The sequence below is a fragment of the Sphaeramia orbicularis genome, chromosome 18 (assembly GCF_902148855.1).
Source record: "Sphaeramia orbicularis chromosome 18, fSphaOr1.1, whole genome shotgun sequence".
NCBI classification, from domain to species: Eukaryota; Metazoa; Chordata; class Actinopteri; order Kurtiformes; family Apogonidae; genus Sphaeramia; species Sphaeramia orbicularis.
Window position 1 is genome coordinate 33,136,705 of NC_043974.1, and position 122,824 is coordinate 33,259,528.

The 122,824-nt window shown below is 36.7% G+C and overlaps 6 protein-coding genes across 7 annotated transcripts; 3 read left to right on the plus strand and 3 right to left on the minus strand.

The window, feature by feature from the left end:
• Nucleotides 1–8,347: 8,347 nt before the first annotated feature.
• Nucleotides 8,348–16,425, plus strand: tp53 (tumor protein p53). Its single transcript, XM_030162620.1, has 11 exons — nt 8,348–8,495; nt 9,693–9,758; nt 9,845–9,929; nt 10,187–10,375; nt 11,515–11,689; nt 11,790–11,902; nt 12,169–12,278; nt 13,029–13,153; nt 13,239–13,330; nt 13,411–13,481; nt 15,569–16,425. Exons 2-11 carry the CDS (start codon nt 9,706–9,708, stop codon nt 15,657–15,659), a joined length of 1,104 nt encoding a protein of 367 aa, XP_030018480.1. The 5' UTR covers nt 8,348–8,495; nt 9,693–9,705; the 3' UTR covers nt 15,660–16,425.
• A 1,237-nt stretch (nt 16,426–17,662) lies between these two features.
• LOC115438206 (mucin-2) lies at nt 17,663–38,961 on the plus strand. Of its 2 annotated transcripts, XM_030161646.1 has the most exons (12): nt 17,663–17,692; nt 17,761–17,867; nt 22,165–22,253; nt 23,862–26,715; nt 28,413–28,688; nt 29,822–30,076; nt 31,596–31,716; nt 32,073–32,218; nt 34,141–34,392; nt 34,465–34,731; nt 38,041–38,138; nt 38,265–38,961. In XM_030161646.1, the coding sequence occupies exons 2-12, from the start codon at nt 17,819–17,821 to the stop codon at nt 38,340–38,342; spliced, it is 4,485 nt and encodes a 1,494-aa protein (XP_030017506.1). In that variant the 5' UTR covers nt 17,663–17,692; nt 17,761–17,818; the 3' UTR covers nt 38,343–38,961. The 2 variants fall into 2 exon arrangements, with proteins under 2 accessions (XP_030017506.1, XP_030017507.1); XM_030161647.1 differs by lacking the exon at nt 17,663–17,692 and having other exon boundaries at nt 17,730–17,867.
• Nucleotides 38,962–41,049: 2,088 nt separating this feature from the next.
• On the plus strand, nt 41,050–49,767 carry LOC115438719 (CD209 antigen-like protein C). Its single transcript, XM_030162503.1, has 6 exons — nt 41,050–42,748; nt 44,209–44,301; nt 45,066–45,194; nt 47,400–47,560; nt 47,657–47,781; nt 48,894–49,767. The coding sequence occupies exons 1-6, from the start codon at nt 42,694–42,696 to the stop codon at nt 49,009–49,011; spliced, it is 681 nt and encodes a 226-aa protein (XP_030018363.1). The 5' UTR covers nt 41,050–42,693; the 3' UTR covers nt 49,012–49,767.
• A 493-nt stretch (nt 49,768–50,260) lies between these two features.
• Nucleotides 50,261–60,218, minus strand: LOC115438341 (zinc-binding protein A33). Its single transcript, XM_030161916.1, has 9 exons — nt 60,164–60,218; nt 56,732–56,844; nt 56,112–56,210; nt 53,758–53,892; nt 53,491–53,607; nt 52,366–52,494; nt 51,765–51,843; nt 51,288–51,314; nt 50,261–51,139 (listed from the first exon to the last, which is right to left on the minus strand). Exons 1-9 carry the CDS (start codon nt 60,216–60,218, stop codon nt 50,589–50,591), a joined length of 1,305 nt encoding a protein of 434 aa, XP_030017776.1. The 3' UTR covers nt 50,261–50,588.
• A 5,353-nt stretch (nt 60,219–65,571) lies between these two features.
• capgb (capping protein (actin filament), gelsolin-like b) lies at nt 65,572–93,433 on the minus strand. Its single transcript, XM_030162787.1, has 9 exons — nt 93,280–93,433; nt 75,959–76,152; nt 70,784–70,938; nt 69,349–69,507; nt 67,906–68,055; nt 67,741–67,827; nt 67,531–67,663; nt 66,312–66,403; nt 65,572–65,916 (listed from the first exon to the last, which is right to left on the minus strand). The coding sequence occupies exons 2-9, from the start codon at nt 76,149–76,151 to the stop codon at nt 65,851–65,853; spliced, it is 1,035 nt and encodes a 344-aa protein (XP_030018647.1). The 5' UTR covers nt 76,152; nt 93,280–93,433; the 3' UTR covers nt 65,572–65,850.
• A 5,642-nt stretch (nt 93,434–99,075) lies between these two features.
• polr2a (RNA polymerase II subunit A) lies at nt 99,076–114,710 on the minus strand. Its single transcript, XM_030162786.1, is given in 30 exon segments — nt 99,076–102,246; nt 102,249–102,356; nt 103,342–103,491; nt 103,583–103,696; nt 103,812–103,998; nt 104,095–104,298; nt 104,385–104,567; nt 104,659–104,763; nt 104,852–104,952; nt 105,337–105,544; nt 105,679–105,942; nt 106,034–106,239; nt 106,573–106,678; nt 107,304–107,475; nt 107,574–107,757; nt 109,291–109,513; nt 109,609–109,812; nt 109,919–110,013; nt 110,114–110,282; nt 111,072–111,281; nt 111,359–111,569; nt 111,887–112,011; nt 112,099–112,231; nt 112,317–112,537; nt 112,650–112,811; nt 112,902–113,183; nt 113,277–113,450; nt 113,567–113,703; nt 113,791–113,923; nt 114,624–114,710. Coding segments are annotated over 30 exon segments (5,898 nt in total). The 3' UTR covers nt 99,076–101,206.
• Between the last annotated feature and the right edge of the window lie 8,114 nt (nt 114,711–122,824).

Below are 122,824 nucleotides of genomic sequence, written 5' to 3' on the forward strand. Positions count from 1 at the left end.
AGTAGTAGTACTTCTGATGCATCAGCCATAAACAGGTCATACAATGGATGTTATTTACAGATGCAGGGTCGCAGTAGCCAATGACACCCCCCCCCCCCCCCAAAAAAAAAAGAAAGAAAGAAAGAAAATATACAGTTGCGGAAAAGATTATTAGACCACCCTTGTTTTCTTCAGTTTCTTGTTCATTTTAATGCCGGGTATAACTAAAGGTGCATTTGTTTGGACAAATATAATGATAACAACAAAAACAGCTCATTAGAGTTTAATTTCAGAGCTGATGTCTAGCCATTTTCCATGGTTTTCTTGATAATAACCAAAATCACTTAAGTTCTTACATCAATATCGATGGCATTGTACTGACAAAAAAAAGTGCTTTTAGGCATTCCATGTTTTCTTTTCTGTTTTAGTCACATGATACACACAGAAGTTAGCACTTGATTTCTGCGACTGTATAAACACAGTTGTAGCTAACAAGCTAATGGGAACTAATGGTGACTAGCAAGCTAACAGCAGTTCAGTCATACTGAGGTGAAGGAACACAATTATTTCAAACCTTAACAAATTCAGGGATTTTGGGAATTAATTTCTGCAGCCCCAGTTTATTTAAATATTTAATCAGTATTACTATTATTATTATTATTATTATTATTATTATTATTATTATTATTATTATTATTATCTCTGAGTGCCTTCAGTGGTAGCTCACTGCTAATAATGTATGCTATGAGCTAATGCTAAATGTTAGTTACTGTGTGTATTAGCAGGGGTGCTGCTACCAATTGTGGGCTCCATGAAAGGTAAACATTGTGGACCCTTTCATAAAAATCAGTATCTTGTCAATCTGTCGGAGTGTGTGTATGGAGGTGTGTGTGTGGGGTGTCCATACATAACATCACTTACGCTAGCGTGAAAACAAAAGTGACTACTAAACAACGTCCGACTCTGGACTTTTATTCCTCTATTATACAATGAATCTTACACAAAATGTTCACACCTTATAGCCTGTATCCACTGGACCCCCTCCACTGCTCTATGGGCCCCCCACAGATGCTGGGCCCCATGAGTTTTTCATGCCCCCCCCAGGGTATTAGCATAGGTAAAATGCAGAGACTGAATTGAGTGACTGAAGTGAGTTATCCTTAACTTTACCCTTTACCTTATTATGACTGTGTTTCACTCATTATTTCTGCATTAGTTGAAGAAGCCACATTGTACATTCAACGTATTGTGTCGAAGAGGGCCAATTACCAATACAGTGAACCTCCCATTAAATTAGCATCATATATTAGACACTTGTGACAAAAACTGTGTATTATTCAGAGATCATTTTGATAAACTTCACCACTAGTAATAAGGAATATAAAACTGATTTTACTTTTAAATACAAGTTACAGGAGCGAGTAAAGAACTTGTGTTACTGGTACAGATTAAGTAGGATAAGACAATATATATATATAGTATATGCAAAGGTCATTGGTGTAACTAGATACAAAATTATCAGTGTCTTAATTACATGTACATCAAGGTTGTCATGATAATACTGAAAAATCCAGTCAAATCCTCAAAATAAACTAAATGTAAATAAAATCCTGATATCCCAGGTGCTGGACCTCAGATGAACCTGCTATGACTCAACATTTCACAGTAAAGAGGGGCTTGTTTCACCTCCAGCCTGCCATTGTCTGTCTCCTGACGAGCCATAAAACCCCATTCTATTTCAGATCACATGCCAAAAGGGTTGCACACTACAGCTCATCCTGTCCCTGTCAATGCACCCTCCCTTATTGCTTCACACAACAAAGCCACAAGGCAACAGGTGGGCTCTAAATTTGGTCTGTGCCACCTGAGTGTGCAGCATGGGGGTGTGGTCAAGCTGAGGTTGAAGGTGGAGTTTAGGGGGTGTGTGATGGGCGGGAAAGGTACAGATTTGCCAAGGAGGTCAGTGGAAAAATATGTACTCTCAATATCTAAATAAAATAATGAAAGCCCGCCCTGTGCAGACACACCCACACCTCACACCACTTTCTCCCTGCCTCCTTTTGCCTTATCCATTTCCTGGGCTCATTGGCATCTTCAGAAAGATGGGGAGGGGGGAACCTGACACCCCCCGTCCAAACCCAGGGCCCCCAGCACAGTCATGTCCGTGTGTGTCACTCTGACTAAATGTAGAGAAACTTTACACCATCAGAACAGTCGCGTAGAGACGACATAGTTTACAGGTTCATGTACGGAAAGAGACAACCAAGATACTGTTACATTTCTAGAGTATCACATACATTTATACTGACACAACCAAGAACAATGACAGAATTAGGAGCAAATATACAAGTATTTGGACTTCAATAGAGTTTTTAATGTCTGTACTTGACTTGAGTATGCATTTTACTGACATCGTTTTACTTTAATCCCTACATTTGGACACAAATATCTGTTTTAAAATGTTTGAGATAAAATATGCCACAAGATGAAAAATTTTAAAAGACAAGTCAACGGGACAAAAATGTAAAGGAAAATGAAAATGGCATGAAAGATAATTACGCAAAAAGTTATGGACGGATTTTGATGAAATTTTCAGGAAATGTTGATACTGGCACATGGAACAAATGATTAAGTTTTGGTGGTGATGGGGGGGGGGGGGTTGATCTGCCTTAGTGGCGGTCTGCACTCTACGAGTGCTTTTCTAGTTTAATTTGAACCAGAATAACAACTGGATATATAAGAAAATACATGAGAATACAGTGTAAATTAAGAACAGTAACGGTTGTAAATTAGCGTATACAGCAGAAATTCACAATGTAAATAGCAATCTGTCAATAAATATGTTCAAAATATATGCCTGTGTCTAATCTTATATTCATAACAATCAAAAAATATAATGATCTTGAATGTCATTTATTAAAAAAAAAAATTAAAACAGCAGAAAGATGTGTATTAAATATAGTAATGATACAGATATCACCAAAGACTGATAATTTTATCAGTATCTTAATAAAATCTTTATTATTATTATTATTGTTATTATTATTATTATTATTATTATTATTATTATTATTATTATTATTATTATTATGCATCACATTGAACGAACACCTCACTCTGTTACTTTTTTTAATTGTCACTCTGTTACCGTGAATTAATGTCTTTTAAAACTAAAATAAAAAATGACATCAGTTTCATTTTTGGATATAATGTACTCTCATATATTAAGAAAAGTGTGGTATGCTAAATATTTTCACTTTCCTTGAGGAACAGCACTTTTTGGTATTTTTTTCCAAACCTTGAATTACTGCTGTGTATTTTTCCTCTCTCTGTTACTTTGTCAATGATGATAAATTCATGTTTTTATTAAATATTTGGTCATTATTCCTTTATGGCATGTTAAAGTACTTGCTTAGACCTACAGTTTGAGCTATTATGGTTGTTATTATTGCTGCACAGTGCTTTCTCACTCCGTTACTTGCTTGGCCAGGCCCAATGACAACTCACTCCATGCAAAATATTTGTAACTAATAGCACCTGTTCTACATTTATTTCCAAATGTCACCTGTGTTCTCACTAAACTGGAGATGCTGAGCCTTGTGTGTGTTTTACTGTTATCTGAAACAAACAGTCACACACCGTGTGACGCCATCCTCTGGCCTTTACTTTTCTCTACAATGCGGTACAGAAACAGAACGTGTAAATACAGTCCCTCCTTGTCGTGTCCGGTGTCGATGTAGGGTCAGCCGGTTCAGAATCACGCCACAGTAAATCCAGTTATATGATGCAGGCAGGTGTTTGGTCAGTCTGGAGGAGGCGTTGACATTTAGACCCAATGTGACTCCAGGAGATTCAGTGCAAATGAATGAAATGTTGTGTATTTAACCCATAAAGAAACATCCAAAAACATCTACTGATATAACTGTTGATCCACTAATCCTATCAATACATGTCGATAATTGGTATAAAATGCAGTTTGTCATTTTTTCATGGTCATCCCATTTGGATGTTCAGAGGTGGTGAATGTGGAAACACCGTCATCTTCTACAACATTGATTCACCAGTAAAACCCATGGAGTTGGATCAATGACAGTGGATGGACACACTTATAGTGTCATAGTTTATCAATTCTTGAAAACTAGTGCAGGGACATAAGTCAGGTGTCTCCACTGAAGTCCAAATTAAGGTTCCAGTTGCAGCATAACATCATATGTAGACATATAAATACAATTAGAAGATAAAAAAGGACCAGTGGCCCTGTGTCTCACTGGCATGTTCTATCAAGAATCAATAACAACTTGAATTTGCGAGGTCGTCAAGTTCCTACCTCCTATCAGTGCTCATCTGTAACTATACTGATATCAGTAACCATTTCCATGTTATAAGTCATCAAAATATGGATTATTATAAGTAAAAGCAAATTTTTAATATTTAAAAAATTATTTCAGCAAAAATTCAAAAATCTAAATTGCAAAAAATTGTGAACAAACTTTATAGTCACTGTCCTAAGGAAACTACATGTAAAATTTGAAATGATTCTGACCAGTAGTTTCAGCTGAGAAGAAATTGCTAACAAAGATGACGACGAACATGACAACGAAGACAACAATGAAGACAACAACGAAGACAACAACGAGGACGATAACGAAGACGACAACACAGGTGACGATGAGGACATAGGACCTTCACAGTGACCTATAGTCTAACGGTCGCTGAGCTAAAAAGGAAATGAAAATAATAACAACATTAACCATAAATACATGCATAAAAAAAGACAATTGCACATTAGAAATACATATAGTAATCAATAAAAAAATAGAAATAATAAATAATATAATAATAATAATAGATAATTATAACATAAATATTAATAAAAGTAATACAAATAATGATAGTAATAGTAGTTGTAACAATGGTATTAATGTTGTGTTTGTTTTACTTTTATCGTCTCTGATCACCCATGTTCTGACGGTAATAACTTCCTAATTTTATTTGTTAGGTTTTCTGATGTTCCCAGTATCATCACTGTTTTTCATACTCTCTCAGTTATATTGCAAATTAAGCCGTCACCTCAATATATTAGAGATTAAATGGCAGTTATGTGTATAATAGAAACATCTTCACAACATCTGATTTCAGCCCAAAAAGATGGAACAGTAGCACATAGAAAAGATGATCTCACAGTAAAGTCACATCACGAATGAAAAATGTAACACAGCAAAAGTTTATTAAGACAATTACATGAAACACAGTGATGATGTAAACATTAAAACAAGACAGAAAAAAAACAACTAGAAGACAAGGATGATGTAAAAGATATCACAAAATGAAAAAATGCATAAACATGAAAATGACAGAAAACATAAAATAATGATGTAAAAGATCTAACATAATTAAAAAAGTTTCATAGAAGTAACAAAATGTCAGTGTAAAAGATGCAAAAAGAGTTAAAACTATGCAAAAATACAAGATGAAAACTATGTAAGTAATGAAACAAGACAAAAAATTAAAAGATGCAATAAGGTGAAAATGACAGAAAACCGGACTGACAATGATGTAGAAGATGGAACAATGTAAAAACCATTAAAGACGAAACTATGCAAAATAAGAAATAAGATTAAAACAATGTAAAGGATGGAACTAAATAAAAGAAAATGTTGAAAAATTACATAGAAAATGTAAAATATCAATGATGTAACAGATGTAACATGATGAAAAAACCTTAAAAGGAGTAACGAAATGACAGTGTAAAAGATGCAAAAATAGTTAAAACAATGCAAAAGTACAAGATAAAAACAATGTAAAATAAGAAACAAGATTAAAACAATGTAAATAATGAAACAAAATGCAAAAAATAAAGATGCAACAAGACAAGAATGATGCAAAAGATGTCACAAGATTAAAAAAGAGTAAAATGTGCAACAATTTGAAAATGTAAGTCAAACAATGATGTAAAAGATGTAACATAATGAAAACACTTAAAAGAAGTAATGAAACAAGAATATAAAAGATTTAACAAGATTTTAAAAATGTAAAGATAACAAGATAAAAATTTCATGACAATATGTTACAACACAGCAAAACGCATGTAAAGTCTTTATTTTTTAAATTTATTGCTTACTTCATTAATTTTGCCCCCCACCCCCCCACACACCTTTTTTTTTTTTGTTTGTTTGTTTTTTTTTTACTTTTTTGTAGATGTTTCCGAGCCTGTACTCTTATTTCTACTGCAGTGAGAACCCTGTCCTTTAACACCTACCAGAGCCTTTTTACTGGGTATCTGTATTTGTACTGGACTTAACTGTCCAATCTCTGTACACTGTCGTTTCTCTCTCCAGCTCAACTATTGTATCTCTGTCCAGGATCCCTTGGATCAAGTTCCTGAGCTGGCACTGTGATCATATTCATTCAAAGGTCAAACATTCCCGTGTCCCCAAAGTGGCACCACTACCCGCTATGCCCCCTGGAACATGGACCAGAACCCACATTCAGAACATACCCCTGTGTCTCCAGCCCGTTCAGGAGTGGGTGAGGTCCTGATCTGAGTCCGCCTGATCCACCGCTGCAGACATTTATCTAATCAGCAAAAGGTTTGGTTCAAGGTGACGTCATGTGACCTGCTACAGCGACGTTATATCACAGCATTTAAAGGGTAAAATCCACTCGGTGTGACTTCTACGTCCATTTGAAACCAGATTATGCAAAGAAAATGATGTGTTTGAGTCCTAAAGAAAAAACAGAGAAAAGGAGAAAACACGTCTTTAAAAAAATTTGGAAATTAGTGGCTTAAAAATGACCAGAAAATGAAGCCCAACACAATTGAGTTGAGTTAACTTAAACCAGTTTCATTAATGTAGCCTCAATATTTAACCTCAAAGACCTAAACAACCACCTCCAGACAGAATGATCTACTGATGTAAAATGTGTAATACCTGATGATCCACTAATCCTATCAATGCATGTAAATAATTGGTGTAAAACGCAGTTTGTTATCTTTTTATGGTCATCAGATATGACCCATTTGGGTGTTCAGAGGCTCTGTAGTTACCATGGAAACACAGTCATCTTCTACAACATGCATTCACCAGTAAAACCCATGGAGTTTGATAAATGACAGTGTTGTCAGGTACTTTTTAATGTTCAGCTAAAGATATATTTTGCTAAAAAATCTATTTTTCTTCATTTTACTCTCTTTTGATATAACAAACTTTGAATTTACCCTGAGCTTCAGTGAAAATCTACATTGTCGATGAATTAAATGTATGAACAATCAGATTATTACTGAAAAAATGCCAAAAGAAGAGGATAATATTATAATAACTGGCGATAAATCACTTAGGGAAGATTCAATGTAGAGAAATACTAATTTGGAAGTTGCCACAAAAGGTTCTAGGTTTTTAAGGGTAAATAAAATTAAAATAACTAGAATGTTGCCAAAACAGATCAGAATATTTAACAAAGATTAATCTAACTTAGTACGTGGACATTTTGATTTGGGACAGTTAATCAGTTTAGGTCATTTTACTTTTCTTTCATCAATACTATAATTTTGTTGCCATTTATTTATTTTATTACTCAATAACACATGTCCTGTTGTTCCCAAGGTTTACATAAATGGTGTAAATGGCTCATAATAGATGAACACAGTGAACAAAAACCACGTTGTAAATGTTTTCTTGTACAGAGACAGCTTTATAATCATCAAAGTGTCATTAAAATGCAAGTTCTTGGGACAACAAAAGTAAAAGAGAATAGAAAATGCTGGAGAATGTCGATCAATCAGTTTCCTATGATATTATTAATCTGTTATGGATGTGTTATTCTACAGCCAATGTGTTATGTAATAGAAACAGATTTCAGATGATCTCAAAAGTGAACATTTCTGTAGAATGACACAGAAATATTATTGCAATCCGTCGTAAAATCGGGGACAAGGTCACCTAAGGAAACAGAGCGTTTGTAATAGTAATATCTGATTATTAGAAACTATAGTTATGGTTAAATACAGTGGCAGTGAAAGGGTTTCATCAGTCCTCATTTCCAGTTATCGCTGTCATGAGACTACCAGGATGCCTTCATGACCTGTCGATTTGTTTTGTTCACCAAGCTGCTCATGGTTTTTTCAAGACGATTTTATTCGTAACGTGAATATTTTATCAACCCACATCAGTGTCATATAAAATTCAAAGAATACATGATATAAAATGTCAAAGGCGCACTGTAAATTTCTCAAAGGTCGTCGTATAGATTACTGCGGTGGCTGTTGATGGAATTATTTCCTCTTGTACCTGAACGCAGCAGATTTCGCGGTATTACGTTTACTTACGCCGGGAGAGCGAAGTGCTCTGTGATTGGACGCCGAATTCTGTTAAAAAGCTGCCCCTCCCCCGGTTTTACTTCGGGAATCCCCAATAACAACGTGGTGGGAAAAATATTTTGGCTTTTCTGCTGTTTCTCCCGGCCTGTGTCATCTCAGTGATTAATTCGTTTCGAACCACTCCAGCAGGACATTCCAGGTAGCTGCACGGCCACGCATGAGTCATTCATTAACGTTATTTCACTCAGAAACTAATTTGTCCGACAGAGAAAGTTTTGCGGTAGTTTACGCAGGATTGAAAAACGTCGAGTGGACGTAATTAGCTTGTTAAGCTAACTTTGTTTTTTTCTGCTGAAACCGCGATACGCTACTTCAGCGAATAAATAATATCCACTCAAATATATTTTGGTTGTTAGCACGGTTTTATCGTGTGTTGTTGTTTTAAAAGTATCGTGTTTAGCGGGTGAATGAAGCTACCCTTGCATTCATTCAGTTTATTTGGGCCTAAATCGACGTTAGCTAACTAACATTAGCACAGCGCTCATGGCCTAAATTCTTGTTGCCCTACTTGCTAATTGTTAAGGTACTTAAGGAGTGGTTTTGTAGATTGTGTTCTTTTCTCAACAGTACTTATGTTTTCTCAATCGCTAGTTTCACAAGACAGCGTTAATCAGCAGATTTAACGGCAGTCGGCCTGTTGTTTTCAAGTCGAGCTCGTATTTCCGGTCTGCCAACAAGCAGTTTAGCGTTTTAATTTCGATCGTAAGTCTCTAAAATACCACATGTTATACTATTCATTATGTTTAGATCATTGTAACTGTTTTAAAAGAAGCAGTTCACGAGTCCTTGTGTAATTATTCTCTCAATCTGATAGAATAATTTTCTTAAGATGTGCAATGTGAGGTGATTTTTATTTTTGTTTTCTTGTCACAGGATTAATTGATTTAACCACGTAGGTTTTTGAAATCAACTTGAGCATTTGAAACTGAACATTTTATCAGCTAAATAGATTTAATGAGTTTAATTTTTATCTCCAGTTTTCAGTTTACACATGTTTAGGCTACAAAAATGGAATATAATATGCATAATGATAGGTTTGCTAGTACATAATGACTAAAAAATAAATGTTTTCATCAACCCAGAGTGAGCAGGATGTTTATTACCAGAGAACTGGTTGTAGTTAAAGCCATTTTGGATTATATATTTAAAAAAAAAAAAAAAAAAAAGATTGGACAAAAAACAAGTGTTCTTTACAGCCATTATTGTGGAGGGTGCAGTATTGGCTGCAAACTGATCTCTAATCTAAACATCATACATTGAACTTTTAAGGTCGATAAAGATAAGGGTATACCTTAAGATTCGCATGCCTTCAGGTTAACTGTATTGTCTTCTTTAGCCCCACAGCTGTGATGGACGACCTGCAATTGAGCCAAGACTCATTCCGTGAGCTCTGGGAGAGTGTGTAAGTTCAGGTTTTCTAATAGACAACATTTACAAATGGCAAGTAAATGATATTGATGAGTAACTGGTTTGTATTTGTTCTTGCAGCGTGACCCCATCCATTTCTACCATTCCAACCGTGAATGATGTTGCTCCTGATTCTTGGAGGGGAGATGGAAACATGGGCATGCTGGTAACTGTGGACTTTAATTTAACTCTGTGCCATAGGTTAGCTAAATTGTAGTGAGATAATTTCAAACAACATTGCAATTTGAGAAATGTATGTTATTTTCTGCTCACACAAACTTGAATTAGTCTTAAAAAGGGCAGACTTTTCAAAATGATTATTTTTTCTCTGCTCTATCTGTCACTGAATATGAAATGTAACCAGATGCGTACTGGGCACGGACCTTTGTACAAATTCTGACCTTCATGCATCTCCTTTTACAGCTAATTCCTGATCATGAACTTGCAGAGGGGTTTGATGAGAAGCTGTTTGAGCTGACCCCTGAACTAACCTCCAATGAGTATGTAACCCCCCCTGCCTGTACTGTCCCGGTGACCACTGACCATGCGGGGGACTACGGCTTCAAGCTCCGCTTTCATAAATCTGGAACGGCCAAATCTGTCACCTCCACGGTAAGAAACCTCAGCCAACCCAGAAACTTATTAACCTGATGAGAATGAGCTTGAAAATTTGTTGTATTTCTGATATTTTCAGAGGTAAAAATGTTAGGATCGTCACAGTCTGGAAAAATACAAACTTTCATTCATGATATTATACAGTATATTTTGTCCATATAGTGAGTACATTATACTGATTAACAGTTTATATTTTAATGCAAGGAAAAAGTAAAATGGTTGAATTGGAGTTTTAACAAAGATGTCTACTTGGAGTCCCTCGGCAGACTAAAGGAATTTCAGCTCGATGTTCAAGCGCCGTTTGCTTTTCAGCTCAGCTCAATCTATTTATCCTGTCATTTTGATGTAAAGAAATAAACATATAGTCCTACATACATATACAGTTTAAGTCCTCAAAATTAAACTTAACTAAACTGTTATGTAGCTTCTTTTTTTCACCTAGATTATTTTTGGTTATATGTGAAGTTCTAATATGTTTTATGGGCTATAAACCTATTAGAGGTTGGTAATTTATTTATTTTTACATACTGACAATACGGTAAAATATCTCACCTTTAGTGTGGTGTTAAAATCCATTCTTTCGTATCTCTTCTGGCTCCATTCAAGTGGAATCATTCATTGTGACTTCGCTAAATTCTAGAGTCAGTAGTCAGTCATTGCATTTGTTCAGCCAATGGTGATAGGGTTTCCACGGTGACTCAGCCAGCAGCCTGCCATCGTTGGTCAGTTCATCTGAGGTTAGGGAGGTCTGTAGTCGAAGTCCCGCCCTCCGTGACTGTGTTCTGAGGTGGAAAAAGTGCACTCTGGGTGTAAAGCTCTGCTCTAACATGACAGGACATGTTCCTACACTGACTTCCCCCAGCACCCAAATGGTTAAAACTGAGTGAGGGCAAGGTAAAACTTGTCTCTTTATTTCACAGATCTAACCTGGCAAATAATTTCTAACTCTAGTCAGGACAACTTCACTTGTATTTAGTGAAAACGGAGTAGTTAATTTAAGTTTACTCCTTTTAAAGTAGTGGATTTTTCTACTCTGAGGCAGATTTCATATCAGAATTTTGCTTCTAAAACCTCTCCTTTTCCCAGCAGACAGTTGATATCAACTCATGGATTTTTTTCCGTGTGCTTACCTTCAGTACTCGGAGACCCTCAACAAGCTGTACTGCCAGTTGGCAAAAACCAGCCCCATCGAGGTGTTGGTGTGTGCGCAGCCTCCTCAGGGAGCTGTCCTCAGGGCCATGGCTGTTTATAAGAAGAGTGAGCATGTGGCGGAAGTCGTCCGCAGATGCCCCCACCACCAAAATGAGGACGGTAAGGAAGGAAAAGGTGCACCCAAATTTATATGTGGACAGAAAAATGTCATGTAATAGTGAGTTGATTGTTTTTTTGTCCCTAATGTGTTTGTTTCCAGCTGCTGAGCATCGCAGCCATCTGGTCAGAGTTGAGGGCAGCCAGAGAGCTCAGTACTTTGAGGATAGTAATACAAAAAGGCAGAGTGTTACTGTCCCATATGAGCCTCCGCAGGTAAGAGCTATCACATACATTCCTCAGGATGTGGGAGCTTTTTCTATTTTGCAAATGGACAGTGTTTTTTTAAAATGTGAATGTGCACTATTCAGCGGTAAAAGTATGGCTATTATTAAAGCCAGTGTAGCAGATAATATTTCATGTCACCAGTATCTGTTGAAAGATAAATTTGGAAATGTTTTTTCCTTTAGCCACTAATGGATTCATATTTTAACACTGTTCATTTTTTTTTTTTTTTTTTTTTTTTGTAAATTTATTATCAGCTCGGGTCAGAGATCACCACTATACTGCTGAGCTTCATGTGCAATAGTTCATGCATGGGTGGCATGAACCGCCGGCCCATCCTCACCATCCTGACCCTGGAGACGACAGAGTAAGTCTAAAAGAGTTTTTATTTGGGTTGATAGTGAGCCCGTTTACATGCACACTAAAACTCTGATCACTACTGGATTTCTGGAGTTGTCAGATTATTCAAGTGATCATTTAAATAGTACAATCTGATATATTTGATCAAATAACAGCAGCAATCTGATCATGAGAAATCAGATTAACACACCTGGATTTCTCCCCAATACTCATTGTCTTCATGCACATATGTTAATCTGATTTATTTAGGTCTTTTACATCTGGGCATGTGTTTGAAAAAAAAAAAAAAAAGCAGAAGTGGAAGTTAGTCAGATATGAGCGGACAACCATAATAGGAAGTTTGATTCTACTATCACTGCATACATACTCCAAAAGAAATCCCACAATGGACTGAAACATCCAAACCAGGGTTTTTCGATTATTGTATTTTTGAAGTACATGTAAGCGCATCAGATCGAATTATTACAGTTATCTGTTATTTTTATGGTCATGTTAACAGGCAGTGTTTCAAGGATGGTACCATGAATTCTTCAGCTACTTAATGACTGTGCTATTGTGTAGACAAAAGATATGTTGACTCAGAATTGTCAGTATTTGAAGGGCACTGACCTCCAAAACAAATCTCAGATACTGCAGATGAAGCTGTAAGCATTTGGAATTTAGTCAGAGATACTTTTTAATATCACACAGCAAAAAAAAAGTTTTTTGTTTTTCCCATTTAATATAAAACCCTTACTACTGCTGTCGTGTCGTCCAGGGGTGTGGTTCTGGGCCGGCGGTGCTTCGAAGTCCGAGTGTGCGCCTGCCCAGGCAGAGACCGAAAAACAGAGGAGGAAAATCATTCCAAACAAGAAACCGGCGCTAAACGCACCAAAAAACGCAGTGAGTCTTCATCGTTGGTCATCACATGTCTAGTCTCCTCTGACGTCTGGTCATTTTTTTACACGACTTTGTTTTGTTTCTCCAGAGACTGAACCTGCTCCGGACTCGACTTCTCTGAGGAAAATTCGATCAGCTTCCAGCGCCGAGGAAGATGATAAGGAGATGTTTGTTCTCCAAGTGAGTAAATGCAGTATTTACGCTTTGATGAAGCTGGATGTGTTCAAACAGGACCCTAAGGGTCTTGTTCTGTTTTACAGGTTCGTGGGCGCGAACGTTATGAGATGCTGAAGAAGATAAATGATGGTCTGGAGCTGCTGGACAAAGAAAGGTGAAACTATGCATCATAAATGAGCTTAATTAACATATAATTTACTTTATCTGTCTTTTGATTGTTTTTGTCAATATGGGTCAATATCCTCAACATACAAGTCCACATTTCTGATGTTACAAATTCTTGAACTTTTACCTGAAACATACATACGTCATCTATAGTTTTACTTTTACACAAAACCTGCCACTCCACCAGTCAATTTATATTTACCTGAAATATTTTAGTAAGAATTTTCCAAAGCTGAATTTAGTTGAAAATAATCTTGGGAAAGTCCTAAAAGGATTAAATGTAAGTGTCTCATGCCTGTAAAAACCCTGCTTAACATAGACTATCATTCAGTTTTCAGATGCATTTAGTTTTTCTGAAGTTTTCTGGTTTAATTTGTGGGAATATCGTGCTCAAAGAATCATGTACTTCAGGTGAAATTCCTCTGTCTTGTAAACCTCTTTTGCCACTAGAGGCCAGTGTAAATGATGCTAAAACAAACTACATAACTGCAAAAAACTTGGCTGGTTTAAACAATCTAGTTATAAATTGCGGGTATTTTGCATGTTTTTATGTAATTCGCAACAGACTCAACACAGACATTCTGTTGAAACAGGAAATAGGCTAATGCAACACAAAATACATGATGGTGACAAAGCGATGTATTAAATTCAAAGATCATACGGGTGCTTGAAATCCTTGAAAATGCTCGAATTTCAAGGTCTGAAAAGTGCTTGAATTTCAGTTTAAATACTTGAAAGTGCTTGGAATTACAACTCTATTATATGATTTATGTGTTTATTTTTAATATTAACTCTGCCAGGTTAGATTTCAAGCCAAAGCTACTCGCAGAAGTGATACATTTAAAAAAATAAATCTTTGTCAAAAAAGAAAATTGTCAGGTGTTCTGAGGTCGACTCCAGGTATATTTTTATCTTAATCTTTGTTGCGGTGCGAGTGTGTCTGAAGAACGCCAAATGGCTTCCTTTTTTAGATAAAAGTTTGTGTTCTCAACGTTTGGCTATTGAAACATTAGTCATTATCTACAAAACAGGATGATTAAAACTAACAGAAGAAATGGTTTTGATAACTGAAATAAACACAAATACAGAATATGATGGAAGCATGATTTCAGATAATTTAAATTAACTCAAACATGCTGCAGCTTCTGCCATTAGTCAGTATTTAGTTTATGAAGCAAAACATAAGAAACGGTAGAAAACCATGAAAAACAAATTAACTTGCTCTTAAGGAAATGTAAGATGTTCATTAAAGGTGGGTGATTCACCTACAGAACCCCACAATTATTGTAAATATGAGCTGCAACTATTAATCAAATAGATGTCAATAAGTAGTGCCATTTAGTGTTCACATTTTTATCATGTCCTAATGTTTATTTTATTTATATTTTTTACATGCATAGGTCTATAAATTTATTCGTATTTATTTATTTTTTATATATTTGTCTGTATTGTTAATTGTTCTTTTGTGGGCTTTGGTTTCATGTTTCTTCGACGTTCCTCCTGGCCATAGGAATTTTTCAGTCATTTTTCAAATTGGTCCAGGGTCAAGTTAAACTATTATTTTTGTCATGTTTTAAGCCTGTAAATAACAATAAATAATAAAAAAAAAAAAAGAAAAAAAGTAAGCTGCTGTTATTTCTTCAGATTCTTAAATTGAGAAGTTGTTCAAGTGGTTTCAACCTTAAAGTAATGAAAACAATCTGGATCCTTTGTTGAGATAATTTGCACAATATTGCTGTACCTTGTTACCAGTCAAATCTGGCTTGATATTAGCTGGAAAATCTTAAGAAAAAGAAAATTTTTGTTTTGTAAAAATTTCTTAGAAAGCATTTTTTTTTTTTCTATTTAAATGAAAATTAAGACAAATCTTTTAGAAATAAACTTTTTTTCATTTTTTAGAAATCATTTTTTGCACTGTAGAAAACAAAAACTTTATGCACTGAAAACAAAAACCAAAAGGGAAAGTCTAAATGAAAATGGAAAATCTACAAGTTAAATGGTGTATACCTGAAATTATGTGTTTTTATTTGAGTTAAACCTCATTTGTGTCCTCTTTTTTTTTTTTTCTTTCCACAGCAAAACAAAGGTTAAGCCTAAATCGGAGTTGCCAACCCCCTGCTCTGGAAAGAGACTTCTTCAAAGAGGAGAAAGGAGCGACAGCGAATGAGACACCTGACAGTTTTTATAGTTTTTTTTTTTTTTTTGGTTTTTTTTTTTTTTCCCGTTTTAGCAGTAATAGTTTAGCAAATGTTATGATCTAATGACGACACCACTGCCGTTCGAAACTGTAAATTAAGCTTGAATTTCCATCACTGTTGTAAGTTTCACAATCACGGGTCCATGTTTGGAGGAACTCGATCAGTGTTAATGTGCTGACACTTGAAACAAAGAGAAAAAATTAGGGAACAGACATGAACAGATTAAAATGCAATCGTGCCTCATCATGTCTTTTTTTTTTTTTTTTTTTTTTTCCAAATTGAAGTTTGCGTCACAAACGTCTGTAAGTTGCGATTCCCTTTTTTGTTTGTCTGTGGCATCACCTCTTAAAGTATTCTTGCTGATCCAGGGAACGCTTATTAATCATGATGTGTTAAAATAAATCTTACTAGACTTGATCGATGAGGGGTCGGCTGGTTCACCCTGAGATGATGCATCTGACTTTAGGAGCAAATTTTACATAGAAACGACAGGAATGAGCAGCACAGTTTTACCACAGTAGGGCCGCAACTAATGACTATCCCTGTAGTTGACTACTATAAGGAGTAGTCAGATTACAAACTGCAAAAAAAAAAAATCAAAACAGTGTCTCTTATTTATATTCTTTGCTGCACTAAACTACTTTAGTGTCTGTGACTGGATGTTTGAAGGACAGACTGGGGTTTTTATTCCACATTGTCACTTAATTGGAAGAACCGTATCGATTGCTGTCGGCCGAAATGACAGAAAGGAAAGAAAGAATAGGGAACCTTACCGGCTCTGTCTCACTTTTACACTCTTGCGCTTCTCTCACACACTGGCTCTGCCCCCATACATTCCTTATCCACTCGCCAATCCATCATAACCCCATATACGCTTTATTCATTACACATGACAGTTACTGCTGAACTTTCAAACATTACTGCAGGGTCACTACAGTACATTTCATATTTAGAATCGTCTTTGTAAGAGCAGTTATGTATTGCGCTATACACGTCTGCTTTTTTCTGTAAAAAGCCGTCCATGGCTCTAAATACTACTAATTTTCCTGTCAAGTAGTTGAGTAGTCGCTGCAGTCCTATACCACAGACAGCCAGATGGTGGGAAAATGGGATCTTTGAGATGATACTGATACAGGGGTTGGACAAAATAATGGAAACACCTTCACCTCAAGATGATAATGCCCCAATCCATACAGCTAGAATTGTTAAAGAGTGGCATGAGGAACATTCTAATGAAGTTGAGCATCTCGTATGGCCGGCACAGTCCCCAGACCTCAACATTATTGAGCATTTATGGTCAGTTTTAGAGATTCAAGTAAGACGTCGATTTCCACCGCCATCGTCTCTAAAAGAGTTGGATGGTATTCTAACTGAAGAATGGCTTAAAATTCCTTTGGAAACAATTCACAAGTTGTATGAATCAATACCTCGGAGAATTGAGGCTGTAATTGCCGCAAAAGGCGGACCTACACCATATTAAATTATATTTTGTTGATTTTTTTTTTAAGGTGTTTCCATTATTTTGTCCAACCCCTGTATGTCATTGATTAGAAAACCGAGCGATGATCTGATGCTGAATTTCTCGCTTTTCATCCAGTTTCTCAGCACTTGAGTTTAATGTGACCAACACTCGCTGTAACTGCCACGTACAAGGCATTTTTTTTGTCGTTTATTTCTATGTCATTATAGTTTATTTTGGGATGTTAGTTTTGTATAAGAGGTTTATCTGACTATATTTTTCATTTTTCTTATTTTTTCATGTTTCTTTTGTACTAATTTCCATGTTAAGCTTTAAACCTAAATAAATGTGCTTGACAACATTGGTTTGTTTTTTGTACATTTTGTCATCTTGGTTTGTGTTTTGCATGTATGTAAAACACCTGCATTGAAAGGAGCCTTGTTTCCAGTGAAATGTGCTGTATATTATGTATCAACCCTCTGTGTTTGTTTTATGACCTCGCGCTGGCAGGATCATTTTATTTCCTTAAAGAGACGCATCCAGGTGAGTAAAAGCACACATCCAGTTTAAGCTGGAGCTGAATTGTCATAATTTGTACATTCTGTTTGCAGAAGTTCTGTTGTAGTCTTAATGAAACCACCTGGAGTCGAAGGCTCACAGTAAATCGACATGGGGAAGTTCTCAACCCAGGATGAAGTCTGTATTTTGCTTTTTTGTGGTGAGTTTTCATCTTGCTGTTATTTACACTGAGAGGGAGAATTTAGACCAGAGGGATAAACTCATTTTAGGTCCATTTCCACATTCAGCCTAATAAGAATGGGTCAGACCAGTGTAATAATGTAAAATTAATAAAAGTTACATACACACAACACATTTACATACAACTGTGAGTCATATACTGGAAGTGAACTACGTTAATCCACTCTGTATGACAGTTTGTGCATCATTTTTCTCAGATATTCGTTAAATTAAGTTGCACACATAACGGACAAAAAGGAACATTCTAACGGTTTAAGAGATGAATTTGTTAAATGCAAAATTATACTAAAGATATTAATAGTAAAGGATGTTAAAATCATTTTAGTTGAGGTTCTGATACAGACCAATATGATCAGACCAGTGGAAAAAAAAAAAAAACTATAGACAATAACGCAAAATTTTTGCCTTTGTTTTAGTGTAAAAATGTAAAATTACATGAGGAAAATGTTCACCTCTACAAACTATCCTTTCACAGTAAAATGTGAATAACCTGCGTTTGTATTTGTAGATGCACTGTGATCTGTAAGTTGTGTTAATAATAAGATGAGACAAAACTGCACTTATTTTTCTTTCACATTTTCATATTGTCACTTTTTAGTTTGTTCACCCTGAAACAAAGAAAAAAAAAAATTGGATTATTCATAGGTTATTATTCTATTGTACTGGTCTGATCCATTTCTACAAAGTATCCTTTAAAAAATGTGAATAAACTATTATAAATAACCTGGAATTTCTTAAAAATAAGTGCAATTTTAACAATATTCTGCCTCAGTTTATCATTTACACATGAACATTACTACTTAGAGATCATAGTGGATCTACAAATACAAAAACATTTAGTAACTGGTGGAATATCATTAAAATTCCACTTATTTGTGTTAAGAAATTAAATTTTGTTGATATTTGTGCAAGTTATTCACATTTTTTGTGAAAGTGTAGTTCCCAAATGTAAACTTTTTCATGTAACTTTTTTTTTAACACTTAAAGAGAAAAATGTTGAAGTGTCATTATTTATAGGTTATTAGCAGAACACTATATTAACCTCTCTTTCTGTTTTTCATTTCTTTGTTTGAATCAGAATTGTGATGATGCAGGATCAACACTAAAGACACATTGTTTAAAAAAAAAAAAAAAAAAAAAACTGAGATAAAATAAGTTATAAAATACGGGTGAGGTAGTGGAAAATAAATAAATATAAAACGAGAGAATAAATAGGTACTTATTGCACAAATAAGTTAAAAGTTATTGCACAATTTTCAGAGGTAATTGCACATCCCCATTTATTGTTCTTTAAAGATGGATGGCGGTGGGAAAGAAACTGTTCCTGAACCTAACAGTTTTGTATTTCAGGCTTTGGTTCATATTAATCCTGTATTTGATGCATTAAAGGATGAATAAAATATGCACAAGTAAACAAGAATATCTGATCTGGTACAAACAGTCGCTTCACCAAAATATAACAATAAGAACAATACTTTCATATGCATAGATTAATTTGAAAAAAGAAGGAAATGATGATGATAAAAAAAAAAAACAGGGTGTCGACTCTTCATCAGTGTGGAATAATTCATGTGAAAGAGGTGAACAGTGGGCTTTTTTTTTTTTAAATTGAAATGCCATTGATCTATTTTACCACATATGAACAGAGACACCATTTTGATCAGCCAATAACTAGATATTTATTTGGATGTTATATTCAACAGGACTGTAAAAAATGATGTCATGCAGGAGATGGTGGAAACTGATGCAAATTCAGCCCATCCAGAGTCATAAAAACATAACTAATCAGCGTAATGACACCAATGGGATATTTTACAAGGAACCGCGCAGCTGTAAAAGGAAGTGAGAGGTGCTGAACAAAGAAATATGAGATACTGTCAGTTTTTTCTGATATAGATAAGAATATGAATTGTTCCAAAGAGTCGGTCCTTGATATTTCAGCAAATACCACAAATCCTTAGTGTTTTGTGGAATAATTGTGAACGTCTGAACAGAAATAAGTTTGGGAAATTGCTGTCAAAATGGTTTATTGAGCATTTATTTCAATCGTGAAAGAAAAAAGCCAAGAAGAAAAAAACCCATTGAAAACTGATCAAATTTTTTATTATTTTTTAAAAAATTTTCCTAAAAGAACAGATGTGTCACTTTTTGTTGCGTAGCTAATCATTATCAAAAATGTCTTTCGGATCAGGAGAATTGTACTGAGATAATCAGGACAGGTAGAAATAAAGTAGAAGGTTCGTCTATTTCAGCAAAGTAGAAAAAAACTTGAGTACAGACCAACAGCATCTGTAATGTAGAATGTCATTCAATCTGGACCGAAATGTTTCAGCTTAAGACGATCTTCAGAAAATGCACAACCAACTGCATTTATACAATATGAAACAAAAAAAAAAATCAGCTACAAAATGAGACAACCTATACATTCAGTTCAGTTTTATGCATATAAACCAAACATAACAGACAGCATACACACACAGGTGGTCGGGAAGATGAGTAAAAGATGATCATTTGGATTTTATTTTCAAGATCATATTGGTCTAAAAGGAGTTTGACAGCCCTGATGTAATTAGACTTGATGCTAATGAGTCTGTGTTTTTTTTTGGTTTTTTTTGATCAAGGTCTTTTTTATTTTTAATTTTCAAATGCAAAACAAGAAACATACAACTTGGACATGAAACCATTGCATCCAGTTCCTATCCATCTGCCCTCCCACCCATCCCACCCACCCCAAGTACTAGACCTTCATTAAATTTATATACAGCCAGACATAATATACTTGCATGCAAAAATATATAAATCCCCTTCAAAGTGCATTACAGATACATATATACACACATACATATATATTTATATACATGTACACATATACACACTCATATCTGTAAATTCACATATACTTTAATAAGTGGAAAGAATAAAAAATAAATGAATTAAAAATAAATAAAGCAAAAAGGTACACAGATATGTTAGTTGCTACCATACCTTCTACAAAGCTAATGAATAGCTGCCAAATGGCATAGAATTTTCTGATGGAACCCCTAATGGTATATCTATTTTTTTCTAGATGAATACGATGCATAACCTCTCTGATCCACTGTCCATATGTGGGGGTGGGGGGTGCATTCTTCCATTTAAACAACATTAGGCACCTAGCTAACAAACAGCAAAAGGCCATTACATTCATACAATGCCCGATGAAAGGAGCATCCACTGGAGCCACACAAAACGATGAGATCAGCGGAGATGGGTGCACTTTTGTCCCACATATTTCAGAGAAGGCCTCAAAAATGGATTGCCAAAAATTTTGCAGCTCGGGACATGACCACAACATATGCATCAATGTGGCAGGAGCCTGTCTGCGATGATCACATGTAGGGTCAGTGTCCGGTTTAATCTTGGACAGTCTGGCTTTGGACCAATGAAGACGATGCACTACTTTGAACTGAATCACCTAAGGCACAGGTGTTAAACATGCGGCCCGGGGACCAAATTCAGCCCGCCAAAGGGTCCAATCCAGCCCCTAGAATGAATTTGTGAAGTGCAGAAATTACACTGAAGATATTAACAATCAAGGATGTTGAAATCATTTTAGGTCATTTCAGTCTAAGGTGGATCAGAACAGTAAAATACTATCATAATAACTTATACATAATGAAAACTGTTAATTTGTCTCTATGTTTTAGTGTAAAAAAAAAAAAAATTACACAAAAATGTTTACATTTACAGACAAGCCTTTTACAAAAAAATGTGAATATCTGAAATGTCTTAAGAGAAGTATGAGGAATTTTAATAATATTCTCCCTGTTATTTAATGTTTTGTGTATTTGTAGATCCACTGTGATCTGTAAGTTGTGATTCACATGTATAAATGATAAACTGAGGCGTAATATTGTTAACATTGCACTTATTTTACTAAAGAATTTTCAGGTTGTTCATATTTGTTCACGCTATGTTCAAGTACAATTCGTAGATGTAAATATTTTCATTACGGAATTTACTTTTTTCACTCAAAACTTCTTATCCTGTTATTTATATTATTTGACTGGTCCGGCCCACTTCATATCATATTAGGCTGAATGTGGCCCTTGAACTAAAATGAGTTTGACACCCCTGACCTAAGGCATATTGAGGAAGAGTGAATTCTCTGTATGATTTTTTTTTTTTTTTTTTTTTTTTTTTTTTTGCCGTATTGCTTTTGGATTTGTTTCTTATGAAGTCTGTGTTAATGACATGTTCCTCCTCCTTACCTTTAGCTCTGATGTTGACATTCGGCGCTACAGAGCAACTGTTCTTCCATGTGTCGACCAGGGCCACCTGGGTCGAGGCCAGGAGGCACTGCCAGGTAAATTAGACATTTATGTAGAGAACGACCCTGAACTATGAGGCGGGTCAGGTTTTATGAAGGGATGATGTGCAACAGATCAGTGCATCACAGATGTTTTCAGCTCCAGAGTCTTTTACAACCACAATTCCAGAAACCTTAAATGTGTAATCCAGTGTTTTTCAGCCTTGGGGTCAGGACCCCACATGGGGTCACCTGGAATTCAAATGGGGTCACATAATATTTCTAGTAATTAATTAAAAAAAAAAAAACAACTTACTAATAAAACTACTGAGTTGATAGAGACAATCCCAATCCATAAAAGACATGACAAACTGAAGCACTGTGGTACTGTTTATCTGTCAAATGTTCATTATGGTCGGTTTCAGATGCTGCAGCTCTTTCATAATTCATAGTTTGAGTTCTTGTTTGTTCAGTATTAATTGTCAGCCTTGTAAATCCAAGCTGGACTGACTGTACATATTCTGACCAAGGAAAATAAAATTCTCCCTTCGCACAGTAATCTACACCTGGCTTTTCTGCCTACGTCCATAATAATATACATTATATAGACTAAATGTCCTCTGTAATTAACGTTTGTTTGCAACGTAGTATAGCAAACTATTAAATGATCAAAAACAAACGAATTTTAGCAAAAAATTGTCTCCGTTTTGAATGTCTGGGGTCGGCAGAAATGTGTGATGTTAAAATGGGGTCTCGAACCAAAAAAGGTTGGGAACCACTGGTGTAAGCTGTTAATAAAAACAGAACACAAATAACTTGACCCAAGGACATTACATTATGATTTAAGTTTTACTTCATGTCCCATCTTTTCTGCACTTCAGGTTGTATAATATAATTGTTTCTCTTTTGGTATTTTCATCTTGTTGTGCATTTAATATAATTTTTGTCTTTTATGTCCTTGTTTATCTTGTCATTTACATTTCCGTCCGTTTGCATCTCAAGCAACAGTTGCGCTGTAGTTTCAATGCGTCTTTTAAAAGTTTTTACATTTTTAGTACTATTTTCTTTTACATCATTTATGTCTCTTTGCATCTTTTATGTAATTTTTCTTTTGTTTTTGTTATCCATATTTTTTTGTCATGCCATTTTTATTTTGTTGCATCTTTTACTTTAATTTTGTCTACTTGCATCTTGTATATTTTTTTGTATCATTGCATCTTTTATGTAATTTGTCTTTTATGTTATTACATCTTATACTCATTTGTTTTTTATGCTGTTTTTGTCCTGTTCCATATTTTTTCTCTTTATGTGTTCTTGTTTTTTTTTTTCTTGACATTAATTTTTTTTTTTTTATGTCATGTTTGTCTTCCCTCTTTTACATCCCTTTCGAATTTTATGTTTTTATTCCACTGCATCCCTTTTTTTAAACTTAATTTTCATCTCACTTCATCTACATCTGAAGTCTGAAGCTACATTTCTCAAACTTCCAGAGTCTTTTTCTGTATTATTCAGGAAAATAGATTCACATATTATTTACTGTCATGCATTTTAGTCTCGACAGTTAAAAATAAAAACATCTCTGTAGTTTTGTTTACTTTATTCTATGTAAATGTTTTATTCGACCATCAAACGTCAGTGGTTTGACTATAACCTTTCACGTCTCAGGCTTGTTTCAAAGACCTTGTGACTTTGACCCCAGACAACATCCAGATCATCGTCCGGAACCTGTCCTCAGACTACTGGGTCGGACTCCGCAAGAACTTTAACTCGACAGGCAACTCCAGTGTGTTCTGGACCCGCTGGGCCAATGGGGATCCCCTCACCTTCCAGAACTGGCTTCCTGGTCAGCCGGTGTTGAAGTCCCGCCCCCCAAAGACACACTGCTGCAGCTGCTCATGCACCTGCCCGGCGAAACCAACCTTGGCGAGCTTCACCACAAGATACACAAACCCAATGCCGACCTACAGCTATTCGGCAAATCGGACCTCTGCAGACTTCACCACAACATACACAACCCCAATGCCGACTGACAGCCATTTGGGGAATCGGACCTCGGCAAACTTCACCACAACATACACAACCCCAATGCCGTCCAACAGCCATTCTGCGAATCGGACCTCTGCAAACTTCACCACAACATACACAAGCTCAACGCCGACTGACAGCCATTTGGGGAATCGGACCTCTGCAAACTTCACCACAACATACACAACCCCAATGCCAACCAACAGCCAGTCTACAAATCGGACCTCTGCAAACTTCACCACAACATACACAACCCCAATGCCAACCGACAGCCATTCAGCAGATCGGACCTCTGCAAACTTCACCACAACATACACAACCCCAACGCCAACCGACAGCCATTCGGCGAGACAGGCCTTGGCGAACATCACCACAACATACACAACCTCAACGCCGACTGACAGCCATTTGGGGAATCGGACCTCTGCAAACTTCACCACAACATACACAACCCCAATGCCAACCGACAGCCATTTGGGGAATTGGACCTCTGCAAACTTCACCACAACATACACAACCCCAATGCCGACCGACAGCCATTTGGGGAATCGGACCTCTGCAGACTTCACCACAACATACACAACCCCAACGCCGACCGACAGCCATTCTGCGAGACGGGCCTTGGCGAACATCACCACAACATACACAACCCCAATGCCGACTGACAGCCATTTGGGGAATCGGACCTCGGCAAACTTCACCACAACATACACAACCCCAATGCCGTCCAACAGCCATTCTGCGAATCGGACCTTTGCAAACTTCACCACAACATACACAACCTCAACGCCGACTGACAGCCATTGGGGGAATCGGACCTCTGCAAACTTCACCACAACATACACAACCCCAATGCCAACCGACAGCCAGTCTGCAAATCGGACCTCTGCAAACTTCACCACAACATACACAACCCCAATGCCAACCGACAGCCATTCAGCGGATCGGACCTCTGCAAACTTCACCACAACATACACAACCCCAATGCCGACCGACAGCCATTTGGGGAATCGGACCTCTGCAGACTTCACCACAACATACACAACCCCAACGCCGACCGACAGCCATTCTGCGAGACGGGCCTTGGCGAACATCACCACAACATACACAACCCCAATGCCGACTGACAGCCATTTGGGGAATCGGACCTCGGCAAACTTCACCACAACATACACAACCCCAATGCCGTCCAACAGCCATTCTGCGAATCGGACCTTTGCAAACTTCACCACAACATACACAACCTCAACGCCGACTGACAGCCATTGGGGGAATCGGACCTCTGCAAACTTCACCACAACATACACAACCCCAATGCCAACCGACAGCCATTCAGCGGATCGGACCTCTGCAAACTTCACCACAACATACACAACCCCAATGCCAACCGACAGCCAGTCTGCAAATCGGACCTCTGCAAACTTCACCACAACATACACAACCCCAATGCCAACCGACAGCCATTCAGCGGATCGGACCTCTGCAAACTTCACCACAACATACACAACCCCAATGCCAACCGACAGCCAGTCTGCAAATCGGACCTCTGCAGACTTCACCACAACATACACAACCCCAACGCCGACCGACAGCCATTCGGCGAGACAGGCCTTGGCGAACATCACCACAACATACACAACCCCAATGCTGGCTGACAGCCATTTGGGGAATCGGACCTCTGAAAACTTCACCACAACATACACAACCTCAACGCCGACTGACAGCCATTTGGGGAATCGGACCTCTGCAAACTTCACCACAACATACACAACCCCAATGCCAACCGACAGCCATTCAGCAGATCGGACCTCTGCAAACTTCACCACAACATACACAACCCCAATGCCGACTGACAGCCATTCAGCGGATCGGACCTCTGCAAACTTCACCACAACATACACAACCCCAATGCCAACCGACAGCCATTTGGGGAATCGGACCTCTGCAAACTTCACCACAACATACACAACCCCAATGCCAACCGACAGCCATTCAGCGGATCGGACCTCTGCAAACTTCACCACAACATACACAACCCCAATGCCAACTGACAGCCATTCAGCAGACCGGACCTCTGCAAACTTCACCACAACATACACAACCCCAATGCCAACTGACAGCCATTCAGCAGATTGGACCTCTGCAAACTTCACCACAACATACACAACCCCAATGCCAACTGACAGCCATTCAGCAGACCGGACCTCTGCAAACTTCACCACAACATACACAACCCCAATGCCAACTGACAGCCATTCAGCGACAGATTCAAGTGGAGTCCCCAGAGTCACAAGCCAGAGGCCAGCCACTGCACCTGTGACGACCACGGAACCACCAGTAACAGCAGAATGTGTAAAAACACCAATGGAATTTCCAGATGACGACTTTGACCCTGTCGACAACTTCATTGAAGACGCCTGCGTGGTCATGCTCAGCTTTGGGGCCTGGGTGGAGAAGAACTGCTCAGAGCTTCTGCCTTATATCTGTTATGACGGTAGGATTTGCTGAAAACCGCACAGTTTCACAAAAATGCAATTAGTTTTGCACTACATAAGTAGCAGCTTCTTTTATAAAAGGAAGTCACACACTTTTACGTACTTTTCCCACCTTCACTGTTCGTAAAATATCAATAGGAAATAATTAATGAAACATGGCACCAAATGTTTATTGCTAGCCTTAAGCAGTGGTGTCAAACTCATTTTAGTTCAGGTTTCACATTCAGCCCAATATGAACTCAACTGGTAAAACAATAATATAGTAACCCATATATGATGTCATTTTCTCTGTTTTAGAGTGGAAAAAAGTTAAATTACATCATGAAAATGTTTACATCTACAAACTACCCTTTAAAAATGTGAATAACATGAACATCCTGAAATTTCTTAAGAAAAATAAGTGCAATTTTAATGATATTGTGCCTCAGTTTATCATTTACACATGTACATTACATCTTACAGATCACAGTGGATCTACAAATACAAAACATTTAGTAACAGGCAGAATATTAGTAAAATTGCATTTAATTCTCAACACATTTCAGGTTCAGATTTGTTCAGGTTATTTACATTTTTTGTGAAAGGATAGTTTGTAAATGTAAATATTTCCATGCAATTTTAATTTTTTTTTCACACAAACAGAAATTTGGAGTTGTCATTTATAGGTTATTATGATACTATTTTATTGGTCTGGCCCACTTTAGATTATATTGGGCTGACTGTGGAACCTGAACTAAAATGATTTTTACATCCTTGATCGTTAATATCTTCATTGTAATTCCTGCATTTCACAAATTCATCCCATGGGAGGGATCGGACTCTTTGGTGGACTGGTTTTGACCCATGGGTTGTATTTTTGACACCCCTGGATTAAGGTAAAAGTTAATTAAAATTGATCCAAGAAAGGACATCAAGTCAACATCTTGATTTAGTCTGGTCTCTGGAGTCCAGTCCATGGAGGTCCACTGTTAGGCCTTACAGGACTAAATGGATCTGATGCTAATGTGGGGATGGAGCTATGTCAATATCTACATAAAATTAGGCAGGTGGTGATGATCTTCGATGGGGTTGAGATCCAGCTGTCCTTCCTTTGGCCTCTTTTGGTAGGATTCAACCACTGCAGAACAGAAACCCCCAATGAGTTCTACAGTTTTGGAGATGCTCTGACCTAGTCATTTGGCCATTGTACTTCAGCCCTAATATGTTGTACTTGGACTTCCAGAACTGAAATACTGAAGGGAAAAGTACAAGTGAAGTCAAACAAGAAAGCGGAAGCATCTGAAGTGAAATTAAACCCTTAGAAATTACAATAAAACCACATAAATGAATTTAGTGTAAAGTGTTGACCAACAAAAGTTGCACGGATGTATAAGAACTAGTTTATATTGAATATAATAATACAGTAGACATTAAAATAGGGTAATACATAGGAATTATTAAAAGAACTAAAAACCGAACAAAATAAGATAACATGAGTAAAAATCAATAAAATAAGATAAAGTAATAAATAAACCTATAAGAAGTTGTAGGTCACCACCTTAACATGTTTTTTTTTTTTTATTTTGAAGTAAGATGTGATAATAAAAAAAAAAAAAATTTCAACATGTTAATATTTCAGCCGCATTTTACAGTGAACTCTGGTTACAGTTAAGTCATCTACATCTAGTTGAGTATAACCTCATGTTCTCAACCTCAGATCGCTTCGATGGCCAAGTCCAGGTGACCAACATAACATCCACGAGTGCCGACATCACGTGGAAGGAAGGACCTGAAAACATCACCCACTACCGCGTAGAGGTCAGAACGGGCAAACAAAGGCCAAATTTGACCACAGATGCTATAGCGATGCATGTGACAACAAATCTGAGCCACCACCTTCACGACCTGGTGTCAGGTTCCCGCTACTTGGTTCAGGTGTTTGCTGTGAAGTGTGGCAGAGACCTGAACCCACTGAACGCCACCTTCTACACAGGTGAGTTCCCCTGATTAAAGGTGCGAGAATTCACTTTAAGAGCTTTGTCATCTTTATCTATTGAGGCAGAATTTGCACATTGTTGCTAATGGTCAAATCACTGTTGAGTTGCTGTAAACATTAGACCTATGCAGATGATTTTAATGCATAAAAGTCTCCTGAGCTCATTGTTTCCTACATCTGTATTATGGTATCATCAAGTTTTCTTCTTCAAACTAAAATTCATAGACACTTATTTTCGCTCAAAATAACACTAGCTGCTTTTTTATTGACCCCCAAACTGCGCGAATATAACTTGCACATAAAAAATTTACTTAATGGAAAAACGACAATTTTGCCAAAACTCTTGGGTTTCGATTCAAAATTTTTGCGCTGGCAAGAGGTGGTTTTTTGGGTGTAGCGCAATTGATATATCACACAAAACTACTTGCTGGAAAGACCTTGTTCTGCAACTCAAGTCACATGATTTAAAAAAAAAATGGATGTTGACGGATGTTACAACAAGCAAAGAAGAGGAGTTTTAAAAGAAATATGGTGCGGTATGTGTGGACACACCAGGAAAGTGAATCATTTTTTAATTTAGTACATGATAGAGGGGTAATCCTACTATAATGGACGTTCTGTGTCTGACGTGTGTCCCGATGTTGCAACATGGGAGTGCGTATGGGTGCAATGCCATTGTTGAACCACAGGAGGGCACTATCGTACAATGGCACCACGGGTACAATGCCGCTAGTATATAATAATAATGAATGCATCTGTAAATCAACATGATATTTACGTTTGTCGTCATATTTATGGAATGACGTCTTGTGCCATCTCGCGATAATAAACAAATCATCGCATTTGTGATTTAATGGAAAAACCGACATCATGCACTTCTGCTTTTTTTTTTACAAAAAACTAAATATCGGTGAAGTTTTCTACATACGTCCAATGGAAAAGTGACTACTGTCTTATAATCTTCACGTGTTGCGTCAGCTGATAGTTTATATTATAGCTCTGTTAGCTTAGCTGTGTTTTTAGACTGAAAACAGCCACAGTAAAACCACAAATCACGTCTGTTTTCTGTACAGTTTGTGCTGTCAGTAGCAAACACTGCCTTAACTCTGATTGTATCTCCTTTTTTAAAGCACCTCAGAGAGTTAAAAACCTCAACGTTACTCATGTGACGAACACTTCTATCAGCCTCAGTTGGGAGAAACCGGATGGGAACGCTCTCATCTACCGCATTAAGTCTCTGAGTTTGACTAAGTCCATTGAGGTCGAAACTGAAGGAGTGAGCATCTCCAACCTGGACCCTGGAAACCCCTACAACTTCAGCGTCTACTCCGGAGTCAAGGACAAGTCCGAATGGAGCGACGGAGTTAGCATCTCAACATATACCAGTAGGAGCATAACACTAATTATCAGACATTTGGCCCTAGGAGCTGAAATCTAGACAAATACAATACAATATGTGACTGTTATTTAAAAAAGATTATTCTCTTGAAAATAATTGTCATTTAATTCTCCTCATTTCAGACAAATTGCACATACTTTGATTCTAGCAGCAAGTATTTGCATGAAATTATTCTCAGGTTTTTTTGTTTTGTTTTGTTTTGTTTTTTTAAGTTAACTACATGCTTCAACTCAATCCAGTGAAAAATAAGCAAAAGAGAAGCTCAGATGTGTAATAATGATGACATTTAGTCTTGTGGGTAGAATTCAGAATTAACAGAAAAGAACCACAACTATTTTTGTCATTCCAAATGATTTATTTGTTTTGTTTTTTTTTTATATCCAAGGGATTTCTCATCATTTATTATAATATTATCCTCTGAATTTTATGGTTTTTCATTGTAAATCAGGTATTTTCTTACATTTAATTTACTGATCATGTAGATGTTCATTAAAGCTCAGAGTAAAGTCATTATTTACATTTACATTTATGCATTTAGCAAACGCTTTTTCCCCCAAAGCGATTTACAAGGGAAAAACCAAAAATGAAAGAAAAATACAAGAATAGATTAAAAACATAAAACAGCTGTACAGTTAAAACAGTGTCGTACAGAAGAATAAACCGCAAAATAGTAGACTAAAATACAAGAATAGATTAAAAAGACATAAATGCAGCTGTACACTTAAAACAGTGAAATAAAAATACCAAGTAAAAGCAACACAACAGACATGATAATACATTTAATTTTAATTTTTTTAGTCAATATTAGTGTATTTTACCATACATTTGGTATATTTTGCTGATTTTTAATATACTATAGTGTATTTTTTGCACATGTTGGTGTATTTTAGCATATTTTTGTGTATTTCAGTGCATCTTTTATGTACTTTAATGTATTTTTGGCACATGTTGATGTGTAATAACTCCAATAATCATTCATAGGTGGAGGGGTTCTAGTATGAGCTTTTGCAGCTTCTATGTCAGTAGCAGAAATATTAGTCGTGGACAAATGGAAATGAAACGTTAGTGGACTGAAACATGGTTAAGACTGGTTCAACACAATAACTCTGAGGCCTGTTGGACTGTTATTTATATGAATTGAACATCTGAGATTTGACCAAAGAGAAAAAGGACTTAATACAGGGGTTGGACAAAATAATGGAAACACCTAACATTGTGGCATCATAGAAGGTGTTTCCATTATTTTGTCCAACCCCTGTATATCATTAATTGAGCCTCATCAAACCTGCAAATACCCCATTAGTGTATTTAGCATATGTTTTTCTGGGTTTTAGTGCATTTTACTGTATTTTTCTGTGTATTAGTGCATTTTAGTGTATTTTTAGTGTTTTTCAAGCATTTAAAGTGTTAATACCACATACAGTTCCTTTACACAATATTTTTCTGGCACTTTTGACCCAGATTATTTGATACACCATTATTAAAGTGTCATATTTTGTTTGCAGAGCCAACGATAGTGTCCAACCTGAAGGTATCTGGGAATGACAGCTCGTTACTGCTTGAATGGGATCTACTCGCTGGAAACGCCTCAGGGTTCCACATCACGGTTTCTTGGAGTGGCACACAGTAGGTATCTGTAGTTTCTATCATACAGGAAGCAAAACAAACTCATATTCAGATCAGTTTTTTGGACAGGTTGGGGTACTTGTTAATGCTGTTGTTGAACAATGAATAAATATGGCCCGAAACTGACAGAATTGACAGTGAGCAGTTCATTATTTTAACATGTTATTAGGCATAAGTTGCTACTGTTCCATCTTTTTCTTGGATGTTTTGCAGCCTAAATGTAAGGAATGAATGTGTCTTTATGAAATGAAATTAAGTTGACCTGATAAAACATGAACATACTTTCTGTTTATTTGCCATTCCATCCTGCTCCAACTATTTTTCCTCAACAATGTGACTGTTTCTCTTGCCAACAGGAATAGAAATGAAATACTCAACCAAAATGAGCGGCAATTTCAAGTAAATCACCTGCCGAGTGGAACGAAGATAACACTACGTATTAGAGCGCTGGCCGACAGCAATACTCTGCAGGGAGAGGAATCAATTGTGGACAGTTACACTGGTAAGTCTGGGTTGGGTTTGGATGTAAACCAGCAACCAGTTGTCCATATAAATCTGCTCTATGTCTGTTCACGACTGAAATTTATAAAAGCCCTTCATAACGATGGCCAAAAAAAACCCCTCCTATCTGCAAATTTTTAGATTTTGAGTTTTCACATTAAATGGACTGCACTTTGGGAGGCATAAATACCTAGTATGTATTTTTTAACACATAATATAGAAAGAGAGTCTGAGAACAGTAGAATATGCTTAGATATGTTTAACAAAGACCATACTATAATAAAACTAAACGTTTTTTTTTGTTTCCTGAAAAAAGTGATTTTTTTCACATAGAAGGTTTTGTGTTCTGGCCATCGATAACACTGTGATATCTACGTTTTACTGACTCCTCCACTGTCAAAACAGTGTTTTAGTAAATGCACTTTGATGGAAAATTCAAATATAAATAACATCAGCATTTGCTTCTCACACTGATGGGTGAAGTTTATTTAATAGAAATACAGTGTTGGAAAGGTCGGGCCAATAAAATCATAGCATCATAACATATAAATATTGACAACTCCAAATGTTTGTTTTAGTGCAAAATATTTAAAGTATTTTTAACAGTATTATGTTTCAGTTTATCATTTACACATGTACATTTCAATTTACAGATCACAGAAAACATTTAGGAACAGGCAGAATATTAGTAAAATTACACTTATGTCCTCTTTTCTTCTTAAGACATGTCGGTTTGCTCATGGTTTTTTAGGTAATTTCCATTTTTTGTCAAAGGATAGTATGTAAATGTAAATTTTTCATCAAGTAATTGTACTTTCTTCCCACTAAAGTAAAAAAAAAAAAGAGAGAAATATTCAGAGTTGTTATTAGGGTTCATATGAGTACTTGAAATCCTTGAAAATGATTGAATTTCAACGTTGGGTTTTCAAGGTCTGAAAGTGCTTGAATTTTTGTAGAAGTGTTTGAAAGTGCTTGCAATTATAACTCTGACTTATTTATTTATTTTTAATATTAACTTTAATATTAAGCCAAAGATACTTACAGAGGTGATACATTCCGAAAAATAAAACTTCGTCAAATTACAAATTTACCAGGTGTTCTCAGGTCGACTCAGGTACATTTGTATCTTAGTCTTTGTGTGTCTGAAGAATGCCAAGTGGCTTCCCTTCTTTTGGATAAAACTTTGTGTTCCCCTTTAATTTTTTAAAAACTTTTTGCTATTATGAAACATAATTTTAGATGTTTGTAGCGTAATACAATATCCATCATTGTGATAAAAAGTGAAAAAATAATCATGAGTATATGTATTCCTAAAGATATGTTTTTGGTATTTTTTTGAAACTCACATTTTATTGAGGTTTTTCACATTTTAGCAAAGAGATACATATTCATGTTATGTATTCCATTGTAGAGTTGGAGAAATAAAACAGATATGTTAAGTAAAAAAACAAAAACAGAAGAAATAACAGTTGTGGTTACCGATATCTATCATGAAAATAAGGTACATACATTCAAGCTCTGTAGATATGTATTTTACCCCAGCGATAAGGTGCTGTGTTGGAAAAATTTTAAAATGGCCCTTAAAAGTGCTTGAATTTGACCTTGAAAAATGTGTACGAACCCTGTATTATGATTTTACTGGTCTGGTCCACTTGAGATCAAATGTGACCTCTGAACTAAATGATTTGGACACCAGTGATTATATCTTAAGTGTAATTTTTGCTTTTCACAAATTCATCCCACAGGGCAGGCTGAGAGGGTCATTTTGGTCTCGTATTCGTCATAGTATCTGTGTATTTTATTTGACTGTGTTGTCATACATCTTACTTACCCATCCCCACATTAAGTTCTTAAAAGGCAGAGTTAATGAAACAGAAAAACATGTTTTCTTGTGTTCACTGTGATTTTGTTACTTTTGTGCAGCTCCTCGCAGGGTTTCTGGGCTGAATTTGTCCACAACTGCGAACACTCTGACAGCCACATGGGACGCTCCAGACGGAAGTGATTATTCTTTTGAAGTCCAGCTTAGGCTGAATGATGAATTAAAGGCCAATAAAACAAGGAGCACATCACACTGTTTTAAAGATTTGAAGACTGCGGCCAACTACTCAGTGCGTGTATACAGCATCAGTGGAAAACTTAGGAGCGAACCAGAGGAAGAGTGGAAATTTACCTGTAAGTTACTCTCATTTCTGATTCATTAGTCTCACTGTCACTGCTCATATTCTCTCTTTTCACTGTGTTTAGTGCCGGAAAAGCCTGTCGATGTCAAAGTTGCAAATACGACTAAAAACCAAATCACCATCACGTGGAACCCACCTGAAAATGCCGGGTCGTCTGCATATCATGTCAGGGTTATCTCAGACTTCTGGGGCCAGAACAGAAACTATTCTGTAGAGGACAAAACCACCTTCACATTTAAGAACTTGACTTCAGGGACCAGATACAAACTTGAGGTTTGGGCAAAGGCTGGAGGTCTGGACAGTGAAGTTGTGACTTTGTTGCACTGTACAGGTGAGAACAAAATACTCTACTTTCCACTAAGACTGCATTTCCCAGAGTATACCTTCAGTTTTTTAATCTTTAAATGGTTCTATTAAGTATTGATATTCCAGACTCTGACCAGCAGGGGTCAGTCTGACACCAGAACACATTTGGGACCAAAATCCTATGTATCCACAGATTACATCAGTCAGCGAATAAAGTCTAAAGCTCATCGTTTCCACACATCTGTATTATGGTATCATCAAGTTTTCTTCTTCAAGCTAAAAGTCATAGACGCTTATTTTAACAGTCGCTCAGAATAACACTGTCATAGAATATTCACGAGCTGCATCAGCTGATAGTTTACTTTATAGCACTGTTTTCTTTGCTCTGTTTTTAGACAGAAAACAGCCACAGTAAAACCACAAATCACCTCTGTTTTCTGTACAGTTTGTGTTGTCAGTGGCTGAAATAAAGATCTGTTTGGAATGGAACAAACAAGGTCAGAACTGTGACAGTTTAGTCTGAACCGAGGTGCTCTTCAGAGAGCACCTCCTGTTCTAGCTCTTTCAAACCTTCCATTTTCAATGTATTATTATGTTTATTCTATTGTTTTACTTGGTATTTTTATTTCACTGTTTTTAATTGTACAGCTGTTTCATGTCTTTAATCTGTTCTTGTGTTTTATTCTTTTATTTTGGTTTTTATTTATTCTTCTGTACAGCACTTTGGTCCACTGTGATTATTTTAAAGTGCTTTACAAAAGAAGTAGAGAGAGAGCTTAATTGTTAATCTTCCCCTGTAAGTCGCTTTGGAAAAAAGCGTCTGCCAAATGCGTAAATGTAAATGTAACCGTGGATCAACAAACGGCAACTTAGCATAGATAATAACATCCCATAATATCTTTACAACTTCATAAGCTTCAGAAACTCACTCGTGTTGAAGAAATGCTGACACTTCAGCATCAAACTCCAGTCTTTTCATTTACAGCTGTGTCCAGTGGAGGAAACAACAGCTTCTACTTTCATCAGTTCTTTTCTTTGACTTAAAAGTTGTTTCTTAATGGTTTTCATCCCATCTGGTCACTTTCTGATGCTTTGCTCAAAGGCCTTGTGGTGTTAGTTTTCCAGAGTGGCTCACTACTCCCTCTAGTGGTCACATAAATCCTCCGGCTTGTCACTGGAAATGTATTCACTTTGTATCTCTACAATCCAATACATTGGCATCTTTGGCAGAATTTCTCAGCTCTAAACACACTCATGAGATTTATTTAACATCTGAAATAATGCACATAATCTCTTAAGCGGTTGTAGTACAAAAAAAAAAAAAAACTTTGCAGAGATGTAAAACCTTTTTTTCTAATGTTACATTTAAAACATGCATTAGGTATAGAGCTGCAACGGATTAATTGACTCAAAGGGATCCAAAAAAAACCATTCAACCACAATTCTCCTGAATCAAAGCTTTGTTTCCTTCATTTCTCTGCAAGTAAACATTGGTTCCACTGTTGTGTTCCACACGGACGCTTATTGTGATGCACAAAGAAACTTCAATTCAGGAAAACTGCAAGAGAATATTTCCCTTCAATCAATTCGAGTTGATTAATCGAATCGGGACTTTTTGCATTGACTTCAAGCACCTAGCTGATTAATTAGTTCCAGCTCCAGTTAGGTAGCTGAACTTGATGTGTTTTCATAAGACAACAGTTGTTCTTTTCCGACTCCACCTTTTAATACAAATTGTTCCTTAAAAACAAACACGATGACGACCACGTTGACTTAAAGGTGGCTGAACCAGTGGGTAATGGAGAAAACATGTCAAATATAGGCTGGATTTCAGCCAACTTACAAGTTTTCAAGTTCATGTTGTGAATGACATTTTCATGCTTGGCTTAAAACCTGAGTTCTACAATTCTCAGTTTTTCTGTCCATATTAAGTAAGTAAATTTTATTTATAGAGCACTTATCAGTGCAACACAGTGGTGCAGTGGATAGCACTCGTGGGTTCAATTCCAACACCAGTCGACAGGGGGTGGGACCTTTCTGTGTGGAGTTTGCATGGTCTCCCCGTGTCTGTGTGGGTTCTCTCCGGGTACTCCGGCTTCCTCCCACAATCCAAAGACATGCACTGATAGGTTCATGGGTTAATCTAAATTGCTCATAGGTGTGAATGTGAGAGTGATTGTTTGTCTCTATATGTCAGCCCTGCGATGAACTGGCGAAATGTCCAGGGTGTACCCCATCTTCGCCCTTAAGTAGCTGGGATAGGCTCCAAGCGACCCCCGTGACCCTAGTGAGGATAAAGCGGGTTCAGATAATGAATGAATGAATGAGCGAGCACTTTTCACAGACAGAGTCACAAAGTGCTTTACAGTGCAAAGTACAAATAAAAATACAATTAAAATACCATTAAAAACACAATAAAATACAAGTAAAAATACAATTAAAATATAATAAATACATAAAGTGCAATCAGTTAGTAGCAGCCCTGAGTCAGTTGGGAAATTCAAAAGCCTGCTTGAACCGGAGGGTTTTGAGGTGTGTTTTCAAACTCTACAGAGTCCATGGACCATAGATGTAGAGGCAGGTCATTCCAAAGATGCGGTGCTACAGCTTTAAAAGACCTGTCACCCTGTGTGTTAACATAGGTGTGAGGAACCATCAGCAGGTGCTGCTCTGAAGACCTCAGGCTATGAGCCGATTTGTAGGGCTGAATCAGGGCAGTAATGTATGCAGGAGCCTGACCATGTAAAGCCCGGAAAGTTAGAACCAGAATTTTAAAATGAAAACAATATAAAATGGGGAGCCAATGGAGTGATTTAAGAATGTGAGTGATGTGGGCTCTCCTGTTTGTGCAGGTCAGAAGCCTCGCAGCAGAGTTTTGGACAAACTGTAGATGAGCCAGCTCCTTCTTGCTTAGGCAGGTGAACAGGCTGTTACAGTAATCTAAGCGAGAAGACACAATGCACAACTACAACAATTACAACACAATGGCAAAGTTTCTTGAATAAAACAGAGCCAGTGTTCCTCAAAGCTTTTATTTTAGGGTTCCTACAACAAGACACAGTTACACAGTATTAATTAAAACAAATGGTGTCATTGTGGATGTAACAGCGTATCTCGAGTTGAGTTTTCCACAGACTAAATTAAAGTAAACCACTGGTGTGACCCTTGACCGATACACCAGTCCATAAACAAAATGTAAATAACTGTCAAAGCAGGAAATAAGGAAATATCTGCCCTGTTACTGTGTCCTCATGCAAATTTTACTGCATGAATAACCCTGTGTTTCTTTTTTTTTTCCTTCCTCTTGGTGCGTCTAACAATGCCTGTTTGTCAGAAACTGATGAAAGGGAGGTCACTCTGTCCATGATGTGTTCTTCAGAAACGCCTCTATTCTGTGGCGAGAGTACAACCAGGGCCGATGTGTTTAATCAGGTACGTCATCACATCAGGTTTCACCTTCGCAGTGGATCAGAGTTAAACACACAGAAATAAACTGGATGTTAGCGACTAAATGCCTCCGTTCTGACATATTTATTTATTTTGTGTGTTTTGGTGCAGTTGGAGTCACATTTCAGGAACCTGTTGGGGGACAGTGTTGCCTGGAAACTCGAGAAGTTGGAGCGAGCAAACACATAAACCTAAAATACACAACTTTATTTCTTTTTTTGGACTGAATTTGTTATGACTGAATGTATTGCGAATCAAAGGGTTTCTTCTTTCTATAAAATACATATGGAATAGAATTAAAATGATAATTCTATAGATATTATTATTATTATTATGCAAGACTTTTTTATTGTCAATTCACTAGATACGCAGACATACAAATGAGATACTGTTTCTGTCTCACCTTGCTATTTAATACCATGAACTAAAAAAAAGAGTAAAAGTAGAATTAGAATAAAGTGGTACAAAAGGTAAACCATAATAGAATATGATAGATATAAAAGCTGTCATGTTATTAAAGCTATTTATCTAACACTGGTAGTGCATTAGTTAAGGAGATATAGCTGTGTTTTCTTTTGTTCAACTCTGTCTTCAGTCAAATGTACAAAATTATACTAAACTGCACTTAATCAGATTTAACCCTTAAAGACCCAGAACTATGTCTGTGATGAGCCCCAAGTGAATTATTCTCTGCATTTAACCTTTCCTAGGTAATTTATCAACATTTATTATATCATCCTCTGCATTTTTCAGTTAATATCAAGTATTTTCTTGTATTTAATTCACTGATCATGTAGATGTTCATTCAAGCTCAGAGTAAATTTTAAGGTTATTATATAAAAATACAGAAAACTGAAGACAAAGTGACATTTTCAGTAAAATCTGTCAGTACCTGAATATTAAACCAAGTGTCTCCATCTACTGTCATTGATCCAACTCCATGGGTTTTACTGGTGAATCAATGTTGTAGAAGATGACAGCGTTTCCACGGTAACTACAGAGCCTCTGAACGTCCAAATGGGTCATATCTGATGACCATGAAAAGATGACAAACTGCATTTTACAACAGTTATTTTCATGTATCGATAGGATAAATGGATCAGCAGGTATTAAACATTATATTAGATGCTTTTGGTTGACGGTGGATGTTTGGGTCTTTAGGGGTTAATTAAGTTATTAGCTCACCTTTTTAGGTAACATGCTCTAAAAAGCTTTAACAGGAACAGCATTGAAGAATAATTTACTAATAGAAGTCCTATTAATTAAGAGGTATTTATACATTATTAAAGTAACATAAGGTATAGCAGCAATAAACATTTAATAGCTGATTCTCAATATTTAACTGATGCATTTTATCATTTTCTAATAGTGATCGTGTTAAACTAGGTATTTGTACAATGCTTAAATAATTAGCATTTAAGTAATAGGTAACTACTGCATCTTATAATAATGTGCAAATGGTCTTGTCATGTACGAATATTCATCTTTAAACTGTAACATGTTCATTTAAGTCTGGACACATGAAGTAGCCGTTTATTCACTGTTAATTAATGTGTAGTAATAAATAATGCTGACTAATGTAACGTTACTGTTAAGTGTCGTACTTTTGGGTTTAGTGTGAAACTCATATCCATCACTGATCAATTAATGTCAGGGATCAGAATGTTGCATTATCATAACAATAAATGACAAAGCATTTATATTTAAAACATATTCATTTTGGCTTAACTAGATTAAATGTTATTTTCATTTATTGAGCATAGAGCTTATAAAATAAAGGTAAACTATTTATGTTTACAGACTGGACTGGAACGAAATCAATGGATGTTTTTTATCTCGACATCTGATGCATGGAGAAAAAACAAAGAAAACAGACAAAATACCTGAAGTTTAGACATGATAAATATGTTATGTTTAAAATATAAATGTTTTATCTTTTAATGATGTTGATAGTGCAATGTTTTGATTAAACTGTCTTTGTAAAAGCTATTATAGGGCATTTGTAGATGAACAAACTACACCTCATTCTAGATTAACAACAAGTAAAGAAATAAGTAACATCATAATAGTTCACATAGAATATTTGTGGAGGAACAAAATATATTGAATACTAAATTTTTAATTTTACAGTAATTATAGAGGCAGATTGTCCTTGTAAAAGCTCAAACTAAATATTCGTAGATGACCTTTCAATATACTCTAGATCAGGGGTGTCAAACATGTGGCCTGGGGGCCAAAACCAACCCGCCAAAACGTCTAATCTGGCCCGTGGGATGAATTTACAAAGTGCAAAAATTACACTGAAGATATGAACAATCAAGGATATCAAACTCATTTTAGTTCAGGTTCCACAAACAGACTAATATGATCTGAAGTAAGATAATAGCATAATAACCTATAAACAGTGACAACTCCATTTTTCTAGGTTAAATTGGACTAGTTTTGCTCTTTTGAAGCAAAACTAGTCCAGTTGAACCTCGAAGAACTACCAAGAACAATGACCTGGGCAAATGAGAAATTGAATAACAAACTGTCCTTGTTTTAGTTCCAAACTCCAAATTTTTTACCAATATTCTGCCTGTTATTAAATGTTTGTGTAACATTGTTCGTAATGCACATGTATAAATAAGTTGAGTCATAATATTGTTAAAACTGCTCTTATTTTTCTTACAAATTTCAGTTTTTTCAGGTCATTCCCGTTTTTTGTTAAAGGATCATTTTTAATTGAATATATTTTCATATTTTAATGTTTTTTATTGCACTAAAACAAATAGAAAAAGTTGTCATTATTTATACACTACAAACAAAAAGGCAAGGATATTTTTAATTTTTGGGCTATTTTGTTTCAGTTGGGATTCTTGCACAGTGCTTTTTATTTTTTGTGTGTGAATTTAATCGAAACACATTTTTTCAATGACCAGACATAGTTTTATTTACAAATGGCAAAAATGACAAAAAAAGAGAAATATCCTTAACTTTTTGTTTGTAGTGTAGGTTATGATGCTTTTACTTTACTAGTCCTGGAGGAAATGAGTTTGACACCCCTGCTCTAGATCTTATTGACCATGAGTGTCGAGCAGCATCCAACATATCTGGATTCCAAATATATTTATATTTTATATCTGCTGAATTTTATTCCTTTTCTTTTGCAGAGATCCTGTTTCCAATGATCATGCAACCTGTGATTCACTTCATGTCACCTGAGTGGGCGTGGTCAGGAGGGCTCACAGTGTGGTTTAGACAAAGCAGATTAATAATATCTAAAAACAACAAAAATACCCTAAAGTTGTATATTTTTCACTTTGAACTAACTCTAATTATTACGATCATTTATTTTATTTCCCTGTTCCATCCTTTAGGTCAGATCTTGTTCTTAAACATCTTTTCAGTCAGTTACGTCTGTAGATCCTGAGTCACCAAGATGGTTTTCTAATACAAACCTTAACAAAGACCAGCTCTTAATAGCGTCAACACCCACTTTGCAAAATGTTTTGCAGATTTTATCACCAACAGGCCAAGCTGATTATTATCCAAACTGAGAATCGCCTTGACCTGATGGTTGAGTTGGAAAATGTGTAGATAAAGAGCAGATAAGTAGCAGATAAATGAGATCAGGAGGAAGATAAACATGTAGAGAAATGTGTAAAATTCACACAAACACTTACATGACACAGCTGTTGCTTCAGATACAGGATCAGGTGTGAAAAAAAATGTAACTACACTACTACAGAGTCCATATTTTTCCTAAAATGAAAGAAATGTGGGCCAATTTCACTGTTTAGTTGAAAATTATTAGTGTGTAATGTAAGTGTAGTTACACATTTTGTTGTGTAATGCTGAATTTGTTAATTCTTGCAAACTGAAAATTAAAATCAAAAACAGTTGATTACCAAAAAAAAAAAAAAAATTCTAACTTTATGACATTTCCAGATCAGATTTAAATTCATTGGTGAATCTTTAAACTAATTTCCCAACTTCTAATATTATGAACCTATGAATTTTAATATAAACTGCGACATGTTGACAGATTTTCACATCGGTTTCCATCATAGATTTGAAAAAGACCCTGAAAATCTGGAAAAGAAAGACTCAGTTTGCCTCAAATATTTTATATATGTGTTATTAGTAGCCATATATTGAGTAGAATGTGTTAATAAGTCTTTTTTTTTTTTTTACTTAATATTAATGAAGCTAAATTGAAGGGAAATAATGGTATTTTCCTTTTGTAAGTGAAAAATGAAAAAAATTAAGTGCCAAACAATGAACTGACCACATAAGATTTAGATTATTTTGAATTAAAGTAAATGATTTTATGTTTTCATGACCGTGTTCTTAAGTGTTAGGAATGACCTGTGCTTTGTTGGCGTCTTCTGGTGTTAAAACTTTATTTTTGTGCTTCCATATTGAAGAGAACGGGCCTCATATGAGGAAGAGGTGGAGTTGTTATATGAGAAACATCTGAACCTGTGAAAATGATGTGTTAGTGTTGCATTTTCACCAAACTGTTGAACTGAAAAGACCAATAGCCTTAAACGTCAGGATGGATGTGACACAGAGAAACCATGAAGATGAAGAAAACCGAGAAACACCCGCAGGTTAGTTCTAAATCCTCTTGAAGTCTGGGTCATGGTTTTACACTTGACTACAACACTAGAAAACACAGAGTTGGTTCTTAAAATAGATTAATGTGGAAACTAAATGTATTTAATTTATTTTAAAGTCCTTTAATTTTCGGATTTTTTGTACTTATAGAACAGACACTAGTTATTTCATTCTTTAGCTTAGACTGGGGGTGTCAAACATACGGCCTGTGGACCAAAACAGGCCCATTAAAGGGTCTAATCCTTCCCATTGGATTAATGAGTGAAATACAAAAATTACACCGAAGATATTATGAAAGATATAAAAATCATTTTAACTGAGGTTCCACTGGAAAAAATGAAAATCTTACCATGTGTATTTTTCCTCATTTCTTGTCAAAATATCTCATTGCACTTAAAATAAGACATAATCACCTAAAGAGTAACTTTTCAGTGAGATACAAGAACTTATTTTCAGACAATAGATCTTGAAAATCTTATTTCAAGAAATCTTACCAAGATAATTTTCACTTGTTCCACTGGCAGATTTTTTTGCTTAATTCAAGCAAAATGAAATGAGACTTGAAATAATGTCAGTCAAGGTCAGTTGTCTAAAAATAAGTTTTTATATCTCACTGAAAAGTTACTCTTTAGGTGATTAGGTCTTATTTTAAGTGTGATGAGATATTTTGACTAGAAATGAGAAAAATACACTTAGATTTTTTCCAGTGTCCACATGCAGACCAATATGGTCTCAAGTGGGTCAGATCAGTAAAATAACATAATGATCCACTAATGACTCAATAAAAAAAAAAAATTGCATGAAAATGTTGACATTTATAAACAATCCTTCAAAAATGTGCATAATGTGAATAAATATAAACAACCTGAAATGTCTTAAAAGAAGGTAGTGCAATTTTACCAACATTCTGTCTGTTACTAAATGTTTTGTGTATTTTGTAAATCCACTGTGCTCTGTAATTTATAATGCACATGTATAAATAAACTGAGGTGTTGTGTTGTTAAGATTTCACTCATTTTTAAGAAATTTCAGGTTGTTCATGTTCACATTTTTTAACGGATAGTTTGTAGATGTAAACATTTTCATGATGTAAATTTACTTTTTAATTCTAAAACACAGAAAAGTTTGGAGTTGACATTATTTGTAGTTTATTATGTTATCATTTTACTGATCCGATCATCCGACCCACTTGAGATTGTATGGGGCTGTTTCTGGCCCCTGAACTAAAACGTGTTTGAACCCCTGATATTGGTTTGTAGTTTATTTCTACTTGTTACTGATTTACTTGTTTTATTCTTTTATTCCTCTGACCCATTTATGTTGATCTTTGGTCTCAGACCAAAGTAATAACTGTAATAATTAGTGTAATTATGTAAACACTGTAATAAAGTTATTCAATTAATAAAGTTATCTGAACTGTAACAGAGTAAGATATATTTTTATTTTTTTCTAGGTTCTTGTCAAACTTGTCAGGTGATGGCCGGAATTTCTGTTGCTATGGCAACCGTATTCATGATGACAGCACTTCTCTTGTGTCCGTTATGGGGTAGGCCTTAAAGATGTTCTCATATGTTTAGTACCATGTTCTTGTAGCGTATATATTAGCTGTACACTACAGTTCTTTATTGATTGTTATTATTAAGGCACTTGTTCTGTAGGATGTACCGCTCAGTGTGTCATATTTAGTGTGATATCTTGTGATAAACTTTAAGGTTGCAACCAAAAATGTTGAAAAGTCCATCATTAGTGTTAGTTTTGTCCATTGTGAGCTTTTTATTTAAAGGCATATTAGTCTTTGTTGTTGAAAAATACTGAGTGATGGTAATGTACCTTAACACTACATGACCAGACATAAAAAAAAGAAGACAAGAAAATGCATTCTTAAAAGTGGACCTTCAATAAAATGTTCAATGTTAACTCCATTTATTATCCCTGTCAGAATAACTGTGGGGAACTAGCATTAGCAATTAGCAACAGCCAACATGTGTGTGTGTGTGTGTGTGTATATATATATATATATATATATATATATATATATATATATATATATATATATATATATATATATATAAAAATCACAGCAACTAGCATTAGCAGTTAGCATTAGCAATATCGGACATACTTCAGTGTATTGAACTATTAATGCTCAGTTTGTGCCTTTATCTGTTGTTAACAAAACAACATTAGTGTTAATAATGTGCAGATAAACTAAATTAAGTCACATTCTGAAGAAAAGTTGCTTCTCATTGATTCATTATGGATCTGTAGCTGTTCTCTGATTGGTTCATTGGTCATTTGTTCACATTTCAGCCACATGGACGGCAAAACCAGAACTAGATCTGCCCTCTGAATGGTCAGAACATGAGCTGGTGGAGCGGCTGCAGCGCTGTCAAACAGAGAAACATGATCTGAACCACATGCTCCATACTGTCACTGAAGGTGATTTACAGTTTCCTCCACTCTGGTGTGGATGTCCTACAACACACAACATAGTGCAGAGCCTGCAAAAGTACACACAACCTTTACTACAGCCGAAGTACACATACTCTGAATGTGGAATAACTGATTCAACCATTTTACTCAAGAAAAAATGGAAAAGTACAAAAATAACTGTTAATTTCACAATATCCTAGTGATTTTTGGATAATTTTTGTTTTGTTTATTAAATGGCAGCATCAATAAAGTAATCTACATACCTGAGATTGGAAAATGTTAAATTACTGTTATGACAATTATGCTTAATGTCACAAATTTACACCATAGTTATTGTAGGTGTTATATTCAAGTTAATAATCTTCCCATAATGTAGCATCTGCTGGACTGCGACAACACAAACAATTTGTTTTATGTAATTGTAAATTAATTTAGACAGAAAGGAGTTAATTTTTACTTACAGTCAAGCACTTTTGAAAAAAAAAAAGAAAAAAACTTAAAATAAGTTGATTTTTATGGTGAATTTGTGCAGTCAAAGCTAAAGGGTTCAACTAGATAGATGGATGGATGGACTTTATCATAAACTGGGAAATTACAGTGCAGCAGCAGCAGCATGACACACAATAAAAATAGATTACAAGAGCAAACATGATAAGTTTAAGTGTATATAAAGGCTATATACATAATAAATTAGAAGTATAAAAAAAGATCGAGGTAAAAAACCTGGATATTTAACTGTCATGTGCCAAGATAAAACTGTAAGGTGCAAATTAAACTGTAATGTTCAGTATGAGAAGGCGCAGAATTACATTTAAGTGCAAATAGGTTTATAACCAGAGTGTAAACAGCAGACGAAGATCAATTGTTGTCAAGCGAAGTGGAATGTGACTGTTATGTTCCCCCAAAACAAAATCCAACAGAACATGCACCAGGGTGGCAAGTTAAGAAACAAAGAAAGAAAGTGCACAAAAACTAAGAGAATGTTTGCTAAACCTAAATAGGGCCCTTGTAAAGGGGTTCTAAAAGGAGACTTAGAATAATATTCTCCGTCACCCACTAAGCCTATTGTAAGGATAGAGAAAATGAAAAAGTGGGCCTAATGCTGCATTCCAGAGTGCTGGGAAGTTTCTGATGTCCAACTACGTAAAATGCTTTGGAACGCCTGTCAAAGCTGGAGGGCCTAGTTGCAAAGTGGGACCAGACTACAACGTGACGTCAACACAACAATGGTGGTGCAATGGTGGGAGTGCAAGTACGCAATGAAAAAAAGGTCACAATCCATAATTAGCTCAACCGTCATTTCGCCTCATCCATCTCGTTTGTGTATGTAAGAATACTGGACCGTCGACAGTTAAAATGCCTCTTCAGTAAGAAAACAAATAGGAGCTTAAATCTGCGATCTCCATATTTGTTGTTTTTTTACTTCCGCCAAGGAGGTTACGTTTTTGCCAGCGTTGGTTTGTCTGTCTGTTTGTCTGTCTGTCCGTTTGTCTGTCTGTCCGTGTGCAAGATAACTCAAAAAGTTATGGATGGATTTGGATGAAAATTTCAGGAAATGTTGATACTGGCACAAGGAACAAATGATTAAATTTGGTGGTGATCGGGGGTGGGGGGACTGATCTGCATTGGCAGAGGTCTGCGCTCTCCGAGTGCTTTTCTAACGTTCAACATGGATTGCCTGGAATACTTTGAGGTGGGATGTAGTTAACTCCAAGTGAGTCATATTCTACCTCCCAGTCCTCTGGAATGCAGCATATGCACAGCCCCACTACTTCCTGAACTTAAGGCAGCTTCTTTATTTCCTGTCTTTCATTATTGGACACACTGATCCATCCAGGTGTGTCTGACCACAATAGTCACAACAGGAAGCAGCAGACTCACCTGGATGAATCAGTGTGTCCAATAATGAAAGCCAGGAAATAAAGGAGCTGCCTTAAGGAAGTAGTGGGGCTGTGCATAAAGTCCATTACAGCCAGGTGAGGGAACCATGGCAGGTGAACCTGATAATCCCAAATGACCTGTGGCCAACATCCTAACCCAGAGGAAAAAACTATTGTGGGGTAATCTGTGCCTGTAACAGTGGCAAATATTAGTATTGGACATCTTTTGAGTTGTTGCGTCTGAAACAATCTGAGACTAGATGTTTTTGCTTAAAGCAGACATGTTGGATGTATCACTAAAAGTGTTCAGGACCGTTTTTGCTGTGTGTAGACTCCAGATGTAGGTTGTGTCCAGCTGGATGGATGTGGTGGAGGAGTCACTGCTTCTTTTTCTCTGTTGGTTTGGAGGAAAACCTAAAGTGGAATGAAAGCGCTGGGTTTTGCCATCGCCATAACAGCAGCCTGGCTGTGATCAGAGACCCTGCAGAGATGGTAACTATGGACAGACCCTCAGTATATTCAGCAGGGATACTCTGATCTGAGGATGTACACGAGTCCTTAAAGGTGTAAATGTCGCCTCCTCCACAGGAGTTTATTGAAGGGGTGATGAAGACGTTCCCAGTGTTTCCCTTCCTGTGGGTCGGGCTGACAGACTCTGAACAGGAGGGTCAGTGGATGTGGTCGGACGGCACTGACATCCAGCACCACATGAAGTGAGTTTCAGACAGTTTCAGCCCTAAAATCAGGAAGAGAAAACTGCCCAATAAGGAACAACCTGATGCATTGTGTGTTGGTTTATTCATGGAGTGTTTGAGTTTTTTATTGGTGGGAAAAAACAGTCCATCATTAGTGTTAGTTTTGTCCATTGTGAGCTTTTTATTTAAAGGCATATTAACCTTTGTTGATATTAACATTAACATACCTAGTGATGGTAATGTACCTTAACACTGCATTACCTGACATATGTTCTGAACTACTGGACCTTCAATAAAAGGTTAACTTATTTATCCACGTTGGGAAATTTAGTTGCTGTGTTTTATCCATCCTACAAAATATGCAAAAATCTACAAAAAGTGAACAAAATATCGACCAAAATAAAGAAAAAGTGAATGTTATAATAATAATAATAATAATAATAATAATAATAATAATAATAATAATAATAATAATAATAATAATGGGTTGGATTTATATAGCGCCTTTCTAGACACCCAAAGCGCTTTACATTATTGACCCATTATTCATTCGCGCTCACATTCTCCCTCTGGTGGTGGTAAACTACATCTGTAGCCACAGCTGCCCTGGGGCAGACTGACAGAAGCGTGGCTGCCATTTTGCGCCTACGGCCCCTCCGACCACCACCGAACATTCATACACCAGCGGGAGTGGCACTGGAGGCAAGGAGGGTGAAGTGTCTTGCCCAAGGACACAACGGACTGACTAGGACGGAGCAGGATTCGAACCGCCAACCCTTCGGTTATTGGATGACCCACTCTGCCAACTGACCCATGGCCGATAATAAAATAATAAAGCAATAATAAAGCAATAATAATAATAATAATAAGAATAAGAATAAGAATAAGAATAAGAATAAGAATAATACAATTATTTTTGGACTGAAGCTGACATTAAACACACAAGAAAACATGTTCAGTTTGGTTTTAATATAGTTTTATTATACAAATACACAATATACAATACAAATATATACACTGAATTCCACCTCAATAAATACACTTCATCAATCACCACATCTTATAAATATGTCCTTATTGATATATTTGTGTTGTTTGTAAGTATTGCTTTTGCTGTGTGTGTTTCGGAGGCTGACAGTGGAGTGGGATGCAGATCACAGAGACTGTGCCGACCTGAGGGGAAACAGGACTTTATTCGCCTCCGACTGCGATACCCACGGACCCTGGGTTTGTAAAAAAAAATCCTGAAAACACCAACTGACCCCAAATAAAGCTGACTTTATCGATTCAGAGCAAGGATGAAGCTTCACCTGCATCCAGAGACTCAGACTTTATTAAAACCTAGCATTTCCTTTAGGTAAAAGAAGTGCCGCATTTTGTAAAATATTTGACTGGGATCTGTTTTTCTATATTTAAGTCAGGTTTACTGAAGGTAGAAATATATACAACAACAGGTTTTTGAAAAGCAGTTTATTTAAAGTCACAATCATCATGTCGGCGGATGAAAACAGTGAATTTAGGCTGTGATTCATTTGTGTAAAGACCATCACAGACAAACCTGACCATCAACAATATGATACGTATTAAATACTCATTATGTGCGAATCTGAAAGTGCAGTTTAAAGTGCTTGAATGTTCGCGTATGCAGTGTTTGTACACTTCCATATCTACACATAAATGTAAAAATGTTGCAAATTTGACAGAAATTTGACATTTACAACATATCACATCTACATTTGCCAACCTATTCAGGACAAAACTGGATAGCTTATTTTTTTAAAAATATATATGTATCTTTATGAAGGAGAATCAGGCAAACACTGAGGATGTTTTAAGAATAAAGACATAGTAGTTTGAGAAAAAAGTCACGTTATTTTAAGAATAAATCACAATTTTATCTGTATGAAATTTCTTAATCAGAAACAAGAAATTGAGTGTTTCCTAAAAAAATAGGCCCTTTGTCTTGTAGTATCACAAGATTTAAAATAAATAAATAAATACAAAAATTACATTACTTTTTCATCATATACTTTCTTCTCTTGTTGATACAGCTTTATGCTTGTGATATTTAGACTTTTTCTCTAAATATTCTGACTTTTTCTCTAAATATTTTGACTTTATTCTGAATATTGATTGATTTTATCATCAGTTTGGCTCTAAAACTCCTTTTGTACTTTTAACTTCTTGATGTTTTCAGTGTTTGTTCATCTCCATTTTTTTTAAGAGTGCAATGATCGCATAAATGTTTTTCTATATACAGTGCGGCATAAAGTTTTTTGACACCCTGTGGATTTGTGATATATTGCATTAAGAATCACTCTTAAGTCATTGAGCACATGTTCCTTCTGCACATGCTCAGTTCCATCGAGGTCAAAACTGGATGTTTGAGCAGATAATGAAACACATCCAGGACATGACAGAATTTAGTTTTCTTATTTTTTTCAACGATGAAAAAAACAAAAAAAGATTTGCATTTGTTTGTGTCTGTCTGATGGAGCCACACCTTTAGAAACACAAAAAAGTATGATATTTGAGATTTGAAGGGTGTCCAAAAACTTTTTTCCACAACTGTTTACATCTTTTCTCTCTGTTTTTATGTATATACTCATCTTATTCTAGCTGATATTTTTCATCATTATTCACAAACCAGTGAATTAGTTTTAACCTTAACATAGTTTGGTTTAGTGTCATAAACTGGGTTGACTTTTTCAGAGTTATACGTATAGATGGTGAATAGTTGAGCAGCTTCAGTATATCGTATTCATCAGCTAATAAAGGTACATGACTGTGCCACATTACATCCTGATCACCCTGTACAGACGGATCTAAAACATCTCCAACAGTGCAGTCGCTGTTTTCTGAGGCTGTGGTGTGATGGTCATAAGCGTGCGACCGTCCAGCGGCGCGAACAGCGGGTACAGCTTCCCTCTGAAGCTCCCGTTGAAGGTGAAGATGTGGGACCTGGTTTCTGCGTTGTAGAAGGAGATTTGGCCTTCCTCGTAGTCTAAGTAGATCCCAACGCGTCGTGGAATGAGGCTGGTGGGCAGCGGCATCTCAGGCTTGGTGCAGGCGTAGAACTGGTGCGTGCTTCGCCACAGGACCCAGTAGCCCTGCCGGGGGGTCATGGGGAAGCGGCCGTGCCTCTTGGAGTCCGCCGTGGTCACACCCACACGCCAGTAGCCGTTGTTGGCGATGTCCACCTCCCAGTAGTGGCGCCCGCTGTTGTAGCCCTCCCAGCCCAGGACACAGGTCCAGGTGTCGAAGCGCTGTGAGCTGTACGGCGGGTCAGACTCACACATGGCCTCCTGGACCCGGCGCTGGTCGTCGGACAGCTGCAGCCACGGGTGGTTGGTCATCGGGTCCAGAACCACGTCATCTGTTTGGAAGAAGAGGAACCGTGAGCTTCTACAGGAGGTGATTGACTCTGTTTTATTATAGATTTTTTCAAAATTATCATTATTATTATTATTATTATTATTATTATTATTGTGATTGTTAATAAACATGTTTTCATGGTTTCCCACCTGCTGCGCTGCAGATCCAACTCCAGACTGGAAAGAAACACATTTTACAATTATTACACTTATCTTTACTACAGCAGAGGATGAAAAACTTGTACCAAATAACTTTTATATCTAACCACTGGGTTTGATAAAACTCAACTTTTCTCCCACATTTAAAATGATAAACATTCACCAAGTTCAGTCACACCTGAGGTATTAATGAAAACTAAAAGGAGCAATAAAAAGGATAAAGATCAACACAAAATAAACTGAAATAGAATAAAGGCAGCTCAGTTATTTCCCATGTTAATGATTCATACTTAAAACAATGGTTTTATAAATCATTTGGTGTTAAGTTTTTTTATCAAACACTTTTCAGCTTCTTTAAGTCACAGTTTTCCTCATAATTCCTGAAACACTATTTATTCAGTTGGTAAACTGAAACACTTCAGTATAAATGTAGCCTAATGGAACTTTTAAAGCCATTCTGGTTCCCACCTGAGCTGGGGATGTATCGTGGAATTCCTGCTTTCCAGGTCTTTTGTTTTGCCAGTAACCACAACTGTGGAATCAGCTTCTGGAAACAAAGAAAAAGACAGAAAACATGAGACTGGGTTTCACAGGAGCAGCATTTATATGATATTATCCTATTCCTTCAGTAAGAGGGTGTCCTTCCTGGATGAACTTTGTTTATGGAAACCACACCTGGTCTGTAAATGGGATGACAGTTTATCTTCTCTCTGATAATTGGAGCTTATCGGAGTCGATGTGGATCAGCGTCATATAAACTAAATCATAGAACAGGGTTCATATAAGTATTTCGTAACCTGCTGATATTATTGATAACTCAGAGCCAATTGCCAATTCAGGTCAGAGCTGTGATTTCAGTTTGATTATTCACACCTAACAAATATAAAACAGATTATACTTTGAACTCACATGCTGTTCATTGTAAAAACAGACAGACTCTAGGCAAATATTCTTAAATCAAACCATATTTATCTAATGCCAAAAATGCTTGATCCAGACTCAGTGTTTTACGTTCTGTTTTTCCCACTCTTTTGGTCATTTCCTGCAGTGGCTATTGGCCTTTTCTCACCGTGCTGTCCTGTTTGAGCAGAGACCAGGTGATGAACTCCACCAGCGGCAGTATTTTGGCCAAACGTTGTTTCTTCAGGCCCAGGTAACGCAGAACTTTCCCCAACTCATTGCTATGCACGCCACATTTCTGCAAACACACACATCAATACTTTAAGGACACATTCAGGCACTGAAGGAAACCAGCAACAGTAACATTTGGTTATTTATCTGAGACAACACAGTGAAACATGGTGGACATTTAGAAAATCTGTTGTTCTGCAGAAGGAGAATATAGCATTTAGCTAGTTTACAACTCTAGAGAAATACATTTACAGTATAAACAATAATATAAAACCCAACTAACTTCATTAAACATTCTACATTTTAAAAGTGGATGCCCTTCCTAATCACCAGAAGTGCGTAATCTGTGCAGCACCATAGTAACATCGAAATGTTTTTCATATAATTTATTTTTGAAGGAGTGATATTTTGCTTTTTTAAATGGAATTATGCATTTTCAAACATTTCCCTGTGGTCTGCATAATCTATAAATGTTACGTTTGGGTATGAATTCTGAATGCTCTGTCCTGTTCAACCAACAACTGGACATTTTAGGTAATCATCTCGAAGTTTGAACATATTTTCAGTATGGACTACAACCGCTGCTGCTGACAAACAATTATGGTGTACTCAGAGAAATGTTTGTCGGAAGTCTGGACCTTGTATGTGCAAATGTTGTGACGTAACTAGTTATAAAACGTAGCAAATTAAGAAGGAATTAAAACAGGTTGTTGAAAACACTCGATTTTTGGCAGAATGAATATAAAGATAGCTTTGCAGCACCTGGAGGGTTCAAATTCAAACATTTTGAACTATTAGGGTCCAAATACACAAATAAATGAACCAAAGACTAATAAAAGTGGGTTTAGATAAATATGACCCATTTAATTTTTTTTGTCTTCACATTTTTTTATTTCATCAACTTGAGCCATAAACAAAAATACCAAATACTCAATAACTGTCTTTTTTTTGTTTGTTTGGTTTTTTTTTTTACATTTGAGTTCTAATCTAATCCAACTTCTGTAGTTTCTTGGCTGTTTGGTGACTTTAACTGTTGTCTGTTAATTGTTTGTTGGTTTTTCACCTCTAATATCTCCTGCAGCTCTTTCGCCCATTCCATGATCCTCAGCTGAGCCGCGTCGCTGCTGTCTTTGCTCTCCACCTTCTCGGCCTCAGATTCCCACGGACTGTCTTTCAGCAGCTGCAAAACCAGTCCATAAAATTAGATTTACTTATCCCACAAACCTGAAAATATAAATCTGTGGAGTTTTTGTATCAGTTTTTTGGAAGTGGACACTGAAGGCCTGAGGGTTAATGTTGGGGTTTGTGTTTTTACAGTTTTAGAACCGACCTTATCGACATGTCGGAGTTCGTTGGCCCACTCAAGGATCAGTTTCCTGCTTTCCTCCAGGCTGCGCTCGGTTCGGCGGTCGGAGCTCGTCTTCCCTCTAACGCTGGTTCCTTCATCTGGGTCGTCACCGTCGCCCTGAGAAAACCCAACACACACTGTAAGTCCGATTAAAAGGCCTCCACTGGACCAGTTCCTATTGAAAACCGCCAGAAAATTTACATGAAAAAGCTAGTAATGAGCAAAAAAAAAAAAACCCTCAAACCTCTGACATTTACAGAAAAGTGCTACAAATGAGATGAAGACTAAAACTTTTATTGGCAAAAAGCTACAAGCAAGTTAAAAAGCTTCCAGAACATACAGAAAAATGCTAAAAATTAGGTAAAAACTCTGCAAATTTAACAGAACAAAAGCTAGTAATGAGCTAAACACTGAAAAGTTTACATAAAAAAAAGCTACAAATTTTCCAGAATTCACAGAAAAATGCTACAAATTTGGTAAATCAAAATTTTACAGGCAAAAAGCTGTGAAAAAGTTAAAAAATCTTGCAGAATTTACAGAAAAAAGCAACATTATACTATTAAAAAATATTTTAAGGATAAGCACAAATTGATAATGCACTGCACCTGTTGATGAGTTTTGTCATATAAAAACTGTTAAGCATATCGTTTTCAAGGGGCTTCCTTTCAGGTTTTTTCAGGTCAAAGATCAGAAACATAACATAGAACATGATGTCATATGTGTCATACGTGTGTGTCAGCAGGACACGAGGACATGTAACAGAGTCGTAAACTTGTCAATAAACCTATTACGTGAACCTCAGCCCTGTCAATCATCTTCATCTGTTTCCACGGCAACGCTTATGCAATCTTTGAGGCTGTAAATTATAGTCGACCTGAACCGATATTCAACAAAACATTTGTTCATTTTGACTTTTACCTGAAGCTGTGAACTTTTAACAGCGTTACATAATCATTCAGTAGTATAAGTAATTAAGACTATATGAATTAAATAAGTAAAAATGATTTATATAAAGTATTCACATATTATATAAGTGTTTCATAACCTGATCATTAAATCTTAACAATAAATTGGATACAGTTCATGATCTTTGATTTATAGCTTTGTAATCTGAGCAATAAAAAAGATACGGATTTGTTTTCCACATGCTTTCTGTTTTATTGCCAAACCTACATTTGATTATCCTTAAATAAACTTAAATTATCTTGTGCAAAGCAAACAAAATCTTCCAAACTGGTGGAGACAGTTTATAGGACAAGAATAATAGTTTAACTGTTGAAAAGTGTGACTGAAAACTTAAAATAAAGTAAGTAAAAGCAAGAAAACCAGCGTTTCTTTACTATACAAGTCATTGTATTGTTGTTATTGTTGATCATACATCTATAACTGGAAAAAAAAATACAACTCTTTATTATTATTATTATTATTATTATTATTAATAATAATAATAATAATAATAATAATAATAATAATAATAATAATAATAATAATAATAATAAAGAGTTGTATTTTTTTCCAGTCATAGATGTATGATGAAAGATGTACTGAGAGACCCCCCACCCCCCCAAAAAAAGAAATAAATAAAAATTTAGCCACTGAAATTTTGAAATAAAAAAATGTCTCAGTCAGTTATGTTTATTACAATGAAAATATAGCTGTTTAAGAAACTGAGAAGTTATTCAACTGTTTTCACTCTTAAAGTAAGGAAAACATTCTTGTTATTACTTTCTGAAATCATTGTTTTAGTTTGTTACTGGCTAAAAGTTATTAAAATCTGAGACTTGTTTACCACAAACAAGGCCTTTTACTTGATTGAAATAACTCTTATTAAATTTTTTGGGAGAAGAGTTCAGAGTTTTAACCATTTAATCCATTATTTGGTCCAGAGTTGTAAAAACAGAAGCCTTAAAGTGACAGTTTGCGGTCAGGAAACACAATAGAACCAGCATGGAACCTGTTTTTATGAATTTAAAACCCTCTACCATTTGCATTTTAACGTTTTTAAGTCCAAGGGTTTAACCTGAATATGAGACTTTAATCCACACATCTCCCTTAATGTGTGTGTAGTTTAGTGTTGCCTCTGTGTCATAAAACTACTTAAAATAAAAACCTGAAATACCCTGAAAACATCTGATATCCAGTCAAATGTCCTCTAGTGCCTGCAGACAAAACATTCAAAGATATTCAGTCAATCTGAGGAACATTTGTCCAGTAATATGACAAACATAGGGTCAATTATCTCTAAATGTTTGCTGTCCAACACCTGATCAACTGATGAGTTAATGTTTGAAGCAGTAGATGAAGCTGAGTAAAGTCAATATTTGTGTCGGTCTTACCTTGCACACCCGGTCCACCTGCAGCTTCCAGTCTTGGATGAACTGAACACACTCCTGCAGACTCCGCAGATCCTTCAAGCTCTTCTGACGGGGATGATTCTGCAGCAAAACCAGAAAAAAAAAGAAAAACTCAAAACCCTCATTTGACGTGAAACCCGAAAATACACACCACAGCAAAAACAGTGGGATGTGTCAGCTAAAAACTGCAAAGTTCACAGAAAAATTCAACAAAGTAAGTTTGAAAAAAAAAAAAAAAATCAAATTTATAGAAAAATGATACAAAGTAAAAACTATAGAAGAAGCTAGTAATGAGGTAAAAAAAAAAAAAAAAAAAAAACTACAAATTTTAAAGAAAAATGCTACAAACAAGTTAAACTCTCCAAATTACACAGGAAAAAATTTTACAAATGGAGAAAAACACTGCTGAAAACTGGTACAAATTATGTAACAACTCTGCAAAATTGGCAGAAAATGATAGAAACAAGATAAAAACTTGCATTTTATATGAACAAAATTGAAATCAGTTAAAAGCTCTACAAAATGAACAGAAAAATGCTATGAAGTCAAAGTGCACACTGCACAGTTTACATAAAAAGCCAGGAATGAAAGCTCAGTTGTACCTGGGGGTCGGCGGGGAACGAGTTGTGGGCCGGGGCACTGTCGTCCGGGCTGCTCCAGGTGATGCCACCCCCAATGGTGCTGCTAAGGGTCACACTGGAGCCCTTGGACCGAGCTGCAAAGATCAGAAAATAAACTTTAGAAATAGTAAAAGTCCAGAAAAGATGGAAAAGTACAAGTTAAAGCAGTGAAAATCAAAAACAAAGAAATGTACAAAAAAGCTACAAATGAGGTAAAAACACAAAATTTTACAGGAAAAAGTTGAAAACAAGTTAAAATCTACCCAACATTTATAGAAAAATGCTCCAATTGAAGTATAAATTTTGTAGAAAAAAGGTAACAATGAGCAAAAAACTCATATTACAATAAAAAAAAATGCAAATGAAATAAAAACTCCACAAAAATTACAGAAAAATGCTACAAACAAGGTAAAAACTGCCAAATCTCTCATTTGTTAATGAATTTAAGTAATGGATTTGAGGATGCAGTTTTACTTAAGGGTTGTAATAAATGACCGAAAGGGAAGAAGAAACAGAAGGCAAAGCTGACTTTCATAAACGTTTACAGGGTAGATTCCTAAGAGCTGTAAATCCGATTCCCGTCAGCTCTTACAGTGACTTGGCAAAATGTGTCCAATTAAAGCTGTGGGTAAAGAGCGTTATCATGTTGGATTCAGTCCATGAGCGATAGAGGATTTTACAAGCTTTTCATCCCATTCATGGTCCCTGACACCACATCAGGCAAAGGTTGAGTTCAATCATCGGACAAAAGTGACGGTTACACCTACTTTTATCTGTTTTTAGAATTCCCCTCTTCACAGTGGTCGGATGCTTCACTCCTAGTGGACGAAACACGATTTAATTCACATTTCAACAAATAAACTGAAACACCTTAAAGTGGAAACCGAAACAGGAAATGTTTGTGACCTAAAATCATCTCAAAACCGTGACTTCCAAACAAATGTTGATTCAAATGCAATAAATAGAATAAACTCCAGACTTTACATTGAATCAAAAGCCTTTTTTAAGACTCTTCAGTATAACTTGTCTTTAAATACTTAAACAAAAATTGTAAAATGCTAAAAATGTTATAAAGAACCTAAAAACTCCTCAAATTTTACAGAAAAATGCAACGAATGAGGTGAAATTTTATACATTTTACTGGGATAAAAGCTACAAATGAGTTAAAAACTCAATTTTTCTGAAAAATGCTGCAAAAATGTTTAAAAATCTGTACATTTTATAGAAAAAAGCAAGTACAGAATGTACAGGAAAATGCTACAAATGAGTAAAAACTACAGATTTTATAGAAAAAAACTAGCAATAAACAAAAAATTCAAAAATTTTCAGAAAAATACAACAAAAAATTAAGAATTGTAAATTTTACAGAAAAAAAAGCCAGTGATGTGCTTAAGAATTTCAGAAGTTACAGAAAATGCTACAAATGAGCTAAAAGAAAACGCTTTAAACAATTTTTAAAACTAAAAAATTTTAAATTTTACCAAAAATACAAAAAAAAGAAAATACACAAAAGCTAGGGATGACTGAAAAAGCCAGAATTTTACAGAAAAATGCTGCAAAATGTTAAAAACTGCAAATTTTCCAGAAAGCTAGTCCTGTGCTTAAAAATTCCAAAATCTACAGAAAAGGCTACAAAATGAGCTAAAAATGCAAACTTTTACAAGAAAAACCTAAAAACTTAAACTAAAAAAATCAAAATTTTACAAAAAATACAACAAAGAACTTCGCAGATTTTACAGACAAATGCTAGTAATGACTGAAAAACTCACAAAAATTTCCAGAGAAAAGCTACAAACTTAAAACTCTCATTCTGTTCTCCCAATACTATCATTAAACTAAAACATTGACATGGCATTTATAAAGTTCTACTGCATGAACAACAATATCTACTGTCTTTGTTTTGACATAAAATCATCTAAGAACATTAACTTATAAAGCAAACCTTACATCAAATACAACGAATAGAATAAGCTCCAGCCTTAACCTTGAATTAAAAGCCTTTTCTTTGAGACTCTTCAGTGTAAATCATCATTAAATGCATAAATAGAAGTGTTAAAGTATGAACCTGTGTCCATGGTGGAGCGGAGGTTTGTTGCTGCGTGCAGGTCGTCTGGTGGCGATGACTGGACATCAGACGCCGTCTCTCACTGGTTTTTGTTGCTCTGTGTGTCTCTCTGATCTTTGGACTCATTTTATGACTCTTTCAGGGGACATTCTGCAAACGTCCCTGACATGAAAACCACCTCCTTTCCTGGCATACGATGGCACACGTTTACCCTCGAGGTGAGAACAAGAACTTTTACAGCAGGCGATAAACGAACGACTACTTCTGGGAAATCACATGCCCGATGCTCTGCTCTGATTGGTGGAAAAGTAACACTTATTCAGAAATACGCAAATGTGGGGAAAGTAGGATAGATGAGTTTCCCCTGGGACAGGGATGTTAAAATCATTTTAGTTCAGGGGCCACATATGCCAGTAAAATAACAACTCTAAACTTTTGTCCATGTTTTAGTGTGAAAAGAGTAAAATAACATAATGAAAATGTTTACATCTACAAACTATCCTTTAAAAATGTTAATAACACAAACTTTAATACTTTAATTGATATTTTAAAGCTCAAAAATCCCTCAGATTTACAGAAATATCTACATTCATTATAATTTACTGTATGAATATGTTTCCAACCAAACTGCAAATGTAAATTGTTGCTTATTGAATTTAATGGTTTAATTGTTCTGTAAAAATTAACAAGATTTTACAGCATAACATCTGTTTTTATCCTCGGTCACACTGGCTGCAGGGTATTCAGGTTTTGCACATACGTCACGTGATCACGTGGTTTTCTGTTTACGACGCCATATTGGTAGGCAAGCTTTCCTCGGATCATACAATTGCCCATTGTTGGTGATATTTATCTTTCTCCTGTGTAGATCTACAATAACATAAAGCTTTAAGCAGTGTGATCATGGTAACCACGTGTTGTGGTTGGTTGCTATAGATGAGTTTCATGTGACGTATGCATACATTAAGTCTTGGAGGCGGAAGTCACGCCGAGTTCGTAGCTTGTTAAACGATGGACCTGCTAAACTCCTGCGTGCCGTTTATTACTTAGCTTTCACCAAGTATAAGTTAGGCATACAGACCGCTGGGTTCCATTAGTGGCAGCGGTGGTTCTGTTCTGCCGACCGCTGTTTTATAGTTATTACCGCGGTTAGCGTAGCTTCTCAGTATAGTTAGCCTGCGTGTCTGTTGCGCTTAGCGGCGTGGAAAAAAAAGGGAGAGACATCTGACGAAAGGCGTTTAGACTTTTCAACTGCGCATTTTCTAAATGTAGCTTGCTCGAACCATTTTTCTAAGATCTCAGACCCCACCTTTAATGGACCATTTTAGAGCTAACATCGGCTCGTTCACGAGTTCCGGGGGAGAGCCTAGAGGTGTACGCAGCCGGCTGGTAGCTGGTACTCATGTTTTGGCCTCCGAGTTGTGCGTGCATCACTCTTGTTAGTAAACATTGAAACTCATCTATGGTGCCTTTATCACAAGCAGACATACTCGCAGATAACAAAACACGAGTCCAAAGAAAAACGCGATATAAAGCAACAGTTCTGACTTTCTGGATCCAGATAGCGTGCCTACCAATATGACGGTGTAAATAACAATCACATGACCAGTGACGTCAGCTGCAGGTGCTGAATTGTCATTAGTTGGTCGTCCGTCCGTCTGTCATGCCAAAAAACTTTGGCATGCACTGATAAGTCAGGCCGCTGGGGGCAGTAGTGTGCCTGATAAGTCAGGCTGAGGGTTTTCAAGTGTGCACGCATTGTTTTTAACTCTTTCGGTGCCAGACAGTTAAGGGGCTAATAAGCCTTAAAAGTGCCACAGAATTTGGCCGTTTTTCAGTATTTCGCGTCGTTTTTATAATCGAAGTCTGAATCGTCATCAGAACTCATTTTCTAGCAGATGGGACTGTTTTGACCGATTGCTGTGTTTACGATATTACTACAAAATGGCCATCTAATTTGCATATGATTTCATTCATAAATTCATTCATAAAATTTCCCAAGCAGAAAATGAAACGCGAGCTCTTCCTTGGTCAAAAACCGCTCGGTAACATCCGACCGATTGCTACTTAGATTCAAAACGCACCGGACGCAGCCGATTCATTTTTGATCGTAATTTGCAAGAAGATTTGAAAGAACGTCATCGAAATGTGAGAAAGAAATGGGGGTAGATGGTTTGTTTGTACACAAATATGGCGTGTTCTCCAAAGCCGATCTGATCGGCCCGTGGCACTTTAAAGGTTGTATTCATAAAGCCGATTTAATCGGCCCATGGCACTGAAAGGGTTAACATGCAACAGGTGCCTTTCCCAAACTTAGGGTCTAAAATAGGCAGATTTTAATGTGTTACCTACTGTCAGAATAAGAGAAATATTAACTGTGAATTAAGAAATAAAAGGATTGTTCTCTGGGAGAATTTAATAATGCAAAGAGAGAAAAATGACAAAAGATAAAAGTAATGTAAAGCATAGGATGAGATGAGATGAAAACTGTTAAAAAAAAATGAAATGGAACAAAAAAACCCAGATGAAATGATGAAAAATGAAAAAAGAAAAATGATGTAAGACAAAAAAAGATGCAGCATGGCAAAAAAAACAAGTAAAAGACAAAAATGATGTAAAAGATGGAACAAGATGAAAAAAATTTAAATGACAAAAGATGAGGAATGATGTAAAACATGCAATAAGAAAAAAAAAAAAAAACTAAAAACAAGCAACAAGACAAAAAAAGAGCAAAAGATAATGATGTAAGAGCTGCAACCAGATGAAAAATGGCCAGTGGTAAAAACAAAAAATGAAGAATGTCAAAAAAAAAAAAAATTTAAATTACGTAAAACAATGAGACAGAAAGTTTAGAAGATAAAAAAGAATGATGTCAAACATGAAACAAGACAGAAAATAAGATAAAAATGACACGAGTTAAATGTGGTGTTAAAGAATTATGTAAATAAGATGAAACAAACGAAAAACTACAAAAGACAAATATTTAAGACATAATTCATGTTATAGGAAAAATGCTACAAATGAGCTAAAAACTCTCTAATATTTAGCAAAAATGCTACAAATTAGGTAAACACTGCAAAGAAAAAAAGCAACTGAGGTACAAATTCTGCAAAATTTACAAACAAGCTTAACACTTAATCAATTCAAATTTTACAGCAACATTGTATTAAAAGCTTTTTCTTTAAGAGTCTTCAGTATAAGCTGTCATTTAATACATAAAAGTATCATGTAAAAGGCTAAAAAGTGGTTAAAAACTACAAATTAAAATACTCCAAATTTTACAGAAAAGCTAGTAATGAGTGAAAAACTCAAAAGTTAAAACCTCTCTAAAATTGTATTTGTTCGTTCTGTTCTACAGCACTAATACTGAATCCAAAACCTTTTCTTTAAGATGCAAATTTATAGGAAAAAAAAGCTTCAACCAAGTTAAAAGCTCAACTAATTCTACAGGGAAATAGTTCAAAAAGACTTTGTTGTCGTTCATTTTGGACACCCTGTATTTTTTCAGCACTAACATTGAGTTCAGTGTAAGTTATCACTAAATACAAAAAAGTAACCTGTAAAAGACTTAAATTCATAGTAATATTTTATAGTTAATCTGTATCCTTTAACAGGAATCCAGTAAAAACCTGGAGTTTGTCCAAATGTCGTCAGTTGAATAAAGGTTAAATCCATTTCATCAAGAACTTCCTTGTCAACTCTGAAACACAGTCCCTCCTGGGTTTAGACAAATAAAATCAAATCATAAAGACATGAACAGTTATGTCAGTGGCGCCGTAACTTTGTTTGGCTTTTCCTTTCGCACAGAAGCAGGAAGTCCAACAGTCACGTATTGATGATCTCAACCCTTCAGTTTATCAGGATAATGGGAGAAAAATCAATTCCACCAGATTAGAATGACTGTATGATCTGAGGCTAAAGGAGAGGAAAACAACAGGTGTAGTCTCTGAGTCTGTTGACACAATGGAACAAAACAAACAGAAAACATCGATGATTTACATTAGATTATTAAATGTCAACATACAGATTTCAGAGTCTCTTAACCAGGTATTAATGACACTAAATAGTGTCGTAAATATGTTAATAGGTAAACAATAAAACACTTTAAGAACGTTAACACCGTAGAGGCTGATTAAAGGTTCAGGGTGTGATTTTAGTGACGTCTAGTTGTGGAGTTGCACCTTTTGACCAACTGAAAACCCCCACAACGTCATCTACAGCGGACAAAAAAACAGTTTGTGTTGATATTCTCTACAGGAAGTAATGACAGTGTTTATGTTGGTCAATAAGAATGCAAACTACAGAGATCGAAGGTTAAAAAAAAAAAAAAAAAAAAAAAATTAAACGTAAAGTTTCTGGAAAAACCTGCAAATGAGCTAAAAATTCAACTAATTTTGCAGAAATATGCTACATAAGAGTTAGAAACTAACTAATACTGCAAGAACAATGCTACAAATTAGTTAAACTCCCCAAATTATACAGAAAAATGCTGCAATTTAGGTAAAAACTCAACCAGTTTATCGGGAAAAGAGGCAAAAAAATCACAAGTTTTACAGATACACACTAAATGCAAAAAGCTGCAAGCAATGTAAACTCAACAGATTTTACAGAAAATTTAAAAATGATCTAAAATCTCCGCTAATTTTACACAAGAAAGCCTTAAAATGTGCTAACAAATTTTAGAAAAATGAGCTAAAACCAAACTACAAACCAATTATAGTCAAACTTCACTGAAATTTACAAATGAGCTACAAAATATAGCTAATCTTACAGAGAAGTGCTATAAATGAGCCAAAAACTGCAAATTAAAAAAAGCTACAAGTAAGTTAAAAACCCACATTTCAGAGAAATGCTCTCATTGAGTTAAAACCTTAGCTTTTTTTTCCTGTAAAATTTCCAAAGAACCTAAAAACTCTCCAGATTTTACAGATAAAGGCTAAAAATGAGGTAAAAATGGCAAATGTTACAGAAAAGTTACAAACGAGCTACATCTCTCCAAATTGTATGAAACACTAGAAATGAGCTAAAAACTACAAATCGTAGGAAAAAGATACAAACACGTTAAAAACCCTAAAAATTTTACATAAAATGCTTAAAACAAGCTAAACACTTAGCTAATTTTACAAGAGAAAACTTGCAAATGTGTTGAAATCTCAACAAATTTTCTAAAAACAAGGTACAAACAAGTTAAAAATGAGTGAAAAGTACTCAAATTGTGCAAGATATTGCTACAAATGAACTAAAACCTCAAACTGTACAGGAAAAAAGCTACACACAAGTTAAAAACCCTCTGAATTTTACATAAAATGCTTAAGACAAGCTGAAAGCTCAGCTAATTTTACAACAGAAAACCTGTGTTGAAATCAACAAATTTTAGGTAAAAATGGCAAATTTTACAGAAAAATTACAAATGGGCGACAACTCTTCAAATTGTATGAGATATACTACAAATGAGCTAAAAAAAACTGACCTAATTTTAAAGAAAAATGCTACAAATAAGCTAAAAACTACAAATCTGATAGAAAAAGATACAAGTTAAAAACCCTCTGAATTTTACATAAAATGCTTAAAACAAGCTAAAAGCTCAGCTAATTTTACAAGCGAAAACTTGCAAATGTGTTGAAATCTCAACAAATTTTATAAAAACAAGCTACAAACAAGCTGAAAATGGGCTAAAACTACTCAAACTGTGCAAGATATCCTACAAATGAACTAAAACTTCCAATTGTACAGGAAAAAAGACTACAAACAAGTTAAAAACCCTCCAACTTTTACATAAAATGCTTAAAACAACCTAAACACTCAGCTAATTTTACAACAGAAAACCTACAAATGTGTTGAAATCAACAAATTTTATAAAACCAAGCCACAAACAAGTTAAAAACTCCAAATTTTACAGATAAATGCTACAAATGAGGTAAAAATGGCAAATGTTACAGAAAAGTTACAAAAGAGCTACAACTCTCGAAACTGAGGTATACTACAAATTAGCTAAAAACTGACCTAATTTTACAGATAAATGCTACAAATAAGCTAAAAACTACAAATCTGATAGAAAAAGGTACAAGTTAAAAACCCTCTGAATTTTACATACAATGCTTAAAACAAGCTAAAAGCTCAGCTAATTTTACAAGAGAAAACTTGCAAATGTGTTGAAATCTCAACAAATTTTATAAAAACAAGCTACAAACAAGCTGAAAATGAGCTAAAACTACTCAAACTGTGCAAGATATCCTACAAATGAACTACAACATCCAACTGTAAAGGAAAAACAGCTAAACAAGTTAAAACCCCTCTGAATTTTATGTAATACTGGCAAGCTAAAAGCTCAGCTAATTTTACAACAGAAAAACCTACAAATGTGTTGAAATCACAAATTTTATAAAAACAAGCTAAGCACTCCAAAGTTTACAGATAAATACTACAAATTAGCTGAAATCTTGAAACCGAAAACAAGCTGTCATTATTTTGATGCTCGTGTAGATCTAAACACCTCGATAGTTCTGCTGTTGGTTCCTTAAACACTGCAGCTTTAAATATCTGTTAAGGTCTTATTTAATGTTTATTCAGACAGTTTTAGTAAAAATGCACGAGGGATTATTCTGACACGATGTTTGTTGAGGACTAATTGACCCACTTCATCTGAAAATAAATCAAACAATCCAATCTTAATCTAACCTCAGTTTTATTATATCAGGTCCAATAAATAGGTGATATCGTTGTCGTTGGTGGAGTTGGATGAAAGAAAAACCACGGCTCAGTTTCAGATTCATTTATTTAAATTGTTCAAATCTGTGACACTATTCAACAAAAGTAAAAAACAAAACGACTAAATCCAAACTGGTTTTTACTTTATCTGTTTAAACTCATCAGAAACTCTTTATGTAGAAAAGTGGCATCACATCTGATTCTAGTCCAAAAGTAGTAACAGTACCTTACAAATATGTACAGATGAGTCGATGCATATAAAAAATGAAATGTGTTTGGGTCAGATGATGTTTATGTTTGGGTCTGAAGGGCTTTTTTTCAACTGATGTTAATTCCAGTTTTTGAAGAACTGCTTGAAGATGATGGTCTCCTTCCCCTGAGGCAGAATCTCAACCTGAAACACAAACATTTAGCACAAAATCATCATCTTGAAGCAGCATCACAGGGAAAATAATGACATGATTAAGGGGATTTCACTCTAAACCAAACAGGCATCAAGCAGAAGCGGCTACTGTATTCTCATTCTGATGGTGAGACTAAAATTAATCTGAAAAAATATATACATACACAAATTGAAAAATTAATGGAAACACAATGAAAATGTTAATTCTAAAAAGATGAAAACATACAGGAAAGAAAAAAAAGACAAAATTAAAATGTTAAAGCTTAAATGAAAGATGAAAGGACACAAAAGGCAAAAAGCAATATTAAAGAGCATTATTGAAAAAAGACAAACAATGGAAAAAAAAGATATCCATATGGTAATTGTGTAAATGTTAGCATCTGTACCTGTGTTTTCATTCGGGCGTATTTCATTTGTTCGATGAAGTTATCTGCCATCTTCAACGCCGCTTGCTTCTCCTCTGCGTTCGCTCCATTTCCTGTCGATCAGAGAGCGACATCAGTAGAACAAGTCACTGACATTTTCTTAAAGTAAAAGAGGACTTTTGGAGTTAAACGTAAAGATTCATGACAGGTTTTCCTTAAAGTGCAAATTATCCTGATTTCTACTTCCTCAAACTTTAAAGCTGCATATGACTTTCGTCACCATGCTTGAGTAAACTACCGGCTCTGTTCGCAAACACATAGTGTTTATGGTGGAGCACACTTTGAAATTGTTGACCGTGAGGGCAGAGACTCAGGTGAGTAATTACGGAAAGACTTATGGATTCATGATACTTAGGCTATGACTCAGGTTTAACAGATTTGATGAAAAATTGGTGATGAAAGTCATACGCAGCTTTAAGGAAAGTAATCAACAAAAAGGTATAAAATGAAAAGAAAAAAACTTTAAAATAACCCGTTCTCATGTAAGTTTCAGTCATGAATTGCGACAGAAGATCAGCTTTTACAGCATTGCTCATTAAAATTTAACGCAAAAACTTCTAACATTCCCCGAAGTTGAGTATTATTTCCTAAAAATCCTAAAATTTCCTATTTTTACTTCTCATTTCCTAAAACCTCAACAACTTAGAAGAAACCTAAAAACAGGCTAAAAATATACTCAAATTTATGAAGAAAATCCATAAACAACTAAACTTGCACAAAAAAGCTACAAACAAGCTGAAAACTAAGCAAATTATACATAAATAAAACCAACAAACGCATAGACCAAATTTTACAAAAAAGTCTGTTTCAATATATGTTAAAAGTACTATATGCTTATTAATAATTTCTTTTGTATAGCTACATAAAAAATTTAATTATCTGAGTGTTTCATTTGTATTTTACGGTCAATGTGCTTTTAAAAAAAATAAAAAAATAAATTGGCTTTAAATATCGGCCTCAAAAATCCACTGTAGGTATCGGCCATTGGCTGACTACATCTTTTAAAATCTGCACCGGCCTTAGAAAAACCCGTATCAGTTGACCTCTACTGCAAACGAGCTGAAAACAGATAATTTTACAGTAGAACAGCTGCGCTAGTGGAAAATTCCACAAATTTTACCAAAATGCTAAAAACTCAAACCCAAACCCATGTGTTAGGTGTTAAGTTTTTCCCCCTCACCTTTCCAGACGAAGATCTTTCCGTTGGCACCGTTGTCCAGGATGAAGCAGTCGTCACGGACCAGCAGCTCTTTGGCGAACGGACTCTTCTCCGACACTTTGGTTATCGTCATGCTTCCTGTGGCGTCCGACACCTTTGAACAGAATGGACACGTCTTCATTTCTTTCTACTGGACATTTGTTAGATGAATGCTGGTGGATGTGGTTTTACCTTGTAGAGGGAGGCGGAGTTGGAGGCGTCGGCCTTGGTGTCCTCCTCCGGTGTACTCTCTACCAACGCTGGCATCTGACCCAGAACCTGAAACACAGTCAACTGTCACACCACATGTCACATTCAAGACCTGATTCACCGATGGGTTGTCTGGTCCTCGTTTACCTTCAGCATCTCCTCTGGCTCCTCCCCTTCATTGGTGTCGATGATCCGGGCTTTTCCATGTCGGTCGGTGTCGCGGATCAACGATGCGATCTCACGCACTTTCTGCTTCTCGAAGATGTTGGCCTGCGAGCCGATCCACGACACGATGATCTGGAAACATAAAACTATCACTTTACGCTTCTTCAGTTTATTTATTCAAGGCCTTTATTTTTCATTTTTCATGTGATTAACTTCCAAATTCTGTGTTTGATAGATGAAGAAATCGAAAACAAACGCTCAAATCCAAGCATGTGAAAAGTTTTTACAGTTCATACCTATATTATTGTAAAAATAGATCCTATTCTTTGACAATATGTTCAGTAATATTTGAATCAAATCAATTAATGTAAAACATTAGTCAATGATGGAACTGTGACATCACCATATTGGCTTTTTGGAGGTTAAAGGTTACCTTGCTTTATTATCCCCACAGGGAAATGCAGTCTCTACATTTTACCCACAATACACATACACAGTGCCTAGCATTAGCACATGGCACACGTTAGGAGTAGTGAGCTGCCAATGATGTTCCCATATTTGGGCAAAAGGGGCAGGCAGAGTATCTACAGGTTTGACAAAGTTGAATTTAAGACATTTCTTTCATTTCTGTTTGGTCTTTGTTTAAATTTCAAACCTTACATCCACATTAACAACAGTACAATGGGCCTCATAGATGTCTTGAACCTGTTATTTATGTGAATGGAAGATCTAAAAGTTGACCAAAGGCATCTTGAAAAATGCCAGAAATTCATCATCTTCAAACCTGCGTATACCTTGTTTGTGTATTGTGTGCTAATGTCCTAATGCTAATTGCTAATGCTAGGTACTGTGTTTGTTTTGAGGATAAAATGCAAACTGAATTTCCCTATGGGGATAATCCAGTGTGTTAAACTTTAAGCTTTTTAGTAAGCAAGCATTTAGCATCAACTCACCTCAAACCCCTTGGGCCCTTATAGCCCTGCCCCCTTTTGTCCATATATGGTCACTTCAGTGGCAGCTCACTGCTCCTAATGTGCGGTATGTGCGAAGACTAAATGCTAATGCTAGGTACTGTGTGTGTATTAGCATGTATGTAGTTCAGGTTGTATTTTAGTGAAGTGAAAGTAGTGAAACCTTTCCCTTGATTAATTTCGTCTTGTGGTTCTTCAATTATAAGCTTTGGAACTTGGTAAATAGTGGAAAATTAACACAAAGTAAGTGGAAGGAAGACGCTAGAAATGAAATGTTGCTGTCATTACAGATTTACTGATTGTCTTATGTGTTTTGTGTAGCAGTTAAGTAATAGTTGTAATTGCTAAGGATCTAATCAGAAACTGTGTCTCTTAAACGATACATAACCGCTTATCTGTATTTTTCTCGTTGCTAGTGGAAGTGCATTTGTTTTGATATGAATAGTGTCCTTACGTCACCGAGGTCCAGGATGAAGCAGTCGCCCTTGTTGAAGCTGCTCCAGTTCAGCTCCACCTCCTTGGCACGGATGTTGCGTTTGCCTTTTATCTGGTACAACCTCTGCACCGTCCCGGACCCCTGGGGCCGTCTGAAGCCCGACTCTACGCCGCCCTCCTGCGATACGACACACACTGTCAGTTCTAAACATGTCTTAACATCCTAAGCTGCTCAAGTGTCCGTGACATATCGGTTTTATTGAGCTCCACGTGGCATCAGTTCAATGCAACATGGCATGAATGCACTTTGGCACAGAGGCCATTAGCATCTGAGAGCTGTAAAACAATAAAAAGGCTTAGCAATAAAAACTGAAATACAGCTGATAAAATTATCTGCTGATATGTTTATGTACTTAATAGAGGGTAAGAATCAATACATGTCACAGTGAGTTTTACAGAATACCTTCATTTCGCTGCAGATGTTTATTTACTTAAAGAATCGATCGAAGATACTGGTATCTTTGCAAAGCACCATGATTAGTGCACGTCACGCCTCTTATTAAACCAATAAGGGCACCTGCTTTAGCTCATAAGCAACATTTTACAACAAAGAAGTTAGAACCAAGCTAAAATATTCATAAAAACAAGCTACACAGTTTTACAAAGAACCTGCAAACAAGCTAAAAGCTGAGGTAATTTTACAGTAGAACAGCTACACACTAGCAGAAAATGCCACAAACCTGATAAAGAAAAGGTACAAACGAACTAAAATCGCAATTTTACAAAAACAAGCCACAAAGCAGTTAAAAAAAGTTGACGAATAAAAGCAATGTACGAGCCAAAATTTCAAAAACAAGCTACAAACAAATGCTAGTTAATTTACACAGAAAAGTAAATATTCAGCTAATGTTACACATAAGCTAAATACTAAGCAAACTAGACAGAGAAAAGCAGCAAATTAACCTAAACAAAAACTCAAAATTAATCAAAATTTCAAAAAAATTTCATGAAAAATGCTACATATTAATTTTACAGAAACAAAATCTGCAAATAAACTAAAAATTTAGGTCATTTTGGAGTAGAGCAGCTAAACACTGGCAAAAAATTCCACAAATTTAATAGAAAAAAACAAACAGATGAGTTAAAAATCGCAACAAATTTGACTAAAACAAGCCACAAAAAAAAGCTACAAAATTGTTAACTGTACGGAGAAAAGCTACAAACTAACGTAAAACAAAAACAAGTAAAATATTTGTTTAAAAAAAATGGAAATAAATTTAATAAACAGCAACAAATAGATATGTAAAATTGATATCCCCATGTCTGTGTCTGCAGAATCCATAATTAATACATAATCAGTTGGGTTCAAAGGTATAATTTGTCATTTTGCTGTCATTAATTTTCCTCCTGAATCTGGCTCATTTTGCTGTTTTTCGGGTTCATTGTGACCTGACCTTGTAGCTGACTCCTCTGGGGAACAGGAACATGAACTCGGCCGACTCGTAGCCCTGGACGTGTCGATGCTGGACTGGGTCACCACCCAGGAAGTTGTCCAGCTGAGTGGCCAACATGGCGCATGCAACCTGCTCATCACGAGATGACTTCTCACCTGCAGCACAGAAATAAAAACTATAAATAAAAACACAGTCGTATGTGCCTTATATCCAAACCAGGTCTTATGGACTTATGTTTTCATAGAAGTATTTGGGCTGAAAAGTCTGTGGTTTTCTTTATATAAATATATTTAATCTGTAAATAGAGCAGCCCACTGAAACAATAAAAGAAACCCAAAATAAAATAACACAAACTGAGGCATTTTTTTTACTTGGCAAAGAATTTTCATGAACCCTTCTGTGGTGTTCAGATTTTTGTTATGCAGCCAATGTTCGTGGGTGTGGTGGACCCGCTGCATTTGTGGGTTTTAATTCAACAAACTATTTTACGTTAACATACGCAACAGATAATTACTTCATCCCAATTACAAGCAACATAAAAAGCATACATGTTTAATTTTTGCCTTTGCTGGATCACATTTATGAATTGAAGTGCTACTCGTTTTTAGTTCGTTTTTTTAATAAAAAGTAATCAAGATATGAGACGAAAAAATTCATTAAAAAAAAAATTACTCATCATTTTTCTTTTCATAAAAAATGAAAACGGGTCCCACAGACCCAAACACCATACAAGGGTTAAACTGACATGAATGATTCAAATGAGAAACAAGCTGTCTTTTGTCTGTTTTTAAGATGTCCATGATGATTTGGACTAAAAGTATTAAGTAATTAGTACATGACAAGTACTAAAATATGAAGAATGCAAGCTCATTATTTAATTGCATTAAATATATAAAACAGCTCAGTTAATGTTTAGCATCTGGATGCTGCTGAAACGCTAAATTGAAAAAAAAAAAAAAGATCAAATACTTAAAATTGCTTTGGTATAATTTCATACAAATGTGGGTGGCAAAAATTATGTATTCTTGTACGTTAAAGGAGCTATATGCAGTATTTCTACTTTGAATAAGTCAGAAATGGGCTAAAATTATTAGTGTTGAATCTAAATAGTTCTGATGCTAGGTCTTTAAACTGTACAGATGTGACCACTAGAGGCAGTAGTGAATCACTCTGCTGGCCAAGGCCAAGTTGAGGATAAAAACCGCTAATAAACTTTTAGTCAAAGAAAAGAAGTGATAAAAATAGAGGCTGTAGTTTTCTCACCTGGACACAGCTCTAAGTGTAAAGAATGGAGTTTGATGCTACACTGGCAGCGTGTCTTCACAGAAGAGTTTGATTCCACGGTTTATGAAAGTATAAATTTATTATGGGACGTTATCTTTGCTAAGTTGCCATTTATATCCTCAGTTCTATTTGGATAATACAATGTAAACACTATCATTGTTCACAGAATTAGGTGGTCAAACATCACTGTGTCATTATAACAAGTTCATCAAAAGTAGACAGTACTATCCCAGTACTGTCTACTTTTGAGGGAAATGTCATAGAGGTGGTTCATGTGTATAAGTATCTTGGTGTCTTGATTGATGACTCCCTCATGTACTGTGTGAAAGCTGTATGATGTCTTATATTTGTGCTTTGCATTATCTTGTGTTCTTCACTGCAATTTTCGAAGAAAAGGGTTTGTGGCAGCGCTCTAGTAGGAGCAGTGGCCCAATGTCCCTAATCATCAAACTCAATTTCGTTTGATGTACTTTGTACTGTCAAATGACAATAAAGGCTATTCTATTCTATTCTATTCTATTCTCACTTCCAGGCCCTACATTGAAAACCTGGTAAAGAAGTTAAAGCTTAAACTGGGCTTTTACTTTCGAAATAAGTTGTGTTTTTCTTTTGATGTAAAAAAAAAAAAGCGCCTTGTCACTGCCACTTTTTTATCAGTGTTAGATTATGGAGATGTACTTTATATGAACGCATCGTCCAAGTATCTTCAAATGATTGACACAGTCTATCATGCTTCTCTGAGGTTTATTACTAATTCTAAAACCATGACACATCATTGTGAGTTGTATTCCAGAGTGGGCTGGCCTGCCCTGTCCACTAGGAGGCTGGGATACTGGTACACCTTCATTTACAAGGCCATACTTGGGCTACTGCCTTCCAATATCTGGTGTTTAATAACAAGAAGAAGTGTTGATTCTTATTGTCTGCGATCAAATGAGCATTTGTTCCTCTTTGTGCCATTCGCCCGTACAGAGCTGGGTAAAAGGGCATTTGTGTACTCTGCTCTGTCCACATGGAATATGTTGCTAAAAGACTGAAAACCGTCTGAACTGAATGCTTTTAAATCCAAACTCAAAGTGCTGGAGAACAACTCAAGGACTTGCACATGTTTTACATAGGTTGAATTGTCCTGTAAATTATTGTTTGTTGTAACTGTTTGAGGTAACTGTATGTTGTAACTATGTGTTGTGTTTCATGCTGTCTCTTGGCCAGGACTCCCTTGGAAAAGAGGTTCTTAATCTCAATGGGATCTTTTTCCTGGTTAAATAAAAAAAATAAATAAATAAAAATTGGAGTTTAAGTGAATATTTGTGTATAATATTAAGGAGGTGTTGCACGTGGATGAACCCAAACACTGAGCCTTTGTACAAGACCATAAAAATCTAATAACTTTGAGTAATCAGACATTGCAATATTCAGATTTTATGTGTACAGTAAAGGGCATTGGTCCTTTTTTTTTTTTTTTTTTTACACATGCACAGACGTGAACGAATGAAATAATTCAGATGAACAGGTACACATGTATACCTGTTCATCTGAATTATACATATACCTGTTAATCAGATGTTAACCCAGGTGTAGGTTAATGATGTTCAGTTTGTGTTCTGTTTATGTAGTTATACTTTTCTTTTTTCTTTTGTTCAGACAAGGTATAGTTTTTAGAGGTTACCTGCTTGACAGTTTCGACTGTGACTCCAGTCTTCCTCAGAAGTGTCATCCAACGTGCTGCTGACGTGTCATTTATCAGCTGGTTGGCTCGACGGACGGACCAATGAGAGGAAGACTGGAGTCACAGTCGAAACTGTCAAGCAGGTAACATCTGAAAACTGTAACTTGTCTGAACAAAAGAAAAAAGAAAGGTTAACCCAAGTGTATTAATCTGATTTCTCATAATCCGATTACTGCTTTAATCAAGTAGAACATATCAGACTATTACTTCTGCCAGGGAACGGCAGAGGTTATGTTTTCATCAAGGTTTGTCTGTTCATCTGTCTGTTAGCAAGATAACTCAAAAAGTTATGGACGGATTTGGATGACATTTTCAGGAAATGTTGATTCTGGCACAAGGAACAAATTATGAAATTTTGGTGGTGATGGGAGGGGGGTTAATCTGCCTTGGTGGAGGTCTGTGCTCTCTGAGTGCTTTTCTAGTACTGTTTATATAATTGATAATAATCTGATAACTCCAGAAATCAGTATTAGTGTGGACGTAAACTGATTCAGTGAAACACTCTTCACTTTAGAGGGTCAGTGCTTTTTCAAGCTAAAAATGATCAAATATAACAGAAGAAAATCAGAAAATAAATGGTATGGACGGATCAGAGTAAAAGTGGGGCGGGATGTGGATTGGGCGTCATAAAGGTGAATATGTTGGTGATGGACGGGACCAGGTGCCAACAGAGGTGATGAGTCATGGAGACAAAGATGACAGAGACGAGGAGGAAGAGGAGGAGGAGGAGACGCGTGGCTGAGCATCAAGAGGCCTCTCCGATCCACGACAATCAGCTTAGTGTTACCTAAAGCACCGGATACATGTGGAAACAACAGCCACAGTTGAGTACTGTAACAGCCCTCATGCATGTTTAATGACCCACTTCCCTCGGGAGGATCTGGGCTCCGACAGCCAGCCTTCATCCCTCGCCTGTCCTCCTCTTCCTCTGTCCATACTGCAGGTCAACCCCGAGGCTCAGGTGTCAACATTGTTAATCAGAGGGTTATTAGCTTTTCACCTGCAGCAACAGGACGGTCCACAGGGGACACCAGGGTGGGCGTCCACAGGGGACACCAGGGTGGGCGTCCACCGGGGACACCTGTTAACATCTTTTAATTTAATGTAATTTTTGTCTCATTTTGTCTTTTTATCATTTTTCATCTCGTGTCACTTGTCTCAGTTTGTCTTTTATGTTTCCTTTTTACCCAATTTTCACTTTGTTACTTCTATTGCTTTTTTTGTTACTTCTTTTTCATCTGGCTTTGTCTTTCCAGTCGTTTTTGTCTCATTTTGCCTATTATATCTTTTTTGTCTTTTACATCGTTTTTTTCTCCATTTGTTTTTTGCATCATTTCTATCTGTCTTTTACATTATTTTTGTCTCATTTTGTCTCATGTTGTTTTTTTGTCACTTTATCTTTAATGTCATTTTGACGTTTACATAATTTTTGTTTATTTTGTCTCATGTCATTTTCATCATTGTCCTTTATATGGTTTTCATTTCAGTTTATGTTTTTACATAATTTTTGTCTCATTTCATCTTTGTGCCATTTTTGTCTCAGTAGACAAACCAAGACAAAAATGTTGCAAAAGATGCTATTTTTGTCCAATGTTATGTTTTTCACATTTTTGTCTCATTTTATCATTTGCATCAGTTTTGTCTCTTATGTTTTTTTGTTTTTTTTTTTACCTCATTTTCATCTCGTTGTCACATTCCATTGTTTTTGTGTCGCTCAGTCTTTCACATTGTTTCCACATAGTTTCATCTTTTATGGTGTTTTTGTCTTGTTTCTGTGCTTTATTATCACATGCATTTAGGCCGAATCAGCACTGATGATGGAAATTCACACAATACAAATTAAAAACAATCCCTTACAATGCATTTAAACTATAAAATTATTTACCTGTAGTGACACTGACAGAGTAGAGTCTACAGATATTGTAGAGGATAACTATAAAAACTTGTATCAAGTACAGTAACACAGTATTTGTACCCAGTTTCTTGCCATTTTTTCAGTAAAATAAACTTGGCAAGTGCAAAAAGAGTCACAGTTCAAAGTTTTTTTTAACTGTGATGTGTAACTTTACTCTTAAAACATGTTGAAGGGTTTTACTTTCTGATCAGTTCCTATGTCAGAGGGTTATTTTTTCACTGTTCTTTTTTTTTTTTAATTTTCTCACCAATCCACATGTGGATGTCAGCTCCCTCTTCCCCACGGTTGTTCAGAACCAGGTACGAGTCTCCATTGTAAAACGCTCCGAACTCTGATGAATCCAGAAGCACCGCCTTCATCTTCTCCACCCTCCAGACCAACAGGCCCGGATCCCGGACCTCTGGACTGAACTGACCCGGCGCTGGCTTGAAGCAAATCATACTGTACGAAAGAACGAACCAGGAGGAAACAGCGATCAGGCTTTGGTTTAAGGTCAGTGGATACAACAATGAGTTATTTATACAAACCTGAAACAACAGTAGGTTGGACTGAACTTTATAAAGAACAAACTCACAGTTGGTTCTGTGTCCATCAGATACATTAGATCAGGGGTGTCAAACTCATTTTAGTTCAGGGGCCACATGCAGCCTAATCTGATCTGAAGTTGGCCGGACCAGTAAAATAACATAAATAATAGGATAAGAACTGATAAATAATGTCAACTCCAATGTTTTCTCTATGTTTTTGAGTGAAAAAGTAAAATTCTGTACTGAACATGTTTACATCTATGAACTGTACTTGAACATAACATGAACAAATATGAACAACCTGAAAGTGCAATGTTGACAATATTACACCTTAATGCATCAGCATCATTTATACATGTGCATCACAACTTACAGATCACAGTGGATATACAAATACACAAAATATTTAAAAACAGGCAGAATATTGCTACAATTCCACAGACTTCAGACATATTTGTAAAAGGCCAGTCTGTAAATGTAACCATTTTTGTGTAATTTTACTTTTTTTTTTTTTACATTAAAACAAAGAGGAATATTTGCAGTTTTCATTATTCATTGGTTATTATGATAGTATTTTACTGGTCTGACCCACTTTAGATTGAACTGACCAAAAATGATTTTAACACCATTGATTTTTAATATTGTCAGTGTATTTTTGCATTTTACACATTCATCCCACGGGCCGGATTAGACCCTTTGGCAGGCCAGATTTGGTCCCCAGGCCGCATGTTTGAAACCTGTGCATTAGTTCAATACATCACTATTTACCAAGGAAAGACAAATAACCCATTAAGACCCAGTGCTACTTTTGTGGCAGTTCCCAAATTCATTTTTATCTATATTATATTGTATTTTCCTATATTTAATTTACTGATCACGTAAATATTTCATAAAAGCTCAGATTAAAGTTGAGGGTTATTATATCAGAAACAGAGAAAACTGAAGAAGTAGTGACTTTTTCCAGCAAAGATATAAATAAATGAACATAAAAACAAGCATCTCCATCCACTGTCATTTAATAAAGTCCAGGGGTTTTACTGATGAATCAGTGTTGTAGAAGATGACTGTGTTTGATCGGATCAGTGGATAAACAGGTACTAAACTGTTTACATCGGTAGATGGTTTTGGTTGCCAGTGGCTGTTTGGGTTTTTCTGGGTTAATAAACGCTGACATTTTACAAACTATTGGTGTTGGTGAAGGTCGGTGTTGACAGTGTCCCCTTTTTTTTTAGGCAAAATCACACATTTGAAACCATAAATGTGCTTGGAAATTATGAAAATACACATCAGACATGGTGAAAGCAGTAGCAGTATCCCCTTTGTGCGTTTCCACTGAAATTATCTTTCCCTCGACCCCAAACTTTCCCTGATAAAGAGTTCCTCAAAAGGGGGCGGGACTTCAGAGTCCCCAGAATTCTCAGGGGCGGAGGTGTGTGCTGAAGAACACCGATTGGTGGAACACACTTGCAGTGTTCTGTACTTACGTTCACACACTATAACCAGCGTTTGTCTGCAACTTCCTGTCGACTGTTTCCTGTATTTAGAATTCTGGGCATTAGATTTCGTTGCTCTGAACAGTTGTATTTTGAGATGATATTAAAGCTTATTCTAAACTTTATTTCAGCAAAAGAAAAGAAGCTACAACACATGGAAGGATGATAATAACATCTATTTGACAATTTTTCATCTTCTCCAAAGGTCATTGTAATAATCTGTCTGTCCATCTGAGTACAAACATATTTACAGAATAAAATCAAAACTAAATTCAGCAGGACTTTGAAACAACTGAAACTGATTTTAATTAATTTAACCAGAATTTTGAGGTGGAAACACAAACCATATAGACACAGGAATTCTTTTACCAGGTAAATATATTCCTGGTAATAAAAGTTCCTGAGAGTGTTGGTGGAAAAGGGGCTAATTTGTGGAATTTGCACATGACTATTAAAAAAAAAAAAAAAGTGTCATTAGCACCCTCTACACATCCCTAATCAACGCCAAGTGTCACCTACATGTACAAAACATGGAATGAAAGTGGTCACATGACCTGACCCCAACAGGAAGCCCATGTTGAATTAAGCTCCATCTACATGTTTTACCGAAATTCCTTGAAATGTTGTGTCATCTTCAGACCTTTGGCAAGTTAAACATAGGATGCCCAGCTTGAGAGCTGTTGCCATGGTGATGTTGCAAATTTGATGTTTTGATGGATTTGCCATGAAACAACATGTTGTTACAACTCTGACGTTCCTTATCTGATCTGCCCCAAATCTTTTATGCTTCATTGAAGACCCTGATTACATCTACATGTCAATCAATGATGTTTCAATCATTTTAGTTCAGTTCCACATATAGACCAATATGATCTCAAGTAGATCAGACCAGTAAAATACTGTCATAATAACCTATAAATACTGACAACTCCAAATTTTTCTCTTTGTTTTAGTGGAGAAGGGACGGGATTAAATAAGTTGCACTTCTTCCCACCCCTTTTCGGGCATGTATTTTAAGATTGTCTTGATTGTTCATTCTTGTATTATTATTTATGTTTTACTTGTTCACATACAGTCATGGAAAAAATTATTAGACCAGCCTTGTTTTCTTCAATTTCTTGTTCATTTTAATGCCTGGTACAACTAAAGGTACATTGGTTTGGAAAAATATAATAATAACAACAAAAATAGCTCATAGTAGTTTAATTTCAGAGCTGATATCTATCCATTTTCCATGGTTTTTTTGATAATAACCAAAATCACTTCAGTTCTTACATCAATATCTATGGCATTGTACTGACAGAAAAAGTGCTTTTAGGCATTCCATGTTTTCTTTTCTGTCTGTTTTAGTCACATGATACACACAGGAGTTAGTACTTGATTGCATAACTATTGTTTTTGATGACTTTTGATGGTCTAATAATTTTTTCAGCGAATGTATATGTTAAATTTCATTGCATGTTCAGAATAAATCACTCAATCAAACAAGATTACATAAAAATGTTTACGTTTACAAAGTATCCTTTAAAAAATGTGAATAACTGGAAATGTCTTGATAGAAGTGTAATTTTACCAATATTCTACCTGTTGCTAAATGTTTTGTGTAATTGTAGATCCACTGTGATCTGTAAGTTGTAATGCACATGTGTACATGATAAACTGAGGCAGAATATTTAAAATTGCACTTACTTTTCCCTCAAGAAATTTCAGGATGTTCAGGTTATTCACATTTCTTAGGATAGTTAGTGAATGTAAACATTTTCATTCTGTAATATGTAAACACAGACAAATAGCTGTAGTTGTCATTATTTATAGGTTATTATGTTACTAGTTTTTACTGGTCTGACCCACTTTAGATCATATTGGGCTGAATGTGGAACCTGAACTAAAATGATTTAACAGAGGTTCAACGGTTATCTGGTTTCTACTGAAGTGAGAGTTTCAGACATGCATAATGTTTTCAATGGTAATATTTGCTCTTTCCTGCTCTGAAAATTTTGCTATCAGCCTTTAAAGTCCACTAACAATCGCCTGTTTTTCACTTGACAACATTGCTAACTTCCTTAATTTTGCTGCTGTTTAACATTGGTTCCACTGTTGTGTTTCACACAGATGCACGTTGTGATGCACATGAGGCCAGGAACAGCACAAACAACAGAAGAGACAAGGACAAAAAGGCAGAAAATGTCTATATGTTCACTTTTCTTCATTGGAACCATCACTTACTCCTTTAAACCTTTAAGCCTTCACATAAACATTAAAAATATTTGGCTTTATTTTTTTAAGTTGTGTGTGAGTTCCATCGTAAGTTGTTAGTAAGTTGGATCCAAATGTGTTGAACACTGCGGTCAACTGATTTGTAGATGTCATTTGACTTGTTTGTTGTTGTTTATATTTGTAGACATTTCTATATATACTTTTATACTGTTATTGTTGTTATTATTTCTATATAGATATTTTTATTAGTGCTGTCAAAGGATTAAAAATTTTAATAAGATTTATCACAGGGTTGCTGGGGATTAATTTCGATTAAATATAAATAATTCATTTTTAATCAATATTAATCATCACATTTCATTTTGCATGAGCAAACAAACTCAAAAAAGAATATATATATATATATATATATACACATATACACACACACACAACTTTAAACAACTGTTCCATCTTGGTTTTTTTGTCCTCATATTTCCATTTTTGCATTAAAAATTTTAACTAGATTAATCATGATGTTGGATTAATCCACATTAATATGACAATTTTGACAGCCCTAATTTTTATACATGCTTTTATAGTGTTGTTATTTCTATACAGATATTTTATTCACGCTTTTATATTTTAGTGGTTGTTTCAGCTGGTTCTTGAATAAAGAACAAGTTGTTGGTCATTTTCAGAGATGTCTGCTTAGCATTTATGATTTTTTTTTCACTTATTCAAATAATCATTTAATTGAAGAAAATCATCAATAGATTAATTGTTTACAAAAATACTTAACAGCTGCAGCTCTAAACCTTTGTGGAAATGGGATTGACTCATGTTTGGAAACTGTCCAGTTTGTCTGAGATGTGACACAGATCATCGCCCACAAAGGGGAAGAGGTTCATCTGAAACAGGAACAAAAAACATGTGGAGTTTGGTCATAGTTTCCCTTTGAGGCGCTCAATGTCAGAAACATGAAGGAACTGCCTCAACTTGTCATGATGCTGAGATACAGAGCCAGTTTTTCTTCTTTCACATCAAAAGTTAGGACAAGTTGTTCTTTAGATTAAACAGAGAAATGAAAGAGGGTCTGGCTAAAGCAGGTAAAACAGGTACTATAAAAGCTTTCAGATAGTTCTCACTCTGAAAGGTCTAATCCAGTGGTTCCCAACCTTTTTTGGCCCGTGACCCCATTTTAGCATCACAAATTTCTGGCGACCCCAGACATTCAAAACGGAAACTTTTTTTTTTTTTTTTGCTAAAATTAATTTGTTTTTGATCATGTAATAATTTGCTATACTATGTTGCAAATAAATGTTAATTTTAAACGACATTTAGTCTATATAATGTATATTATTATGGATGGAGGGAGAAAAGCCAGGTATAGATTACTGCACAAAGTGAGAATTTGATTTTCCTTGGTCAGGATATGTACAGTCAGTCCAGCTTGGATTTACAAGGCTGACAATTAATACTGAACAAACAATAACTCAAACTATGAATTATGAAAGAGCTGCAGCATCTGAAACCGACCACAATGAACATTTGAAAGATAAGCAGTACCACAGTGCTTCAGTTTCAGACTCACAGTTTGTCATGTTTTTTATGGATTGGGATTGTCTCTCTCAACTCACCATATATTTTTTATTAGTAAGTTGTTGTTTGTTTTTTTTTATCAATTACTATAAATTCCAGGCGACCCCACGTGGGATCCCAACCCCAAGATTGAAAAACACTGGTCTAATCATTATATCTTTGAAAGTCATGGCTGGTATTTTTGTTCTAAGGGAAAGTCGAAGTAACTACACAGTCATTGTGGTTGTAAATTAGACACAAAGACGAAAACATCCACAAGATGCAACAGAATGAAAACAAAGCAAGAATGAAAGCAATGAAATGAAAACTTCCAAAAGATGCAACTGGAGGAAAAACAATGTAAAACATGTCATACATCTTCAGCCCTGCTCAAAACTACCAAACATGCAACAATTTTCAGGATTTTAACTGTTTAAATGGCTGGTTAAATTATTTGAATAATGAATTATTTATTTAATATAAGTTAAAAAAAAATACCCACAACATGCCACAAAACAAAAGTAAGAGAAAAATAGATGCAAAAAGAGGAAAATGATTTTTAAAAAATTCAACAAAATTAAAAATGTCCAAAAGTTGCAACTGAATGAAAAAAAAAGAAAGACAAAAGACACAACATGGAAAAAAGAAGTGTAATGATAAAAAATTATGTAAAAACAAAAAAATGCTATAAACAGAAACTTCCAAAACATGCAACTGTAAGAAAAAATTGTAGAATACACGAGTACAAACATTCAGAGCATGCAAAGAACAAAATTAGGAGGAAAAATAGACCAACAACAAACAACCAGATGAAAATTCTATTAAAAAAATGCACCAAAAGATGCAACTGAAAGAAAACATGTCTAGAAGATGCAACAAAACAAAAAAAAATTTCAAAAGGCAACAAAATTAAACCACCCAAAAGATGCACCTTGAAATAAAAAAACAAAAATGTACCAAGATAAAAAAAAATTATGCTAAAAAGGTGCAACAAAATGAAAACTTCAAAAGATGCAACTGGGTGAAAAAAAAGTAAACCAAAAGACAAAAAATGTTGTCATGTTGTAAGATGCAACATGAAAAAAATGACTTTAAAAAACATAAATACCATGAAAATCATGTGAAAAATGCAACAGTTTTACTTTTATTGCTTATGATTTCATCCTTATTTCTCTCGGTTTTTATTTTATTTAATGAATAACATGAGTGTAATCTGAATTTTTACACCAATATGACGGATTCTGTGTTGATTCTTATTATTTTAATTAACAGTGGGTCGGTTTCAACCCACACCCGTTCAGGAGCCTCAGATCAGTTTGTGGTTTGTTTGATGAGCTCTATTACACCAACACTCAACACAAAATGAGGGTCCTGTTGCTGCTTAATGACTGTGGCTGCGTTACTTCAGTTTTATGCAACATAACACCCAACAGGACATGGTGTGGCTGCAGGAAAACCAGGCGTGAACATCAACAACACGGATCAGGTCACAGTTTAGGAAGACGAACATTTACAGTGGAAGAGGCATTTCATAGACATACGACCAGGTTTACGAGTCAAACACTAACTAGAACCGAACCCCACTGGAGTTTCAGCTTTAAATTTTTATACAATCATATGTTAATATAAAGTAGCGTCAGGTTCCATTTTCCAGGTGAGCATATAATGCACACTTTGCACTTCATGTTATAAAAAGTTATATTTCTCACAATTTGTATTTGGTCAGAATTCAAAAGTTGTTCATTTTTGCATCATTTTTAAAATTCTGACCCATTAAATAACTAATTCCAATTAATTAACTAAACTAATTCTAGCCACTAAAATCAGCATTGTAAATATTGGAAAATTACTACACTAGCACACTTCTCCAAAGTGAGTAAAAAATGCACATTGGCACATAAAAATAATAATGCATATTAACCAATGTTACTGTGAATCATTTGCATATGCCAGGCTGCAGAAATAAGTAAGTAATCAGTTTTTATGTAGTATTTTGAAAAAAATTTCTTTTTTTTTTGTGTTTTTTTTTTTTGCATCAAAAAACGTGGTGTGTTTACATTACAAACATGGTATTTAAAGGGTTAAAAATATGACTATTTGATATTTTTGTTGATGGCTCAAACTGAAATTGAATTGAAATACAAATAAATGTAAAAATAAAAAAAAAAAGTTAAAAACAAACTTTATGAAAAACATTTTGCCTTTATTGTGGCGCTGTGCACATTATGCGCTTTAAGGGATTAGATGGACCTCTATATGTGGGATACCAGAGGAAGGGTCAAATACATGCATCTGATGATCTGAAAGGTCGATCACACCAAATAAACTCATGACATTATCTACATTTTGTTTAGTCTTAATGGTTTATTTTACTTACATTCTCACCTCCAACACTTCAGCACAAAACATCAAAGTATTGTGTTGGTTTTAGTTCATTTTCACATTTTAAAGGTTCTGCCGTTTGTTGATATTTAACAATAAATAAGGGTCCAAGCACAAATGACTGTTTTACGTTGATTACATCTTGTTTTGTCTTTTTGTCTTTTTTATGCCATTTCATTTATTTATTTTTTTGTGTATACATTTTGTTCAGTTTCTTTACATCTTTTTTGTCTAGTTACAGTTGTTTTGTCTGGTTATATCGTTCATATTGTTGCATCTTTCATGTTACTTTTGTTTGATTACGTGTTTTCACATTTTGTTTTTTTGTTGTTGGTTTTGTCTAGTTTTGTTTCATCTTCGTACTCCTTTTTCATCTTCTTACATTTTGTTACATCTCTTTTGTCATTTATTAAGTCTTTATTGACTTGCTACATTTTGTTCTATTTTTTATGTTACTTTTTTGTTGGTTTTGTCTTGTCTGATTTCTTCACATTTTTTTTAACAAGATTACACGAAAAAATTATGATAGAAACAATAGTCTTCAGATTAAGACAATAAAATGACAAAAATCTGCAACTATGAAGGTTTTCCTGAATGCTTTTCAGATTATTGGTAGTATTGGCAGTAGCTGAATGTAAAATTAACTACTGTCATAATAACCTATAAATAAAGATGATTCCAAATTTTTCTCTTCGTTTTAGTGCAAAAAAGTAAAATTACTACATTTCCAAACTGTCCTTTCAAAAAACAAAAAAGTGAATAACCTGCACAAATATAAACAACATGAAATGTCTTAAGTAAGAGCAATTTTAACAATATTCTGACTGTTCTGATCTGTAAGATGCAATGCACATTTGCAAATGATAAACTGAGGGATAATATTGTTAAAATTGCAGTTATTTTTCTGAAGAATGTTCAGGTTGTTCATGGTTATTAACATTTTTAACCTCCTAAGACCCAGCTATGGGTTTTCTGTCCACATTTGCAGACAAGAGTTTCACAACTTTATACAAAAAAAAAAGAAAAAAAACAAACAAACAAACAAAAAAAACTGTCCACCACAAAGGACATTCCATAAAAATTTTAAAACTGCATCTGAAAAAACTGTTGCATCATGATGTTTCCAATATAGGCACTTATTTAATAAAGAACAAAAAAAGCTTGTACTTTGCTGACATTTCCTGGGTCTTAGGAGGTTAGAAGATATTTTGTACAGTTGTAGAAAAAATTATTAGACCACCCTTGTTTTCTTCAATTTCTTGTTCATTTTAATGACAACTAAAGGTACATTTGTTATAACAAAAATAGCTCATAAGAGTTTAATTTCAGAGCTGATATCTATCCATTTTCCATGGTTTTCTTGATAATAACCAAAATCACCTCAGTTCTTACATCAATATCTATGGCATTGTACTGACAAACACAGTGCTTTTAGGCATTCCATGTTTTCTTTTCTGTCTGTTTTAGTCACATGACACACACAGGAGTTAGTACTTGATTGCACAACCATTGTTTTTGATGACTTTTGATAGTCTAATAATTTTTTCCGCGACTGTAGATGTTAACATTTTAATAATGTAATTTGACTTTTTTTTTCACTGTTATTATTTTACTGGTTAAGATCATATTGTTCTGGCCCCTGAAGTAAAATGAGTTTGACACCCCTGGTCTTAATCCTCTGGTAGAGAAACCTTATCGTGGCCCAGAATCTGCTGTTTCCTGGTTGTCGTATTAGTCAGCAGAGTTTAAATAAACATCCAGATAACACGGGAGGAGCTTTTAATGCACGTTCTTAGAAAACCACGCTCATATTAATCACTGGTTTGTGTTTTAATTCCATGGCGACAGAAGCAGCAAAACAAACTTCTAACTAGATTTGAGTCACCTGAGGACACAGATGCAGGGTGTCACATACTGATGCTGGTTTAACGGCACTCACTGTGGGTTTACACCAATAACTAGTCGGCAAAGAGTCAGCAGGAAACGGGGGAGCATTAGCGCCAATTGTCAGCATTGTGGTCCGTCAAAGAACAGCTCTATGGCACGTTCAGGAGACCAGACATCTGATGAGTCGCTGTTTTTAATAAGAGTCACATCAGCAGAAGAGTAAATATGTAAACCAGGAGATGACCGGTAACAGCAAACAGTGGAAGGGCCAGAGGCCAGGTTCAGGGGCCCCGGGTTAGGGTTTCAACGCTCAGATAGAGAGAAAAATCAGCGGTCCACTTAACTGTATGAAGGCCTCGGGCGCCTCGGGCATGCTGTCGGACTCGGGCTCCATTTGTGAGTCCACCGGAGTGTGTGTTTGGGAGGTTGTAAAGGGTCGAAGGCCTGGCGAGGACGAGTGTTTGCGCTCACCTGGCCTGGTTAGCTTATATGTGGAGGTAACAGGAGCCGGCGTGATGAAAGCCTACCTGTGGCCTGTGGATACGAGGTGGGGGGGGTGGTAGGGGTGGATGGGTAGAGTCGGGTTCCTGGTTCCTGGCTAAAGCTAAACACCACACTGATAATTACGGGGAGAGCAAGTACCTGGCACATCCATCTTTCCACTCTTTTAATCTCTTCTGACCCCAATTCTGGACTCGTTTGTCCTGTTTTTGTGGCGCGACTTGGTTTGATCTTTTGTTTTCTTTTTGTTTTGTCTAGTTTTGTTTCATATTTTTTACCGTTTTTTGTTGTTATTTTTATGTCATTTTTGTCTTGTTCCATCTTATACTGTGTTATATCTTACAGTACTTTTGTTATGTCTAAGTTTTACCTTTTCATTTGATCCATTTTATGTTGGCTTTGTCACTTTTACCGTTTTTACTTTTAGGTCTCGTTACATTTTAAGCTTTTTTTGTCTCATCTGTTACATCTTTTTCATCTGTTACATCTTATGTCACTTTTGTCTTTTTACATCTTTTTAACACTGTTTTACCTTATAACTTTGTAGTATACTTTTTCAGACAGGTGATGTGCTAACAGTGATGTCTTCATTATGCTAAATAGTCATGAAAACATGTATGAAAATATATTGGTATGTATAAGTTGGAAAACAATTTTATTAACTCATTGAGTGTTTTGAAAATAAAACACAGTTGGAAAGAGAATGATGATGATTTACAAGGTGTGTTATGATTTCATCCATGATAGATATTGCATGTAGTGATAATTTTATACAGTGAAATATAATAAAAAAAATAAAATTAAATTAAAAAAAAAACAGTAAGATATAATAATAATAATAATAATAATAATAATAATAATAATAATAATAATAATAATAATAATAATAATAATAATAATGATGGATTAGATTTCTATAGCGCTTTGTGGGACACTCAAAGCACTTTACATTATAATAGTGTAAAGTACAGTTAAACAGTGTCAAAGAAGAAAAGGTTATATACGGACATGTCTGTGGAGGGGTCTAAACACAGTTTTGCTTAAGGGTACAGCCATCAAACATTTACCCCATGCAAAGCTATTAAGCATTTATATCATGTGAAGCTTTAAGCCACTATTCAAAATAGGTCAAGATGCCCACTGAGGCCATCCAGCGTTAATCAGGAAAAAATCTGATGTAAAAAAAAAAAAGTGATGTTATCGGAAAAAGACAGATGTCCCTGGGAACTGTCCAGATACAGCAGGACCACCTGACGATGGGATGAGCCAATGGTGTAATCTAATACAATGTCCAATGAGTATTAAAACGTTCAAATGATGTCATTTTGTAAATCTAGTGATAATGACCAATGGGTGTGGAAGACGACCTTTGAAGATGTAGATAAAGTAAAGATCCTGACCATTTGGTAAATGTTCAGTACTTATATAGTGCTTTTTCACACTTTTTTTTTTTTTTTTTTTTTTTTTTTTTTTTTTTTAAATGGAGCTCAAAGCACTTTACAAAACCTCACATTCACCCATTCACACACACACTCATACACCAGTAGGTGACTGCCAGGCCCTATTATTTTTTTGTTGACAATAAACCTCTGTTGCCTTGAAAACCAATTTCTCCTGTCATTCCTTTTTTAAGACCAATTAGAAATTTTTGGCCAGAAGAACAAAGTCATATCTTTTACTTAAGCCCTTTTGATCTGGGACAACCAGTTCCACGACAACTTCTTTTTCATCTTGGAACATCTTTTTGTTTTACTACATTTTTATGTTATTTTCATCTTTTACATCAGTTTCATCTTGTTGCTTCTTTGACAAATAATTTACAACCACAAATAACCATCTGGTTTCCTGAACGTTTCACTGACGACCAAAAGCCAGCCTTTATTAATAAGTATTAAGATAAATGTCAAATGTTATTGACAGATATTAACATTTCTATCAGAATGGAATTTTAGGCCACAGTGTCCAGTGTTAATAATAATCATTTTATTCCAACAGTACCTTCCACTGGATTTGATATACACCAGCCAAAAAAAAAGTTGAACATGCAGTATTTCACTGCACCACTTCTGGTTTTGATTACAGGAGACATTCACTGGATTTAACTGAGCAAATAGTTCAGATCCTTCCATCGGTAAGTACTGCAATGGTCAATAATGTTTCACAAGTAACAAGTAAGTAACTCACTTTATTTATGATTTTTTTTTTTTTTCATTAATTTTGTTGTGTTGACAATTTAGTTCCTTTTGCTAAAAAAAAAGAAAAAAAAGTCAGGTTTTTTTTGTGATTTTGATGTAAATTTTGGTCATTTCTTGACCATTTTGTTCACTATCGAGTTCATTTTGATAACTATCGTATTCTTTTGCATTCATTTTTTATCATTTTGTAGGTTAGTTTAGTCAATATTTGTTCATTTTGTGGAGGGTATTTATTATTCTCAAATTGCATTTACTTCTTTCATTTCAAGTTATTCACATTTGTTCAAGTTATTCACATTTTTTATGAAAGGTTAGTTTGTAAATGTAAATATGTTCATGGAATTTAACTTTTTTTTCACACTAAAAGAAAAATTTGTAGTCATTATTTATAGATTATTATGATAGTACTTTACAGGTCTGACCCACTTGAGACTGAACAAAAGTTATTTTAACATTTATTATAATAATATTTATTTTTCCATATCATAAATTCCTCCATCGGCCTGATTGGACCCTTTGTTGGCTGGTTTTGGCCCACAAACCGTATGTTTGACACCCCTGGTTTAGAGAGACATTGGTCATTACTCACCAATGAGACTAGTATCAGAAACAGAGTAAAACTTTCAATCTCTGTGTCACACTTTAGTAAAATCAGCACAAAATGTCTTTAAAGTTCCAGTTTAAATTACACTTAATGTCTCTTATTAACTCTGGTGACTTATGAAGCCGTAACAAAAGGAAAAATTATTCAAGTCATAAGGCCAAACCTGATCTGGAGGCCAGGTTCTGACAAGACGCTGAGCTACAGCAATGTCTGGTCAAAGACATGGTGACGGACGGACGGAGGTGGACGAGGTCTGAGATAAACTCCAGAGGTCACCGAGTCCGTCAGTCATCCATGTGTCGATACCCAGACAGAAATGTGAGACCATACACCACCAGGTTTATACTTGACTGGACTCAGAGATTAGAAACTGAAATCAAAACCAGTTTCATACGAGTCAAACAGACGATGGAGATGGAAAAGTATCTGGAGCAAAAAACAGCTTTACTCAAGTGTCTGATTAGAAAATGAATATGAAACCAATAACAGCGCTTAGTTTACAGTCTCTAATTGGTAAGTACTTATCAGAATGATTCACAGTCCCAGTGTGCAGTGGCTGTTTGTTGTTGTTATTCAAAATTTTTTTTTTTTTTTATTTTATTTTTTTTTAATAGCTAATTGGTCATCATTATTATTGCCATTACTGTCATCGGTGTTACTATCGGGTGAGGTCAAGGGTGTCACAGATGGACAGCCCACTACTTTTTCATTCATAACTTTTGAAACAGAAAACTTTAAGACAAATATTATACATAATTGGATCTTAAACATCTTAAACATACTCAAAGGGCAAAATTTAGTTTGAAATATTTTTAAATGAAAAATATCAAAAACTACACAGTTGGACCAAAAATTTACGTCCATTTTTTGCACGAATTACAAAGTTCTCAAAAGTGAAGTTCCTATGACATTTTCAACCTCAGATGTATTCAGCAATATGACCTGAGATGGGTCAAAATATTTTATCACACCTAAATAGCAAGAGTTTTGACAAATGGCAGTGTCACGGATGGACAAAGCCAAAAACGTCAAAAATGGACAACAAAAGTAAATGTCAAATTAAACTTTGTAACATTGAAAAGAACAAATGGACCAAGTGTACTAATGCTGTGTACTGTGCTTCAAACTGGAAAAAAATACTTCTATAAACTAGAAGTGGGCGAGCTGAATCATGCATTGACTATTACATAACTACAACAGTGATATTACTTCACCTAGTCTGCATTTACATCAGCAATAAAATCATTTTAGTTCAGATTCCACATTCAAACACTATCATAGCAACCCATAAATAATGACAACTCCAAACTTTACTCTATGTTTTAGAGTGAAAAAGGAAAATTACAAAATGAAAATGTTGCTGCCGGGATAAATTAAAACATGAACCACTGTCTAATAAGAACGTGTAGTAAAAGCGCCTCCCGTGTTCTCTGGATGTTTACTTAAACTCTACTGACCAATACAACAACCAGGAAGCAGCAGATTCTGAGCTGTGGTAAGGTTTCATTTCCTGTCAGAGGGGTTTCAAACTCATTTTAGTTCAGGGCCCACATTCAGAACAATATCACCTGAGATGGGTCAAACCAGTAAAGTAATAGTGAAAACAGTTAAATTACATTAAGTAAATGTTTATATCTACAAAGTATGCTTTAAAAAATGTGAATAACATGAATAATCTGAAATTTCTTGAGGAAAAATAAGTGCAATTTTAGCAATATTATGCCTGTTTATCATTTACTCATGTGCATTACAACTTACAGATCACAGTGGATCTACAAATACACAAAACGTTTAATAACAGGCAGAATATTGGTAAAATTCTACTTCTATTAAGACACTTCATATTGTCCATATTTGTTCAGGTTATTGACTTTTTTGTGACAGGATAATTTGTAAATATAAACATTTTCATGTAACTGCACTTTTTTTTAAAACACTAAAGGCAGCCATACACTGTACGATTATTTCGATCGTTGCACGCAGCTCCAACTCAAACTGTGTGAATCAATCATGAAGTCAGGCTCACGATTCATGTTCTCACACTGTACGGACCGATGCTCGTATGCGACCTGACTGCTCACACTGTAGGACCATACACCAGAGGATGCATGACACGTTCGAGTGTTGGATCAGGAAATACAACATTAAAATACCAAGGAAAGTGCATAGACGATTGTGTATTGGCGTGAGTTACGAAGTGGTAGCGCTAAACAAAAACCAACGAGCTGCTTTGGCAATATGTACCATTATCTGCAGGGAATCAAAAAAGAAGAAAAGACGACGATGCGTTTGGTGCAGGAATTAGTTGGCCAGACGTGGACAGTATGGGCTGTCAATCCTACAGCAAAGGGAACTAGAGGTAAGCTGCAAAAGCTAAACTGCACTAGGCCAGTAGCCAGCTACTGTAAGCTTGTACGCTACTGTGCGCTTCTGTGTTCGCACATGCACAGTGTGAGTTTTTGAGGCACATCGGCTCGTGGCACTGCTTTGACGGTGTGATACCTTCACGAGGAGCGAGCAGGACTTCAAACAGCTCCGTTTTCCTTGCGAACATACGACTGCTGATCGTGAGGTGGTCGTGAGGTGTTAATTGTTTCTCCTTACCCCATGTACACTGCACGAAGCACGACACACGATTAGAGGCACATCTGGCCCAATCACAGAAAGAGTCGCACGAGTGAGAAATCGTCTCTAAAATCGCACAGTGTATGGCCGCCTTAAAACAATGAGAAAATTTGTAGTTGTCATTATTCATGTTATTATGATAGTATTTTACTGGTCTGACCCACTTTAGATCATACTGGTCTGAATGTGGAACCTGAACTAAAAGGATATTGACATCCTGGATTTTTAATGTCTTCAGTTCAATTTTTGCATTTCACAAATTCATCCTGTGGGCCGGATTGGATCCTTTGGCGGCCAGTTTAGGTCCACGAGCCATATGTTTGACACCCCTGTTCTAAAAATTCAGCCACTACTTATAGTCTGTAACAGCGGTCAGGAAAACTTTCATAGTTATTGTGGTTTGAACAGATTTTTGGTTTTTTTTTTTTCCATTCTTTGTTTATTCGAGGAAGCAGATCATACCAAACTTCCCTTTCGGGTACAATTCAATGTCCACACCTCCAATGTGAACGAAAGAGTGAGTTGCTAATCCAAGTTTTTCAGTAGAATATAGAACAAATATAACAAGTGGGCGGGAGGAGAGGGCTTGCTCCGCTTCTTCATCAAGATAAGACATATTAAGGTGTGTATGTTTAAGTTAACCTAAACATAAGTGTATATCATGTAAATGTTTTCACATAACCGATATATTCATTTCACATCAATGACAGGTTTGCCATAGTCTGTCCATTTTGACCAAATATGAAAAGAGATTCCCTTTGACCCTTAAAACAAAATGTCAGCTTCTCCAGAATGTAAATGTCCTGTACGATATCGATCCGTTCTTCAGTTGTGGGTGCTTCCGGCAGTTTAAACAAATTTTTAACAGTTATTTTATCATCTAAATCTGAATTCTGCTTCTACCGTCTTTGCTTTTTGTTGCAGTTTCTTAAATTCTCTCTTACGCTTTTCATTCTCAAGTATAAACGACATCCCTACATCGGTAGAATGCAAAATTTAATAAATATTTACATCTATTTTGACAATGAGGTGGACATGTTAATATGTGTCAATATCAAATGTTTACATTAACACTATTGTGTCACCGGTGACACAGTTGCATACTTGTCATTGTCTCCACAGTCTTTAAAGGGTTAATGCGCTTATGAAATCCAGCTCACACTCACGACTCCACCCTGATTTTAAGGAAGTAGCTGCAAAAACCGGCAAAAACCCAACAGGAGCATGTGTATGCAGGATACAGGCATGGATAAAGAATGGAGGTTTAATGTTCGGATTGTGCAAACTAATAAACAGGATGGTGGAGAAGAATCAGAGTAAATGTGAGGTTTAGATTTTAAAGAAACTCCCTGAAGTGAAAACTAAAGGGTCTTTGTGTCGCTGTCACATTCTTTCCTCAGTTGGTTTCAACAGGAATGTGATGAGTAAACAGGGAAAGAATGAACAGGAGGACAATTAGGAGAAGAATGTCAGGAAAAAAAAATTTTAAATGAGGAGAAACAGCAGAGAAAGAAGGAAATAAGAGTAACTGGAAGAGGATTGAAGATGAAAAATAAAAGTCTCTGTTCAGGTCTTACCTCAGAAAGTGAAGTGGAGGTGATACCCAACACGTCGCAGCAGGAAAAGCCGTCGGTCGAACGACAACACGAACTAAACACAACTTCTCTCTCTCTCTCCAGACCAGCACTAGACGTTTCCTGCCTCTGTCGGAGGTTTTCGTCCAACCCACTGACTCAGCCTCGGAAAGAAAAGTCAAGAAAGTAGAAAAAAAAAAAAAATCACAACCAAGAGGAAGGGAAATGAAACAAAAACAGAAAAAGGCTCATTCTGTGATTGAGTTAATCAGAAATACACAAGTTTAGAGGACATAAACACAAAACAAAAACTCAATTAATCTCCTTTAGTTCATTCATGCATAATCTTTTTAGTCACAAAGTTAAATTTTTATCACTTCTGTTTTCATTTAAAGCTGCATAATTAATCTGTCCTCACAAAAAAAAAAAAAAAAAAAAAAAAAAAAAAACTAGTGTTGTGAAATGATTAAAATTTTTTAATCAGATTAATCACAGGGTTACTGTGGAATAATTTCGATGAATCATGATTAAATGTCATTCATTTTTAATCTATATTTATCATGTTTCATTTTGCATGAGCAAACAGACTCAAGAAAGAAGGGAATATTTATGCACTTAATGTGTTTGTTGCAAGCTTGGTGACGTGTTAGCCGCAGTACTAGCAGAATTTCTGACTAACGTATGCTTTGTGTTAATGTGGTATTTTAAACTGGAAGTGCCTCAGCGAAAAGAAAACTCCTTCCTGCAGAGTGTGTATAATACTTATGTCAGTCAACTGTTCCGTGTTGGGTTTTTTTTGTCCTCATATTTCCATCCAGAGGGCCAACGTGCTGTTTAGGGTCTTCACTACTTGTTGCAAAATGCTTGCACTGAATGCATTTGTCCAGTCACACATGGATATGCTGTTGTGTTACATTGACGCTGGTTCTATATAGTATTGATATTCCAAACTCTGACCAGCAGGGGTCAGTCTGGTACCAGAACACACTTAACACACTTCGAACCAAAACCATTAACAAATCAACCCCATGTATCCACAGACTGTATCAGTCACTGAATAAAGTCTAAAACTCATTGTTTCCACACATCTGTATTATGGTATCATCAAGTTTTCTTCTTCAAATAAAAACTCACAGACGCTTATTTTAACACTATGTCTTATAATCTTTACGTGCTGCATCAGCTGATAGTTTACATTACAGCTCTGTTAGCTTAGCTCTGTTTTTAGACTGAAAACAGCCACAGTAAAACCGGATATCACCTCTGTTTTATGTACAGTTTGTGTTGTCAGTAGCTGAACTAAAGATCTGTTACAGTTTAGTCTGAACTGTGGATCAACAAACAGCAGTGGAAAAAAATTCAGTTCATATCTGTACAATCCAATACACTGGCATCTTTGGCAGAACTTCATAGCTCTTTATTATAAACACTAATGATAATTTTAAGTCATTTTTTAAACATTTAACAGTAGAAATATGACTAATACTCCTTTAAATAAATACCAACTGCACAGTAGTTTACAGACTAAACCACAGTCATTACAACATTTTAACAGATTAACTGATTGTGAAAATAACCACTGTAGGACGAAGTAAATCATGGCCTGACTCAACATCACCCCTCTTAAACACAGACCATTAGTCAGACATGGATTCTCCCATCGAACACGCCTTGAAACCATCCCAGTGAAACCTGTGATTCAGTGTTTCCATAAAGTCAGGATTAGTTTTACTCTGCAACAACGATCCAATCCCCTCCATGTTGGACAAGTATTAACAGAAAATCTACTAATACAGGTTATTTTCACAACAAATGTGCACAGGAGACGTATTCAAAAGTGTCTTTAATGTTCTGTTTCTGATGAATAGCATTAATTATGTACAATTTTAGAAGGTCATTGAGACTGATATGTTTCTACTGTAACTTTGAGTCCACTTCATTGTCTGCTTTTTTACTGTTTCACTGCAGGTGTTTTCCAGCCTTCAGGAGCATTCACTGTTACCAGGGTGTCAAATGTATTCACATTCATTACTCAGATAGAAGTACAGGGTGGGGAAGCAAAATTTGCAATATTTTGAGGCAGGGATTGAAACACAGTCTATGACCAATTAGTTTATTGAAAGTCATGAGAATTTAAATCTTCAAATCATATTTTACTGCATTTCTAACGGTCTTGTTGTCTACCTCAAGTTCAATTGTCATTTTTCTCATGGATTTGGTTGGATCCTTTAGGATTTTGGATTTGAGAGCTTTAATAAAAGCTTTGGTACGTTTTTTGTTGCTTCCTCCACTTCCAGACTTTCTCGTAATAGTTTTGCTCATAGTCATTCTCTTCTTTCCATTATAAACAGTCTTTATGGACACGCCAATTATTTTTGAAATCTCCTTTGGTGTGACGAGTGCATTCAGCAAATCACACACTCTTTGACGTTTGCTTTCCTGATTACTCATATGAGCAAAAGTTTCTGAAAAGGTATGGATAATAGTGTTAGGTATGATTATGACATCAATATATGTTTGGTTTCAAAACAACTGACGTAGTGCCTGCTAAGAAAAAACAACTAAATGTTCATTGTAAATTTTGCTTCCCCACCCTGTAAAGATACTAAGGTTTGAAAAGACTTCTGTAGAAGCTGAAGTATCAACTCAAACTTTTTACTCAAGTAAAAGTGTAAAAGTACTAGTTTCAAAACTACTTCAAGTATAAAAGAAAGTGTAAAGGGAAAAATGCCATTAGGACAAAAGCTTAGGAGGTGCCACAGGGGTCTATAGTGCACTACCCCAACTCCCCCAAAAACATTTTTCTAAAGGCCATAATGACTATAATGTTATATTAAAATGTTAATGTTGAAACGTTTGGGATGCACTAGGCTACCTGTTTGAGCTGCATATATGCTCATTGAAAATGAACGTATTTGAGTCCAATTCAAATGTATTAAAGAACCATATATGTATACTACTGAGCATTAACGTGTTGTTGGAGCGGAAGATCTGATGACTAGATGAATATAGGTATTGGAATGGTGCAAAATTCAAGTGTGATGGATCGAGTTATCCGGCATGTTTTAGATATTTCCCTCATATTTCAGGTTTCTGCAGAGCTTGATGATAGGCTTATCATTTGAGGGTGTGTTGGAAGAGGGATACATCTACAACATGCAGGTTACCGGCCCTCGAGGACCAAGATTAGTGACCCCTGCAATAGGGTGTCGGAATGGTATATGTTTATACTTCTCATCCAACCACTATCAAATTCACTCTATCCAGATGGTGTGATTTATCTGGATAGTTTTTTTTTTTTTTTTTTATTTGAATGATGACAAACAGCAATGAAAACAAACCTAAATTAAATAGGAGTAATGAGGATATTTTTAAAATATAAGGAGTAGAAAGTACAGATAATTGCATGAAAATGTAAAGGAGTAGAAGTAAAAAGTCAGCTGAAAAATAATAACTCCAGTAAAGAATAGATAACCAAAATTTCTACTTAAGTAAAGTAACAAAGTATTTGTACTTCGTTACTTGACACCTCTGACCGTTACCTACTTAAAAAAAAAACGCCTCCATCTGGATTTAACTTTTAAATATTTCAGATCCTTCCATTGGATAATTATTAATGACTGAATTTCAGCTGCAACAACTGATGCACTGAGGAGCTTCTCCTTTCTTACCTCTCACCATGTTTTAAATACAGTGGTGGGGGAAAAAGCTTTCAGGCACCCTTAAAACTTGACACAATCTCAAATATAATCATGAAATATTTGCAGGATTTTTTTTGGTAAGTGTTTCAAAAGGTGCAAATGTATCAGACAAACAATTTTTTTTTCCTTTTTGTTTTCTTTATGGTTACCAAAAAAATAAAATAAAATAAAATAAAATAAAATAAAATAATAAATTCTGATTCTTAATGCAATACATCACAAATCCACGTGGTGTCCAAAACCTTTTTCCACCTACTGTACATTGAAGTTTCTACAATAAACTTTGTGTCTATACAGATATGTTATACCTCGTTAGAAAGTTTAGATTCTCTAAAATTGAGTCGCTAAGTCTATTTTAGTGTATTCCTGAAAGAATCGTCTGGATAGGGATGGAAACTAATGGGACTTCCTGTTTGGTGTCATGACAGGTTCACTCCATCATTAATTATATTCATATAAAAAAAAAGAGAGAAAAAAAAAACTTCTGCTAAATGCAACTTGACATAGTTCACGTTGTATTTTAGCCACATAGTAATGACATTTTCTGAAACTAGAGGTTATTGTCTGTCAAACGAGGCATCATTGATTAGTTTAGTCCTTCTGGTTTTTCTAAACAAACACTGAGTGAATCCATGAACAACAGCACGTTTGGTCTAATTACACAAAAAGTTGATCATTTTAAAAAAGATTTAACTTGAAGACGATTAAAATACATCCTGTTTTTTATACTTTACCTGCAAATCCGTTTTCTGGATTGAGTTCTTTTGGTGAAACACCTGTTAAACATCTTCCCGTTTGATGCTTTTTCTGCTCCGTCAACTGAAGGTGAATCCGCTTTAATGTGAGGTGACAGCGCCCCCTGCAGGAGGAGGAAGGTAAACACTCCCCTGGAAACTCAACAACAGCTGACACCCAAACTCTAACCAATACTTAAAATAATACACTTAAACTAATAAAGTTTTGGTACAGCATTATAAAAAAAAAAAGTGTATTAACAGAAAAGTGAGGTACGTACGATGAGATAATAATAATAATAATAATAATAATAATAATAATAATAATAATAATAATAATAATAACAAAAGCGAATAAAAGAAAGAAAAGAAAAATGCAAAAAAAAAGAAATGAGATAGAATTAAACAAAACAACAAAAGTAAAAAAGAAAGAAAAGAAAAAAATGCAAAAAAAAAAAAATGAAATGAATTAAAATAAAATAAAACAAACAAAACAACAAAAGTAAAAAACAAAAACAAAAAAGCATAAAATAACATAAAATAAAATATAACGAAATAAATCTAAACAAAAAATGATGAATAAAATAAAACTATGTGACAAATGTAAAATAAAATAAGGTACAAAAAAAATCTAAATAAAATAAAATACAGCCAGAAGATGAAACGTAATGTACTAAAACATGGGGGAAAACAAACAAACAAACAAACAAACAAACAAACAAACAAAAAAACCTGGGAAATAACTGCATTAGATACCACACAGTAACAGCAACAGTAACACATACCACTAAAAAATAAGGTGAAAAAAAAAATACTGTAAAATTTGTTAAAAATAAGAGTAATTATTTAGCTCACTAAAATGACCAAATAAACCATGAAAATGTCTGTATCAATAAGAATAACTTATCATTGATTAAATTATATTGACCATAATTTTATTTTTCACAGCAGTAAAACCGGAAGATGTCGAGGTTTAGCGACTATTTCTTAAATGAACGCATCATCCAGTTGCCCTTGTAAAAGGTGGACTACAGTGTCCTCTTGTGGCCAAATGACACATCTCAAGAACTACAACCACTACAGTAGGCCAACATGAAAACGAAGACAGACACAAATATGAAACATATTGAAGCTTTATGACATTTTGAAATTATTGGATTTAGGTTATAAAATCACAGCCATGTGACTCATATTCTCCGTAATAAGTACAATTTATTGTAGGTGTAGAAATGTTTGTAAAAAGAAACACTTAAGTACAATGAAATATAATCTGAAACAGATCAATGACTCCAGAGGCTAAAGTGTTGGATTTGTTCTTCACTAAACACATTCAGTTGTTTGGAGACACAGAACAAAGACAGTCATGTAGTAAAACTTTTATTAATTTTTTCCAAGTCAAAAAACAGAACAAAGATACAGAGAATGAGATAATGAGCTGATTTCTATACAGTGGCAATTTAAGTTAAACCTTCCTTTGCCCGAAAGCGTCCAGGCTTTTCTTCAGCTTGAACCCTGTCTCGCCCTCAGACACACACTCGTACACACACTCAGACATTCATACAACCAGGAGTCCTGAGTCCTGGACTGACCAGACCAGACCAGACTGGACTGGACCAGACCAGACTGTGGGACCAAACATCGGATCCACTGCAATATTTACTAAGTGCAAGAACCAAACCAGGTCCGATCAGTTCAAGACCTTGGAGGCAATAATTGTTCCAGAAAAATTAAACACTTTCACCCAAATTGTCTTCTGTTTGAGAGGATGATGATGGTCAGGACTCCTGGTCAGATTTGAAACATAACCCCCCCCTCCACATAATTCCCCTGGTCACAGGTACATACACTGGTAGAAAAACAAAACAAAACACTGATTTCAGAAATGAGGACCATTTGTGGATGAAGGAGGAAGAGGGAGGAGATCCAGCTAATGAGAAATCAGATGTACAGACGGTTTCCAGGAGGTTGAGACGTGAGAAAAAGCACCAGGATCTGAAAAACGATCACACTAATGTAGTGGGTAAAATATTTTTAAAGAGAGGCCTAATGCGCCGTTTCTTTGGACGATCTTTGAGAGGAATAATCTGTTTAGTTGTAGAGAAAAGGCCAACAGGAGGGCACATGTCACCCTTGAACTATCACGAACGTCTGACAGCAGTGTTTTACAACTGGTCGGTTCTTTGAAAAAAAAAAAAAGAAAAAAAAAAAAAGACGTTGAGCGCAGAAAGAAAAAGAACTCCCCTCCATCCCCTGCCCCTTCATCCACAGTATATGAACATGAAACTCCTGCCAACAGGTTTACAAGTCACCAAAAGCAAACGAGAGAAAAAATTTAATTCTTATTTGTCCTCTATTCATATTCACACAGAATAGTAGTTAACATTTCCTTAAATAAACTGAAGAGTCCAAATAAAATGAAAACCTGCGTACACTATCAGAAATGGGGCGAATTATAAAGAAGCAGGAGGGATTTGAAGAAAATTTCAACCTAAAGCTTGATTAAAATGTATTAACATGTGCTACTCATGCAAACAATGACAAAAGCAGCAACGCCAAAAAACTAGTTTCCCTCATCCACATGAGCCCCATTTCCTCCTAGAATCAAAATTAAAGACAGAATAATCATTCTGACAAGTAGTTTTTCATATAAATGTTTTTTTAAATTCCCAATGTGAAGGGAAGATTAATCTGGAAAAGTTTTTTTTTTTTTTCAAGTTTTTTTTGCTTTTGATGCAGGACAAGAGGATGCTGGTGGATGTTTTTGTGACATCTTTCAGGTTTCGTTTTCTCTGGGGCGTGAAGTAGGAAGATGGGAGGGCAATGGGTACATACTTCTATGTATTCTGGATGTTCAGACTGGGGGGTTGCGGGGTGCAAGCCAGTTTCTCTCTCCTGTCATGAGTTTTCTCCTTGAGCTGAAGCAGACTTTTTAAATATATCTGCCAAATGTCCTCATGTTCTTACATAAGCAGCAAACGGTGGAAACAAATACACCAGTAAACAAAGTCTAAACCTTAACTCTGCGAATTTGTCGTAAGCTTATGCTCTAGTGATGAGTACAATCCACAAAGAAAAGGCTTTTGGCAACATGTACGACTTCCAGGAACAACAATACACCCAATATTTAGACTGAAAACGAGAGAGAGAGACTGGATGCAGTAGTTAAAAAGGGTTATCTCCCCTTATGCGTTTCCCCTCATCTTCCTCTCAGTTTTGCAGTTTTGCTTCAACACCCCATGTGAAAATTAAAAAACTAGAGTAAATTTCAAAAGGCAGCCTTTTTTTCCTTCAGGCAAAGCAGTTCAAGTCTTTCACATAAATGTTTTAACTATAGTTAAAGTTATTTTCTGGGGTGAGAGGGGGAAAAGTCCCCCAGGCCTTGAAGATGGAGGATGCCAACAGAAGCTCCACCACGGGCACCGTCCTTCATGGGGGGTGATGGGGGTTCTGCGTGGGTGTCCTCCTCATCTGACCCCCCAGCTCCGCTGCAGCCCATCAGTTGTTCTCCTCATCGCTGTCATCAGGGCTAATGGCGGGGCTGTAGGTGGGGGAGGTGGGGCTGTATCCCGGAGAGGTGGGGCTGTACGTGGAGCCTTTGGGGCTAGTTGGCGAGTACGTAGGGGATGTCGGGGAGTACTTGGGTGAAGTCGGGGAGTAGGTGGGGGATGTAGGGGAGTATTTGGGGCTTGTGGGGGTGTAGGTGGGTGAGGTGGGGGAGTAGGTTGGAGAGGTGGGGCTGTATTTGGGCGTAGTCGGGGAGTAGGTCGGAGAAGTCGGCGAGTACTTGGGCGATGTCGGGGAGTACTTGGGCGAGGTCGGGGAGTACTTGGGAGAAGTCGGGGTGTACTCCGGCGAGCTGGGGCTGTACGAAGGGGAGGTGGGGGTGTATTTGGGGGAGGTGGGGGAGTAGGATGGGGAGCTGGGGCTGTAAGAGGGGGAGCTGGGGGTGTAGGTGGGTGACTGCGGGGTGTAGCGAGGACTGGAGGGCGAGTAGGACGGAGAGGTCGGGGAGTATGACGGGGAGGTGGGGGAGTAGTTGGGACTTGTCGGGGTGTAGTTGGGGGAGGTGGGGGAGTAAGACGGCGACGTCGGGGAGTAGGAAGGAGAGGTGGGGGAGTAAGAGGGAGAGGTGGGGGTGTAGTTGGGTGATGTGGGGCTGTAGCTCGGGCTGGTTGGAGAGTAGGAAGGAGAAGTCGGGGAATAGGATGGGGAGGTGGGGGAGTAGGATGGAGAAGTAGGAGAGTACGAAGGGGAGGTGGGGGAGTAAGAGGGCGAGGTGGGAGAGTAGGAAGGCGACGTCGGGCTGTAGCTCGGTGACGTTGGGCTGTAGCTGGGCGAGGTGGGGGAGTAGGACGGTGAGGTTGGGGAGTAAGACGGTGAGGTGGGGGAGTAGGATGGAGACGTTGGGGAGTAAGATGGAGACGTTGGGGAGTAGGAGGGGGAGGTGGGGGAGTAACTGGGTGAAGTAGGGGAGTAGGAGGGTGATGTCGGGCTGTAGTTGGGGCTGGTGGGGGAGTAGGACGGAGAAGTGGGGAGTAGGAGGGGGATGTCGGGGAGTAGCCGGGGCTCTGGGGGGTGTAGCCGCCAGGTGAACGAGGCTCATAGGCGGGGGAGGTGGGTGAGTAGTTGGGTGACATGGCGCCACCTGGAGGAGAAACAACAACTCAGAGTAAAAACTGTGTCGCAGATATTTATCATATTACTTTAAATCAGTTTGGGATCATGGTGGAGCTGTATGGACAAATTATGACAATATCTACATCCGTAAACACAACAATCTGACTGGAAATATCATGAATTTAAAGAAATGTTTGCTAGAGAAGCCCTAATTTTCAGTTTTATTATGTTCAGTGGTACGTCTAAAACAAGCCATTATCGTCGGTTTTTGTGTCACTGGTGTTTGTTAAACATATTGGCCAATACATCAACATCAGAAATATTTATCCTCAGACTAAATAGATATTATCTCCATAAATCACACACTACAATTTTCATCAAGAGTAAAAACAAGTCAAGGCTGGACCACATGAAACATTTACAACATTATCTTAACTAATTCGACTATTTTATGTTACTCTAGTATTTTCATCTTTTGTTAATGTTGTGACATATGGTGGTGTTCGACAACAGTAATAAACTTGGTGTTAATACACCAATTAGCCATCTGGCTAAGCTAATTATCAGGCTAGCAGACAGGCCATTTAATATCATTTACTGTCAGCATTAGCACATGTGTCTGTTGCTAACTGGTTGGTTATTGTAAACACTATGAACAGTGAAATTCATTAAATATTTGTATGACAGTTTAACTGTCTTGTTAGTATAGCTTAACATAAATTACAGTAGAGCTGTTGACTCACTGCTAAAACCATATTAATAGAGCAATAATTGACACAACTACTACTAGCTAGATACAGCAGAGTGACTCAAAGAAATTAACTGCATTTTGCAAACAGAACTGGATCTAGTGACCATCAGAGGTATGACATGTCAAAATACTGTGGTTGTTACCATTTCCTATTAGAAAATACCATGGTTTTAGTCTTATACATATATGATGAATTCCATTATTTTTGTTTGTTGAAATGAAGCCTGATTTAGTCATTCTGAATCATTTTTTACTGTCTAACCTGGAGATGGGATGTAAGGACTCGCAGGGCCTGGAGATCCAGGAGACCCAGGGGTGGGGGACCAGGCTGGAGAGTAGCCTGGAGAGAAGCCACTTGCATCTGATGCAGCACTGGGGGAGAAACCTGCCGCCCCAGGGGTCATGCCGCTGCCTGAAGAAGCAGGAAGAGATGGGACAAATGTCAGTATGTGAAAGTAAACTCAGAAGAGCCGAGTGAACATGAACCTGAGGACGTTACTCACCGACACTGGGGGACCAGGCGCCATAGGCTGGTGTCGCTCCTGTGTTCCAGGGGGTCATGGCAGGTGACATACCACTCATGGGGCTCGGAACCGTACCAAAGAACATTCCAGTTGCTGTAAATAGGACAGATACAAAGACACATAACTCCATGAGAGATTGTATATCAAACTACACCTGCTGCATTTCCAACAGCAGAGCAGTTACTTCACTGTGTATTCAAGCACTTACGTCCTGCCACACTGATGCCAGGGATGTTTGTTGGGATTTCCATGCCGTATTTACACTTCTCAGCATCCAAAAGCAGGTCAAAGCAGCCTGTTCCAGCGGGGGCGAGCTGGCCAAGCATGATGTTCTCTGACACTCCCTTCATGGGGTCACTTTCACCGTGGGATGACGCCTCCATCAACACATCCACCTGGAGAAGAAACCAGCAAAAGGAAAAATGTATTTAGAAAGAACATCATGAAAAAATAAACACAGGAGGAGCTCCAATAGTGTTCGCTGAACTCACCGTCTCCTCAAAGGAACACTTCATGAGGGGTCCTGTGTCCTGACGGTTGATGCCGTGACGTGTGATGGCCATCAGGTGACCTCGACAGGTCATGGTGTCACAGAGCAAAGCCAAGTGACGGTAGTTGACGTAGGAACCATCGAAGGAGATGACATGGTACAACTCCCTCTCCAGAGCCTTTCGCACAGCTTCGATTCCCAGGACCTACATGAGACGACAGACGAGGAAAAGTTAAAGAAGAAAATCCATCAACGTTGCAGTGTGGGAACTGGTTTGGTCCGATTTCATACCGTGAAGATCTCCACGATGTCGTTGGAAGTTGTCCTGACGGGGTCGACGTCCTTCTCGCTGAGGACTCTCATGAGGCTCACTCCGTCTGTCTCGAGGATCCACTCCTGCAGAGCCTTGAACTCACCATCCTCTGTGATGATGATCTTCTTCTTGTTGTCCGTCTGGGGCAGGTGCATGTACACCTGGAGAAGAAGAACATGGGCTTTGACTCCTCCTCCTCCTCACAGATAATGAGGGTTAAACTGTGTAACAGGTGTGTGTTAGCGCTGTTACTTTGCTGATCTGCTCGATGCCTTGAAGGGTCATGTCTGTCAGCATGTTGGACTCAATGCACCTCAGGAACACGTCATCATCCATTTTGTCTACCACCTCCTCATCCTGGACAAGATAAACAGTGGGTTATAGATCAGTAATGCGAGTACCTGCAGCACCACTTTGTTTATCATTAGTAAATACGGTCACCAACCTCCTGGAATTTGTTCTCATCACTGTTCATGATTCTGATCCGCAGGACGAGCTTCTCAGCATTGTCATCATTGAAGATACAGTTGAGGTCGTCTCCGAAACCTTTAGAAAACCGGTCATAGCGACACATTTTATGTCAATTAACTTGTGGCAACCAGGATTATTACAGTTAATGAAAAGTAAGACCAAAACAAGCAGTGAAAAAAATGAATGAAAACATAGTATCTAAATAAAATACAACAATGTACCACAACCTAGAAGTGAAAATATTAATATATAAAATATGAAAATATTAAGTGACAATATTAAGTATAAAGTAAAATCTTTGATTTGATGATCATGTGCTCTTTGTCCCACACTTCTGAGCTTCTACAAGTGAAGACTTCCCACATAAACAACTCAACACCACAACTAAAACAAAAACTCAATAAAAAACAAAAATTAAAATATCCAAACTACATTGAAATCCTAAAATGAGACACCCACCTGCGTTGATCTTCTCTGCGATCTGCTCCATCGTCAGCTTGCGATCAGTCATGTGCTTGCGATCGAGCTCGATACGCAGCAACCACGGCGAAATGCGAGTCACATCAAAGTCTGGCATCTCATAGTAGACGTTCACCCACTCCTGGTCCTCCGCCACCACTGTGTTCTGAGGGTTGGGGTCGTAGTAAATGGCAGTATTTGCAGTCACCTGGAATAAGACTTCATGTTAGTCACCATTTAGGAACTTTTTTGGTTGCCTTGGGTTGTTATGCACCTCTTGCCTCTGACACCTGCTAGAGTTTTCCTGGGGAAATCTATCTACACTAGGAGGAACCGAGTCACCTTTCTCAGAGTGGTGTGTTCCAGTCGACAGAGGATGTCCTTTGCCCTCTCAGCGTCTCGTGCCGCCTGACCCAGCAGGAAAACAGTGAGCGAGGGGGTCTTAGGCCTCTTGGAGATGTTGATCAACTCCTTCAGACGTGGCACACCTAGTGTTACGTTCTTGGCCGACACACCGGCGTAGTGGAAAGTGTTGAGGGTCATCTGAGTGGCTGGCTCTCCCAGCGACTGAGCAGCCAAAGCGCCGACCATCTCACCTGGATGAGCCTGGGAGTAGATGCGGAAACATTTGGATTAGATGCTGTTGTCGTTTATCGGTGCCTGTGGATTTCCAGTCAATCGAGTGGAAGTTGCTTACAATGGACTGGTTGAACTTGGTCTCGATCTCTCCTAGCAGCCAGTCGAAAGCCTCGGTGGAGAGGCGGAATTCCTCCGTCATGCGCTTGGAGCAGAGCGTGGAGCGCAGGTGGATGTTGAACAGCAGTGTGGCATTCTGCTGGGCCTGTCTGCTCAGAGGGTCATCGCCGTTTACAATCACCAGCTTCTTACTCAGCTCATGAACACCTGCAAACCCACACCATGGAGAGTTGGTCACTTAAAGCTTAATAAGGGAAGCGCTTGTCACTTTAATCACATTCACCAAACAGAGGCTGTGATTGGTTATTTCCCCCATCTATAAAAACGACTCTCAGGATTATTTCCCATGTTGTGTAATGGGTGTGGATTCACCAGGTAGATTTACATACTGTAGCTTTAAGGAGCACTCGAGGTCAGGCCGTGACCTCGTACCTATAATTCACAGCCAGACTCTAAGTCCTCAGACTAAAAATATGCTCATGAACCTGTAGAGCTCCTCAGCAGTGACTATACACAGGGAGTTTTATGAAGTCTGCTTACCCTCAACCACCCTTAGAGGATTCAGGTCTGTCGGGGTTCGAGTGTTGATGCGAAAGATTTTCTGAGCGTTCCAGATCATTCGGGCCAGGTTGCAGGGCAGCACCACCTGAAGGAACAGAGACACTAAGATATGGAGGCTAAAACTGTAGAGGATGTGCTACTGGGATCTGCTTAAAACTCATGTAAAAAACCTGATTTTCTCAACCCAAATTATATATAGTTTATACTATGTCTGTAATATATATTTATAATTCATATTCTGATAGATGTGTTTATTGCACAGCAAAAAAACTAATTGCAATGTATTGGGAAATGACTAAAATGACAAATGAGTGTTAACGGAGGGTTCGGTAAATGCACTCTTTTAAGGAAAAACTACAAAATACAAAGAGAAACAAGGCATTTTTTAAGAAGTATGGGACTGCCTTTGCAACATACGTCAATATCAAAATTATTTAAATCTAGAATATACCAATATTGCCTCCAAAAATCAAGCACTGATTTTAAAGCTTTCTCCTGAGTCCGTTTTTAGCAGGATTACACAAAAACTACAACGGTTTTCACCAAGAGAATCCTCCTTTAAAACAAGCCAAACCTGGACTTGTCCTCCCACTTTTTCTGAACACTGTAAGGTAAATTTGGGTTACAGGACTTAGCAGAGGTATATGCTTTTCTGGTGCCTGTCAAGTTAAAAAAAGGTTCTGTTTCTGCATCTCTTTAAAAACACACACCTTACTGTCCCCAGTGGGGAAAATGGCTCGGAGGATCTCCCGGTCCTCCTTCATCTTCTCAAACTCCCTCTCCAAGGAACTCTGCACGTGGGCGTTTGTCAGCACGTCTTTCACCACATCTTCTTGTAACATCCGCCTCAGCGCTCGCTCGTTGGTGCAGTCAAACTTAAACCTACACAGATTTCAAACAGTGAATTAATATCAGCAGTTTTAAGAACCAACCCCCCCAGAGTGGAGCAAATTGACGGTTTACACATAAATAAGCCTTACTTCTTTTCAAAGGCTTTGTGTGAAGGCTTGACTGTTGCCAGGTTCTGGAACTCGACGTTCTCTCCAGCTAAGCCGTCCTCACCGTAACGCAGCTGCACCACCTGGTTGATGGAGTTCCGCACAGTGCCGTCGTACTTCACCATGACTGACTCCATAGATTTGATCAGACGACGCTGGATGTAACCTGAAGACACAACGGTATTAAAATGTAAATTTAGAACAGGGGTGTCCAAGTCATTTTATAGTTCAGGGGCCACATTCCCTCCAATATGATCTCAAGTGGGTCAGACCAGTACAACAATAACATAATCACCTATTAATAATGTTAACTCCAAACTTTTGTCTATGCTTTACCATCCAAAAAATTTAATTGCATGATGAAAATGGTTACATCTACAAACTATCCTTTAAAATATGTGAACATGACCAATCTGAAATTTCTTAACACTTTCAGTGCCATGGGCCGATTAAATCGGCTTTACGAAAACAACCTGTAAAGTGCCACGGGCCGATCAGATCGGCTTTGGAGAACACGCCACATTTGTGTACAAATAAACCATCCACCCCCATTTCTTTCTCACATTTCGATGACGTTCTTTCTGTGTCCCCCTTTTGAGACCAAGCAGACGGGAATTTGAGGTCACGCGACCGAATAATATTTTTATATCTTTTTAATGTTTCTTATTCTCCGGTGTTTCATCAGAGGGAGCCCTCCATGCCGGGGGGCGGCTGTTGACTCCAGGGGCTGTGGCGGCGCCTTCTCTCACTGGGGTCCGCTCCTTTCTGGTGGGTGGGGGTCCCAGTTGGCCCTCTCCCACTAGTTGGGATGCGGGGCTGTGTTGCTGGTGCCTGGTCGCCGGGGTCGGCGGCTGCCTCCTGGTGCGGATGGCTCCTTGAGACAGCACCTCCTAAATTGATGTTTTACTTTTACTTGTACATTTTTGTTCTGGTCTACCCGTGCTCAGTCAGTCTTCTTAAGTATGTGTGAGCTTGTGGGTTTGCATGTGTATGTGTGTGTGTGCGGGTGAGTGGGTGGGTGTGGGTGGGGGGCGGTACTGATTTTTAAACTGATATGTAAAGCACTTTGTGCTACAGTTTTTAATGTATGAAAAGTGCTATATAAATAAAGATTATTATTATTATTATTATTATTATTATGCAAATTACGATCAATAATGAATCGGCTGCGTCCGGTGCGTTTTGGATCTAATCAGCAATCGGTCGGATGTTACCGAGCGGTTTCCTGCAGGATTCTTCAAATATTATAAAAACGACGCAAAATACTGAAAAACGGCCAAATTCTGTGGCACTTTTAAGGCTTATTAGCCCCTTAACTGTCTGGCACTTAAAGAGTTAAGAAAAAGTGCAATTTTAACTATTTAACTAAATTACAGATCACAGTAGATCTACAAATAGACAAAACATTTAGTAACAGGCAGAATATTGTTCAAAATGCACTTATTTCTCTTCAAACATTTCAGATTATTCATATTTATTTTGGTTATTGACATTTTTTGTGAAACTATAGTTTGTAAATATAAAGATTTTATGTTTTTTACATTAAAACAAAGAAATATTTGGATTTGTCATTATCTATAAGTTATTATGATAGTATTTTATTGGTCTGACCCACTTCAGATCATATTGGTCTGTATGTGGAACCAAATAATTTTAACACCATTGATTGTTAATACTGGACCCAGCTGTCTGGACTTACCTGTCTCAGCTGTCTTGACAGCTGTGTCAATCAGACCCTCTCTTCCTCCCATGGCGTGGAAGAAAAACTCAGTTGGTGTCAATCCGGCCAGATATGAGTTCTCCACAAAGCCTCTGCTCTCTGGACCGTAATCATCCTTAATGAAGTGTGGAAGTGTGCGATGTTTGAAGCCGAAAGGGATTCGTTTACCCTCCACGTTCTGCTGCCCCACCACAGCAATAACCTACAAGACATGACAGAGAATGTTAGACCAGTGAGCTTTTCTCACCTACATTAAACCCATTTTGTTTTATTGAATTAATGAGATAAGAGTCTAACCTGTGAGATGTTAATTTTTGAGCCCTTCGATCCAGCCACCACCATGGATTTGAAATTATTGTACTCTGACAGGGACTTCTGGGCAGAAGATCCAGTTTTGTCTCGAGCGTCGTTGAGAATACGGTTCACCTGGTTCTCAAAGGTTTGCCTCAGTGTGTTACCGGGGGTCGGCTCCAGCTCGTTGTTATGGGCTTTTTCAATGACCTGGCAAATGAAACGCCAAGTTAGAAGAATCCTCAGGTAGAATCACGTTGAAACAGCAAGATGTGAATTAGTCTGCCAGCTTTAAAGATGGTTTATGTATACTTACCTCTATCACATCCTGTTTGGCTTTCTTGATAGTATTCTGAATGTCAAGGTATGTCTTGGCATCAGCAATGGAGTCACCAATACCAATGGAATGACCTGAAAACATTAAGAGGGATGATTTACAAGAAGAAGCATTACATTAAGCTGTAGGCTGAGCTGCTGGTCATACTGTGTTGTGGTTAGTTTCCTGTCTTACCCTCAATGAGCAGCCAGTTGTTGACCACAGTCTGAATGTTGGAGTAGAACAGTCTGGTGATGTCATGGCCCATCTCCAGGTAGGAGATGTGGACGAGGGACCCGGCTGAGGTTCCCAGAGACTTTTTACACAAGATGCCCATGATCAGCTCACCATTCTCCACTATAACCTACAAGAGAGAGTCGAATTAGGTTAAAAGCAGTATAATCAACTTATATTGGATGATAAACACATGGTATGTAACTTCTGCCACTAAGGGTTGCTCAATTATAAGAAAATGTAGCTGGATAGAAATGAGGCTAGATATTTCACTACTTCTGTGCCAATGATCAAACTGATTAAATACAGTTGAAAAACCTGGTAATTGTATGGAATATTTTAGGACAAAAAGGCCATCAGTGACACAAGAATGGCTCTATACATTTTTTTTTTTTACTTCATGTTGTTGTAATATGTCCATTTTCACATTCTAAAGTTGCTCTGAGTGTTTAAGAATGCAAATGTGGTGAAATAATATAACCATAATAAAAATTACTATCCATTTAACCATTTTCTAAGCTGATAAGCATTACAGTATAATCTTTAATTTTCTTTATTTTAATTTAATTTGTTATCAAATTCTAACGAAGACACCACAAGTAAGTCTGCATCATGTTTACTGACATTAGAAATTAATGTGAATGTACGTCATGTTTTTCATTAGATGAGATGACATATCTAATGGTGAATTAGTCATTAATATTACATTGGCATACACATCATGTCTGTGCATTAGCTACTGGTTGCTTTTGAAATGAGCTTAGTTGAAAAGTATCAAAAAGTAGCTCTCCAGTGAATTGCTATGCAGTAAAATGTCATTAAAATAATTCTGGAAATTGTTGTTTTGAGATACTTTACTTTAAATGTTACATACACCTTTAACACAATTCGCTGTAACTCTTGTGTTAGATGTTAGTACCTTGGTGTCTCCAGGTGAGATGTGCTTGTACGGTCCACTGTCTTCATCATCAGGGTGGGTGCTGTGTGTGCGGATGACATTGATGTGTCCAGGAATGATGAGGCTAAAGATCTGTTTGCCTGTCCACAATGGACGGGGCTTGAGGATGGCCGGCTGGGGCATTTTCCCATCCCACGTGGAAAGGAACATGAGCAGGTTCATCACTTCACCCTGGTCAAAGATAAGGTGGGGTTACGGAAAGATTCTCAAACCGTAAGTCTGGGAAAGCCATTCAAAAACCTCCTTACCCTCTCTAAGAAGACATCTCTCTTTGTGAATTTGCGCACTGCTGTTAAGGTGTCCTGCACAATTCCCATGACGGGCCTGTTGGACTGAGGGGTGACGATCATACGCGGGACCATGGCCAACTCCTGAATCTCTGCCCTCGTCTCCAGGGACTGAGGCAGGTGGAGGTTCATCTCATCCCCGTCGAAGTCAGCATTGTATGGAGTGGTCACACTGGCAAAGAACCAGAGTTAGAAATAACATGTCAGGTTCTCCAAGTTTCAACAAATTAGACTGAATACTGAGACTATTACTACCCATTTCCTGACTTAAATAATCACAAATCTGGCCTTAAATTGTGAGATGAAGCATCAATGGCATCTGTAGGCTGATGCAAAGGACTGGATGAGACTGAGACACTTAAAGCCTCTGCATTGGCACATGGTCAAGTATGAAGAGGTCAGGGATTAAGTTTGATGATTTTATTATTTTATTAGCGGATTAAACTATCAGTTCATTTCAGATGGTGAGGTCAAGATTTGTTTTGGTACCTGAGATTGAGTCGAAACGTGGACCAGGGCAGAATCCTAACTCTATGCCCCATCATGGACATTTTATGTAGTGTAGGCTGTCGATTAAAGATGACGATGTCTCCATCACACATGTGTCTTTCCACCTACAGAAAAAGAAAAAGTTTTACTTGAAAAGTGAAAATAAATTATATACCATCAACTAAGTAAACATTATTCTTGAGTACACATGCCTTGTAGCCGATCTGCAGGTGAAGGTCACTTGGTTTGGGATGGAATCGCAGGTCAATTCTGTCTCCGTTGTCACGAATGATGTATTTAGCTCCCGGGTACTGGCTGTTGCCCCTTCGTACAAGCTCTTGTAATCTATTAAAAGTGAGCAGGATTAATTAGCCAACAATTAACACTAAATCTACACAAAAGATTTAATGCACTCTCCTCTCTGCTGTACCTGTCGATATTAAAGGGTGTGACGATTTCAGGGAAGGTCATGTTGGCTGCGATGGATCGTGGGACGCCAACTTGGTCAATTTGCAGGTTGGGATCTGGAGTGATGACAGTTCGAGCAGAGAAGTCCACACGCTTCCCCATCAGATTACCACGAACTCGACCCTCCTTTCCCTTTAAACGCTGCTTTATGGATTTAAGGGGGCGGCCAGACTTTTGCATTGCCTGAGGAAAAACAATGAAAAGCCAAAAAAACTCTGTAAATCTCTCTTTATATTCATTTTCCAAACTTGTGTTGAAAAATTGTTCTTTAAATTTTAGTGAACTGTATACATACCCGCGGCAGGCCTGGCAGTTCATTATCCACCATAGTGGCTACGTGAAACTGAAGCAGCTTCACGTCCTCAGCAATGACATGAGCTGCAGCTCCACTCTGCTCATTTCTTCTCAGCTGGTTGTTGATCTTCACTATGTCGGCCAATTTGTGCGTCAAGTCATCCTTTAAAAAAATAAGCAATTCACTATAAACATCTTAAAATGTGATATTACATGTAGTTAAACACAACAAAATGTTATGTTGTCATTTTACCTGGTTGCGAGCAGAGCCCTGCATGACAACAGCAGGCCTGACAGCCAGAGGAGGAACAGGAAGTACAGTTACAATCATCCACTCTGGACGAGCGAACTTGGGGTCCATGCCCAAGATGATGTCCTCTTCATCTGAGATGCGTTTGAAGATCTCATGCACACGCTCAGGACTTAGCAGGATTTTCTTCTCCTGGGAATCCTCATTAACATGCTTCCACTCAGCGTACAGCTCTAAGCCAGAACGTCTGATGCGAGGCTGGTAGCGCCCACAGCCACCATGACCCTGGAACAGTTACAAATTGAGGAAAAAAAATTATGACAAAGCGAAACAGAAGAATTTTACTACCCATGATGAACTGAATTCTGACATATTTACCTTCTCCTTGGTAAGGTCCTCCTCTGTCTCCTGCTGCTCCATACCAAACTTGTTGTCCATCTCCTCCCCTCCTTCACAGATATTTTTTCCTTTACAGAGCTCGTACACATGTGTCAAACGTTTCCGAGGTTGACCTTTGGACTTGGCCAAGATGTCTTTGATCTTTGGGTTGTTCTACAGCAGCAAATGGAGTAAATTCAGCATTAACATAGGGCCCACATTCTTTCATAGTCTGTGGAAATGATATTCATGTATCATTTGGCAAACAGCTATTTAGTGCATATGCTTACCGAGTCCACTAACAGCTTGGAGCAAAAGAAGCAGACACACCGTAGAACCTTCATAATCTTTGTGATGAAGCCAACGTGGAAAACTGGCTTGGCCAGTTCTATGTGGCCGAAGTGGCCTGGACATTCTGTCATGTTGCCTGAGGAAGAAAATCAGAAAAAACGTCAAGGTAGGAACAGTCGGATTCTGTATACATTTTGGCACAAACTAAAACACAATACTGTACCTGCACATGTCTGACATCTCCCAGTGCGTTCTATAACTCCTTGTCTGGGGTCCATAAGGCCACCAAGTTTAGGGCGTCCTCCTTCTGTTGTTTCGGGGTATTTAATTCCCCCTTCTGTAACCGACATCCGTTTCTGAGAAAACAACATATATACATATTACTACAATCATATTTTGATCATTAATCTTTACTGACTCTCTATATGATTTATACATAACAAATGTGCTACAATAATCAAAACAAAAGGTACAATAAAATTCATTATTTCAACCCTGCCGTAAAGTGCTAAAACATATTCCCACAGAAATAAGTTGTAGATAGTCTTTTGTGTGCTGTGTATGGTTAAACGATACATCTGAAAATATTCACGTTAAAATCTATCAAGAAACAAGAAATTCTATCTCTATCGACTCAAAGAAAACATACATATCCGATTTTAGTCACAATACATTTTATTAGTTTATTATATAAACGATACACACCATTGCGAACAAAGCGACTAGTAGCAAACAATATCGAACAGCTTAACCATTACCAATCGTCTTACTGATGGGACAACAAGTAACATATAATAAATTAAAAGGGAGTTTAATTCATGTTAAAGCAAGGATGGCTTTTAATAATGTTGTGCTTAAAGTTTTTCAAACTTTCAGCATCATGCTAATTAGCTCTAGCCTAACATGGCTAGCTAGGCTAGGCTAACCAGCACTTTGCTTTGTAAACAACCGTGTCAGTACCACGTATGGTAAACTACAACATTAATCAACATAAGGTAAAAGTACTGTGTGATATAATTGATAAGAAATACCCCGGTCCCCCACAAGAAAACCTACAAGCTCATCTGGGCTGATGATGCCGAATTGAACTCTCTTGATCGTGCGCAATGGGCATGCGCTGTCGCCGGAGGGCGGTCCGTGCATCCTGTCTATTCAAAGAGACGCGTCCTTCGTCGGCACGCCGCTTTGTGAGCAGGAACAGCCTTTAAATTGTCACCACGACTCTGGTCAGGCCGCCAACGGTGACCGGAAAGTCTCCGAAGGCGATATCCCTGGGACCTCTGTGGTCGGTTGCCTTTAAAGCCGAATATTTTAATGTTTTGGTCCTATGTACGACGGCCACCGACCGTTCCCCTCCCTTTTTCTGATCTACACTCTGGAGCGCTCTGAGCGCTTCTGAGCGTTTAGTGGTCCAACGCTTGGTTATATAGACTGAGCCCGTGCTACGGGGTGACAGACCCAGAAAGCCAGGGACTGACTCTGTGGAAGGTGGGACATGGAAGTCTGTAGTAAAACGCTCATTGGCCATTCGAAACAGTGACATGAATAACTAATTTTATTGCACGTACAGCCAATGAAAGAGCACGTATATTATGTTGACCAATAAAAGTTAAAGGCGGGCCTTAGTTTAATCTGAAGTAATTCCCATTGGTTTAAAAAAACACAGTAGGCAGTGTTGCCTAAATTTTGCATCCAGATCATGAATATTCAATTTGACACATCCCTATTGGTGTGTCTTGTCATTAGTATTAAGTAGTAAAATGGAACGGACCAATGGGCAGAGTGAATACAGCCTTTTTAGATTAATTTTAACAAAACCCTCCTACTTTCCGACAATTGCCGATTACAGCCGATGTGAATTTCTTCCCTCAGAGCAAAAATAAAAAAAATCTCTGTTCTCCCGTTCGTCTCGCTCTGGATCAGCCTGGGCTCTAAGAAAAGAAGCTCAGGGCTGAGGCCTGTTAAGATCCATGATCAAATAGCAATATTTGTTGAAATACATTATAGATTAATTTCGAAATACTGTAATATGGATTATTTTTCGAGCGTTTTGCGATACACGTCGACGTTTTTGTTTTTAAGTTTTTGATTTTTTTGAATCTCTGGGACTTTGCTGAGAGCCTCGGACTCGCCTACAACCGCTGACCGGACAAAGGACCACATTTTCCCTACGCCCTCTAGGAAAATCTCGGGGAAGCCTGAAGTGTTGCTATAACGTCCGTTAAACCATATTTTTGTACTTTTTTCATTAATATGTGTTATTTGTGTAACTTGTTTCTTGTGATATTGCTCGATTGTTCTAAAGATTTTAATGATTTTATTAGAAACAGCAACGTTTCGTGTAGGCCACGTTTCAGAAAGCAGTAGCTAATTGAGCTAAATGGTTTTGGCGGTTGATAACATAAACTACATAATTAATCTCTAATTGACCCCTGGTTGTATGTACTCATGGACTGTATTTTACAAGAAATCTAAAATGTATATACAGATTTCATATACATGTAAGGTATATTGTCGCGCTTCGTTTTCGTAACAGTACAGCCGGAGTTAGCTAGGACGAGTTTGCCGACAACTATGGTATTTCATAAGTGTGGTTTAATGTAAGCACACATCTTATTACTCACGAATTACATACATGTATTAGCAATACGTAATGTTACTGTTTGTGTAAATGGTGTTGTTTTCGTCGACATCTTTATGCAACGTTGAGCTAATGTAGCAGGATAATGCCGTGTTAAACGTTACAGGACAAAACGTCCAGTTAGCGGCTTACTCGTTACCTAAGTTATTATTAAATCTTTATTTTTAGCCATCTTCAAAGTTATAAACAATGTGATGGTGTGCTGTGTTCATTTACAGTGATTGTGGGGGTTGTATCGTGTTTTACCACTTCCTAGATAGCTATTTTAAAGGCTATTTCAGCTAGCATAGTCTGAGTCCATTAGCAGCCAACATGGCGGTGTTTGACGATATGCTTCTTGTTGTAGACAAGAAAGATGGAGTCTGGAATATTCTTGCCAGGCAGTTTTACCAGTCTACAGTCTAGCTTTTCGTTATTTGATCGAACGACCACCTATATTAATACATCAACGCTGACAATGGTAAAGCGGTAGGTATGACATAGTAGTGTAGAAACTGTGTGGAAGTTTGCTAGCCGGTATTTAAATAGTCTTGGCTGCTCGTCGGTGTTAGAGAGTTGAAGCCATTTTCTTTGCCAACTACGTGCATATTCGTCTGGATATGTGGAGATGCGTTTTCTGTGTAGTTACTACACTGGAATAAGCAGCAGTTGCTAATGTAATCATGGTTTTGTGATTGGTACACGTCCTTTTGTCTGGCTATTTGATTACTGAAAGATTAGCCGGTATAGTTAAAGCAGTAATCTTGTCTCCACAGACGAGGAAATGAAATTAGCTTGTTACATAATAGATTTATCCGGTTAGCTCGTGTTACTCTTACCCGAAGGAACAAAGAATGGTTAGTTACTCTTGTTAGCTAAACAATTGTCCAAAAACTTAAGTGTCTTGATGTAAGTCTCATGGAGAGGTAGACATTCCCATTGTCCTGTTTAAGTAAGTATTTGGAAAAGAAACTGAAACACAGTATTGTTCGTCTTGTGTATATGTAAAAGTGAATATTACGCAGTGGTTGAATTAACTCAATACATCATTGCTGTGATTGCTTAATCTGTATCTGGTGTAGTGTTTATACCTTGAAATGAATGTAATGTATCAGTATTTCACTGCAATAAAGACACTTAATCTATATTCTGGGCTGTGAGATTGGTTTATTTTGGGGGGAGGTGAGGCCATGTTTTGGTTTGACATTGTTTAACTGCTGTAGTGGATAGATAAGCATGTTACAGCTGCTACCAGCATGAATATACCTGTTTACCATCTATTTTTGGCAGGTCCAGTTGAGGAAGGCAGTGTTGAAGCACAGAATCCAGGATAGATACTGCATCTGCACAGTCCCTGTAAAATCAAACCATGTGTGGGATAGTGAAAAGGAAAGAAAAAACAGGATACAAGCCAGGTTTGAAATGCACAGATGAATGTTACAGTAAATCACTTTGTTCACCATGTGCCATGCAATACCATGACTATACAAAGGCTTCATTATTGACCAGATGGCGCCCTCCTCTGGCTCATGCTGAGAATGATCAGCCCCGGGAATCCATTGCACAACCACATTTTTAAAGCGGAAGGAGGTCCCACAAGACTGTGCTCCCTCTGCTGCTGCATGGAGGTCAGTGCATGGAGGCCTGTTGAGTCAGCTCTGTCATGTGCTGTGAATACAAATGGACCAAATATTTTTCAGGTCCTGATTATGAAGGAGATCTATACAAAACTTAGCACGTCTACAACACTGTCTTAGTCAAATGAATGTGTAGTAGAATATTTTTAAATCAAACGAGGGTAGGAAATATTCTAATTCTTTAAATGAAACGAGTAAATACTCCACTTAAGCCAAAAGTTTTCCATTCTAAATTACTGTAAGCAAAACATGTCAAGTAATAAACAATTTAGACTGATAGTCTGTAAAATAAAGAAAAATAATGTTTCTGAGTTCAAGTAGTTGAAGAAAAAAGTTATTTTCTAGAATGAAACTGTTCATGGATGTATAAAAAATAAAAGTATTCTTTGAGTAAATGCTCCCATTTAAGGTTTTAGTGTTTTATGGGATTTTATTATAATTAATGAGCACTAAGGAAAAAAAAAAACCAAAATTCTTAATAACTGATGCAGAACAGCCAAAGACACAATATTAGTTCAGAATACAGAAGAGTAAAATGTCTATGCAGAGTATGAGACTTTTGATAAACAATAGTTTTGTAAATGCCTGTTGTGCATTCTCTCATCAGAGTTTTGAAGGTCTATAAACCAAGACTTTTTTCACAATAAAGAACTTAACATTAAAATAAATACAAATGTGTCTAAAACCTTTTTCTTTAATGTAGGATTAAACTTATGATGCACTCATAAAACTATGATGAAAGATTAAACAAAAAGAAAAAACTTTAAGACCTATAGTAACTTTACTTTGGATTGTTACTGACGCATCTATGTGTGTTGCCTTTTCCTGCTAAACACATGTAAGTTTTGAGATCATTTCCACTACTTTATAAACTTTATTACCTTCAGCATCATATTGTATCAGATCATCATGTTTGTAGCATCGCTGTCAACCACAGAACCACAAATCTCTTTTCATGAGTTCAGAAAAACAGACTTGTTTTCAGTTTTGGTATGATGCGTTTTCCAGGGAATCTAAGGTTTTTGGGATTTGTTGTTTTGTTTTTTTTTTTGAAGAGTTGATAGTTGAAGATGAAACTCAACCCATTCAGGAAATACTTGGAAGATTTTTCACTGGACAGGCGGTGAATAAAAAAACGTAAAAGTAACCAAAGATGTAACACATTTTCATTTGGGAACTAGTAGAGAAGAAGTGTAAAGCTGGATAAAATGGAAATGCTGCATTTATGTTAAATTTATACTTGAATACAGTACATGAGTAGAAGTAGAAGTTTAGTTAGTTAAATTCCCGCCCTGTTCATGGTCGTTCACAGCTGTTTAACATTGAAAAACAGCTTCCTTTAGTCACTGAAATGGATTAAAAGTGCTATTTCAGACTAGTTATAGTGTAATGAACTGAGTGTTCTAGTTTCCTTTGGGATTAATGTGATGCCCTTTGGGGTCGTCCGAGTGGCAGCATGTGTTTACCCTCCAGAAGTTTAGTTCCTGGAAGAGGTGAGGAGTTGTGTACCTAGGGGGAGCTGTTGTCCGGTGATGTCAGAGCCAGATATTCACCCACATGGGGGCTGGCGGGGAGCAATGCAAAGCAAGACGCCGAGGAGGAGGGGGTGGATGCAGAACACGGCTGGAGGAGCATAATTCTCTGATTCACAAACAAACAGCGCTAACTGTAGTCGGGTGTTTCTTCAACCTGATTAGATGTACTGAGTCACTGCACCTCGAGCATAAAATCCAAAGAGCAATCAGCCAAAAACATAGAATGCACCCGCTGTTTGTGAGCCTCAGTGACTTTTAAGGAAAAAAGTGCCATGTCCCAAAGCTGTGGTGTTGTTGAATGGAGGTTTCTGTGTGTTATTGAAGTTTGTGAATGAACAACACACTGCAAAAACTACTAGAAAGAAGCCAAATATTCACACACAGAGAACCTAAATTAAAAAAAAAAAAAAAAACTACCAAAAGGATAATCACTAGATTTCTTAAAACCAGACATGGCAAAAATACTTACATTCTTAACTCATGTCCATGTACTCCTGTGATAAATGACTGTAGTAAAAGTAGAAGTATTGATTCAGCTTCTCCACTGCAGTAGAAGTTAAAAAGACTGAAGTGTCCTCAGCGTGTCAAAATAAAAAGTGAGTCATTTGTAGCAGTTTTTTGTGTGCAAAGGGAACTTAACCATGTCATATTAATATAATGTCAAAGCTATTAAACCCTTGTAATTAACTGAAAATACAAAATATTCAGCAAATGATGAATAATACATTAAAAAAAACTTTCAATGCTTCAGTTTCACTTTACTCTTGGTTTTCTGTTGTTACGTCTACATGTTTGATATATGTAATATGTACCGATGAATTCTCCACAGGATCATCTTTTCTGTGTTGTGGTGAAATCATTGTATACTTAAAAAATCTGACTCAGTTTTATGATGCAAAATAGCAAAAAATGAATAATTTCCCTCAAATGCATTAAAACTAAAGTAAAGACTTGTTTTATCATCTAATGAATACAACTACAGATATTTGTGTTAAAATCTAGAGAGTCAAAGTTGTCAGAAAAATAAATTCTAGCACATTGACCCGTGGGGAATCACAGGTACTAGATGTGGTAGTTTTTATGCTGGGGATAGCTGACTTTTGGGAAAAGATCTTAGTCTATATGTAATTAGTCGAACTTTCTTGGTAAATTCCACTGGCATTTTCAGTTGAATAACCTCTCAGCTGGCATGTCTGTTTCTGGACCTGAAATTTGACACAGTGTGTAAGGCTATTGTATTCCAAAATTACTAATATCTCCCAAATTACTGGGCCTATCAACTTGCCGTTTTGGCTAGTCTCTTCCTTGACCAAATATACATAAGGATGCCAAACTGCAGCAGTCAGCTCTTTCTGGATTTTGTGTGATGCCTGAGACACACACTAAGAGTTCACTTCCCTTTTATAATATAGATATGAACAGTAATGACATAATGTACACTGTACTTGGTTACTTAACACCCCTCATTAAGACTAGAATAAAAGTCAAACTGCTGAAAAACAAAACTAACAAAATGTAACCAAAACAATTACATAAGATACACCTAATATTAAATTGAAAAGGAGTACATGTAGATACACTCTTAAAATGAGGAACAACCTTGTTCCTCTGTTTCAGCTTGATAAAGGGTAAATCCTGGTCAATATTAGTTAAAACATTTTAATCACACGGCGAACATAGAGGTAGATATTCTTAAAAGTGTTGAATGAACAATGTGCTTGACAAGGTCATTTTGTCTTTAAAAAATAATTTCCCTGAATGTCTTGATATATTTAATAGTAGTTTAATCTCCATAAAATAACCTATTCCATGATTCAAGTGAAGTTTATTCTTCTATTTTTTGTTTTATAACAACCAAAAAATCTGACCATTTACTTGTAATCTACTTCTAGTACATATCCCAGACATGAGCAGTGTGTTGAAGGATATATTTAAGTTGAGCACCAAGATGTTGTTTTGTAATAGAAGTGAGTGACGCAGGGTTCGAGGTATGCTCTCCTCTGTCTTTCTCTGGGAGCTCATTGGAACAGGCCGGCCCATTTCTGTCCACAGTAGAATGTCCTGTTCTCTAGCTGTTTGTTTTGGCTCATGTCAGCTCCTGCCAAGTGTCTTCATCTTTCTTTCATCCTTCCTTTTATCATCCACACACCCTTTCAGTTCGTCCAAATTCTCATCTCCTCTTTTTATTCAGAATTCCTTTTAGGCCGCTCATTTGGAGAAAATCAGTCGACACAAGCAGGAATGTCGAGTCAGCCGGACTAATTGACCAGGAGGATACGCCGCAGGTTTTTTTTTTTTTTTTTTCTGAAGGTGATCTACGTTTTGTTAAGGTTCTTTCAGCCCCTTCCTGGAACTATCTGGGTGCTAAATTAATTGCTCTTGATCCCACCTCGCGTTGCAATCGGCTTAGTGTTAATCTGGGGTTCTCACAGTGCAGCCAAGTCTGGCCTGGACAGCGCTGCCTCGCTGAGCCGTCCACGGCTCACTTATCCAAAGGTCGCGACCCCTGGCACCGTTATTCCACTCTGTCTTTGTCAAACCTCCTTTTTTCTCCACATCGGTTCCCTCTTTCTAACTGTCACACTTTGACAACCTAATTTTTTTTTTATATCTTTCATTGTGAATAAACTTGGCTTACCTTTTTTGTGCAGTCACAGAGCTTTGTCTCTGAATCGTCTGAACCTTCTTCTAATAGACAGGTTTTGTTCATATCATACTGATGGTTTTTTTCTGGTGTGTTAAGCTCTTAGAGAAACCGTCACGCTGTCACTTTTCGCTTAGTTCAGTCTTTAAATGTGTTTTTTGATTACTCTGTAGTTTACTCACTTTTTGCAGGTGCCTCAATAGTGTTATTATATTTTTATTTTGAGGAATTGACTAGTTTTGGTAACATTTTAATTTAGTTTTGTTGTTAGTTTGGAATTATGAGGAAAGCCCTCATTCATAGAAGATAGAAAATGTCAGGATTTTATGGAATATGACATTCAAAGCCATTTTATTCCAGTTTTTACATTATTCTTGAGAGTGGTTGCAATTAAAATGAAGATAAAAAAAAAACACCTCCAATTCTGATAAGTTTTATCATGTATTGTTTGTTTAGCTTTTATTTAGTTTTTGTGTTTTTGAAAACTTGCTTTTACCTCTGTTTCAGTTAAAAGTGCACTGTGTAACATATAAGATGACGAAGAAGAACAAGAAACACAATGAATATCATGTAAGTTTCTTGCTTTGCACAGTTACTATGTTATTATTTAATTATAAATGGTGAATATCCATGCATTCTCCATGTTCTTTTTTTTTAAAGGTTCAATATATTTGACAGTATTTCCATTTAAAAAAATAGCATCTTTCCTGTCTACTCTTGCGTATCTAAGCACGCCTCCACATTCATTAGTCCCCTGTCAGTGTAGGTCGGTCCAACACCCTACCCTGTGGTTCTGAAGTAGAGTAACAGTTCTCTGAGTT

Bases quoted from the DNA above. Each gene is read 5' to 3' on its own strand.
- LOC115438206 (XM_030161646.1), top strand. From the start codon at position 17,819: ATGGGGAAGTTCTCAACCCAGGATGAAGTCTGTATTTTGCTTTTTTGT. The intron at 30,077-31,595 runs GTAGGAGCATAA...TTTTGTTTGCAG, and splicing joins TAGCATCTCAACATATACCA to AGCCAACGATAGTGTCCAAC. The intron at 34,732-38,040 runs GTGAGAACAAAA...CCTGTTTGTCAG, and splicing joins GACTTTGTTGCACTGTACAG to AAACTGATGAAAGGGAGGTC.
- LOC115438341 (XM_030161916.1), bottom strand. From the start codon at position 60,218: ATGAGTACCAGCTACCAGCCGGCTGCGTACACCTCTAGGCTCTCCCCC. The intron at 53,608-53,757 runs GTCGGTTCTAAA...CTGGTTTTGCAG, and splicing joins AACTCCGACATGTCGATAAG to CTGCTGAAAGACAGTCCGTG. The intron at 51,315-51,764 runs GTGGGAACCAGA...GTTTCTTTCCAG, and splicing joins ACGATACATCCCCAGCTCAG to TCTGGAGTTGGATCTGCAGC.
- capgb (XM_030162787.1), bottom strand. From the start codon at position 76,151: ATGATTTGCTTCAAGCCAGCGCCGGGTCAGTTCAGTCCAGAGGTCCGG. The intron at 70,939-75,958 runs GTGAGAAAATTA...TCTGTGCTGCAG, and splicing joins TGACATCCACATGTGGATTG to GTGAGAAGTCATCTCGTGAT. The intron at 69,508-70,783 runs GTCAGGTCACAA...GTCGTATCGCAG, and splicing joins CCAGAGGAGTCAGCTACAAG to GAGGGCGGCGTAGAGTCGGG.
- tp53 (XM_030162620.1), top strand. From the start codon at position 9,706: ATGGACGACCTGCAATTGAGCCAAGACTCATTCCGTGAGCTCTGGGAG. The intron at 9,930-10,186 runs GTAACTGTGGAC...CTCCTTTTACAG, and splicing joins ATGGAAACATGGGCATGCTG to CTAATTCCTGATCATGAACT. The intron at 13,154-13,238 runs GTGAGTCTTCAT...TTGTTTCTCCAG, and splicing joins TAAACGCACCAAAAAACGCA to AGACTGAACCTGCTCCGGAC.
- LOC115438719 (XM_030162503.1), top strand. From the start codon at position 42,694: ATGGATGTGACACAGAGAAACCATGAAGATGAAGAAAACCGAGAAACA. The intron at 42,749-44,208 runs GTTAGTTCTAAA...ATTTTTTTCTAG, and splicing joins AAACCGAGAAACACCCGCAG to GTTCTTGTCAAACTTGTCAG. The intron at 44,302-45,065 runs GTAGGCCTTAAA...TTCACATTTCAG, and splicing joins TCTCTTGTGTCCGTTATGGG to CCACATGGACGGCAAAACCA.